This window comes from Silurus aristotelis, assembly GCF_946808225.1.
Source record: "Silurus aristotelis genome assembly, chromosome: 1".
In the NCBI taxonomy this organism is placed as follows: Eukaryota; Metazoa; Chordata; class Actinopteri; order Siluriformes; family Siluridae; genus Silurus; species Silurus aristotelis.
In genome coordinates this window covers 11,704,679-11,848,857 of record NC_139574.1, presented here as the reverse complement: position 1 = coordinate 11,848,857, position 144,179 = coordinate 11,704,679, and the positions used below count along the sequence as shown (strand labels likewise).

At 37.4% G+C, this 144,179-nt stretch overlaps 2 protein-coding genes across 2 annotated transcripts; one reads left to right on the top strand and one right to left on the bottom strand.

Annotated features, from left to right (window-relative positions):
- Positions 1-24,790: 24,790 nt before the first annotated feature.
- On the top strand, positions 24,791-67,770 carry lancl2 (LanC lantibiotic synthetase component C-like 2 (bacterial)). Its single transcript, XM_083547462.1, has 10 exons — positions 24,791-25,229; positions 25,677-26,013; positions 34,797-34,914; positions 35,105-35,312; positions 37,241-37,388; positions 45,295-45,441; positions 58,392-58,574; positions 61,238-61,414; positions 64,752-64,824; positions 67,103-67,770. Exons 2-10 carry the CDS (start codon positions 25,846-25,848, stop codon positions 67,177-67,179), a joined length of 1,299 nt encoding a protein of 432 aa, XP_083403588.1. The 5' UTR covers positions 24,791-25,229; positions 25,677-25,845; the 3' UTR covers positions 67,180-67,770.
- Positions 67,771-71,772: 4,002 nt separating this feature from the next.
- vopp1b (VOPP1 WW domain binding protein b) lies at positions 71,773-136,128 on the bottom strand. The gene is made up of 6 exons (XM_083549485.1): positions 135,987-136,128; positions 135,629-135,869; positions 117,139-117,197; positions 100,801-100,878; positions 87,630-87,763; positions 71,773-73,683 (listed from the first exon to the last, which is right to left on the bottom strand). The coding sequence occupies exons 2-6, from the start codon at positions 135,677-135,679 to the stop codon at positions 73,496-73,498; spliced, it is 510 nt and encodes a 169-aa protein (XP_083405611.1). The 5' UTR covers positions 135,680-135,869; positions 135,987-136,128; the 3' UTR covers positions 71,773-73,495.
- Positions 136,129-144,179: the final 8,051 nt, after the last annotated feature.

Below are 144,179 nucleotides of genomic sequence, written 5' to 3'. Positions count from 1 at the left end.
ATATTTTAGTTTGCCTCCTTTTTTCCCCCAAACTCCATACACACAACTGTCGCACACATAAGAATTAAAAGAAATAATACATGGATGTAAAAACCCTGATCCAGGTAACCAAGACAACTCTGTGTGGTAGTACAAAAAATAAACCCTATATCTTCGAAAGTGAGAAAATCTTTAATAAAGGCTATTTTAATATATATATTTTTTTTTATAAATAGGCTTTAAATGGCCTTGTTATATTGGGAGATTATTTAGCTTTTTTTTCTTCCTGAAATAAATGCTGCTTGGAATGAGAAAAATGATCTGCCAACAGAGCCTCGGATTAATATCATATGTATCTCGAAACTTGTATTAGATTTACTGTAATTGTGGAATAGTAAATACTACATAGATGTTAGAAAATTCACTGAAAGGAAATTCAATTGAAAAACAGTTATGATTAGAATGTGAACATTTTGAGGGGTCAAAATGACTAATTATACAATTCATTCATCATCTAATGAGGTTTAGAGATGCCTAATAACAAACAGGCTGCTAGAACTAAATAAACCCTATTTTGATTTGAGTTCACAGAAGGAGAAGGTTTTGTATCTATGATTGGCAAGTGTTCAAAAATCCACTTTCCATGGATTGTTTTAGAATTTCTTTAATGTCCATTATTTGCAGTAACAATCCAGGCAGTCTGTTAGATCTGTAAACATAGTTAAAGGTTTTCATTATAAGTGGTAATATTCAAACTTTTATGCTCTGTTCTTTAAAGCAGCTCTTCACCTATGTAACCTTTTATACTCAGGGTCATGTAAATCCTCCAGCATTGCTTTATAAAAGATTAGTAATTTCTACTCACGAATGTGCTTCGAAATAAGTGTCTCCATGACCTCGGCTTTGCACTTTTGTGTCTATGAAGTTGGAATTTCGACAGCGTTGAATCAAGGACCAGGAGAGGGTCAAGTCAAGGGGTGTTTATTGTCATTTGAGTACATGGTAAAACAGCGTTGCTAAATGAAACATCGAGATCCCGCACAGTGACATACAGTGCATTACCAACCAGTACATGGTGGATGCTGATCTTTAGAATGTGTGCTTTTAAAAAACTAATATTTATGATTAGTTTATTAGATCAGCTTTAGTGAGGTGTTGTCAGCTCTCATCTACAAAATAAACAGGCCTAGTATATTATATAATAATGATAATAAGAATATAATTATTCACTGATCAGGTATAACGTTATGACAGGTGACGTGAATAACACTGATTAGCTCTTCGTCATATCACCTGTTATTATGTGGGATATATTAGACAGCAAGTGAACATTTTCTCCTCAAAGTTGATGTGTTAGAAGCAGGAAAAATGGGCAAGCGTAAGTATTGAGCGACTTTGACAAGGGACAAAGGGATTGTGATGGCCAGATGTTTGGGTCAGAGCATCTCCAAAACTGCAGCTGTTGTGGGATGTTCCTGGTCTGATGTGATCAGTATCTATTAAAAGTGGCCCAGTGAAGGAACAGCAGCGACAGAGTCATGGACAGCCGAGGTTTATTGATGCACGTGGGGAGCGAAGGCCGAGCAGACGAGCTCCTGTAGATCAAATTGTTGAAGAAGTTAATTCTGCCTAACGGGTTTAATAGAAGGTGACCTGACAGAAGACAGCTGTAACATGTTAATGCTGAGCCCCTGCACTGGCTGGAGCTCTGCTTTCCTTTTCAAGGCCAAAAGCACAGAGGAAGACATTTCCTAGTTTAATAAACTTGCCATTTTGAGCCGTGGATTGTGGGAGATGTTGAACCCCGTAGCCTCCTCCACAGCCGCTCTTCTGTAGAAAGTCACTGGGGAGCCGCTGACTTCTGAGGTCAATAACAAAATGAGGAAATCGATAGCTGAATCATACAAGCCACAACCGCCCCCTCAACATCTCTGTCTTGCTTTCTCTGTCTTGGGCTCTGCTCATTACTGCTTAATTTAAAGAGCTGTGGAACCGACCAAATGTCACACCGCTGCGTCTTGCCATCAGCCTTTTCAATATTAAGACCATAAGATTGACTATTTTTTAATAACAGTCCAAACTGACATTTTATTTCTCATGCAGCAATTTAATTACAACCTTTATTTCATTTAAGGGCATATTTAATTTCAGTAACATCTGATATTGTCATAAATGTGAGTGATAACTCTCACAGCACCAAAATATCAACTGTCATCCCCTTTTTCTTTCTCTTTTGAAGTTAATAAGACAGAAGTCAAGCTTGTCATGTTACTGAGAAACCACGAAGCACATACTGAAAACATAATGCTTTTGCTCTGACTCTTGCAAAGAGCCGACATTGAAAACTTGACATAATAAACGTCTCGTCTTCGAAAACTTCTTGAACAAACATCTTTTACACAATTTTTTAAATACCGTTTATGGGGAACGTGTTGAATGAGTGCATTTTTAGAAACCGGTTATTTACCTTACATTCAGAGCTTCTGTTAGAGAAAGACGAATGACCACCTTCTGACCAAGCAGAATTGAGTGCACGAGTAACAATGCAACAGTTGGAACCCCTGATGTGATGGAATTACAGTTTGTCCTACATTATGTGAGCAAATGTTGGTTGTATTTCAATGACAAGGTTTAATAAAACCTCCCAAATACACACTCAAACATTCATCAATTCTGAAAACCAAAATGATCCAGACTCTCTTTTTTTTCTCATTTCTTGTATCAATATAGCAAAGCATAATTATGAAATATCATTTCTCAAACAATATTTTGATTCAAATGGAAAAAGAGCATGCTGATGGCAACTTTTAAATAATACATAAAAAATTATTTTATAAATAATAATATAATTTATAAAAACAGAATAAAATAAAACTAAAACATAGGAAGATTTGATGTATTTTTTTATATTAAATATATAAAATAAATGATCGTTAATAAAAAAATAGCGAGATATGAACGAGTTACTGTCTAATGCCTGGTCATTAGTAAACCGTATCTACTGATGTGTTTTCCATTTACTATCTTGAAAGATCTGCTTACAGAGAACTTGCAGGCCTTGCCCAAGAATCGATCTTTCTTTTTTCTAAAGGTCAGGCTGTAAAATATTTCACAGAAGCTTGAAGAAAGACTGAAGCACTGACTTTTTTTATTACAGAGGAGATGGCCAGTTCAGTGTGTAGGAAAATTCTGCAAATAAACACAAGTAAAATGCAACAGAAAATGCTTTTTTTTGTTTCGGTAAAAAGCCTCATTAACATTTAAACCAAGTGCTTCTTGCTGTATAATAATATCCAGCAGGGGGCACTGTTGCTTTTCCAATTACGATTTTATGAACGTTTTGATACGTTTATAAATAGTGCAATAATAAAATGCATCGCTTTCATGGTTTATTCTGATGAGTGGTTTCATGGTTGCCTTGAACCTTTACTTACACTGCATACTAAATAACTCTGTATTAGTCTGATATTTGAATGAAAATGTTGTGTAAGTTTAAACCTGATTTTAGGCACATGGCTGCAAACACACCTGTTTGTTAGATGATGGAAAGAAAGTGAAATATAAAGAAGAAATAAGTACAAATGAAATGATCACTTGCTTATTGCTCTTGTCCAGCCTTTGTTTTTATGCTTTGTGGCAGGCAGGGTTATGAGATTTCTTCAAGAAAACAAAAAGGAAAGAATAACTGCTTCTTGGCAAGAAAAGAAATGAGATTTTAGGTCTTGAATATAGAAATTCAGATAATCGAACTGGTTTGAATGTGTATAGTATGTTTTCCTCTAACAATTTGAACAGCAGAGATAAAGGGGTGCACAAGTGTTTCTGTTCTCAGCTTGTTCTGTTTATTTCTTTGTCTCTATGCAAGTCTTTTCTTTTTATTCATGGAGGTGGACCATGTGAACTTTTTTTTTTGCCATCCTCACTTCATTTTCAGGCTGCAGACTAATCAATGGCTCTAATTTCGCTTCTTCACAGACTCGATCAATTTTCCAATTGCACAGGAAAAGCGAAATCTATATTACTTTTTTAGGTCATAAATAATTTTGTAATAAAGTGAAGTTATATACAGTAGATTCTGCCAATATTCTTTTTCTTCACATTTTGTAACAGTCTTAAAATATATTGATCGTATCATAAATAAAAAACACACGGGGGAAAAAGACCTCACCGACGAGACGAAAATTTAACTACCGGTAGTTTGAACTCCAAACTCTTAAAAAGAAAATCAGGTACTGCTCATCAACTAAGACAGGTCCTAAAAAACCCTGCTCGACAGTATAGACTCAGACTAGAGAGAAATTCATATCTCAGCAAGACTACAATTTGTGACATGAGTTTCCCTGAACCAGAGAGAACATCTGTAGATAAACCTGAAGATACCAGTTCTCAGATGCTCACCATCTGTTCGAGTTTAAGTGGACCTGATTGAGTTTGAAAGGACCTGCATCATGTGAAGACCAAGTTATCTGGAACTGTCCCCTCCTTTCCACTGGGGCTTTGTTGTTATTAGGAGGTTTGGTATAGTAGCTTCCCTCCTGCTCTGTGCTGAAGCCCACTTTGCCTTGCAAAACAGACAGGTTAAACTGTCTAAATCTAAGCAAAAACTAAATTGCAAAAATAAATACAAAAACCCTTCTGTTCACTTAAAATGTACATTCATGGGAAGTAATGAAAATATGAAGCACATTTGATTATATCTATAACATAACATGTGCAAAAAAATAATCTGAATAGTTTCTCAGGCAGAGATTCTGAAGATTCTGTTTCTGAAGTATTTTCTTTGTTAGTTCAGTTTTATCCGTATTATAGGTCTGGCCTCCGCTTTCAGTCTCGCTTCATAAGTATGAGCTTCAAAAGACTTGAAAATCGGGTCAACATAATTATTTGTATTTTCTATCTAAGCTGCTAACTAGCTAGTTATACAATCAGTAATAATCAAATTATGATTATTGATCAAATCAATCAATCATAACTTTACAGTTACTGTAATAAATAATAATTTACTATACTAGTCATGCAAAAGAAGTTATGGATTCAGTTCTTAAATGCTGCACCTCCGAACACTCTGCAAGTCTGGCACTGATCGCTTCAAAGTGAAGCTGTCAGTCATCTACATTACCATTCCAATGATTGGCAGTTGTTAACAAGGCTCAATCCCTATGAGACCTATCCCAATCATCATATTGAGAAAATGTGAAGAGCATGCTGTCCAATAATCCTCTTACCAACATTCTCATTGACCCCACCCACAGATGCCATACGTCCAGGCCAAACCCAAAATGATGTATTAAACGCCTGTTGTGCAGTAAGTATTCATCTTAGCTCCTATTAAACCATATTGTATTTAAATGTGCTGAAGAAAGTGATAAAAACCATACTTCAATCCAGCTCTCTGTGTGGTGTATCGAAGGCTTCAAAGGAGATCTTCACACAGGCCGTGTTGTCTACTGTAAACAGTGTTAAATGACAAACAAACAAACAGCAAGATACTGAAGGAAGATTTTTGATTCATGCAAATATTGGATTTCACCCCAAGTAATAAAAAATAAGGCCACATTTCTGTATTTGATATAGTTTTGTTTGTCTGTTACAAACAAATTACTGAACAATATAATTCACAGCTTTCCACAAACTGGACACTAATTGTTTTTAATTTCCTTGTCTGATGTTACTTTCATAAAAAAAATGAATACTGTATATAAGATGGCGCACCCTTCACCACATCTTCAGTTGTCTTAATCACTTCCTGTACACTCGCTTCATAAACACACGGTCACACAGAGTGTTTGTTAGTATGAGTTAGTTAGTATTTGTTACTATCTGTCTGTTCTGTGTATTTTCTACCATATCTCTATCTACTGACACTCAGATATCTCCTCCACTATCTTCATCCAATTCAAACACCATAACATTTGCAGGGAATTTAGGATTTTTTGAGAATTTTAAGATGCTTTATTCATTTCTTTTACCAAAAGACTCTTTTTGAGATGATTCTCACCATAATGAATTTAGAGATGAGAGACTCTCCTGTGAGAAAAAGGATTGCTGCAGACAAGGTCAGATGTGTTTGTGTTGTGGTTTAAAGGGACATTTCTGCACTGTGTGACAGCCATGATCAAAAAAACACCCAGGACAGCCAGCCATTTACACCCAGAGGTGGCAAAAGTACACACACTTAAGTAAAAGTACAGATACTAATGTTTTAAAAGACTCTGGTAAAAGTTGAAGTACTGACTACACTTTTATACTCAAGTTGAAGTAAAGAAGTTTGGACTTTGATATGTACTTAAGTAAAAAGTAGCCTTTACTACTACCTGTTTTAGTGTCCCACTGGTAACTGGACCTCACATCATATTAATATTAGGGTTGTCAATCAATTAAAAATATTTAATCGTGATTAATCGCATGAGTGTCATGAGTTAACTCACGATTAATCACAACTTAATTACATTTTAACACAACTTAACAACTTAAACACATTTTGATCTGTTCTGAATGTACCTTAAATGAACTTTTCAAGATTTTAATACTCTAATCAACATGTATGTTTATTAATAATGAAACCATACTCATAGAGCATGAAGACAAAATATTCTTGTAAATGTTGTAAACTAATTATAATAATAAATAACTTGTGTTTCAAATACGTAAAATCAGGACACCAAACGGAACATTTGCTGTTTCCACACGGACAGTTAATGAGGTGATACCAGAGAAACTGCACCTCTTATAACTTTTATACAGATTATATTCATATATTTATTATATATTATATATTATATATTTATGTGTGTGAAGAGACATGACAGAGACGGCAAAGTGAGGCCCCTGTCTGTTTTCTTTATTTTACAAAAGCACAGCCTTTTTTGTTGTTATTATATATTTGGGGTTATTTGAAAGGTTTAATTGTGTGCTTCATGGTGGATTTTGGTGCTGATCTGAGACTTGGCGTATCAGTAAAACAAATGTGAACTAATGAAAAATTATTATAATTTTTTTATATATCTAAATAAAGAAAGGAAGTTGTGAATAAACGTGTGTTGCGTTGAAGGTATTAATTTCGCCTCTTTAATATTTATTAATTTATATTTTTAATATAAATGGTGAAAACAGAAATGCGTGCTGCATTAATCACGCGTTAATAAAATTAGTGCCGTTAAAATGAATTTGCTTAACACGTAAAAACTAGCCATTACTACTAACTGTTTTAGTGTCACGCTGGTAAATGAACTTTACATCATATTAATATATTGATATGAAATCATTTCAAATTTTGTTACCCAATAAATGTATCCAGGCTGAACATCCACCATATAGAACACAAGCAGAGAAAAGATGATGATCAGGTGATCAGGAAAGTCTCTTTTCTTAGTCATGTTTACATCACTGACTCCCTCTGTCTCATCCCCAAGACTTCTTGCTGCCTTCTGCCCTGCTCATTGTTATCTTCGTACACTAGTCTACGTCTGTGGTGTGTGAGAGTCGGGAAATGATACACCAGTGGTAGATTGAAAAAGCCACGCAATGACAAGAAATAGGTTAATAGTCTGGAAACGGCGCAATGAGAGGAAAAATATTGACATTTCACCAAATAGATTAAAACTAAAATAATGAGTCTGGTTTGAAAATATAAGAAGTAGAAAGTACAGATATTTGTGTAAAAATGTAATTAATGAAAGTAAAATTAAAACAATTAATAGTGAAGTACTGATACCAGAAAAATCTACTTAAGTACAGTAATAAAGTATTTGTACTTAACAAATGAACTTAAAACAAATGAAGAACACAAAGCATGTACTTGAGATACAGGAGGTAAAATATTATTCCAGTAAAAGTTAAAATGTTCTCTTTAAACTTTCACTTGAGTAAAAGTACAAAAGTATTTATCCACGTACAAATGTAAATGTATCCAAAGTACTTTGATTTATTATAGCTATAATGTCCTGTAATCCTTTTTTGTCACGAGACTGTTGCTAAATTACTTTGTGAAAAGACTCTAATGTTACTTTAACACACCAATCTATTAATAGAATGATTTTAATGAGACAAAAACTGATCGATATCCATTAAAATTATCATGAACCTTCTTTAAAAAAAAAAAAAAGTACATAAAAATAATTTAGATTTAGAACGTTCTTCCATCATTTATTACGCTCAATTATAACCACTCTTCATGCTGTTAAACTGACACTGAACTGTATGGTGGTAATAAATAGATACGAGCAAGCGGCAATCAAAACAAGTTCAAAACGGAGCGCGTGCTTGACCAGTTCATCTTTAATGCACTTATAAATAAAAAGGAACGACTGATATCACAAAACGTAGTTGAGTAAAAAGTAAAATATATGACTTGGAATTGTTGTTGAGTTGATGTAAAAGTCTCCCCAAATAGTAATACTTTGGTAAAGTACAGATACATAAAAAATCTACTGAGGTAACGAATTGCATTTACTTTATTACTGTCCACAACTGATAATAGAGAAGAAAATGATTATACTTGTATCAGTGGTGGGCCGTGCATTTGGTACCAGGGCCTTCAGTGGGGACTTACCCGACTTAATCACCTTCTTAATACCACCACTATCACGTCGCAATTATAGAAACCATAAATACTATAATATAATATAATATAATATAATATGATATAATATAATATAATATAATATAATATAATATAATATAATATAATATAATATAATATAATATAATATAATACTATTTCCTCACGATGTCTAGCTTTTCTGGAAAAGTCCTTGTAAATGGAATTTTAAGTATGTCTGAGACCAAATTAATTTCTCTTCCTCTGTCAGCTATTGTGGGCATAAAAAATTCTAACTCAGATGTATTAATGTGTTCAAGTCGCTACAGATGTATTTTGCTAGTCGAAATTGGCTGTAACAGTTTCCCTTTGACCAACCAATCAGAGGATGGAAAAATGCTGACTCTATTCTGGGCCAGTTAGCTGGTCCTGTGAGGTGAATTTGAAATCTGATTGGTTCCACTTCTAATATAGTCCAAGGTACATCGGCCAGCACTACTGATTCTGAAGGCTCTGGGCAGATTAGATTGACATGTCAGCACATAGAGGCTGAAATCTGATTGGACAAAAAAATCTAACATCCACATACACGTATTTGAAGCAGTGCAGCCAAGAGAAACGCTACGAAATGAAGAGAATAAACTGTTGGGAATAAATTAATACAATTTCATGGAACAAATATTAGAATTTAGGTTGCAAATGTAGGTCAGTGCTTCTGATAATGTTTAGGCCAGAAGAGAAGACTTTGCTGGCCCTGACTGCTCACCACTGACTTTTATACATTTCATCAACCATTTTATTAAATGTTCTCAAGGGACAATACTATGGAAATGAAACTTTGATATATTTTAGAGTAGTCAGTGCAGCAATCTACAGAGATATCTTTGATGAAAAGCTGTTCCAGAGCGCTCTGGACCTCAGAGTTGGGCGACGGTTCATTTTCCAACAGGACAACGACGCTAGGCACAGAGCCAAGATATCAAAAGGAGTGGCTACGGGACGACTCTGGGAATGTCCCAGCCAGAGCCCAGACTTGAACCCAATTGAAAATCTCTGGAGATCTAAAAAAAGGAGCTTCAACAAAGCAATGAGCAAAGGCTGTGAATATGTATGTACATGTGATTTTTTTTTTCTTTTTTTTATTTGTAATAAATTTACAAAGATTTCAAATTTTGAGTAAAATATAAAATTGAATCCATTTTGGAATAAGGCTGTAAAATAACAAAATGTGGAAAAAGAAAGCACTGTAAACACTTTCTGAATGCACTGTAATTTAAGAGAGAGAAAGAGAGAGAGTGAGCAAAAGTTTCCTTCTGAAATGTCAACTCTTTAATTTTTGTTCTAGAAATCTATGCAAATGTAATAATGATGTGGGAAACCAAAAACGTCTCTAGGTTACGTATGTAACCCTAGTTCCCTGAGGGAACGAGACGCTGCGTCGAAACGCTTTGCGTTCCCAAAGCGTTTGGAGGCAGCTCGAGTTCCTGAAAGGGAACGTCTCTAGGTTACGTATGTAACCCGAGTTCCCTGAGGGAACGAGACGCTGTGTTGAAACGCTTTGGGAACGCAATTCGTTTTGACGCAGCTCGAGTTCCTGAAAGGGAACTGTTATTTACCAAACCCCACTTGAGGAGCTTGCCTATACATTTTGTATATGGCCCAAATACCCATTTCTACATACACCATATGTATGCCAAACCAGTAAGAGGGAGTTCTGAAGCTCTGTCACATTCACCTGGGTCAGTTCACCAACTCATTACCAGAGGGCTGTTTGATCACATACTTCTTGTACACTCACTTCTAGAAGTGTGCAGAAGCAATACTAAGTATTTTATAGCATTAATAATCACCTATAATGATTCTAAATTCTTGCCAATACTACTTATATTTACTTTTCTCTCCTAAAAATAGTGGCTGACATTTACTGTAAAGATGATCCAAATACAGTCAGGATTGTAATTCGTGTCAAACACCATTATCCACTCTAATCTACCTGAATCTCACATGGTGTTTTGGGATGTCTCTGTAGATATCCTTAATCTCAGGTCTCCCAAGCCCATTTAGCCGTACACTCTTTGAATTAAACAGGCGTTCTGAAATGAGACGTTCAATTAAGTATTCTAAAGCCAATTATGATAGTGAACAACTCCCAGTTGTTCACACCAACTGACTATGCTCCTTTGATAAGGCGCTAATTAAAGCAGGAGAGAAAAACAAATGAGGAGATGCCTCTCATGGGGATAGTATAACTGCATCTTGGCTGTCATTTAGAATTTAAAACAAAATGTGCTAAACTTCCAATCCAGTTGGGTTTAGAGTGATTTTAAAGCAGCACAGGAAATAGAAAAGCATAGTTCATCAACTACAGAATGATCTTGTGTATGAGATCATTTACCATTCAATGCTTTACTTTATTTTATAATTTAAACATTTCTAATATGTAGTATTTCATCTGACCATCTCAAATACCGTTTCATGTTGTTTAAAAAACATCTAATCATTCACCAAGGGTCTGAACCTTCATGATTTGGATGTTTCATGAACGTATAACAATTCTGCAAGTGTACCAATGCATTATTGAAGATCTGTTGCCTTCTGACTCGTTCTATGAAATAAATTTCAAATAACCTTAATAATTGCAATAAACAGTGTTTAAGTGGATGAACGCTAAACCATAAAAACATAGCTGTATATATATAGAATATATATATATAGAAAGTAAAATTCTTACATTGGACAGTTTGCCCTAATATGCATCAAATCAGAATGTAATCGATGATGGTGATGATGATGATGATTGTTTTTATACATAATGCAGTTTCATGAGTTTCCTTTGTTCAGTAGGTGTTGGTTCTTGCATTTTAAATTCTATTCTGTAAAAAATATATATCTTAAATATAATTACATTTATTTACACTATATTTGGCAAAGGTATGTAGTCACCTGATCTATCACATTCATATGTACTGTACTTGCTGAACATGCCATTTCAGATGTAGTCCCTTTTTGCTGTTATAATAACCTTCTGGGAAGGCATTGCTTTAGACTTTACCACTTCCCTTACGAGGGAAATATCAAGGTCTGTGACGTCGGAGTGACGTGGGGCCGCCTTCCCGTGGGCTCACCACCTGCAGGAGGGACCGTAAGGGACGGTGCTGTGAGGATTGGGCAGCAGTCGAAGGCGGGGGCCTGCTTAGACTGCTGCCCCCGCGACCCGGATTACGGATAAGCGGGAGAAAATGAATGAATGAATGAATGAATTTACCACTTCCCACTGTGAGATTTGTGTTCATTTAGCCACAAAAGCATTAGTGAATTCAGACTGATGTTATATGAGGAGGTCTAATGTGCCGTTGGCATTTCAGTTCTTCTGTAAGATCAGGATATGTTTGAGTTTTTCCACTCCAACAGCGGTGAACCCTATATGCACAGGGACATTATCATGCTTAAACAGGTTTGGGGTCCTAGTTCCAAAGATGGGAAACCTTAGTGCTACAGAATAGATGTGTGGTTCTGATTTTGTGGCAACAATTTGGGGAAGGCTCAAATATTTGTGTGATAGTCAGATGTCCAAAAACCTTTAAATATACAGTTAATGCAGAACACATCTTTCATGAGATTACTGCTTAAATAATAATTATAATATGGTTTATCGAGTTTGAAATATATGTATAAGGCTTCAATACTTGTATATATTTAATGTATAGTTAGCCCACAATTAGAAATTCGAGAGATTTATGTGATTTTCACCTTTCTGTGTCTCAGTGTCTGCCAAAAGTCTTGAAACAAATAGTCTTTTATGGCTTCTGAGGCACATACAGTCTCCCGTATTCCACACATCACCCCACGTTATATAAATAATCAAACTGATATTTTATTCCAAGGTTGTCCAGTTGCTAGATTTTGTATAATACGCATTCACCAAAAAAAATGGACACAAAATACAAATTTAAACCTTTTTTGTGGCTTTAACCTGACAACCTACAACCCAGCTGCGCCGTTGATATTTACGCAGGTAGTAGATGCGGAAAGTTGAATTAAGCATCAGTGGTAAAAATGAAAGGAAAAGAGAAAGAAACATTGATAAGTCACATTATAATTATTATAATTTTTTTATAATTATTATAAGTATTATAATTCTCTTTCATTTTTAATAATACATATTTATGACATATGTACTGATGGGTTACAACCTGACCCCAAGCCTGACCCCCCCCCCCCCCCCCCCCCCCCACACACACACACACACATAGGTATGACATGTTCCTTTTGTTTATATGCACCAAACTAAGGCAAAGACACAAATTCAACAGTGAATGACTGGAAAAAAGTTTTATTGACAGATTTGGCCCAAATTTGACATTTTTGGCTCTAAAAGAAGTACTTATGTATAACGTTACTAGATGTTACCCAGCTGCCTCACACCCACTGTCCAACATGGAAGAGGAAGCTCAGTAGTTCAGGGATGTTTAGGAGCAGGGGAGAGTGAAGACTTAATCCAGGTGAAAGGAATACTGAAGCAACATGGCTACCCTTTTCATACTTTAACAGCATGTCATTTTGGAACCAATTTAAACATGCGACAAGATAATGACCAGAATCATACATCCAAACTCTGTAAGTCAAGTCAAGTCAAGTCAAGTTTATTTCTATAGCGCTTTTATTTCTAACAGACATTGTCTCAAAGCAGCTTTACAGAAATCAACAGTGAAGGTGAATGATCTGTATTTATCCCTGATGAGCAGCCGTGGTCGACTGTGGCAAGGAAAAACTCCCTTAGATATTATGAGGAAGAAACCTTGAGAGGAACCAGACTCAAAAGTGGAACCCATCCTCATTTGGGTGACATCAAGAGTTTGATCATAAATCTTTCAACAATACAGAACACTGGAGAGTGAGAACTAACATGAGCACTGGAGTATAAGATTATAAGAAATGTTCTTTCTACAGTCTTCTACAGTTTTTATGGTTATAAAACTAGGAGCTACTGAGCAACTCATAAAATAGCTCAACATTTGTGATCATCACAGATCCAGCATCAGCTTCTCCATGCCAGAGCCTTTAAACACTCCAGGAGGTCCAATGTCAAAACTCCACACATAGTGGCACCCAATTGGCACTGGTACGTCTCTAGATGGTACGGGATGTTTGCGAGTTCGGCATCTACTTCTTCAAAGGTCCATAATCTTCATGAGGTGGGACGTGACTGGAGCTGGCTAACCTCAGGATGCCTCGGGATGGGTAGAGAAAGAGAAGCAGTGGAGAGAAATTAGCGTAGCTGCTGTTCATGATATTAACAGCACAAGTTGATAATGTGCATGTGATCAGATGTTCTGGAGCACAAGGTTATGATGTGATGTGTGTTATGTGTAGGCTTTGCTAAAAAGATAAGTTTTTAATCTACACTTAAACTGGGAGAAGGTGTCTGAACCCCGAACACTGTCAGGAAGACTGTTCCAAAGTTTAGGAGCTTAATGTGAAAATGCTCTACCGCCTTTAGTGGACTTTGCTATTCTAGGAACTAATAGTCTTCCAAGTCCAGAGTTTTGAGATCTCAGGGAGCATGATGGATTGTAGCGTGTTAAAAGACTGGATAGATACATGGGAGCCAAACCATTTAGTGCTTTATAAGTAAGAAGTTGTAGTTTGTAGTCGATTCGAAACTTAACAGGAAGCCAGTGCAGGGATGATAAGATTGGGGTTATATGATCCTTTCTTGAACTCTTGCTGCCGCATTCTGAACTAACTATAGCTTGTTTATTAATGATGCAGGACATCCACCTAGTAATGCATTACAATGGTCTATTCTGGAGGTCATGAACGCATGGACGAGCTTCTCTGTATCAGATATAGATAACATGTTTCTTGGCTAAGCAATATTTCTAAGGTGAAAGAAGGCTGTTGTTGTGATTTGGTTGATATGATTTTTGAAAGACAAGTTGCTGTCTAAAATAACTTCCAGGTCTTTTACCATTGAACTATTAGTTACAGAACATCCGTCTAAATGCAGGTTGAGATGCTGGAGCTTCTGTATACTGGTTTTTGGGCCGATGAGCAAAAAAATTCTGTCTTATCAGAATTTAATAGTAGAAAGTTATGGGTCATCCAATCTCTTTTTTTTTTTTAACACACTTATTCAAGCTAATTGAGCTATATCGCCTGGTTTTGATGAGATATATATCTGGGTATCATCAGCATAACAATGGAAGGTAATTCCATGCCTTCTAATAATATTTCCTAAGAGAAGCATGTATATTGTGAAAAGCAGGGGTCCTAGAACTGAACCTTGTGGCATGCCATAATTTACTAGCATTACCCTGGATAGCTTTCCATTTAAGTCTACGAAATGGTACCGATCAGACAGGTAGGATTTAAACCAACTTAATACCTGTCCCTGAATGCCAATGTAATTCTGTAAGCAATCTAGGAGAAGATCATGGTCTATAGTGTTGAATGCAGCACTAAGATCTAGTAAAACTAACAGTGAGATGAAGTCTTGGTCTGAAGCTAAAAACAGGTTATTAGTGATTTTAAATAGGGCAGTTTCTGTGCTATGATGGGGCCTAAAACCTGACTGAAACTCTTCAAAGATATTGTTCTCTTGCAAATGGAAACATAACTGGGCAGCGACAATCTTAAAGGGGAGATTTGAAATGGGTCTGTAATTCGATAGTGTGTTTAGATCCAGATTAGGTTTCTTAATGAGGGGCTTAATAACTGCTAACTTGAGAGATTTAGGGAAGTGACCTAAAGATAGCGAGGAGTTAATAATATTGAGAAGAGGCTCACCAGCTGTATATAACACTTCCTTCAATAGATGAGTTAGAATGGGATCTAACTGACATGTTGCTGATTTAGCTTTGGTAATAACATTATACAGCTCTTCCTGTCCTATACATGTAAAACAGTGTCAGGAGATGCTGTCAGAGGTTGGACCTCCACAATTGTTTTTCTAATGTTATCAATTTTTTCAGTGAAGAAATTAATAAAGTCTTCACTACTAAACTGTGATGGAACACATTTTTCAGATACCTGATTTGTAGTTAATTTAGCTACCTGAGGAACCTGGGATTGTTTTTGTTGTTTTCAGGAACCTGGGATTGTTTTTGTTGTTGTCATAAGCACTATTTAGAGAGCAAACATTCGACTAGAGTTGTATCTATCAAGTAATGGCCTGCCCTGTCACTGCACCTAAATCCTATTAAACTGCTATGGAATGAACTGATTTACAATGTCAAAAAGAAATATCAAACTAGTAAAAAACACTTTTACATAAGCATGCCAAAGTATTTCAGCTTGATGTCTGCTGAAACTAACTGTCTGCATTCTAAGAGTGTGTAGATGTGTTATTCATGCTAAGGGAGGCTTTTTCAGTGAAAACACATCTGTACATTTAAATATCTGACTAGGGGCTTCCAAACTTTGTACAGGCTCTGAATTATAACACAGAATTACAGTAGATACCTACTGATTACTACTTTGAACTAGTTATAGTCACTAGCCATTTGTTCTCATTCCCATTATGCTGTTTTTATATCCCTTTCTGTTTGTCATTTGTAGTTTCTTTTTTTTACCCTACAGCTCCTGCTTGGTCTTCTGATCATCATCTGCAAACTCAGCTTAAATCCCATGTTCTGAGGCATTTCTGCCAGTTCATAGCCTCAGGCTTTAGCCCAGGATCCCTCTTTAGATCAATATCTACCATCACAGATTGATTCTGCAGTTCTAGATTTTTTCAAACGACTTCAAACACAATCAGCCTATCAGTCAAGGCTCTTGGCTTCAAGTTTGATATCTACAGTATGTGACTACTGATATCTGTGTGAGTACCTTTAGTGAGGCTTGAAACAAAATGCCCTTGAAAAGAATCTAAAACTCTCTGAAGTTTCCAAAATACAAAATCACACCTTTTTTAAAAACTTATTGATTAATACCTCATACGTCAATGTTAGTAAAAACTGACCAACAAATTAATGTTCAATTTATACACTAATCACGAAACCAAACTGGGTATGATTAAAAAAAGAATTAGATAAAAAGTGTATGCATTTTCTGTGTGGTATCTCTCATCTGCATTATTAATAGCTTATTTCGCACCACAGTAGATTACTTAAAAAAGAAAATACATGAGCCTGCAAGTAGGCATTTGATTAAGATTTACTTCTCTTTCTTTCATTCCTGCATTGGTTTGTTTGGTTCGTTAATTCATTCAATCCTTCCTTCCTTCCTTTTCTTCCTTCCTTTCTTTATTTACAGCACAGCAGATTCCATGTAATAAATTAAAATCTATTTAAGAATATCTTTTGCTTTTTTTTTTTTTATGTTTTCACAGCATGTGCATTTCAATATTCCACTTTAAAACTTTTCTTGCTGCTTATATTATGGTCTACAACCATGTACAGGTCTTTGTGCCTATTTTTTACATATACTGTATTTTGGAAGAGCCATAGATAAATGAACTATGCATGCATGCTAGACCAGATTTTAACATGTAAGCAAAATGACCTTGATCGAATTTAAGTCATATTGGAAAAATGGTAAATCTGCACAATTGATAATTGGATACTACAAATATCTGGATCCCATTATATACAATATTTATATAATTATCACACAACTGTGAATGCTATTTTTAATACTCTAGAGGACCAAGCCTTAGAGGCTGCCACACTCCGTATCGAGTGAGTTCTGCCCCTAAATGGAGCGGGGAGACCAGAGGACATAAGAGGATGCAATGGCATCAAAGCTCCATCTGCTCAAGGTCTGTTTATTAGCAGAGAGGCCTTTCCTTGGAGTGCCAAGCAGTTGGTCAGACTTCCTCCAGGGACCCGGCCTGTGGACGTAAGTCCAGTGCTCACACCAGGCACAGCCCGTCAGTTTCTCCTGGTCTGGGGCCTGAAACGGAGGTGGGTTAAATGCCTGTAAGCTCATGGGTTGTGGGACGACTGAGGACAACTTGGGTATGTAACCCGTTCTAGAGAACAAGAAGGCACTAGCCATACATGGAGTGAACTCCAGAAAGGAGGGGACCCACAGAAATGGCCTGCAGATCTCTGACCGTCTTGATAGAGCAAATGGTAAAAGATGATAATGGATAATATTGTCTTAATAGAGGATAATAATAATATTGTCTTAAATGCCTCCACGATGCCACGACCAGAGGCTCGAAAAGGGGTCTCAGACAGAGCCTCCAACACGACGGTCAGGTCCCACCCAGGCAATCTAGGTCACACCGGGGGCCTCAGCCTCGGGTGCCATGATAAAAATGCTTCATGATAGGGTCTCTGCCCAGAGACTGCATGGGGCATGATATGCCAAAATGGCGGACGCGTAGACCTTTTTTGGTGGACGGAGCCAACCCTTTGGCAAACTGCTTTTTCCAGCACTGAACAAAACAGGCAGTGGACTGGATTCAAATGGTGGTGCTCACACCACGTACAAAACAGGCGCCATCTCGCGGTATACAACCTCCTCAAGGAGGGAGCTCTGGAGTGGAGAGAACAGAACCTCAGAACTGTGACCCCTCAGGGGCCACAGCCTCTTGAAACAACCAGGAAGGGACAGGATTCCATCCTGGCGATCTCCTCCAGAACTCCTGGATCTGGAATGCTAGCCTGTAAGGGGGCGTGAGCGCAGACCTTCTTGATGGTTGATCTGAGGTCTGGGAGAATGCTTCAATGCTAGAAGCATGACCAGCATCTTTGGGCAATTGATTGCCACAGTAGATGGGGCCCTTCCCATTGACTTTGGGCAGAGTGGCCACTCATGACTACTCCCCACCTCGTGAGGGACGCATCCATCGTTAGCATTACGCGATGACCAAGAACTCCCAGCATGGGGCCCTGAAATAGGAACCCGGGATCTCTCCAAACATCTAAGGCTTGTAGGCATCGCCGCACGACCTTGATCATACAGATGGGGTTGCCCTTTGGTGAGAACCCATGGGTCCTGAGCCACCACTAAAGGGGTCTAATGTGGAATAACACTGGATGCAGCTGCAATGAGCCAAAGCTGTTTCTGCAACTGCGTGACAGTGAGAGGCTGTCCTTCTCTGACCTTCCTGATGGTTGTAAGGATGGACACAATGCTGGCAGGGGAAAGCTGCACGAGCATAGTGGTTGAATCCCATATGACACAGAGATAGGTGGTTCTCTGTAATAAAGAAAGCACACTCTTCCTGGCATTCAGCCGAAACCCCAAAGCCTTCATGTGAGCGAGAACAACATCAGGGAGACATTGACACACTTGTGAAGGGGCAGGGTAAGAGGGCAAGACCAAAGGGAAGAATTAGATATACTATTACGCTTCGGCCCCGAAAGCGATCCCCAGGAACTTTCTGTAAGAAGAAAGGATGGACACATGGAAGTATGCATCCTTCAGATCTACCGTGACAAACCTGGACCCAGCAGGTGAGGCAGGAGAAAGGGGCAAGCCCATCTCCAAGCCCTCTGCCAGATCCACCTGTGACTCAACTGATTCCAGGTTAGGGGAGAAAACGAGGCTATAGAAAACTGAGAAAGTCCTTGCATCCTTTCACCTCTTTTCCCACAATTCTCTTCCAAATTTCCTTCACTTCTTAGATATATTAAACATAATTTCAGTAGAAGTGTATTTATATCCCACAACCCTGAAAAACCAAACTGTAATGAAAAGTATTAAAAAGTATTTTACAAGTAGAGTAGCTACTGTCTTTCTCAGAAAAGGAAATGTTATATTTTCTGATATTCTCATTATGTGGTGAAATATATAATTATTAGATTTCCTTGAGCATACTCAGAATTCCTGCTTCAACTCTGGAAATGTTTCAGGTTCCCACTGTGCAAGTTCATTATAAATGACAGCAGGTGATTTGTAGTGGACCTGGTGTTACCCATGCTTCCTGGTTGGAAGCATGGGTAATAGTATTTTATTTCGTGAGAATCATGAAGGCAGATAAATAAGAAATGTATTTTCATTGAATAAAGTTGTTTTTAATTATGCAGTGGTGATGGTGAGAAGGAAGCTGTGGATGAGAACTTTTTGTAGAGACTATTTAAAATGTTAATTGCTGGAAAATCAGATATAGTTGGTATCTTCTTCATTAGGGGCATCACTAGGTGTTTATTATTTAAGCAAGGACGAGTGTGGTAATGTTGAATTTCCAAAAAAATACTGAGTTTTGAACAAAGTGTGGCCCAAAGTTTTATTTATTTTTTTCTCTACTAGTGTATATTAATCCCACATGAGCCACACTCATGTTGTAGCCTCACACTGATTTGGACATTACAGTTGTGTCTGGTGAAATTTGTGTTCCTTCATCCTTGTTGTCTTCATCTGACAAGCATTTCTATTTTAAAGTCAAAGTTATATTCCTGAACTGTCATGTTTGTTAATGTCAATGTATGCTAATGAACATTATTGTAGTAACCATTGTATGAAAAAAATTATGAGGACAACAATGATCGTAATGAATACGAAGTTTACAACAGTTTATAACATAATTATAACAGTAACAAAATACGTGAAGTACTTCCGGTTCATCAGTGAAACAGGCCTCACTGAAGGATGAAATAGTAACTGAGACTGTACTTCTGCATCCTAAATGCTAAGCCTCTGGGTTATGAATTTGAGCCCACCATTTAGTTAGTTTTAAATGCCTTTACACACATTCGGGGTGGCTGTATGAGAAAGCCCTAACCACACCCTCTTCGTTGTAGGTAGAACACACACACACACACACACACACACACACACACACACACACACACACACACACACACACACACACACACACACGAATACAAACTAGGCAGCTGAGCGACAGTTGGACTAGCAGGGCTGTTTATTTATCTTTGCATATGTTTCTTACCGTGTGTAATTGATAATAGACCATGTGTGAATTAACATATGCAGATCTCCTTTGTGATCCTAATAATTTGATCCTAATGGCTCAACCCAGCCATTAGGGTTGCACAAAACAGTGCACTTTTAGTGTCGGCCCCAAGACCGGATAAATAGGGAAGGTTGCGTTAAGGAGGACATCCAGCATAAAATGTGCCAAATCAAATATATGGACCATGAGGGTGTTTTGGGATAGAAGAGTATCTGCAAGAGTAAAAAGGACTATGGACTATAGGACTGTGGTGAGACCTGCGATGTTGTATAGTTTAGAGACAGTGGCATTAAGTAAAAAACAGGAGGTGGAGCTGGAGGTAGCAGAGCTGAAGATGTTGAGGTTTTCGTTGGGAGTAACGAGGATGGACAGGATTAGAAATGAGTTTATTAGAGGAACAGCACATGTAGGACGTTTTGGGGACAAAGTGAAAGAGGGCTGATTGAGATAGTTTGGACATGTGCAGCGGAGGGACATGGGGTATATATATATATATATATATATATATATATATATATATATATATGGAAGAATGCTGAGGATGGAGCCACCGTGTGAGTAAAAGACCAAGGAGGAGGTTTATGGATGTGATGAGGGAAGACGTGCAGGTAGTTGGTTTGAAGGAGCCAGATGTAGAGGACAGAGTAGTATGGAGACAGATAATCCGCTGTGGCGACCCCTAAGGGTAACAGACGAAAGAAGAAGCAGAATGTGTAACACACGAGCCCTGTTTGCACCAAAAATGCAAAGAATTTACATTTATCAGGATCTTTTCATTTTCGTATTAAACAGTGTGTATCCAATAATCCCTTGTTCCCTGTTTATGTAGATAGTACACCCCTACTTTTAAACAACACACTTACAGAATGATGATTTTGCTGGTTTTGTTAGTACACATGGGCTTTTATATGACTTTGATATTACATGATATAAATAACATTTGATGGTTCCCCAGCTAGAAATATTCCAATAGCATTTAAAGTCTCCGAAAATGCAAAGACATTTCAACTATATATAACTGACACAGTACACAGTGAAATTAGACGTTTCTCCAGAATCCAGAATGGTCCCACTGTGGGACCAAACTTACACTTACAAAGAACATAATCATTTTTTATCAGCACATTATCTGTGTAAAGCTGCTTTGAGACAATTTTCATTGTTAAAAGCGCTATACAAATAAAAATGAATTGAATTAAAAAGAAGAAGAAAATCTAATTTAAATAAATAAATTGAACAGGAAACACACACCTCCATCTTTGCTGAACAACATTCGAACCCAGCCACATATTCATAAATACATATAGAAGGAAAACTATTATTTTTTCTTCTTAGAAGTAAATTTTTTGTAATTAACTAACTGTATACCACATACTGTAATCCAGACATTACTTCTGTTTTCATTCTTTCACTCATGCTTTCCACACACTGGCCACATTGCTGACAGCTCAAGGACACTCATGGGCAATCTCTTCGTGTAGTTCTGTGCAATACATTGACATACTGATTGTATTTATTACACTGCACTATATAATACTACATCAGGTTTGATAAAAAAAAAAAAAAGAAGAAGATATGCTACATGTACTGCTTAATTTGTACTCCTGATCACATGACTGAAGATATTCCAGTGTTTACATTTTAATATTTGACAATTGGCAGAAAACCTTATCCAGAGCCAGTACAAAAACGTGCTTTGAATTCTCCATCAATAAATACACACTAATGTGTCTTGTAACGTGAGCAGGGATGGCAAAAGTACACACATCCTTCACTCAAGTAGAAGTACAGATACACACGTTTTAAAAGACTCTGGTAAAAGTACTGACTACACTTTTTCACTCAAGTTAAAGAAATTTGGGCTCTGACATGCACTTAAGTAAAAAGTAGCTTTTACTACTACCTGTTTCAGTGTCACGCTGGTAACTGACCTCACATCATATTAATATATAAATACAGTGGTACCCCGCTTATCGGCCTTAATCCGTTCCTTAAAACCGGTCGAAATGCGAAAAGGTCGAAGAGCGAATGTACACGCAATATACAATATACACGCACTAAACTGTTATATTGACCGCTAAATAACACTATATTGTTCACGAACCGAAGTTTAATTTACGATAAATGCTCTCGCCACGAAAAGACTGGAAAGATCCTTTCCCTCGCTCCACGTGGGTTGAGGTAAAAAATGGTCGATAAGTGATTTGAAATTCTTTTGTACAGTGGTACCCCGCTTATCGACCGGCTCGGACATCGTCCTTTTCGCTTAGCTAACAGTTTTTCGACCGTAATTTCGGTCGAAAAACTGTTCGCTAAGCGAAAAGGACGATGTCCGAGCCGGTCGATAAGCGGGGTACCACTGTACAAAAGAATTTCAAATCTTGTTATCTAATGAATGTATCCAAGATGAACATCCACATATAGAATAGTTGGATTCTGCCCTGTTCATTGCTGGCTTTATAAACTAGTCTTCGTCTGTGGTGTGTGATAGTCACAATAATACACCAGTGGTAGATTTAAAAGCAGCACAATGACAAGAAATAAGTTGATGGACTGAAAACGGTGCAATGAAAATAAAAAAATATTGATCATTTCACCAAACAGTTAAAACTAAAGTAACAATCCTGTTTTGAAAATGTAAGAAGTAGAAAGTACTGATATTTGTGTAAAAAATTTATCAGTCAAGAATTGTTAGAAAATTGGAGAGAGCGTGGTGCAGTGTGAGGTAAGATAGGTGCTGTAAGGTTGAAGGGTGCTGGTCCCTTTTTGGCTTTTTATGCAAGAGTTTTAAATCAGATGTGGGCAGCTACAGGAAGCCCGTGAACACAGCATAGCAGCGAGGTGGTGTGAGAGAACCCAGGGCAGTTAAAAAGTCATGTGGCCGCAGTATGGATGAGTTGCAAAGGTTAAATGTATTTTAGAGGCAAACCTTAGGGCAGGACGAGGCAGAAAGCATGAGTTTGTGGTAAATATATATGACATTATTGTGATTATAAAGGCCTCTGCATTTCCTGGGTTTGAATGAATTTACTTGCAGCTCTCTTGGCTAAGCCAATAAATGTAAATGTGTGCATTATTTCTTGGGATATGCTCCACCACAAAGCTTTGTCTAGATAAAACGCTTGTGTATAGGTTAATTTCTCTGCAAGAAAACAAGAAAAGGTAAAAAATAAAAAAACATTTGATAATTTTATGAAATAATTAGCTAATAATAATCAGCCATACTGTGTGCTGCCCTAGGGAAACAGGATAGCATACATACAGAACCAGTAATAGACTGTCAACTACAAGCACTATATTTATCTCATGGTCTTAATAACAGCTGCACTGTGAGATTTAAAGGTACTGTTCAGCCAGAGATTAGATTATAATAAAGATTATGGGACATGGCTTTCTCTAACATTGGTTTCTCCAAATGACAAGCGGAATTCAGTGTTAGGATTATGCACACATACTGCGTTTCCCATCAGCCATTTCAGCTTGGTGTTTCATGTCAATTGACTGCACCTGTTTAATATTTATGGTTAATTAGCACATCTGTTTGGTCTTATCTTGCACCACACTCACAATAGAAATATCTGCACTTGCATTCACCTTCGCCCTTATTATATGACCTTGAGGACTAGAATAAGATGAAATAGACAGATAATACCCCATCATCTATGGGTATTAATAATGTTGATGCCAAAACAGACAAAAATGTAAAAGCCTTGATTTTGTTTCTTAAAAAAATTATATTTTCAATAGTGTGCAGTATGTAGTAAATCCTAATTTTTACTACTGTATACAGAAATGTTTTCTTTCTCCACAAGGTAACCACAATGCAAATGTAGCTTAAAATGTAGCATTTTTCTGACTTCCAACACATCAACTTTGAGAACTGACTGTTCATTGCAGGATAATAAATCTCAATGTAATGGGGTAATCAATGTTATTAATTACTTCACCTGTCATTGGGCTTTAATGCTGTGGCTGATCAGTGTGCATGCACACACAAAATATATGTCTATTCCAGGATTTTTTTTGCACACATGTCTATTGGGGTAATACTATCAATAGTGCCTTAGGTGAACATCTGAAAAGGTGTCTATTGTGTATTCCTCTGAAAGCTGGATCAAAATTCAAGAAATGTTTAGAATCCATTGAAAGGGACATTCTAAACGTACATATGAATGTTCCAACCCCAGAGACAAGCACGGCTTCATTTTTATTCATTATATATGTTTGTATACAATCTATGGGGCATTACAAGGGTGCTGTCTATAATTAAATGCAAATGACAGCGAGGAGGGAAAGAGTGAGCCTGGGACACAAGGGGGGAGAAAGAGAGAGAGAGAGAGAGAGAGAGAGAGAGAGAGAGAGAGAGAGAGAGAGAGAGAGAGAGAGAGAGAAGGGGGGTGGTTTATGGATTTGTTTGCTGTACAATCCGGAGCCTGAAGCAAACCGGGATCGCCATCTGTTTCCTTCGAGACCGGAGTCACATGTAAGAGATCCGTGCTCGGTGCACGTCCCCCCTGGTTCTGATGCCGCCTGTGTGAGGAGAAAAGTCCGGAAATGACCAGGGTGACATTCAGTGCTTTGTGGATTACTCTAGGATGGAGATGGAGGATGTATTACATACAGTGTTCGACGGGTTTCTGAACTCATCTCTGCTGGTTTGTGAGTGAGGCTGGCGGATCTCTCTCTCTCTCTCTCTCTCTCTCTCTCTCTCTCTCTCTCTCTCGCTCCTTTAGAATAAACTAACGAACCCCTATAATAAAGACGCACACCGTCTCTGCCATCATTACTGACCACGGATGCCATGCCGACCTGGAAATGGGCCACTTTTTCTCTAAATTGGTGAGACTCATATTACTTTTAGGTTTTTTTTTTCCCACTATTAATAAGCTGTTCTTTTTAAATGAAACTTTTTCCTTGAAAAAAAAAAAAAACTGCAGTAGGAAAGAAAAAAAAACATGTTAGAGGATGGTATTCGCTTTTACTTACCTTTATTGATAATATTAATAGGGTTTTTAATCCGCACCCATGCAGTCCTCCTGCTCACATGCTGTTCTGGGCTTAAATTAGGATGCATGGATTATTAGGCATGAACTGTTGATTTTTGTGGTTGTTGTTGTTGTTGTTTTTATCAGGGAAAAACGTATTCATAAAAATCGCTGAAATACAATGCATTCAGTGATGTCACCTTGTGAATGAATGAGCTGTAGTAGGAGGGTGTTCATAGTAATAGAAGTTGCAGACAGGTCGAAGGCCTAATCGTTTTCTCTTTCCACTGTAATCTGACAGACATCCTTTGCTCCATATCCTTTCCACTGATTCTTGACATTGCCCGCTGCGGACTAACACCCAGCACGCACATCTGCACCCAAGTGATTTCAGAAAACCAAACGCGTTTTATTATTACCCGTACGCCACAAGCAGACGACATATTTGCCCTTCGGGGGCCGCCGTAGAAATGGGAGACAACATGTCGAAGAGGTTAAAGCTGGTGACAGCATCTGAGTCGGAGATGGAGGAGCGTTCATTTCCTAACCCTTTCCCCGACTCGGACCAAGGGATCCTCACTGCGTCCTCCGCAGCGGATAACAGCAGCACCGGAGACACTTTTGATGCCAATGGCAAGGTAAATCATGCTCTATTTTTATTTTATTTTTTAAACTCGTGTTTTCATGCAGGTCCCCGCCTCCTTTTACTAGTGCAGGCGTGGTTCCAAATGGCTTCGTAGTCCCTATATAATGTGCACTACCTAGCGTATAAGACTACTACTTTTACATTGTATGTAGTGCACTATTAGTGTGATATGCATCCATTTAAGATGCGGCCGCGACATATTATTATGTGACAGTGATCGTGTTTAACTACTTTATTATAAGTGTTTAAAGTTGAATTTAAAGCATTTTTCTAGGTTAATTTGCTTGTTTATTCCTTATTAGGTGCTTGTTGAAGAAGCACACATGGCTAGAAAAGTCCGGTGTCTCAATCCTTCTGTCCATTTCCATGACATATATATTTATTTATTTTAGGGGTGTAACGGTACAAGTATTCATACCGAAATATTTCGGTACAGGGCTTTCGGTTCGTTGCACAATGTACCGAATGCAATCCTTTGTACGTGCGGAACAAAGTTAAAATCTGAGTTCTCTCAGGAACGTATTAGGTGGCGGACAGCAAGTTTGTTTATTTGCTGCCTTGCACTTTAAAGCTTTTTTATTATTATTATTATTATTATTATTATTATTATTATTATTATTAAAAGTAAGAAACGTACTTAACAATGCCAGGGGTATTAAAAAAAGAAACTAGAGTTAGCGCAACGTCACTGTGGCTACATACTCCGTACCAGAAAAACGATTTGTTTTGCGCATGCATGCAAACGCTAAATAATCCATAGTGGCTTCTTATATTCTTGATATGGATTCTTTAGCGTTTTATGTCCAGCTTCAAGAATTCCTCTCAAAAGGAGAAAATCCTGACAATTCCACAGATCGAGGGAGTGAAATAAGGATGAAAGAATTTCTTGAGCGTTTCAGAAATTTCTGATCTCTTGGGATTTTCATGCAACATCTCTCTTAAAAATGGTGTGGGAAAACAAAACACAACCATGCATTGTTAGTTTTGGGCACTTGGTGGAAAAGCTTTTTTGATGAAAGAAATTAGTGGAGAAAGTTCAGACTAGTATGAGTTGACAGGAAGGTTATGGTATTGACCGAAAGGCTAGGCTAACACTGAGGCAGAAGACCAAATCAGGGTCCAATACTATTCAACAAGAACACTGAAATCAGGTTTTACCGTGCATCGTGTGCAACCTGCTGCAAACAGTGCAAAGACAACACAAGACAGTGCAAAGACAACACAAGACAGTGCAAAGACACAAAACACAAAATAACTCTGCCAGTAAACCTGTGTAAAGAAACAAAGTAAACAGAATCAAAAATGTGCTCTATGTAGATGGTACAGTTAAAATTTGGGGTTAACAGCATGAATCTGTACCCCAAACTCTCTTGTGTGTGCAATGCAGACTGGTGGAGGCAATCTAATTGAATTCAATTAGAACACATTGAACAAATTCATATCATAACTCTAATGCAGTTTTCTTATTGATTATATCCCATTTGACAAATCCCAAATCCTCACAAACTGGTTCTTTTGAGTGCCGTGTACTTCAGTAGACATTTCAGTCAAAAGATACCATAGAGAACCTTCGAGATGTGGTTGAAGGACAGATTTGCAGTATAGATTTGCAGCAGACAAATGTGAAGGAATTAACTGCACTCAGGTCAACCTGTATATGAATATTTATAAGGATATGAATATTAAATGAGTGTCACTTTTATAGAGTTTATACTATGAAGAATCAACACTTTTTTTTTTTCCAGTAGTCAAGCAAGATATAATCTCCAGTATTTGTATGGTGTTCCTAATAAAATGCCTGGTGATTGTACCTAAAATGGTACATTTGTGGAACATTGTTTTCTAATTAATTTTTCTATGACTTCATAATTTTGAATATTCAATTCACAATGTTTTAATCACTATCAAATGTTATTTATTATGCAGTTGCAGTTCCTGAGCATTTCAAATAGCTGCTTGCTGGGTTTAGATTTTTTCCAGTTTGGATGGAATTTTGTGTCCTCACCAGAATAAGTCTTTCAGATGCACTCAGTTGGCACTGGGCATGTTCAGTAAACTCCTTTATCTGACTTAGACACGGCTCACTGTGTGTGCACTGTTCTGTAGTGTATGTGTTTGGAGAATTGTTGAGGTATTTTCTTCTTTAAAGGTATAAAGTCAGATTTATGTGTGTTGTCATCTGTGTACAAATAGGGTAAGAGATTTACATTGATTAAAAATGCCATTGTTTATGTCGTCTCAGCTTAAGACAGGATACTGAATGGTTTTTTTTTGTACACGTTTCTGGCCATGAGCTTCAGAATATTGAAAATTTCATGTAAACACAGTGTCAAATCAAAACTTCGGAGTACATAGTGTTGGATTTTCTGAGCACTTGTTTGAAGGAGGTCCATGGAAATTTAAAAGTAATGCAAAAGTTTATATTGTTCACGTAAAGAAACGATGCCCATGTGTTTGTCGAGCTGCAAAAAAAGGTCTGTTATGTGACCTTGAAAATCAAACTCTGTTATTGTTTGCACCTTAATTTAGAGATTTTTCTGTCAAAGCACCTAAAGCAGCTTTTCTCCCCATCTTGTTTGCCACAGAAGTGTATCTGAGTGGAGATTTATCTGATCAACTCCTCCTTGCCCAGTAAAAGCCTTTCATTTTTCACTAATTGGACGTTCATGCATTATTCATCCACATTAGTTTTCTTCTCATTAGACCTAGAGCTGCTGCTCAGATGAGATTGTTCATTTTATATATGATTTAATTCACATATCACTGTAGCTTATTATCAAACAAAAAGCACAGATAGTTATTGAATGAATAAAGTAATGCATGAAACAGTAACACATTTCGACCCTGTTTTTTTCACCGGAGATCAACTGCACAGGCATGAGACACTCAGCAAGACCGGGTGGTGGATCCAGGGCACATGTGATGAGTAGATTTCTTGCCTTTTCTTTTTAAAATTTGTATATTTATAGTTTCAAGACCTGTATGATGTTGGATGAGTAGTAGAAAGCCTTTTGTTTAAGATGTACATTTAAAGAAAAGCCTCCTGAATACATTTGCTCAGCTTGTTTTTAAACATCCAGCATAATTTGATCGTCTTTTTTTTTTTTTTTTTTGATCAGATTAATTTAATGCTAGTTATTGCTACTTTAACTGCCAGAATTATTGCAAGAGTTCATAATATAATTGCATTAATAAAGTGCGAATCAGTTACATGCACTTCATAGTTTGATCTATTAATTAAGTTTAGCATAAGTTGAGAAATAAGTTTGAGGAGAAAAATCTGCTCCTGAATCTCTGCAACTCATACAGCAGCCACACCAACCTTTTCAGAATCAAGAACATTCTACACAGGCATGTGTATACAATGACCAAACTTGGAAAATTAGTGTAAGGAGCGAGAGGGACCAAATTGCAAAGCCACACCATTCCCAATGACTTGCTGACATTTTTGCAAGAGCACAAACGCTAAATGCTACATGATCATGCATTTTCCTGGGTAAGACCATCACCAGGAAGCACAATGAGATGCAGGCAAATCAGTGTGATGCCAGTGTGGAATCTCTAGACAATTATCTGCTGGGAAGGATTGGTTCTGGTGAAGGTTGCAAAAGGATGGAAAGTTTCCGGAAACATTTGATGGTAACTACCTCTGGGGAATTTTGGATATATTCCAAGTTGAAAACCTGCAAGGAATGTCTGGGAAGTAATTAGAATTTGGGGGAATTGCATATAAACTGTATCATATACAAAATATAAACATTTTGTTAGGTCATAAACGCACATGCATGCAAACTAATGCAGATTTTAAAAAAGATTTTTTTTTTTTTACTGAATTGTTAATAGAATTTTGTTGCACAGTAGCTTACACACAACACACGGATGTTTTAAAACTACATTTATGTAAAATTTATGCAATCTACGTAAATACTCGACAAGATCAGCATTTTTTGATTCAACAAATGATCTATTTTATGGAGAAATGCACAGTGCATGTAGGGGGTGTGGCCTCAGCAGCCCTGCAGTACAGTAAGTGTTCTGTGTGCATGTGAGTGATGGATGTGCAGGTAGAAATTTAACTGAAATTGCATTAAATCTTGTTTTAACATAAATTACCCTGCAAGATTGTTTTTTTCCAACTACATTTTAGTTCTCTGTTATAAGCTAACCTGTGATTTTGTAAATTCCTAGTTAATTCCAGTAATTTCCATATATTCCTGTAAATTCCCATGAAAAGTTTCCAGTCTTGAAAGACTGTCCATACTTTAACACATACCACCCACCTGAACATTGTTGCAGATCAACCACCACCCCTTTAGGGCAATAGTATTCTTTGTTGGCTGTGGCCTTAGTCAGCAGCATAATGTGCCTTGCTTCAAATTGCTAAAAAATGTTTTTAAAATGTTCAAGGTGTTGAGATGGCCTCAAGATTTTTTCAAAAATCAATTTACTTAAAGAAAGATCAATTTGTTGGATGTGCTGGACTAACAAATTTGACCCATGGAGGCCACACCTTGCAGATGGTGCAGACTTAAAGGATCTGCTGCTAAAGCTTTTGGTGCAACAGCACATTTTCAAAAGTCTGTAGAATCCAGGCTTTGACTAACGCTGTTTTGTGGAATGCAGGTGACCTACACTGTATGATCCAGATCTTTTTATGGTTTGTCCTTCACATTTAGGCGAAATTAGATGTATGAAACGCGAATGTTTGCTGTGGTCTCAGATAAGCTAAACCCACATGCCATCTGCTCATTTCTCACTGTTTGTTTTCTGTCAGTCTGTAGAAGTGTCTGCTCACCGTCTTTATCTTCTGCGTATTAGTGTGCGCTCTGCAGCTTCATGCTGTTTATGAAGTCCGTTTGCTCAAAGCAAGCCGTAATGTACTCTATTGTTGTATACATGTTGCATTAGTTTGGAAGCATTTGGATAGATTTACGGATGTTCTGACCATAAACGGAGTGTCCTATATGGGCTAATAGAGGTCTTCTGAATGAGATTTGACCAATTCAGTACACATTATTAGATCATGCAACAAGCATCATGCAACAATTGAAATGGCCCAAAGTCATTAACTTCTTTCATGTGACCATTGCGTAGCCACATGTATCAAATGCAAGACTATTAACGGCTACTATTACGGCAGTGTTTAAACACATCAAGCATTAAAGAATACCGTCGCTGTCCAGCACATCAGCTAAATAATTTTGCTCTTATTTTTGCAAAAATACTGTAAGAATTAAGCACAATCAGCAGCTGCGAATCCGGATAATGATCACGTATTACATCCCCAGTGAACAGGACCGTTAACTTAAAGCACACAGTCATCACGCCTCTGCAACCGTTGGCTGCCATGTCTCGAGAAACAAAGTCAGCTTGGCTGCGTAACGTGTTCCAGTATTAGGGCCAGATTTTATTTTCTTACTTTAAACATACTAATTTATTTCCTTGACTTGACTGATTAATTTCTGTGACTTTGACACTTTGTGACTAGTTTTAATGCAAAACTAGACTAATGACCATTACAAAACAACACAGCTCCTTTAGCGGAAGACTCCTGCAGCTTGGCAATAGGAAGGTGTGATACAGGAGGTCATTTGTTTTACCAGTTTACACACTGTACATGCTGCACTGTCCTAGTTTTAGGATTAGCTCACTGTTCAAGCATAACTGCTAGCAGTTTTCATGTTCATAATGTTTGCACTTTATTTCAGCCCAAGTCTTCTGATGTATATGACATACCACATCTGTTAGTTATTTATATACTTTATATCTATGTTTATAATTTACTTACTTTTTATCTACAATGTAATTTTGCTTTAGCATATTTTTTTTTTCTTGCTGTGGCGCTGTAATGTGTAAATTTTTCTCTGGGATGAATAAAGCCGTTCGTCCATCCGTTCGTTTATTATTGTAAATTAATTTACATACAGACTTTTTACATTAAAAATATTTATTTTATATAATCAGTTTAAGGGCCTTTTAAAGGCTTATAAGTGGTAGCGTGGATGAGCTAGGATTTAAACTCACAACCTTTCCCACTCTTATATAAACATTTTTGACAGACAATAAATTCAGGTCAAAACTGCTCCAAAGTGCCACATTTACCAATTTAAATCAACAGAGCAATACGTTTATTTTATATATTCGATCATATTGTACACATTATGGACACGTTTGTAGACATTCACAGCATTTGGCAGACGACCTTAACCAGAGTGACTTATAACTGAGCAGTTGAATGGTAAGGACCCAACAGAGGCAACTTGGTGCTGCTGGGATTTGAACTCGTGACCTCCTATGCCTAAAGCACTGAACTACCACTTTTCTTAGATATCTGACCATAAAATTCACAAGTGCATTTTGAACATTCTGTTCCATATTTATTTGGCTTTAATAACCCCCATTCTGTAGGGAAAGTATCCATTAAGATAGCATGCTCTGAGATACAAGGGGTGTTCTAGTCAAACTTTTGAGTTTATAAAATAAAAGAACAACGGTTTCTGGACTCGACGTGCAGTACTGCAACACTAGCATCCATTGTTATACCTGTAACATTAAAAGTCCTGGTTCTGAGTTAAACTTGTAATTAGATTTTTTTTTTTTTTTTAATTCTTGTATTGTGTTTAATGATTTTTAATGGAGCGATATTCTGTGTCTTTCCTATTACTAAGAATGAAAACATTTTACTTCATTTCGTTCTAGAAAAGAGTCGAAGACAGTGGTGCGATGTGCAGCAGGCTTGCTGCTACCACCGTGGTATTGGCTTATTTCCAATAACCGGACAACCAGCAGTGTTTTAGTTCTAGTAAAAAACAACAACACATTTTTAATTTTTAGTTCGTTGTAATGCTGTGGAATGTCCTCACTTGTTTTTAAACCTTATCAGGATGTTTGTTGCTACTTTTCATCTCGTCTTTTACAGTGCTGCTTTGTCAGCGCGGCATGCTGCAGCACCAGCCTGAGCCTCTCATCTTTTATTAGAATTCATCTCAGACAGCACTGCTGCAAATGAACTGCCAGCAGACTTGGTTCACTTCTTCCTCTCTGTCCGAGATACCGTCGGCTTCTAATAACTTATCGCTTGCCACGTGTGTGTGAAAGGAGCGGAAGGGTAGCGCTGCACTAGCACTGAACATCCCTCAGTAATTATGATCAAAAACATCGGAGCCTTCCTTTCTCCACCGCTAAAGGCTTTCTTTGTGTCTACGCCAGCAGCCACCACCCGAATCTGTACCACTGTCTGCCAGAGCAGATGTCTTTTTGTTAGGCTGACCACAATATCAGACATTTTCGGCTGATGTCAGCTGGTTTTTGTACGGTAATTGGATAGAAGTGACATTCATATGTAATAAATGTACAATATATGGAATGTATGAACTGACTCCACACTAACCAGGCATAATGACTGATAGGTAAACATTGAAGATCTTGTTGCAAAGGCAAATGTAAGAAATGTGGGATATATTAGGCAGCATGTGAACAGCTTGAACATAGGTGAACAGGTGAAGTGTTAAAAAAAAAGCTCAAATAAATGGACAAAAGTTATGTATCTGAAAAGAGTTCAATTGTTGACTTTGCTTCCAAATTCAACAGAATCTGAAATGTTCAAGTTTCTCTGGGATGTGCTCGAAAGGGTTCAGTTCATTGAGACACCACTTCACAACCTCCACAATACCAGTTTCCACAGCACACCTACAGCTTTCTTGTGGAGTCCACGTTATAAATTTTAGAGCTGTTAGAGCAGCATAAGGTGGACTTTTAATATTAATCAGGTGATTTTTAATTATTACTGGTCATAATTAATGCCTGCAGCACAAAATGACCATTGTATGACATGAACATACAACCTTGCCTCATGAAGATGCTCTTCAAGCAGTGTCATGCGTGGTGTAAAAATGGACAAAAAAAAGGTGCTCCAAATGAGATTTTAATATGTATAAACTGAACATTTTGTTACTTTTTAATATTTAATAAATCAAGGCATCCACATTCATAGAACTGCATTATAAATAATTTGTTTAACCCCATGGATGAGAGCCAATGCCCTGTTTCTTTACTACAGTTTTATGCTGCTTTGGGTTGTAATTTTGTGAAGCTTTTATTTATTAGGTGTTTAAGGTACTATTTCTCCTAAATTCTATTATTTTCTAAAATTGCATTGTGAGGTCCCACAGAGCTCAATGATGGGTCTTCTACTTATCACACTAATGCAGTCTCGAGTATGGTGTTTGTTGCTTTCCCGAGCATACCTAAATCCAATCCAATGTCTGTCAGTGTTTGTAATGATAAAATGATGTATTATTTTTTTCATGCAATAAACGGTTATGGTGTGCAGCCTTAATATGAAAAGTCTGCAGCCAATCGCATCTAGATCATGATTTTCTCACAGCTGTGCTAGAGAATGACTGAAGAGTAAAGCGTATTGATCTATAAGAAGAGCTGATGCTCAAGACTCCTTTCATAAATACTAAATAAAATGTCAGGTAAAAGGAAGTTTATAGATTTTTTGCTAAATAATAACACTATTGTTATTTGGTTTAGGCTATATGGAGCGTCCCCCACACTGTTTCTTGCGTAAGGTGTTAGTAGATACGTTATAACATAGTAGAACAAGCGCATTAATATAAAACTGTGCCTTGCCTTGTTGAATTTATTCAACAGCTCTGAAGTATAGGTTTGTGCTGCAGCACATTTGGCAAAAAAAAAAAAAAGCGTACATTTTACAAAAGAAAAATGACATTTTTGTTTGACATTTTGTTTTTCATTATTAACAAACAGATCACAGAGGCCTTCCAGAAGAAAGTACAGAATAAAATCAAAGACCTTCTCCAGCAGATGGAAGAAGGACTAAAGACTGCAGACCCTCATGACTTCTCCACCTATACCGGTTGGTCAGGTGAGAGTACTCTGTAATGACTGTAGTGACATTACTACAAGTAATGATTTCAGCATCTTTTTTAATTATTCATTTGTTGACATTCAATTCCAGTCAGTCTAGTGTAAATAAAATCACTTACGGATGTGATTGTAATTTGAAGACTGTGTGGCTAAGTATGTTAAGGGTATGTACTATGTATGTGTTGTAGGAATCGCCTTGTTGTACTTGCAGTTGCATCGCGTGAGTGGAGAGTCCTCTCATCTGCATCGCTCTCTGGATTATGTTAAGCGTGCACTGCGTAATCTGAATGGCCGGAAAGTCACGTTTCTGTGTGGTGATGCTGGACCGCTGGCCGTGGCTGCAGTCGTCCACCATCGCCTAAAGAACCAGGATGACCTACAGGAGTGCCTCACAAAGTACGATAGTAACTTTTGGCTTTTTCTCTGTCTTTTTTTCAGCATAAAATATTCTTGCTTTGAAACTGCAGTGGGTGTTATGGGTTAAACAGCATCCGGACATGGTTCGGATGGTTTGGGAGCTCTAATACTCTAAGGGGTTTCTGTTGATTATTTTGTAAAAGACTGGCATCCCACCCTGGTTGATTTGGTGTTAAATGAGTGAATAAATGGATGTATGGATGAACCAGTGGCTGGATGGAAAAGTGCATGGTTCAGCGAATGACTGGATGGATAGATGGTTGGAGGGATGACTGGATGGCTGAATAAATGGATAGGTAGGTCAGTGAATGAATAATGACTGAATGAATAAATTGGTGTATAGATGAACCACTTGAATGAATGAATGAATGGCTAGATTGGTGGACAAACGAATAAATTACATTGGTGTGTCCCTTTGCCGTTTCTGCATCAGTATAAGCATAGACTATTGTTTGTGGTTAGGTTTGCGATAAGTGTGTGTGATAATTTGTCTGTTTCAAATACTTTTGCATATTTGTAAACTGGTGGACACAGGTAAAATATCACTCCAGTAAAAGTAAGAGTGCTCCCTTCAAACCTTTACTTGAGTACATGTGCAAATGTATTTGCCTTCAAATGTACTTGAGTATTTGAAGTACTATGATGTATTATAGCTATAATGTTCCTATTATCCTATTATCATTTTAGTAACACGACTCTTTGCTTAATCAACTCAGTTTATGTGATGTGATGTTTACTCAGCACACCGATCTATTAATAGAATGATCTAAATTTGTCAAACACTGATTGATATCTAATAAAATGATCATGAGCCTAAAACCTTTTCAACTAATAAAAACCCCCACGCATATAAGGCCACCGGTGTTGTGGCAAGTCAGGAGTTTCTTCCATCATTTATTCCTCTGATAATGTTCTGCTTGCTGTTGAACTGACTCTGAACTGTTGAATTTAAACATAAAATATATTAATGGCATTCATGTAAACAAATGATTTTAAATGTCCCTCCCTCTATATCAGCCAGTTTCCGCTGGCGTAAATGGAACCACCTTTTTTTTTTTTTTTTTTTTGTTAAAGAAACTCCATTGCCTTCATTTGGCATTGTGCACTGCATTTGTTTGTCCATATAAGCTGTCTCAGGACATGTGACATTCCTCACTCTCTGCTGTGTGCGTGTGTTAGAAGTTGGCAGGTCAATGAGCAGAACCGCTTGCTGTGTTCACTTCACTTCTCTGGCATTGGGAACTCTCCAGCTCTCAACAGGAGACTGATTATCATGTACACTCAAATCTCGCTCAATAATAAACACATGCAAAGGTGATGAATTTAAGAACACAAGATAAAGTGTCTTAATATTGTGGAAAGTGCTATTTAAAATGCCACTTGAAAATCTATTCAATTGGGTTAAGATCTAATGACTGCGAAGGCCAATAGTATGTTTCGTTTGCATCATTTTTGTTCTTTTCAAACGCTCTGAGCTCTCATCTTGGAAGAGACCTGGATACTCCTACAGGACAAAACTGAGGAGGCAGATGAATTTTGCATTCATTTATAGTGACTCTTCCCTCTGAGGAGACAAATGAGCCCAAATACTGCCAGCAAAGAGCCAGAGTTTCTTCTTTTAATTTGTCACCTGTCTGTTTAAGGCTGCCAAATAATCTTCTTTTCTCAGCGTTGCTGTTCCAGCATGGGTTTCTTTACTCAGTCTGTAGCCCACTTTAGTATGTTGGCAGAATTCCTGGCCTCATGCTGAGCAGCCCATCTGCTTAAGACCAGCTATATCACTGAACTGACTTCTTTAATAATCTCTCTTACAGGGAAATTTGCTATTGTGACATTTGTGTTTAAATTTGGTTAATACGATTAAGTCGATCCTCTCAGCGTTTTTCTTTTGATTTGGGATCTTGCAGGCTGCTTCAGCTCCAGCGCTCAGTCATCAGTCCTGACTCAGAGATTCCAGACGAGCTGCTCTACGGCCGGGCTGGATACCTGTACGCCCTGCTCTACGTCAACAAAGAGATCGGCCCAGAAACAGTGGACAAGAACACAATCGCTATGGTAAAGGCCACTTGTTATTGTAGTTTATACCTAGTTAGGTGCTTAAATCGGGTCAGGCAAGAGCATTTAAAAAAACGCTGAGGGTATTTATTTCAGAGGCTGGCCCAAACTAAATAATAAACGGCCCCAAACAAACTTTACTAATTAAACCAATGTACTGACCACTTCCTACATTATACATTGTACAATATATAAATGTGTATTGCTACAAAAGGGTCAAATTTAGCTAAATCCAGTAAGCACACATTAAATAAAAAACTGGTAATCAGTGTAACCAAGGCGACACAAGTAGTGGATAAAGTACACCATTCATGTAGTTATGTAAAAGTGAAAACACTCAGTAAAATACTCTTTTTTTTACATTTCTACTTCAATAAAGTTTCTCTAGTGTTTCAGTGAAATATGCATCAAACGTACAAAAACTATATTTTATTAAGTGATGCCTTTCAGTGTTCCATTCCGCTGCATATCATTTCTTTTTAAAATTATTACTCTACACAAACTGACCCAAGAACTGTAGGGTTAAACAACAGGTTATCATTTTACACAATTTATGTATTTCACCTCAACGTAGCGAGAAACAGCATGGTTTTCTGAAATGTGGTGAAAAGGAAACATTTTCCAAGATGAAAATACTCAAAAGTACAGGTACTTAAGAAAAATACATCAGTGTCTGAGGTGTTCCCTTAAAACTGAACTTCAAGTTGATCATATTCACCAGAGTGGTAGCGGGATGCCAAATCCACCAGCCTTTCTTAAGCTAAATGTTAAAACCCTGCACAATCTACTCCTAAATTTAGCCACACATTTGACTCAAAAATAAAAGTAGTGATGTAAAAAAAACAACAACAAAAAAACACCTTTTGCTTAAAGTTAAATTTTTATTTATTAAATTTTTATTTTTTTTACACATGTAAATGAAACTTGTAAGCAAAATGTTAATGCACTGTTGAGAAGGCTGCAAAGTAGGCAGATGATGCCAAATTTACTCTATCCAATCTGGAATTGAATGCATTGTGTCCAATCAAAAAGGCCTCTGTAAACCAAACTGATTGTAATAGGCAAATTATAATCTCCATTTCTTTTTCTTCTTCTTCTTTCGGCTGCTCCCATTAGGGGTCGCCACAGCGGATCATCCGTCTCCATACCACCCTGTCCTCTATATCTGCCTCTTTCACACCAACTACCTGCATGTCTTCCCTCACCACATCCATGAACCTCCTCCTTGGCCTTCCTCTTTTCCTCCTACCTGGTGGCTCCATCTTCAACATTTTTCTACCAATATAATTCATGTCCCTTCTCTGCACATGTCCAAACCATCTCAATCTCGCCTCCCTCACCTTGTCACCAAAACATCCTACATGTGCTGTCCCTCTAATAAACTCATTTCTAATCTTGTCCATCCTCGTCACTCCCAACGAAAACCTCAACATCTTCAGTTTTGCTACCTCCAGCTCCACCTCCTGTCTTTTACTCAGTGCCACTGTCTCTAATCCATACAACATCGCAGGTCTCACCACAGTCCTATAAACTTTCCCTTTCATTCTTGCAGATACTCTTCTATCACAAATCACTCCTGCCACTCTTCTCCACCCACTCCACCCTGCCTGCACTCTTTTCTTTACTTCCCTAACACACTCTCCATTACTTTGCACTGTTGACCCCAGGTACCTGAACTCCTCCACCTTCTCCACCTCTTCTCCCTGCAACCGCATCACTCCACTGCCCTCCCTCTCATTCACACACATGTACTCTGTCTTACTCCTACTGACTTTCATTCCCCTTCTCTCCAGCGCATATCTTCACCTCTCCAGGCTCTTCTCAACCTGCTCTCTACTCTCACCACAAATCACAATATCATCTGCAAACATCATAGTCCAGGGAGACTCCTGTCTGACCTCGTCCGTCAACCTGTCCATCACCACTGCAAACAGGAAAGGGCTCAGGGCCGATCCTTGATGCAGTCCAACCATCACCCTGAACCAGTCTGTCGTACCTACTGCACACTTTACTGCCGTCACACTGTCCTCATACATGTCCTGCACCACCCTCACATACTTCTCTGACACACCTGACTTCCTCATACAATACCACAACTCCTCTCTCGGCACCCTGTCGTACGCTTTCTCTAAATCCACAAATACACAATGCAGCTCCTTCTGTCCTTCTCTATACTTCTCCATCAACATCCTCAAAGCAAATAGGGCATCTGTGGTGCTCTTCCTCGGCATGAAACCATACTGTTGCTCACAGATGGTCACCTCTTCTCTCAGCCTGGCTTCCACTACTCTTTCCCATAACTTCATGGTGTGACTGATCAACTTAATTCCCCTGTAGTTACTGCGGGTCTGCACATCTCCCTTATGCTTAAAGATCGGTACCAGCACACTCCTTCTCCATTCCTCAGGCATCCTCTCCCCTTCCAGAATCCTGTTAAACAATCTGGTTAAAAACTCCACTGCCATCTCTCCTAAACATCTCCACGCTTCTACCGCTATGTCATCTGGTCCAACCGACTTTCCATTCTTCATCCTCTTAATCACTGCTCTCACTTCCTCCTTACTAATCCTATCTACATCCTGCTTCACCAACTCCACATCCTCCAACCTTCTCTCTCTCTGATTTTCCTCATTCATCAGCTGCTCAAAATACTCCCTCCATCTTCTCAACACACTCTCCTCACTAGTCAACACATTTCCCTCTCCATCCTTTATTGCTCTAACTTGCAGTACATCCTTCCCAGCTCGGTCCCTCTGCTTGGCCAATTGGTATAAATCCTTTTCTCCTTCCTTAGTGTCCAACCTCTTATACAGTTCCTCATATGCCTTTTCCTTGGCTTTCGCCACATCCCTTTTAACCTGCTGCCGCATCTCCTTGTACTCCTGCCTACTTTTCTCATCACTCTGTCGATCCCACTTCTGTTTTGCCAACCTCTTTCCCCTAATGCTCTCCTGCACTTCCTCATTCCACCACCATGTCTCCTTGTCTTGCTTTCTATACCCAGATGTCACACCAAGTACTTTTCTAGCTGCCTCCCTCATCACTCCTGCAGTAGTTGCCCAATCATCCGGCACCTCTTCACCACCACCAAGCCCCTGTCTGACCTCTTTCCTGAACCTCACACTACACTCTTCCTCCTTCAATTTCCACCATCTTATTCTTCTTTCAAACCTTACTTTCCTTAAGACAGGAGGATTAATGTGGATGGCAGGATTAGAAACAAATATATTAGAGGGACAGCACATGTAGGACGTTTTGGACACGAGTTGAAATAGGCGCTATTGGGATGGTTTGGACATGTGCAGAGGAGGGACATGGGGTATATCGGTAGGAGAATGCTGAGGATGGAGCCACCAGGATGGAGGAAAAGAGGAAGACCAAGGAGGAGGTTTCTGGAGGTGGTGAGGGAAGTGAGCAGTTAGTAGGTTTGAACGAGGCAGATATAGAGGACAGAGTAGTATGAAGACGGGTGATCCCCTGTGGCGACCCCGAAAGGGATTCCTGGACAGTTTTTACACTTGTAGGTACCGCCCTCTGACTCCTTCAGAGCAAAGTGGCTTTCACATTTGAGGGAAATTTTGCTGTCACATTTCGAAAACATTGTTTTCAGTATAATGCAGGTTTGTGGTATAAGTACAGTTGAAGTGTTTTTTAGCTTTTGCCTGGCGCCTCACAAATGCATCTTCACACGATGGCAGGCAAGTATGCTTGGGCTTTTTTTTTTTTTTTTTTTTTTTTTGTGCTAAAGCACAGAAACGAGAAGCACCGAAGTACTTATAAATAAAAGCACTTCTTGTTACTTGAAAGTCATGTTTAAAGAAATTCTAGGTTTCAGCCCAGGAAAAACAATTGTAGAAAACAAAGTTTACAGGCTTTTTATTTTTGTTACAACATGCTGCTTAACCAGAGAGCCTTTTTTCGAACTGACAGCTGGAAAAGCATAGGTAAAGTGTAGGTTAAGTTTCTTACAAGATTAGCATTATGATTTGCATTAAACATTGAAGATCTAATGAAGAGTGTTGCAGATCCAGATCCAAGGATGTGCTCAGTTTGTATTTGTATTTCATTTATATGGACCAAGCTCAAAATGGCAAAATATTAATCTTTTAATGGCTTTAACAACATATCACTGCTCAGAAAATAAACAAGAAGTAATAATAAAAAAAAAATAAAGTAACTTAGATTAAAGTGGATTAAACATTTAAATTTAAATTATTTCTTTTCCCGTAAAGACCGCATCAAGTGCAGCATTATCGTAGCTGTGAATATTATAAATGACCCTTCAGTTCATTAAATCCACCCTGAATTGCAGAATGGGTCATTTAGACCATCATTTTTTCTGTGTGAAGGAAATGGTGTGGCTCAGAGACATTTAAATCTCATTCAGGCAGGATTGGTGGTCACCTTTTGAAACAAAGAACAAAGAATCTATTACTAGTAATGTCCAGAGCAATCCTTAAAGTACAGTGGACACAAATCCAGTACCTTAAAAAGTTGCAGATTAAGCACATTTTACACCAGAATGGTAAATGTATGCAGGATAAGTTCTGCTTGTGTAGAGCATTTATTTATGCACTATCAATGGGTTTGTTAATAGAAATATCTATGCCAGCATTATAAGTCCATAGACATGGTTAGATGCCGTTCATTAACTCGTGTGGTGCATTTTTTTAAATGGAAACTCCATTTCCATATAAAGATCTAGCTGATGCTTCTGTCTAAAATACCTTCCAGAATGTTAAGTATTGGATTTCTAATCAGAAATATTATGTTGGATTTTTGCCTTCTGATCACAGCTCTTGTATAAGTAAAGTTTCAAAATAATTTGCAATACAAACTGAATACCAAATTAACCAACTTGTAGAAGCATTTTATTACCAGGAGGTTATTACCAGATTAACTATCTTGAAGATTTCGAAAACATTTCAGCACTAGAGATTTAGAAAAACAATATTTACACAAGACCACATTTGACGTAAACAGAATTGGTCGCGTCTGCCACCACTGAGGTCACTGTTGTTTAATTTGATCATATCTACTTTACTGAAGGCCAGTTTTCAAAACGGATCATTCTTGAGACCATTTACCTCCTTTCTGCCAGGTTCTGCCTCACAACTATTTAAGTGGAGATGAGTTCTCCTAAAGAAGCATAAATATAAAAACATAAACTGTATTTTCTTGTGCTCTATAGTCACTTGGTCATGTGGTGTTGCACTGTATTTAGCAATACGTTTAGCATGGAATAGAACATCAGTGAAGGAAATAATGATGGAATGGTGTGGAATAGTTTAATGCAAAGGGCTTTATTTCTTTTATAGTTATTATGCCAAATTTTATGTTAAGTTTTGCCACACAAGTCTGCTCCCATAAATGCGGAATTCATCACATGTAGTACATCACAACAATTTAAAACAGTTGTTATTTAAGCAATAAATCATTTAATTAGGCCATGTTGTTTTATGTAAATTATGAAACTTTGTTCGGGGTGATATGGCATAACATGCAAGCAGAGTGCCACCAGACATGTTTCTTCCTGTCCTCACCTATGTTATAGCTGTGAAAAGACAAAAACCAAAAAGAAAAAGGCTTTTATTTGTCAGTGAAATTATTATTAATGGTTTTTTTTATTATAATTTTTTTTTATAATCTCAGCTTGTTGGGTATTTGAAGTCAACGTCACTGGAGCAGAGAGTTTACTGGCCTTGCTCAAGGACCCAACAGCTTGGTGGCACTGGGACTTGAACCCCTGATCTTTCAGTCAAGATATTATTTCCCATTCCAATTTCCCATAGGCTGGTAAAGCGGATGGGAAGTTAAAATGGGAAATAATTTTGACAACAAAGTTTTTGACTGTTCCCAATATTGCCTTATTTGTAATACGTTTATTTTTAACCGTAGTATTGAGGGATTTTGATTTCAGGTGGAGATGATGAAATAATGGAGCAACACTGTGACTAGTTGCAGTCAGTTATCTGACACCAATGTGATAAGATGCTGAAATAACCTTTAACTACATCCTTGGGCAATCTTTTATCCGATTTGTAGCACCATGCCCTTTAGTGATATTACGTGTCGTTTGGAATGTCACCATTAATATTAATGAAGTGGTTGAACTTTAAAGTGCAAGATCAAGAATATCTCTTGAGTTGGCTGCTTGTTTTCATCAGAAAAGTTTGTAGGAAATCTCAATAGGTGATTTGTTGAAGAGAGACCTGGCACTGAACTTATACTGTTCACATATAAAGTCCCGCCTGAAACTATTAGATTTTAGTGTTATTTCTTTTTTTCTTGTAGACTGAAGACATTATTATTATAAATTTTTTTTTCAGATTATTAAAATGAGTTTGATACAAGAGTTTAGGTTTAGGTGGAAAACAATAGAGCTAGAAAATAGAATCATAGATCCATAAATCTTGAAGTGAATTTAAGGAAATAACAATTATTATTTGGGTACAGTTTGTTTTAGGGGGGGGGGACTTCTCCCTTTTTAGAATCCTCTTCAGGAGGGAAAATGTTTACCAGTCTAAAAAAAAAAAAATCACTTTTGCCCCTTTGTTGTGTTGGTAGTTGTGTGAAAATAAATGAGGGTGCAAATTATTTTTGTACTTTGAATTCTATGGTCCTCAGCAGGTCTTGAAATGAGCTTAATACAACCTCAGATGAACAACACATGACATTAATTTGTGCGTTTACAGACCTTAAATGAGTCACTGTATTTGACTAATTGAAAGGAAATTGGTTATAAAAAGAAAAAACCTACAGGTAGACCAAGGAAGAGATCAACACGTCAGGATAGAAATATGCCTTGAAAATAAGCAATACACAAGAAAATAACAAAATGAAACAAATCTACTTGTTTTGTTGATGTTTCACAATGAAAATGTATAGAAAATGTATAGTAATTATACACCTATTGACCTAATGTCCTTTATTTAAATATTTGTTAGTGTTGGTTTTTCCTGTGACTTTAGAAGAATAAAATCTCCCAATGAATCCATTGCACTGATCTGCATCAGAGTGTCATTGATGAATTTTCTCTGCACAGCACTTCTTGTCATGTTTTATTCCTTACATGTAATTACTTTTTTGTATTCCGCTACAGTACACAGATAGATTAGTCTTTTTTTTAGCTTACAATTCACACCAAGCCTTTTTCTTTTTTTTTTTTTTCTTTTTAACACCAAGCCTTTTTTTCTTTCTTTCACACCAATATCTACAAGCAGATTTGTTTCTCTTTGAAAATCCATTTAGACTAATTACTGTTTGGTCTATTATTTATCTTTTCAATTTTCTCTCCTTTTTTTATTTTTATTTTTTTTTACTTTTTTATTTTTTTTGCTTTCTTATCATATTCCTCACTCTTGCTTTTTTTCCACACTCTCTGGTGGTGCAGAGCTACTCTGATGACAAAGCTGTTTTTGTGGTATCAATTACTTGGCTCTGTAGCTCACTGGAAAACAGGCCTTTTGTTCGAGAATGTCGTGTTCTTTTCCATCATTCATGCAGGAACCAAGATTATTGATTAGGGAGGAAAGCTCTGACTGTGAGCACATGAGCTGAGGTTAATGCTGACTCATTGAAAAGCTTCCACTGGGACTCTGGTTTTAGATTTGCTACTGGGGGTAAAAAGCATAACATGACGATGATGATGATGATGATATGGGCTGATGATGCAAATTCTGCATATTTATGATTATTAGCCACGGCAGCAAAAGTCTTGCTTTGAAGGAAAATAGCTTGTAGTTCTAAGGGATGTTTTGTAATTGATCATTTAGGGCAAATGACTATTAAAGCTCCACATTATGCAAAACAAGAGAGAATATATATATGGATCTGTAAGTGTGGTTGGGTCATTTTTTTTATAGTTTTTTTTCTTCGCCTTTTCTTTCTTTTTTTCTTCTCTTAGGTGGTGACTGCCATCTTGGAGTCAGGGAAGAACTTGTCCAGCGAAGAGAAGAAGACAGAGCGGTGCCCACTGCTCTACGAGTGGCATAAGAAGCAGTATGTTGGAGCAGCACATGGACTGGCAGGAATCTACTACATGCTGATGCAGGTGAGATCGAAGGCCTGGGACACTCGTAAAAACTGCATCTGTTTGTCCAGCTTTTCATTAGCTTATTAAAAATGAGAAATGCCTACACTACATGCTTGCACTCTAATCAACAGGCTCTGTTCTAATCAACGGTGGAGTGTTAGTGTGGCCATGTGCTGAACAGGAAACGTAGGATAATTATTTCAAGAGGAAAGACATTAACTCACATTGTAGTGCAGCAGAAGTAACAGGCTACACTATTGAGCATCTTTTACAAGCATGAAATATTGACATATAAACACAAATGATTCATAACATTAAAACAACTGACTGAACTAAATCACACAGATTGTCTTATTGCAGTGGCACCTGTCAGGAGTCCAATATCTTCCTTACGCTGCAGTTGACCAGTCAGTTTTCACAGTGGATGCGTTTGAAGGAGAAACAATTAGTATTTGTGAGAATCTGAGCAGTCAAATGTGATTGTTAGACGACTTAATCAGAGCATTTCCACACCGGAAGTGTGTCGGTTTTGTTTTTTATTTTTTGTGTGTGCAGTGGTTAGAACTTAATGTATTCAATTCAAATTAGTTTAGCTTCATGGAAATAAACTAATTGTTTAAATATAATCCTAATCGATTCCCTATAAGTTTATCCCTAATGAGCGAGCCAGTGGCAACAGTGGCAAGGACTTGAGAGGAGCCAGACTCAAAAAAGAAACGGGTGACACTGAATGTCCATTCATTATAGTTCCCTCAATGTGGAGGTTCACTGATGAACACTTGAGTTTAAGATGTTTATTGTAACTGTAGTCCTAATGCCCATTGTTACAAACTGTTTCTATTAATTACAGTAAAAATATGTCTATCAGCTTTTCTGCAGGGTCTTAAAACGTAAAAAAAAAGGTCTAAAATAATTTTCATTTCATAGGTCTTAATTTTCCATTGTCCATGTAACGCTTCCTCTAATAGTCATTGAAATGCTCCAGCAGAATGTTGTTTTTTTGGTTGTTGTTTCCTTGGTGTTTTAGTTGTTTTGTATTACGACTGCGAAATGAGACCGACTTTGTTATTGGTTCAAATCTCTCTTGAAATTGTATGCAAAACAGATTGTATTTTTTCAGCTATGGGCAAGTACAAGGGCTGAAGTTTAAAGATACTTGGCTTGAAAATTTTTTTTAATTAGGGTTTGGTTAAAGCCATTTGCTAACAACGTTTGAGTGTTTTTGAAGTCGTGATATGTAGGTGATCAATTTTATTTTTAATGGTTTTAAAAAGTCCCACATTTGTCTTGGTGAAACCTGCAGAAACACTGATTATGGTTTTTGGGTTCTCCCTCCATAGTAAACTTATGTAGTTTTGGGCTAAGACTGAGAGAGTCCGATAAAGTACAACTAGTGAATTGGTGCTGGTCTTGTGCTTTTGTGGAACCTCAAAGGGTTAGAGCTGTTTTGGCAGCACAAAGGGGACGCACACTATATTAAACAGGTTTAAAGTTATGGCCGATCGGTTTCTGTATTTATGATTATGTATGCGTGATGCAGAGCGCTTATTTATTTATAGCAGTGGAGTCTTCCCTAAAGGCCTCTGAAATGAAATGGTAGTATATAAGCTCATGAAAAGTTAAAGCAGCTTTTTTATTAACTGTCGCTTTACATATTCACTTGGTCATCTCTTTTAAAGTTATTGGCTCATGCAGTGCAACTTAAAACATTCATCTTGAGGAATGTTCCAGCAGCAAGCCTGGGTAAGAATGAGTGCCTTTTTTTAAAATGTGATTTTTATTACTTTCTTTTATTTGTATTTTACGTTTGTTCCCCCCCTTCTCTGTCTGTCTGTCTGTCTGTCTGTCTGTCTGTCTGTCTGTCTGTCTGTCTCTGCCTTGAAATCAGTAAAGCATCTCCAGGGCCTCAGACCACATGCATTACTGTTTTCAGGAGAATACTGTAGCTTGCTTGCTACTGCTTTATTTGTGCTTTGTCATGTAAATATCTGCTTAAGGCCTATGGTGAGTACAGGATTCTGTTCTTCATCAAGCCTCATGCCCTGGGCCAGCTTCTGTAATGTCCCTGAAAATGACCATCTCAGGTGACACTGCATGATCCTATATTTATGAATATGTAAAGAGAAGGCTGATAAAAGCTTCTCATGTACTAATATGCAACCGTGTCCTTCAGGAAAGTCTCCAGTGCTATAAATAAATAATTATTCCTAAATTAATAATCATAGATACATATTTACATGGGCAAACGCTGTCTAAATAATGCAGCCAGCGCAGTTTTGTCTGCATGCTGTTCGGATTTTATTCAAGTTGCTGATATTTCATCACAAATACTATGCATTATTCAGTATTTTGGGCAGATCTCTATTCCATTTAATTTATTTATTTTTCTTCAATTTAAAACCCACTACTTGGAAATAGATTGATCTTAGCCTAGCTGACCTCTTCAGTCATTTAGAAAACCTGGTGAATAATTAATGTATTTTTAAGACATCACTCACATTCACTAACAGCTCGATCCAAATCAGTGTTTCTGAAATGAAGAATGCTGAGCAGGGATGGGAAAGGAACTCAAGGGAGGGACTCAAATGTCTAATGTCAGGACAGTTTTTTTTTTTTTTGTCTTGACTATCTTCACATTTACTCAAGTTTTGAGGATGACTAAACATTTATATGTACTGTACTAGTTCTTCTTCTTTCGGCTGCTCCCATTAGGGGTCGCCACAGCGGATCGTCTGTCTTAATACTCCTCTGTCCTCTACATCTGCCTCTTTCAAACCAACTACCTGCATGTCTTCCTTTACCACATCCATAAACCTCCTCCATTGTCTTCCTCTTTTCCTCCTTCCTGGTGGCTCCATACTCAGCATTCTCCTACCGATATATTCTTACCCATAACCTCATCAACTTAATTCCCCTGTAGTTACTGCAGGTCTGCACATCTCCCTTATTCTTAAAAACCAGTGCCAGCACACTCCATCTCCATTCCTCAGGCATCCTCTCACCTTTCAAAATCCTGTTAAACAACCTGGTTAAAAACTCCACTGCCATCTCTCCTAAACATCTCCATGCTTCTACTGGTATGACATCTGGTCCAATCAACTTTCCACTCTTGATCTTCTTAATCGCTGCTCTCACTTCCTCCTTACTAAACCTATCTGTCTGACCTCTTCCCTGGATTTCACACCACAGTCCTCCTTCAGTTTTACCATCTTATACTTCTTTCAGTCCTTACGCTCCTCTTTTTCCTCACCTCCAAATTCATCCTCAGACTAACCATCCAATGCTGTTTAGCTACACTGTCCCCTGCCAACACCTTACAGTCTCCAATCTCCATCAGGTTGCATCTCCTACATAGAACATAGTCCACCTGTGTGCACCTTCCTCCACTCTTATAGGTCACCCTATGATCCTCCTTCTTCTTAAAATAAGTGTTCACCACTGCCATTTCCATCCTTTTAGCAAAATCTACCACCATTTGCCCTTCCACATTCCTAACCCTAACACCATACCTACCCATCACCTTCTTATCACCTCTGTTCCCTTCAACAACATGCCTATAGAAGTCTGCCCCCATCACCAATCGTTTATTCCTAGGGTTACCTTCTACAACTTCATCTAACTCACTCCAGAATTTTTCCTTCTCCTCCATCTCACAGCCCACTTGTGGAGCATATGCACTGATAACATTTATCATCACCCCTTCAACTTCCAGCTTCACGATCATCACCCTATCAGAAACTCTCTTCACCTCCACTACACTTTTACTGTACTCTTCCTTCAGGATCACCCCTAAACCATTTCTTTTTCCATCTACACCATGAAAGAACAGTTTAAAGCCACCTCCAATGTTCCTGGCTTTACTCCCTTTCCACTTGGTCTCCTGAACACACACGTCTACCTTTCTACGCTCTATCATATCGGCTAACTTTCTCCCTTTAACAGGTCATTGTACCGACAAACAACAAATTTTGGCTCTAAAAGGTCATGAAATCCCAGCCACACCAAGCTGCTACTTCTGGGGCCCTGAGTAAAGTTCTTAACCCTATAGCTGCTCAGTTCTATGAATGAGGTACAGTGAGGAAAATAAGTATTTGAACACCCTGCTATTTTGCAAGTTCTCCCACTTAGAAATCATGGAGGGGTCTGAAATTGTCATCGTAGGTGCATGTCCACTGTGAGAGACATAATCTAAAAAAAAAATCCAGAAATCACAATATATGATTTTTTAACTATTTATTTGTATGATACAGCTGCAAATAAGTATTTTAACACCTGTCTATCAGCTAGAATTCTGACCCTCAAAGACCTTTTAGTCTGCCTTTAACTACATTTATTATCCTAAATTAGATGCACCTGTTTGAGGTCGTTAGCTGCATAAAGACACCTGTCCACCCCATACAATCAGTAAGAATCCAACTACTAACATGGCCAAGACCAAAGAGCTGTCCAAAGACACTAGAGACAAAATTGTACACCTCCACAAGGCTGGAAAGGGCTACGGGGAAATTGCCAAGCAGCTTGGTGAAAAAAGGTCCACTGTTGGCGCAATCATTAGAAAATGGAAGAAGCTAAACATGACTGTCAATCTCCCTCGGACTGGGGCTCCATGCAAGATCTCACCTCGTGGGGTCTCAATGATCCTAAGGAAGGTGAGAAATCAGCCCAGAACTACACGGGAGGAGCTGGTCAATGACCTGAAAAGAGCTGGGACCACCGTTACTGTTGGTAATACACTAAGACGTCATGGTTTGAAATCATGCATGGCACGGAAGGTTCCCCTGCTTAAACCAGCACATGTCCAGGCACGTCTTAAGTTTGCCAATGACCATTTGGATGATCCAGAGGAGTCATGGAAGAAAGTCATGTGGTCAGATGAGACCAAAATGGAACTTTTGGGTCATAATTCCACTAAACGTGTTTGGAGGAAGAAGAATGATGAGTACCATCCCAAGAACACCATCCCTACTGTGAAGCATAGGGGTGGTAGCATCATGCTTTGGGGGTGTTTTTCTGCACATGGGACAGGGCAACTGCACTGTATTAAGGAGAGGATGACCAGGACCATGTATTGCGAGATTTTGGGGAACAACCTCCTTCCCTCAGTTAGAGCATTGAAGATGGGTCGAGGCTGGGTCTTCCAACATGACAATGACCCAAAGCACACAGCCAGGATAACCAAGGAGTGGCTCTGTAAGAAGCATATCAAGGTTCTGGCGTGGCCTAGCCAGTCTCCAGACCTAAACCCAATAGAGAATCTTTGGAGGGAGCTCAAACTCCGTGTTTCTCAGCGACAGGCCAGAAACCTGACTGATCTAAAAAAAGATCTGTGTGGAGGAGTGGGCCAAAATCCCTCCTGCAGTGTGTGCAAACCTGGTGAAAAACTACAGGAAACGTTTGACCTCTGTAATTGCAAACAAAGGCTACTGTACCAAATATTAACATTGACTTTCTCAGGTGTTCAAATACTTATTTGCAGCTGTATCATACAAATAAATAGTTAAAAAATCATACATTGTGATTTCTGGATTTAATTTTTTAGATTATGTCTCTCACAGTGGACATGCACCTACGATGACAATTTCAGACCCCTCCATGATTTCTAAGTGAAAGAACTTGCTAAATAGCAGGGTGTTCAAATACTTATTTTCCTTACTGTAATTGTAAGTAGCTCAGGATAAGGGTGTCGGCCAAATGCCATAAATGCAAATCCAATTTAGAAGTGCATTTGTTGACATTTCCCTCGCATCTACACGTGGTTCTTCCTCAAACAGTTACCACCGAATTGGAAGCACACAGTTAAACAGAATGTTTTTCTATTCATCTATTTCCCCTTACTGGATCTAAGAGGATATTTCTGTATAGATAATGCCTCTGGTAATGCCTCTGTACAAAAAGCAAGCTTCTGTTTTACACTGTTTGTGAAGTTTGTCCTTGAAGAACTTGTTATTCCAATGCTGAACAGTGCCCTCAACCTAATGTTATTAAACACCTTTGGGATGAACTGGAACTCTGACTGCATCCCAAACCTCTGATTTCTCTAATGTTCTAAATGCTGTGTGCTTCCAGCTCTTTTAGCTGAATTAACAGACATTTACACTCTTAAATCTAGTGGGTAACCTTCCCAAAAGAGTGGCAATAAAAACTGAATGTGGAACTGGATGTTCAACAAGCACATATTGTTGAGATATGTACATTACATGGAAAGAAGTTTTGGGATACCCGACTTTTCCTGTCATATGTGGTTCTTTCCCAAACTTACCACAGCGTTGAACGTACACAATTGCATAGGATGTATTTGGATGTGGTAGCATGAAATGTTCCAGTAAATGAACTAGGAGATCCAAACCTGTTTCAGCTCGACAGTGCCATTGTATGCATGCATATTCCATAAAAATATGCTTTCATGGGTTAGAGTGGAAAATCTCCTGCTATAGAGCTCTGACCTCAGCCCTATTGAACACCTTTGGGATAAATTGGAACAGACTGCACCCCAGACCTCCTCACCTCACCTGCATCAGTACATGACTTTCCTAACACCCTTGAATCTGAATGAGCACAGTTCTCCACAAGCATACTCCAAAATCTAGAGGAACACCTTCCCAGAAGAGTGGAGGAAATTTTGAGCGTAAATTGGGACTAAATGTGGAATGCAATGCTCACACACCATACGCAAGACCAAGTGTCTGCAAAATCTTTGGCAATATAGTATATTATATAGGTGTAAGTGTTGTTTATTGAAAAAAGTGTTTGCACTAAGAAAAGATTAGCAGGAGCAAATTGTGCCAACAATGGAAGGTTCAACTTTAAAAAAAAAAATACATAAAAAATGTCAATATTGTTTGCTATATCAGTGACCTTCTGAACCTACAACTACAAATCAGTATGTTTATTACATTAATCTTTTATTCATAGTTCAACTTTTTTTTTTAACCCTGTGACCCATACTGATCGAGAGCGTGATTTGACTGCTAGCATAAGCTGTTTACACTGGCTGGATTAATTAGCTTTCCTCAGTGAGAAGTCATAAAAAAACAGAGGTGTTGCTGACTTACAATGCATTTAAATAGATGTTGTGACACTCCCGTGATTACCCACTTATGATTTGTCTCAGATTGTCTCTAATCATTTGCCCATTTTGGAAAATTACCGGATTCTCTCCACCACATCTGTCTATGAATCACTCTTTATGCATGTCATGATGCCTCGGTCACATGTCTTACCAACATCCATTACCTTCTTAAAGGGGCTGCTCCGGCCGCTAACACATAATACATTACAGCTAAATTCAAACCCCCAAGCAAGCAAAAATGAACAAAAAAACAACACAATGGATTCACATTTATTATTATATTTATAAAATTCCAGTTTTTATGCCGGTCGTTTAATTTTATTTTGTTGTATTTATCCGCCACACCTTGAAGGCCGGTCCGTGAAAATATTGTCTGACATTAATCAGGCCCGTGGCACAAAAACATTTGGGGACCACTGGTATAGTCAACTGGGTCAGAACATCTCCAAAACTGCAGCCCATGTGAGCTGTTTCTGGTCTGCAGTGGTCAGTATCTATCAAAAGAGGTTTAAGGAAGGAACAGTGGTGATCCGGAGACAGGGTCATGGGCGGCCAGGGCTCGTTGATGCAGTGGGGAACGAAGGCTGGGCCGTGTGGAATTCCATATGCTGTTTTCTTGGTATGGAAGGGATCACTGGGTGCCATATTAATAATGCACACTTTATTGTCTTTACTCTGCTGGAACATAAACCAGGTTCTTTTTCTTGTTTTTGAATGTGCAGCTTTAAAATCCCAGTGTTTTTGCTGATGTTTTCTAATATATGCATGCATGTGTTGGTGTACCTCCAGTTTGTCAGTGGCCTTATTAACCCTATCAGGACCCAGATTTACACCCTAGAGCTCTGTATTTTATTTGAATGCCAAATATAGAGCTGTGATTGCAAAGCCAAAGAGGGCTGGATTGAAAACCTATTAGTGTGACCCCAGTAAGAGATGTGTGTTTGTATGTTTGTTCGAGTTCATTTGTGTTGTGTGTTAGTTCTCACATATGAAGGTGAAAACATAACGAGGTGATTTAAGTAATGTGTAAACTGCAGTATTCAGTAGACAGAGGGAAAGTCTGCATAGTGTGTGTGTGTGTGTGAGAGCGAGAGATAGATTGTCCTTTCTTTGCATCCTGTAGCGAACCCACATTGACACGGTGCAATCACCAGCTTTTTTTAATGGCACAATTTTTATTAGAAAAAAAATATGCTACATTCTTTTTTTTTTTTACTTTTCTTCTACATCCTCTTTCATTCTAATTTTTTTTTACAAATCTTTATTTGAATTGCGCTTTTAACAATGAACATTGTCTCAAAGCAGCTTAACACAGATAATGTGGTGATAAAAATGAATAAGATGTTCTTTATAAGTCTAAGTACAAATAACCCCTCGGAAACACCTGCTGGAACGTCTTAAGATGGTTTTCAAGCTAAGCAATGAATTATTAATTGGAAACATAAATTGTCATGCTTGGACATCATCCCATGAATCCAATTTGCAGTAAGGGAATATTGGTGTACACACGCACACACATTCACACAGATAAACACACAGACTTCACACAAAGCCTGTGAGCTGATTGGGTGGAGCTCATACATGGTTGCTAAGGCGATAGGACTGTGCGTAACGGTGACGCAGATGGACATGCGCCACTGCTTATAATAATGCATTGTGCTGCCTTTGTCCTGGTACAGAGTGTGTGTATTGTATAAGATTTGCCTGAATTTAGCTTCTTTTGCTTGCTTAGCTCAATCGTGTGACAACTCTGAGCGTTTTAATGCAGTGTTGTCACTGAGCTATGAGCTGTTTATATCACTAATATGCATCACTGTGGTTCACTGTGATTCCCAATAGACACAGTGCTCAATTTGTTTCTGATTAGTGTCCGCGATGTTGGATTTGTTGCGCCATGTCAGCTGCGGTACCTGCAGCAGCTGTGCCAACAACGTTTTTTCCAGACGGCACGCAGCTGCTCTGTGCAAGCAAGACTGACCGCTCGTCTCACACTTTCGATTTCTCTCACAGCAGTACATCATATTATTGTGAGAAAGCCTTCAGTAGGGCATCGTGTCCAAGCCTGTTCCTTTTTTTATATCCCTCCAACCCTGAACAAAGAACTCTGTGAAAGCTTTGTGAAGCAGCGGGAGCAGAGTGTGAGGGCTTGGGTTTTGGGTCCAACTGAGCTGTTTTCTTGTATTCTATGTACCAGACTGCAAGAGGGAAATGCACTTTGGTGTGGAAACGGTGGCTTCATAGATAAATCATTTCAGAAGTTTGAGACTTCATGAAGCTTAGGTATCAAGCATAGTTGTATCCCGCATCAGCTGTAAGGATTTTTTTAATTACTTTGGGAGGAGTTTCGGTTCCAATTGACCCTAATGAGGCGGCAAGGTTTCACATCAATTTACAGTATGTGACCAGGGACCTCTGAATGTCTTATAATTAGGGTTGCAAAGGGGTGGAAAATTAGATATGGGAAATAATACAAGTTGGAAACTTACCAGGAATTTATTGAAATTCATAAAAAAATTGGGTAAATTAATATTAACTGTATCATATACAAACGAATATTAACATTTTGTTTGGTCATAAGCGGACATGCATGCAAACAAATGCAGAATTTATTTATTTATTTATTTTTACTTTGATTTAATTGCAAATTATAGATATAAAAAAATATATACAGTGCCTTGCGAAAGTATTCGGCCCCCTTGAACTTTGCGACCTTTTGCCACATTTCAGGCTTCAAACATAAAGATATAAAACTGTAATTTATTGTGGAGAATCAACAACAAGTGGGACACAATCATGAAGTGGAACGAAATTTATTGGATATTTCAAACTTTTTTAACAAATAAAAAACTGAAAAATTGGGCGTGCAAAATTATTCAGCCCCTTTACTTTCAGGGCAGCAAACTTTCTCCAGAAGTTTAGTGAGGATCTCTGAATGATCCAATGTTGACCTAAATGACTTTTTTTCGGCTTCTCCCGTTAGGGGTCGCCACAGCGGATCCTCCCCACGTTTGATTTGGCACATGTTTTACGCTGGATGCCCTTCCTAACGCAACCCTCCCCAATTTATCCGGGCTTGGGACCGGCACTAAGATAGCTGGGGATGATTCCCTGACCGGGAATCGAACCCTGGTCGCAGCGGTGGGAGCGCTGCATCTTAACCACTAGACCACCAGGGGACCTGTTGACCTAAATGACTAATGAGGATAAATAGAATTCACCTGTGTGTAATCAAGTCTCCGTATAAATGCACCTGCAGTGTGATAGTCTCAGAGGTCCGTTTAAAGCGCAGAGAGCATCATGAAGAACAAGGAACACACCAGGCAGGTCCGAGATACTGTTGTGGAGAAGTTTAAAGCAGGATTTGGATACAAAAAGATTTCCCAAGCTTTGAACATCCCAAGGAGCACTGTGCAAGCGATAATATTGAAATGGAAGGAGTATCAGACCACTGCAAATCTACCAAGACCTGGCCGTCCCTCTAAACTTTCAGCTCGTACAAGGAGAAGACTGATCAGAGATGCAGCCAAGAGGCCCATGATCACTCTGGATGAACTGCAGAGATCTAAAGCTGAGGTGGGAGACTCTGTCCATAGGACAACAATCAGTCGTATACTGCACAAATCTGGCCTTTATAGAAGAGTGGCAAAGAGAAAGCCATTTCTTAAAGATATCCATAAAAATTGTTGTTTAAAGTTTGCCACAAGCCACCTGGGAGACACACCAAACATGTGGAAGAAGGTGCTCTGGTCAGATGAAACCAAAATCGAACTTTTTGGCAACAATGCAAAACGTTATGTTTGGCGTAAAAGTAACACAGCTCATCACCCTGAACACACCATCCCCACTGTCAAACATGGTGGTGGCAGCATCATGGTTTGGGCCTGCTTTTCTTCAGCAGGGACAGGGAAGATGGTTAAAATTGATGGGAAGATGGATGGAGCCAAATACAGGACCATTCTGAAAAAAAAACCTGATGGAGTCTGCAAAAGACCTGAGACTGGGACGGAGATTTGTCTTCCAACAAGACAATGATCCAAAACATAAAGCAAAATCTAGAATGGAATGGTTCACAAATAAACATATCCAGGTGTTAGAATGGCCAAGTCAAAGTCCAGACCTGAATCCAATCGAGAATCTGTGGAAAGAACTGAAAACTGCTGTTCACAGATGCTCTCCATCCAACCTCACTAAACTCGAGCTGTTTTGCAAGGAGGAATGGGCAAAAATTTCAGTCTCTCGATGTGCAAAACTGATAGAGACATACCCCAAGTGGCTTACAGCTGTAATCGCAGCAAAAGGTGGCGCTACAAAGTATTAACTTAAGGGTGCTGAATAATTTTGCACGCCCAATTTTTCAGTTTTTTATTTGTTAAAAAAGTTTGAAATATCCAATAAATTTCGTTCCACTTCATGATTGTGTCCCACTTGTTGTTGATTCTTCACAAAAAATTACAGTTTTATATCTTTATGTATGAAGCCTGAAATGTGGCAAAAGGTCGCAAAGTTCAAGGGGGCCGAATACTTTCGCAAGGCACTGCATATTTACTATATTAATATAGTATTATTTTGCTCTGTATTTCTGATCAAATCAAGACTTGATGAGCATGATACTTTTTTCAAAACTATTAAAAATATTTGTGTCCAAAACTTTTGACCAGTACTGTACTGTATGATAACAGAAAACTTTCAAGTGGAATGTAGAAAAAAAGAGCATCACAGCTTGAGCTTACGAGCTTTACGTGAATACTCACCATATTTTATGGAGGAATGCACAGTGCATGTAGGGGGTGTGGCCTCAGCAGCCCTGCAGTAAGTGTGTTGTGTGCATGTTAGTGATGTATGTGCAGGAAATTCAACTGAAATCACATTAAATCTGGTTGTTTTAACCAAAATTTTCCTGCAGGATTTTATTTTCAACTACATTTAAGTTCCCTGTTATAGGATAAGCTCCCGTTAATTCCCATGAAATTTTGCAACCCTACTCACACTAAAAAAACGTTTTCGCCTTCTCTCATTAGGGGTCGCCACAGTGGATCCTCCACATGTTTGATTTGGCACACATTTTTACGCTGGATGCCCTTCCTAACGCAACCCTCCCCATTTATCCAGGCTTGGGACCGGCACTAAGAGTGGCTGGGGTTGGTTCCCTGACCGGGGATCGAACCGGGGCGGCAGCGGTGAGAGTGCCGCATCCTAACCACTAGACCACCAGGGGACCTTACAACCCTACTCATACTGATCTTTATATATATATGAGAAATTAAGACTTAAGGGCCAGTCTCAGGCCCTAGAAGTGTAACCTTCTAAATTTTACCTGTGTTTGTGTTTGTGTGTTTGTGTTTGTGTGTGTGTGTGTGTGTGTGTGTGTGTGTGTGTGTGTGTGTGTGTGTGTGTGCGTGTGTGCACGCAACGTGGCAACTTGTTCTTCATCCAGTGTTTTTGGGAGAAGATCAGGCGTCAATGTGACCCTGACCAGGAGAAACTGGTTACTGAAGATGAAATAAGGACATATAATTCAGTATTAAAAACACGAGCCATTATAATGCAGTTCTGATAAATATATAAACCTGATCCAGTAAATAAAACATGTCCTCCGATATCCGACTCTCTTCACCCACTTGTAACAGAAATGTTTTTTTAATAATATTCCTGTAGCTCGCATTGCTGCGTCTCAAAACAAAATTCATTTGAAATAAGTTATTTCCAAAAAAAACAACATGCTGGGAATGATTAAAGAATTATTTCTGGTTTTATTCTCCATACACCAACTTTTCATGAACGCCTTTTTTTAAATCATAATGATTCAGGTCTTTCTGAAAAGCTTTATAATGCCAAGCCATTTCTCATCAGAAGTGGGATAATTTATTTTTCCCCCCTCTTTCTGTGTGTCTCTCTTTAGCCCACGACTCAGGTTAATTCCGAAATTCTTACCGACTTGGTCCGACCAAGTATAGATTATGTGCGGCACAAGAAGTTCCGCTCAGGCAACTACCCATCATCCCTCAGCAACGAGACGGACAGGCTGGTGCACTGGTGCCACGGAGCACCTGGTGTGGTTCACATGCTCATCATGGCACATAAGGTGAGTTACAGCTAATACACCGACAGGGCACAGTGTGTTAAAGAATGAAAACACACACACACACACACACACACACACACACACACACACACACACACACACACACACACACACACACACACACAGCAGCTTCTAGAAATGATTCAAATAGAGTCACTTAAAAAAAAATTTATTGAAACAAACTGAGCATATAATAATAATTAGACGTCCTTTCTAGAGTCACATGTCCCCACATCTGGTTTCACCCAGAGGTTGTTTAATAGATAAGCAGCATTGTTTTTTTGGCCGTAATAATGAATATGTTTAGTGATGGGCAGAGTGAACTAATGAAAATGACTAATGAATGTAAACAGCATCATTATGAAGATGAATGACCAGCAGCGAACAGGTTTCGGACTAAATAATGTAATAACGTATTCACTTCCCGCAGCTGAGATATTAAACCTGTGGATTTTATAACAAGGTCAGGAAGTCCAAATACAAGTACCAAAGTCTTTCTCAAGGAATCCCACAGTGCCATCTAGTGGTTCAGGTTTACACATGAAACACATTACTTGTACTGTACTAATTAGTACTATTTATATCACAAAGCAAAGGCTAAAGCTTTAAGCAAGGATTTCCTATGCTAACTCGAAGTGAGTTTATATAATATACGGCATGCTATGGGTTAAAATAAGCAACATCCACTACAATGCCTCTGTGATCCTATACGTGCCCTTTTAATAAGACTCATTTGTCATGGCCATAGTAAACTTAATTTTGCAGAAGAATTTGATCTAAAATTTGCCTTTTTTTTTTTTTTTTTTTTTTTTAGAGCTGATATGCACCTGATTCCAGAAAGAATTATAAAAAAATATACTCGCCTTTATTTTTCACTGCTCATGAACAGATGGTCTATTCGCTTGCCTGTTCTTACTTTCCCTCCCTCACGTTCCCTCTGTTTTTCTCTCCCTTTCTCTCTCGCAAAATTGATAAGGTTTAAGGGCAGCTAGGGGAACTAGAGCGTGTGCTATATTCGGCAATATAGAATTTCCTCAGAAGGCTGTTAAATTCTGCAGTTCTACTCATTTATGCTTCACCATTTTGCCATCACCTGAAAGTCTAGAGTCACTGTACATGAGGCGCATGAGACTAGGTTTCCACCCACATTCTTACTTTCAGTTTTCATCCTAATCAAATGGTAATTGTCTAATCCTATCTCATTATAATTTAGCCTGCTTTCTTAATATAGTGTATCACAAGTGGGCAGCAGTAGTAGCTTGGGATTTGAACTTAATACCTTCCAATTAGAATTTTTACAATTTAAAAATTAAAAAAATAAAAAAATATATTTTTTTTGGGTTGTTTTAAACTAGTGCACCTCAACACAATCCTGTCTCTGAGCTCTGCAGCCAGGTCCTTTACTTCTTGGCATGGTTTTTGCTCTCATAAGCATTTTTAGTTGTGTGTGCACCTTTAGAAAATTATTTTCAATTAATTGGATTTACTACAGATGGACTTGCATCAAAGTGAAAAATACAAAAACTACTCAAGGTTGATTCAGAGAAATATATGTCTACTGGCAAACATTTTCATTTGTTAAACTACATAATCAAGGGGGCAAGGGCATTGTTCCAGGAACAAACAGTGGGAGTTTGGTGGTGCTGAGATTTTAACTTAGAAATCCAACTTCTTACCCATGGAGACGAACTGGGACGAGCTTCCATTTAAAATAAAGGGATGCACCTGAGCCAAATTTCAAGTGTCATTGTGAATGGTCTGAATATTTATGCCAGGCTATGCTAATAACTAGAGGTCAACTGAAGGATTGATTTTTAACTGAGTGGATTTTACAGATACCGATAGGAGAGTGTATCATAACCGATTTATCAACTTAAAATGGATAATCAACATGTAAAATAGTACTGAACTGTATTACAAAAATCTTCTAAAGCAAATAAATATTAATACATTATTAATTAATCAATATAATTGTCATTAATAAATTATGGATAATAAATATAATATAGCCCTCTCACATGTAAAAACAAACAGCACGCTATGTCAGTGATTCGCCTCTAGAGGCCGCTCTCGTAATGACAGCGGCCTGGAAGCTGGAAAAACTATCCATATGGATTTTTTTTTTTTTTGCTGAAGGCTAATAGTTCCAGCAATCCATTATCGGTGCCTCAAATTTTAGTAATAACCAAGGGAAAATGTAAGTTCGAGGCCAACCTTTATTTTCAAATGCAGATATTTCATGAATAAAACTTAAAAATATGGAATAAAAATATTTGAAATGACATTTTCAAATAATATCTCTGGCATTGTCCAAAAGGGTTGTTTGGGTATACCAAAGTAATAAATGCTCTCAAATTTGCTTGCTTTGTCATTTATGGTGTGTGGAGTGAAGACTGATGTGAAAAATATAAATAATTGAAAGCTTTACATAAGGCTGCAACGTGACAAAAAATGAAGGTGTTTGAAAACTTTTTAAAAGCCCTGCATGAGGGAGAGATCGAAGAAGTTAGTTAGCTAGCGAGTAACATATGCCGGCTCTCACGGTGGCGATTAAATAACCAAGTGTGAAATGAAGGCTTTAGGGCTTAATTAAGAATAGTCGACAGAAATATTTGCTTGGTTCTGTTGGTCAGCTGATAGTGTGTGTGTTTGTGTCTGCTCAGGCTTTTAAGGACGAGAAGTATCTGAAGGATGCGGCAGAGTGTGGCGAGGTGATCTGGCAGAGAGGTTTGCTGCGCAAAGGCTACGGCATCTGTCACGGCACCGCCGGCAACGGTTACGCTTTTCTCTCGCTGTACAAGCTCACGCAGGATCAGAAGTACCTGTACCGTGCCTGCAAGGTAGACATCAAAACACAGAGGGAGAGATTGTGTGTGTTTGTGTGTGGGTGTTCAAAACAGCAAATGCTGTTTACTTTGATTTGTAATTATTATGTCTGGATTTTTTTATTTATTTTTTGTTGCTCCGACATCTGCCGAGGTCTTAAGCGAGGATGAAGCACAGCCCTGAGAAAGCCGTGACATTTTAACTGATATATGATCTCTCATTCTGTTCGCCAGCTTCAAAGTCATACCGCACCTTCATGGTTGCATTTTTCTTTTCTGACTTGCAGCTCCTCAGAGTTCCCAACTGTGGCATTTCTGTGGCATCATTTTTCTGTAGATAGTAATCCTATATAAATGTGCTTAGATGGGAATCTAATCTTTGATTAGATTAGTGGTTGTAGCCTAGGTTTCATTAGTATATGTTTATACTAATGCTTCATGTGCTTTACTATGGCTTTTGTATAGCTGTAGGGGAGGGAAAGGGACTTTTTTTTGGACTTAATGAAAAGGAAAAAAGTATTCTTTCCTAGATAAGCAGCCAGATACACATTAACAAGCAGCGTGCACATCTCAAGCTGAACACTGCCCAATAAGAACTTTAATCATCCACTTTATTGTAAAGAATGATACAAGCGCACATTCACATAATCGTCTAATTAGAAAATCATGTAGCTGGAGCTTAATGTAAAAACGTTCACATAAAAAAATCTAAATGACAAAAAAGCGTGATCTCTGCGACTTTGATTCTGGCATGGATGTTCGTACCAGATGGGCTGGTTTGATTATTAAAGAAAACGATACTCTCCAGGGATTTTCACACACAGCGGTCTCTAGAGATTCCTCAAAACAACACAGAATGAGCGACAATTCTGTGGGTGGGAATGCTGTGTTGATAAGAGGAAAAAGGCTGGATTGGTTTGAGTAGCCTGGAAGGATATTGTACAGTATTACTGCTTTTTTGTTACAGTGCGGTATATTATTCTTCAGTAACATCCAGGATAAAATATATTCCCGAAAGCATAAAGGGATGCAAACAAATAAATAAAAGATGGTTCTCTTATGCATGGATGAATCTTTGAGTTGAAAGACTCCCCACACTGACTCACTATCTCTCTCAGTACTGAGGGACAGAGGAGGAGCCTCTTCTAGTGCAAAGCACATTCCTGTTTAAACACTTATAATTATTGCAGTGTACCCAAATTGCAAAGTAATTAACGCATAATGGACTCTGCTGTTTCCACATCATCACAGCAGCCTTTTACAGCCCCAGTAAAAAAAAAAATCAGCGCGCCAGCACAAAAAAAAAATCAGCTTACATCTGAGCCTCGGCTTACTTACTGGCTTCAGGTTGAAGCGAAAGAGCTTAAACCAGAGGCAGAACAGATGTTCTAGAAAAGGCAAAAACTAACATTGCACCGTCTTGTCCAAACAGTTTGATTGCACCAATTATTCGGGTGTTTATTTTTGTAAAGACACAGGCCTCAATTTGGTTTTTATACCTTTAATACAAGATAAAATTGAGTAGGGGTGGATGCCTCTTCTATTTATATATATACACACACACACACACACACACACACACACACACACACATATATATATATATGTGTGTGTGTGTGTGTGTGTGTGTGTGTGTGTGTGTGTGTGTGTGTGTGTGTGTGTGTGTGTATATATAAATAGAAGAGGCATCCACCCCTACTCAATTTTATCTTGTATTAAAGGTATAAAAACAAAATATATATGTATACACACACACATATATATATATATATATATATATATATATATATATATATATATATATATATATATATATATATATATATATATATATATATATATATATATATATATACACAGTACAGACCAAAAGTTTGGACACACCTTCTCATTCAAAGAGTTCTCTTTATTTTCATGACTATAAAAATTGTAGAGTCACACTGAAGGCATCAAAACTATGTGTTAACACGTGGAATTATATACATAACAAAAAATTGAACTGAAAATGTCATATTGTAGGTTCTTCAAAGTAGCCACCTTTTGCTTAGATTACTGCTTTGCACACTCTTGGCATTCTCTTGATGCCTACTTTGAAGAACCTACAATATGACATATTTTTAGTTCAATTTTTTGTTATGTATATAATTCCACATGTGTTAACTCATAGTTTTGATGCCTTCAGTGTGAATCTACAATTTTCATAGTCATGAAAATAAAGAAAACTCTTTGAATGAGAAGGTGTGTCCAAACTTTTGGTCTGTACTGTATATATAATATATATAAACCTTTGGCCCTTGGGCCCTTGAGCAAGGCCCTTAACCCTCTATGCTCCTTGGGTCCCTTACGAGGGAAATATCAAGGTCCGTGACGTCAGAGTGACGTGGGGCTGCCTTCCCGTGGGCTCACCACCTGCAGGAGGGACTGTAAGGGACGGTGCTGTGAGGGATTGGGCAGCAGTCGAAGGCGGGGGCCTGCTTAGATTGCTGCCCCCGCGACCCGAATTACGGATTAGCGGGAGAAAATGAATGAATGAATAAACCTTTGGTCTGTACTTTATATATAATATATATAAACTTTTGGTCTGTACTGTATATATAATATATATAAACTTTGGTCTGTACTGTGTATATATAATATATATAAACTTTTGGTCTGTACTGTATATATAATATATATAAACTTTGGTCTGTACTGTGTATATATAATATATATAAACTTTTGATTTGTACTGTATATATAATATATATAAACTTTGGTCTGTACTGTGTATATATAATATATATAAACTTTTGGTCTGTACTGTATATATAATATATATAAACTTTGGTCTGTACTGTGTATATATAATATATATAAACTTTTGATTTGTACTGTATATATAATATATATAAACTTTGGTCTGTACTGTGTATATATAATATATATACAGTACAGACCAAAAGTTTGGACACACAAGGTCCTGACTTTTTACCATCCAGTTGGATCCTAGTGCCTCTGTACAAATTAAAACAATACAAATAAAAAACTTCTAGGCAACAATTACACCCAGTCAGACAGTGTGTTATTCTTAATGCATAACATGTTGTTCACATTTATTAATGTACTATTTGCCAGCAAAATTGTCTTCTGTGGATTATTGGTACACGCTTGAGCAGTACATTTGCACATTGTTTTAATGTACAATATCATGTTTTTCAGTAGCTTGAGTTCGTACTGATGCTGCTGGCTGATTTGATTTTGGCTCATTTGCTGTGGAAAGCTTGTGGTGGTCAGGGATGCAGATGTATGTACACACGCAAACCTTTGTGGTTGTATTTATCTTTGCTTGTTGTCTGTCCAATGTGTGTTTTAGTTTGCGGAGTGGTGTCTAGACTATGGAACGCACGGCTGCCGTATTCCAGACCGGCCGTATTCCCTCTTCGAAGGTAAAGTTTTTGTTTCTGACTTTCATGCACAACCACCAATTGTGTTCGGAGCACCTAACCTTAAATAGCCGTCCTCTCGAAAGCGAGTCGGTGAAATGATTGCCGTAATTACAGAGGCTCATTCAACCCAGACAGCCTTCTACAAATGTAATGATGTTTTTATGTATTTAACGAAGGCCAGTTACCAAAACATTGTTATTAGGCATTTCACCTGTGTTTTAATCCATAATCCATAAACCTGCTTAAATCGTTCATAATCAGTTCTAGTCATTGTCTGGCACAAAATGTAGGGCATTTAGAGTTTTCTGTAATTTTGTGTTATTTTATTTCTTTATTTTTTGCTTGGTTTATATCTTTCTGCACGCTAGGGTATTATCAAGGGCTGAATGTATTTGAAAGAAAAAAAAAAACAGGTCTGCGCATTTTTTAGGTGTGGAGTACAGGGAGTAGAAATGATAGACGCTTAGACATTAGCCTTTTAAGAGTTCAGCAACTTAGTGTTTAAGTGTTTGTCAATATAAAATAAAAAGAGGCTTGCTCTTCAATAGTGAGACTCTGAAGAGTAGAAAATGTTTTATTTTTCTCAATTTCAGTCTCCATTACACACTCACAAATAGCCATTATGAGAAGTTCAGTATAAAACACAAACTATTCCTACAGCACGTTACAATTCCAAATGAAATTCTGAAGCTATTGTCTTCATACATCAGTGTAAACGGTTTTCAATAGGCATGGAGGTTTGCTCCTCCAAAAACTTTCCGCTCACTTCACCCTTGTTGAACATGACCCCGAGTCCATCCACATGGCACCACAGTGGCACTTTGGGCTGACTGCCAGCCTGCCATCTAACTCCACTTCTCTCCGAGAGTTGGCATCCAGCACCGTTTATATGCTGCCTCGCCTTATTGTTGCCATAGCAACATGCTTTCTGCACCTGAGTCTAAAAAGTGGCCTCTGATTGGTGGAGCAGATTTTCTCTGTAGATTCAGTGAGGCTAGCAGTAGGCATAAGCCTCAGGACACACACACACACACGCACACACACGCACACACACGCACACACACACACACACACACACACACACACACACACACACAGTTTTTCCTCAGGGTGCTGGATGATAGTCTACCACTCACTGCTCATTTATAATGCAGAAAAATTATATATACACTCTAGTATATACTTGAATAGGGAAACTTTTTTTTGTAAGGACCAAATAAGCCGATAGCCAAGAAAATTCTATTTTTATGGGCTAAAATGACAGTAAATAGAAAGAGCAGCATAAAATATTCATTTTGTTTTAGGCATAGTACTGTGCAAACATTAGTTAGTGAGGATTTTATTAGTTATTTTCTTACCTTCATATTTTATGTATGACCTTTTAATGAAGATTGTTCATTTTACACCAGGTGTCAGATAGCAGCTTAACATTATAGTGTCTTTAACTGTTGACACAGTACAGAAGCACAATCCAGCTTTTGTTATAGACAAGGCCGTTTTGTGCTTTCATTTAGCAATCGCCGTAGTCATTATGACTCTTCACACCTGCATTTATTTGTGTGCAACAAAAGCTGTGTGTGTAAAATGCTCCCTTTTAATATAATATTGTGTATTTTTTTTATTTTGTATCAACAATAATAATAATAATGATTATTTTGTTTTAACAATAATAATAATAATAATGATGATAATTACAGACGGTCCCTACCTTACAAACGAGTTACGTTCCGAGCGACCGTTCGTACCATGAATTTGTGCGCAAGTTATTATTGTGTTAGTTATTGACTACGCATATCTCCTAATGAGGTAAAAGCTATAAATACTATCGAATAAACAATAATATACTAAAACAAATTGAAATAATCGAAATACTGTATACAATTTTTTGTATTAAGTAATTATAAAAATTTATTAAAAAAAAAATTTTATTTAAAAAAATGTATTTCGCCCGTGTGTAGACTCGTTACTTTCGACGACTAGCCAGCAGCAGCTTTCATCCGCTTTGAATTATTTAGACTCTAAACAAATTTCACTTTTAGAACAGGTTTGTTTGTATCCAGTGAATGTTCATAAAGTGGGGAGCGTCTGTATATAGTTTGCTTATACACATTCTGCCATTACATATTATTTTCATTATTACCTTAAAATGCCATATTATTAGTGCAGTTATGGTTTACAGGTTAATTAGTCATTATATGACAGTACTGAGTACAGAGGTCTGGTGTTTCTTCAAGCTGACTGTCTGAAACCAAGGGCTTTGTGTCTTCCTTTCTCACAGGAATGGCTGGAGCGATCCACTTTCTCTCAGACCTCGCACAGCCAGAGGCTTCTTGCTTCCCCGCCTTTGAACTTTGACCTGGGCTTCTGGGAGCAGACTTTTACTTTGAACAGTTAAGGCGGTGAAAGCTTTTCCAGGCTCTTCCAGCACTGAACCACTGAACTTGCGGTGAAAAGAAAAAAGAGGAAAACTCCCCACCTTTTGCCTATAACTTTAAAATAATCCACAAAATTGAGTTTTGTCCCTATAGCAGCATTCATGCTTTTACAATAAAAAAAATTATAATTTCTTAATGTAAACATTGAGTTTGTTCCCATTCACTGCACTGAATCTGATGTTTTTGCTTCCAAGGATCAGCATTGAGTTGACGTTAAGTACCGTATCTGTGCTGCATGCTTATGTTCTGGTTGTATTGAAGTGCCTAAGTTGACCTCGTCTTCGTCTTATGTGTTTGTCCTGTCTTTGTCGTCCGTGCATGAGGATGGCTGAAATGAAACTTGTGTACGCTTCTAGCCTAATTTCTGACATCTGTAATGCACGTGTGGTTGAAACGGTATTGGTGGAATCGATAAGAGAAAGATTGTGAGAAAAACGAACCAGACTGTTCTAAATATTGTTTCATAATGCAGGAATATTATGAATGTTACAATAAATTGGGCTTCATGAACCTAACCACAGGTGACTGGATTTAAAATCTATTATGTAAAACACAAGCGATGCCTTGATGCCATTAACATTAAGAAACGGATTATTTCCTGAAGTCCTGAAATGTATCTTGGACCACAGCAATTTGCCAATAAATATATTTCTAGATCAAAATATGTTCGACAAAAAGTTTATAATCACATGTATTGGTGGGAAGCATTCCCCAAACTGTTGTGATAAGAATGAAGAAAAAAAGAATCCCCAAGAGACAGACTGTTAAAAAGATCTCCCCTCATGTCAGCATCTCCTACTGATCAAAAGACGAGAATTCAACAGCATAAGTTGTTAAAGGAGCGAATGCCTACAATCATATAGTTTTTCCTGAAAACCTTGACTATTATCATGCGCTGAAGGTGTAAATGTACCGTGTTTTTGTTCTTCCTCTTCTTCTCTATGTTCTATGTTCTGATGTTCTAGCCCATCAGTTTTGGGCCTGAATTGGAAGCATGCTTCTGGTTGAAAATTGAATTCCAGTACAATCTGTGAAAATATATTTTGCCATCTTGGATGTTTTACTTCTTAAAAGAACCAAAAATACTCCACATAGTTTGTTTCTAATGGGCTAACGACTAACACTTGGACTCAAAATCTTAGGGACCTTTACCTAAAGCCACACAACACATTTCTTGCAAAAAAGGAACAATAAATTGCTAATAATACTTAAATTTTTTTTTTAATTATTGCTATTCCTCCTCCCAATTCTGTTTGGTCTTAATCACATCGTCTTTACACCCTGATGCCCATTTGTTCATCTAATCCTTTCTTCTTACACACGCAGAACTACACTGTTGTCAAATCTGCACATCATGAGTAAAAGCACAAATTACCGTTTAATCTTTCAGTGAATTTTTTCACTGTTTTTGTTTGGTGATGAGATGGTTCATGAAAAATTATATAAATTCTGGAATTATCACACATAAGAGACAGATGGTTAATGGGATAATGGATATAAAGGAATTTCTAACTCACCAGAGTAAAAACAAGCAGTTTGGAAGTGCTGCAAAGCCCCCTACTTACCCCTTACAGTCTGTGAAATGCAGCATCTGAACCGCACCAATAAAGATCAGAAGTGTGTTGTGGCAAAATCCAACTTTCTTGTTAATTCTCCATCTTTGAATATCGCATGAAGCGTGATGTGTGTTTTATATGAATTTTTAAGAGGGTTATTTTTGCTCGTTTTAATGAAATCCTAAAGTCCAGGGTTGCCAGGTTAATTTGAATTATAATTGACAGCAGTTGTTCTTGGTCCACGTTGGACTGCATTTGATTTAGTTTTCAGTTAAAACCAATGTGAAGAGCTTAAAGAATCACAGAGGTAGAAATGGAAGGCAGGTGATGGGCCACCAACAAAAAGAATTTCAGTTATTTTGCCACTGTTACATTTTCTTTATCTTTTCAGTATAACACTCACGCATGCACACACATTCAGCTCTCTCTCCTTTCCGAGACTCGTCTCTTTCCCCGTTTATCTATTCTGAAACTCACTGAAACCGAGAACACACATTACTGAAAATGATGCACAAACAAAAATTATGCAGCAGCCTTTTTAACTGGAGATGGCAAATAATTTACTTCCTATGGCTGATTAAAGTCTGTGCTGTGAGGGTGAGGCAATAATGTTTCTGCTACGTGTTAGAAATAGGAGTTTAAAAAAGTGTCGGTCTCAGAAGGGGCTGGACATGTGGTACATTCATATTGCATATGTACTGTATTTCTAATTTATGATGCACTTTATAGGTTTTCATGTGATTTTGCCTTATGTATGTTGATAGTGGTGTTAAAAGTTAAATGATTCATCATGATCACACCTAATGATCACGGTAGGAAATGCTATGTAGATCTTTGCCGAATACTTCTAAGTTTAGATTTAGATATAGATCCAGACTAGCACGAACATCAGAAGGAGTCTTTTTTTTAACTCTTTAATTCAGAAACATTTAGTTCAATGTCCAATATTAAAAAAGTCACACAAAAGAAGATATATTCTGTGGGAAAACTCTTTAATAAAAAGGTGCCCAAAAAACAAGAAGTCTCTTTCTCTTTTTCTTTTTTTTCTTTTTTAATAAAGAATGTTTCTTTATATTTCAGAGATGACCTTTATCCTTCACTGTGTAATTCAGGAAATCATTAAAGCAGATGGATCCAATTAACCTAATGACTATTCCGAACAATTATTGCCAATTATCCTGTATGCAAATGGCCAGTTATGAGGTACAGTCTTGTCTAAAAGTCTGAGACTGCATTCTTTTAGTGTTTTTATTTTGAAGTGTCGTTTAGTACTACTGACTATTCAGCATTCAATTTGTAGGTCACTATTATTAAAATGTAAGCGAATGTGTAATAGAGGTTTTTGACTCATTTGTAAAAGAGGTTCACATTTTTTTTTTTTTTATGAGTCTTATCCCTTCTATTAAAACACACTCAGATATTGCACTAATGGATGATCAGGTTTAACACACACCTGCTCAGTCAGTGTGTGACTGAGTGCATAGTGACATTAAAGTAAATAAAGGAGAACATGCCGAATATTAAGTTGTTAGTCAGTAAATATAATGTGTAATAAAAAAGGTTGAATAAGCGAAGATGTATAATAGAACTATTTTTTTTCTGTTGCTCACAGGCTTCAGGACACCACTGTATTTATAAGTAGAAAATGTGCACCAAGTAACCATGGATTAAAATATCTCCAATCGAGTCATCCTGAATTAACACAGGGGTGTAACGGTAGACAAAATTTACGGCTCGGTACGTACTTCAGTTTTTAAGTCGAGGGAAACATAATTGCTTGTCGTTTTTTTATTAACGCAGATTATTATTAACATTTGTGATCAACATTTGAAGAGTTTACATTTTGAAATAAATTTGAAATAAAATGCCTGCTTGGTTTAATTATATAAAATAATGTTTGATAATATTTTATAAATACTAACGATATAAATCAAATTAATGCAATGCACTTTTTATTATCTTGAATAAATTAAGTAATCAATTATATTAACAAAATTAAATGAATGGTAAATTTTATTTAAATAGTTTAAACATTTGTTAGACCCCATTTGGGTAACACAGATGTGTATGTGTGTAGAAAATTGTAAAATGTAAAACACAAAGATATGATCTGCTTAACTGTTCTACTTTTTTCAGTACACTTTAACAAATGTCTTTATTTCTTTAAACCTTTATTCATTCACTACGTAAATATGAGGAATTGTCAGTGTTTTAGGACATAAAACGCTAAAGAATTCATAGTGCTAGCGTTAGCCATTAGCCACTTCTTGGTTAGCGGCTAACACTAGCGCTATGAATTCTTTAGATTTTCATGCATGCGCAAAACAAATCATATTTTCGGTACAGAGTGAGAAGCCACACTGTGAGGTGACACTGCACCAACTCTACTTTCTTTTTATACCATTGGCGATGTGTTTTTTTAAAGTTAATAATAACGATTAAAAAATGCACTCAAAGTATGAGGCGGAGACTAAAATAAGTCCGCCACTTAAAACGTTCCTGAGGAAACTCGGATTTCAACTTTGTTCCGCACGTACAAAGGATTGCATTTGCTAAACATGTGCACTGAACAATTTGGGTACGAATACGTGTACCGTTACACCCCAAATAAACACTGATAGATGAAGTATATCATTGAGTATGCTTAAATATGGTTCCAGTTAAAGTGCTTTTTACACATCAAGTACCCAAAGTAAAAGTGATCAATAAGAATTCATTATTTCTAGTAGTGGCAAAAAGTAAGATATTACTCATTAAAATGTAATGAAGTGTCCCCCAAATGAAAATACCTGAAGTACAGACTTTTGAAAAGAAATTTACTCTAGTACGGTAACAATGTCAGAAAAAAGTTTGTCTACAGCTGCACAGATCCCCTATGCATACAAAAGTACATCACAAGTAAGAATTTTATATTAGTATTGCATTCATGAATCACTAAAACCACACACACGACACTGTTTGTTGGTTACTGACATGGCAATGACAGTTTATTGGATACAATATGACAGAACATCAGAGAGAATATCTTCTTATCTTTTGTTTTGATTAAGGATGGAAATCCTTGCGTTTAGCTCCTACAGCTTGCTGCTCGGTTTCATGTAATAGCACTTACACCTCTAACTTGCATGTCTTTCAGCCAAGTCTAATACAGTGATACGACACACACCTATTACAATTACTAAGCAAGTTGTACATAAAACTGACCCCATCTTGACTTTGCATAGAACAGCCATTTAAATGTACATAATCAACAAAAATAAACCTAGCAAATGTTATCCTGTTATCCAACCGCCTCCTACTCAAGCTTGAACGACATTCTTTCACTCTAAACATCTCTCAAAACCTTGCAAGAATGCTTCAAAAACTTTACTTAAACCCTCCACTTCAAGTTTCTTTCACATGAATAAGAGAAAGACACTGGGCTTCAAGGCATGTCATCATTAAGGTGAAGTGTTAATATTAATCCTGTGGCTATATATGGTTTTTTGTTTTGTTTTGTTTTTGTCCCAAACACTGCACTATTAAATGTTATTTCAACTTTTTCTTTTTCCTTTTTTCAAAGAAAGAGAAAATAACATTTATTGCAATTCTGGAACTTGTGCTTAACTTATTTGTACCATTGGTTTTAGAACCTCAAAGTAATAAAACGTGTGATAAATTGCTTTAAAAGAGCATACCAGCTCATACTAGCAGTTAATTGTGCATTTTGTAATGCTTAACTTCATAAATCAAGAGTATGAACTGAACGGACACAGGAGGATCGCAGAGGACCATCACACAGCCTCTATGCTCAAAGGTAAAAGGGAAAATTCAATAGCTACATTAAAAAAAAAAAAACTTCTGATCACTTACATTGGAGGAAGGTGGCTTGAGTTCGGGTTGGCGCTGTGTATGGCAGTGAAAAGGTTGCATGCAGGGGATCATGAATGGACTATTCTTGGCGGTGTCATCATCAATTAGATGATTCAGGATCATACCTTCACTTTGTGTAATAGCCAATGCCCCCTAGTGTGAAATGAATTATGATGAATGAGCAACCTGTATGGACCTGCTTGACTAGTGGTTTCAAAGGTGTGCTGTCCTTCCAGCTTGATAATCACACACTGTTTCAGTAATCATCAGTTGATGCCTGCAGAGGTCCTCTTGTTCAAACACAACAATGTCCTTGCTGTACCCTCTAAAAAAGATGGTCTGACTTCTTTGTCCCAAGCCTCCAGGCTTCCAAATTGCCCGGCAATAAAAGGCGTCCTTCAATGATAACTGCCATTTTCATTTGTACATTCGGACCAACAGTAAAAATAAGACAGTTGGATTTAATGCTACCTTCTTTCCAGTGTGCCAGTGTGCCATTGTCCATCATTTTTGAATATTTGAGCTGAAACACAGTTCATGTTCTGTATCGTCTGTCTTTCCATTTTTTTCCCCTGAAAAAAATCATGTTCTTTTTGTTTAAGTACACACTCAGATTAAATCAACTCTGTCCACCTATAAAATGTTGAACAACGGAAAAGAAAAACGTTGTATCCTAAAACAAGCACACAAAATTAAAACAAGCCACTTGAAGCTACTTGAGATTGAGTTGTAGGCTGCCGGAGGGTCTGGGCAGCATCACGTCACATCGTACTGACTCAGATATATCCGATCTGTTGGAGTGTGGTGTGCCATGGTGAACGTCTGGACCTACTTCTTCTCTGTGGTCTTGAAGACCTGGTCATAAGATGGTGGAGGTTGGTTGCAGTAGGCTGGCGGTGGTGGGTATGAACTCATCAGGTGGGCCGTGCTGGGCTGACCCGGGTAGGCAGGGGCCAGAGGCATCGTCATGGCAATGCTGGGGTCACCATAGCCCTGAATGCCAGGCTGCTGAGAAACTGGGGAGGGGAAAATAAAAGTCACTGAACTGCTTGTACACTAAAAATGCACGGATAAAATAAAGAATGATGATGGGAAATTTAAAAAATTAGCTTAATTTAATAAACTTGGCATTTATTGCAGCAACAAAAAAAAAGAAAAGAAACCGTAAAGTAATGAAAAAAAATTCCCACCAAAGTAAACTGAATACTATTATTATTTTATTCACAATTATTTCTCAGTTTAGATCTCCTGACTTAGTTTTGCACTAATTACTATTTTTATGTTCATTTCTTGTCAAGTGGTCTTCCTTGTAAATATTTATACCTACAGATACCTACTCCTGACCTGTGCATTCAGGAGCCTCAGTCTTGTGAGTCCACAGAAAACTAAGTGGATGAGAGTCTATGGTCTTTCTGGGATAAGAAACTGAGCTCACTGGATTTACACTAGATTCTTAAATAAAATAAAATCTATTTCCCCTTCTCTGTCAGCTAGCATTTTATTGCAATGCTGCTACTTGTATACTTGTATTTTATGATGATTTTATATCTACAGTGTATGTATAGCTATAGATTTGACTTTGGTCATGTTTGCGCTTTAGACACAATTTAAAGGTCAGATGTTTAAAAGGCCAGACAGACGATATCAGAAGAAATATGGCATTTGTTCTTATCCATGTTGTGATATTAACTAGTAATGGGGGTTGTTGCTCTGCAGGGGGGAAGATGTCCTTTAAAAAACATGGTCAATTTTGAGGGCTGACAATGACATGCAGAGGACAAGACCTTGTTTTTTGGTGTCACTGAAGGGAAATGCAGAAATCTCAGACCAAAGTACAGACTGATAATAATTCCTTCATAAAACTGTTAGCTTTTTTCTTTTTGCCCATTTTACTTTCCTTATGTACCTTATGTATCTACATTCGCATTTTTGGACTTAATCAAGAGTTATTCAAGTTCAAATTATTCAAGTTCATTGGTGTCTAAACTACTGCTGTTTCTGTTCCTCTTCCAGCCTGTTCACATGGTGTACAGACGAACAGATAATTAACATCACCACCAGGGAAGAGAGAGCATTTGATCATTGCTTCACTGAACTGAAAAACAGACACTGTGCTGTCCTGTGCCTGACTATTAAGCATTCTAGTTCTACAGCGAACCACCATCTTCTAATAAGGACAAAAACGGTGTTGAAATATGGCTGTCAGTAAAAGACAAGTGGAGCTTTCAAATAGGTAATAACTCCTTTGATACATTTCTAGAAACATTAACAGAGGACCTTTTTTATTTTTAATAATGATGCAAACAGATGTACAGTATGACATGGTTTAAGTTCAGTGATGCCAAGCAAGATCTCAGATTTACAAGGTAGGGAATAAATTATCATTAAGCATTATCTGAGAGACAGGTGTTCTATATATATCAACACATCTTCTAGTGTTCTATACTAATCAACACATCTTCATGTGTTCTATACTAATCAACACATCTTCATGTGTTCTATACTAATCAACACATCTTCATGTGTTCTATACTAATCAACACATCTTCATGTGTTCTATACTAATCAACACATCTTCATGTGTTCTATACTAATCAACACATCATGTGTTCTATACTAATGAAAACATCTTCATGTGTTCTATACTAATGAAAACATCTTCATGTGTTCTATACTAATCAACACATCTTCATGTGTTCTATACTAATGAAAACATCTTCATGTGTTCTATACTAATGAAAACATCTTCATGTGTTCTATACTAATGAAAACATCTTCATGTGTTCTATACTAATCAACACATCTTCATGTGTTCTATACTAATCAACACATCTTCATGTGTTCTATACTAATGAAAACATCTTCATGTGTTCTATACTAATCAACCCATCTTCTAGTGTTCTATACTAATCAACCCATCTTCATGTGTTCTATACTAATCAACACATCTTCATGTGTTCTATACTAATCAACACATCTTCATGTGTTCTATACTAATCAACACATCTTCATGTGTTCTATACTAATCAACCCATCTTCATGTGTTCTATACTAATCAACACATCTTCTAGTGTTCTATACTAATCAACCCATCTTCATGTGTTCTATACTAATCAACACATCTTCATGTGTTCTATACTAATCAACACATCTTCATGTGTTCTATACTAATCAACACATCTTCATGTGTTCTATACTAATCAACCCATCTTCATGTGTTCTATACTAATCAACACATCTTCTAGTGTTCTATACTAATCAACCCATCTTCATGTGTTCTATACTAATCAACCCATCTTCATGTGTTCTATACTAATCAACACATCTTCTAGTGTTCTATACTAATCAACCCATCTTCATGTGTTCTATACTAATGAAAACATCTTCATGTGTTCTATACTAATCAACCCATCTTCATGTGTTCTATACTAATGAAAACATCTTCATGTGTTCTATACTAATCAACACATCTTCATGTGTTCTATACTAATCAACCCATCTTCTAGTGTTCTATACTAATCAACCCATCTTCATGTGTTCTATACTAATGAACCCATCTTCATGTGTTCTATACTAATCAACACATCTTCATGTGTTCTATACTAATCAACACATCTTCATGTGTTCTATACTAATCAACACATCTTCATGTGTTCTATACTAATCAACACATCTTCATGTGTTCTATACTAATCAACCCATCTTCATGTGTTCTATACTAATCAACACATCTTCTAGTGTTCTATACTAATCAACCCATCTTCATGTGTTCTATACTAATGAACCCATCTTCATGTGTTCTATACTAATCAACACATCTTCATGTGTTCTATACTAATGAACCCATCTTCATGTGTTCTATACTAATGAACCCATCTTCATGTGTTCTATACTAATCAACACATCTTCATGTGTTCTATACTAATGAAAACATCTTCATGTGTTCTATACTAATCAACACATCTTCATGTGTTCTATACTAATCAACACATCTTCTAGTGTTCTATACTAATCAACACATCTTCATGTGTTCTATACTAATCAACACATCTTCATGTGTTCTATACTAATCAACACATCTTCATGTGTTCTATACTAATCAACACATCTTCATGTGTTCTATACTAATGAACCCATCTTCATGTGTTCTATACTAATCAACACATCTTCATGTGTTCTATACTAATCAACACATCTTCATGTGTTCTATACTAATCAACACATCTTCATGTGTTCTATACTAATCAACACATCTTCATGTGTTCTATACTAATCAACACATCTTCATGTGTTCTATACTAATCAACACATCTTCATGTGTTCTATACTAATCAACACATCTTCATGTGTTCTATACTAATCAACACATCTTCATGTGTTCTATACTAATGAAAACATCTTCATGTGTTCTATACTAATGAAAACATCTTCATGTGTTCTATACTAATCAACACATCTTCATGTGTTCTATACTAATGAAAACATCTTCATGTGTTCTATACTAATGAAAACATCTTCATGTGTTCTATACTAATCAACACATCTTCATGTGTTCTATACTAATGAAAACATCTTCATGTGTTCTATACTAATCAACACATCTTCATGTGTTCTATACTAATGAACCCATCTTCATGTGTTCTATACTAATCAACCCATCTTCTAGTGTTCTATACTAATCAACCCATCTTCATGTGTTCTATACTAATGAACCCATCTTCATGTGTTCTATACTAATGAACCCATCTTCATGTGTTCTATACTAATCAACACATCTTCATGTGTTCTATACTAATCAACACATCTTCATGTGTTCTATACTAATCAACCCATCTTCATGTGTTCTATACTAATCAACACATCTTCTAGTGTTCTATACTAATCAACCCATCTTCATGTGTTCTATACTAATCAACACATCTTCTAGTGTTCTATACTAATCAACACATCTTCATGTGTTCTATACTAATGAACCCATCTTCATGTGTTCTATACTAATGAACCCATCTTCATGTGTTCTATACTAATCAACACATCTTCATGTGTTCTATACTAATCAACCCATCTTCTAGTGTTCTATACTAATCAACCCATCTTCATGTGTTCTATACTAATGAACCCATCTTCATGTGTTCTATACTAATCAACCCATCTTCTAGTGTTCTATACTAATCAACCCATCTTCATGTGTTCTATACTAATGAACCCATCTTCATGTGTTCTATACTAATGAACCCATCTTCATGTGTTCTATACTAATCAACACATCTTCTAGTGTTCTATACTAATCAACACATCTTCATGTGTTCTATACTAATCAACCCATCTTCTAGTGTTCTATACTAATCAACCCATCTTCATGTGTTCTATACTAATGAACCCATCTTCATGTGTTCTATACTAATCAACACATCTTCATGTGTTCTATACTAATCAACACATCTTCATGTGTTCTATACTAATCAACACATCTTCATGTGTTCTATACTAATCAACCCATCTTCATGTGTTCTATACTAATCAACCCATCTTCATGTGTTCTATACTAATCAACACATCTTCTAGTGTTCTATACTAATCAACCCATCTTCATGTGTTCTATACTAATCAACCCATCTTCATGTGTTCTATACTAATCAACACATCTTCTAGTGTTCTATACTAATCAACCCATCTTCATGTGTTCTATACTAATGAAAACATCTTCATGTGTTCTATACTAATCAACACATCTTCATGTGTTCTATACTAATGAAAACATCTTCATGTGTTCTATACTAATGAAAACATCTTCATGTGTTCTATACTAATGAAAACATCTTCATGTGTTCTATACTAATCAACACATCTTCATGTGTTCTATACTAATGAAAACATCTTCATGTGTTCTATACTAATCAACCCATCTTCTAGTGTTCTATACTAATCAACCCATCTTCATGTGTTCTATACTAATGAACCCATCTTCATGTGTTCTATACTAATCAACACATCTTCATGTGTTCTATACTAATCAACACATCTTCATGTGTTCTATACTAATCAACACATCTTCATGTGTTCTATACTAATGAACCCATCTTCATGTGTTCTATACTAATGAACCCATCTTCATGTGTTCTATACTAATCAACACATCTTCATGTGTTCTATACTAATGAAAACATCTTCATGTGTTCTATACTAATCAACACATCTTCATGTGTTCTATACTAATCAACACATCTTCATGTGTTCTATACTAATCAACACATCTTCATGTGTTCTATACTAATCAACACATCTTCTAGTGTTCTATACTAATGAACCCATCTTCATGTGTTCTATACTAATCAACACATCTTCATGTGTTCTATACTAATCAACACATCTTCATGTGTTCTATACTAATCAACACATCTTCATGTGTTCTATACTAATCAACACATCTTCATGTGTTCTATACTAATCAACACATCTTCATGTGTTCTATACTAATCAACACATCTTCATGTGTTCTATACTAATCAACACATCTTCATGTGTTCTATACTAATCAACACATCTTCATGTGTTCTATACTAATCAACACATCTTCATGTGTTCTATACTAATCAACACATCTTCATGTGTTCTATACTAATGAAAACATCTTCATGTGTTCTATACTAATGAAAACATCTTCATGTGTTCTATACTAATCAACACATCTTCATGTGTTCTATACTAATGAAAACATCTTCATGTGTTCTATACTAATGAAAACATCTTCATGTGTTCTATACTAATCAACACATCTTCATGTGTTCTATACTAATGAAAACATCTTCATGTGTTCTATACTAATCAACACATCTTCATGTGTTCTATACTAATGAACCCATCTTCATGTGTTCTATACTAATCAACCCATCTTCTAGTGTTCTATACTAATCAACCCATCTTCATGTGTTCTATACTAATGAACCCATCTTCATGTGTTCTATACTAATCAACACATCTTCTAGTGTTCTATACTAATCAACACATCTTCTAGTGTTCTATACTAATCAACCCATCTTCATGTGTTCTATACTAATGAACCCATCTTCATGTGTTCTATACTAATCAACACATCTTCATGTGTTCTATACTAATCAACACATCTTCTAGTGTTCTATACTAATCAACACATCTTCATGTGTTCTATACTAATCAACACATCTTCATGTGTTCTATACTAATCAACACATCTTCATGTGTTCTATACTAATCAACCCATCTTCATGTGTTCTATACTAATCAACACATCTTCTAGTGTTCTATACTAATCAACCCATCTTCATGTGTTCTATACTAATCAACACATCTTCTAGTGTTCTATACTAATCAACACATCTTCATGTGTTCTATACTAATGAACCCATCTTCATGTGTTCTATACTAATGAACCCATCTTCATGTGTTCTATACTAATCAACACATCTTCATGTGTTCTATACTAATCAACCCATCTTCTAGTGTTCTATACTAATCAACCCATCTTCATGTGTTCTATACTAATGAACCCATCTTCATGTGTTCTATACTAATCAACACATCTTCTAGTGTTCTATACTAATCAACCCATCTTCATGTGTTCTATACTAATGAACCCATCTTCATGTGTTCTATACTAATCAACACATCTTCATGTGTTCTATACTAATCAACCCATCTTCTAGTGTTCTATACTAATCAACCCATCTTCATGTGTTCTATACTAATGAACCATCTTCATGTGTTCTATACTAATCAACACATCTTCATGTGTTCTATACTAATGAAAACATCTTCATGTGTTCTATACTAATGAAAACATCTTCATGTGTTCTATACTAATGAAAACATCTTCATGTGTTCTATACTAATCAACACATCTTCATGTGTTCTATACTAATGAAAACATCTTAATGTGTTCTATACTAATGAAAACATCTTCATGTGTTCTATACTAATGAAAACATCTTCATGTGTTCTATACTAATCAACACATCTTCATGTGTTCTATACTAATGAACCCATCTTCATGTGTTCTATACTAATCAACCCATCTTCTAGTGTTCTATACTAATCAACCCATCTTCATGTGTTCTATACTAATCAACACATCTTCTAGTGTTCTATACTAATCAACCCATCTTCATGTGTTCTATACTAATCAACCCATCTTCTAGTGTTCTATACTAATCAACCCATCTTCTAGTGTTCTATACTAATCAACCCATCTTCATGTGTTCTATACTAATGAACCCATCTTCATGTGTTCTATACTAATCAACACATCTTCATGTGTTCTATACTAATCAACACATCTTCATGTGTTCTATACTAATGAAAACATCTTCATGTGTTCTATACTAATGAAAACATCTTCATGTGTTCTATACTAATGAAAACATCTTCATGTGTTCTATACTAATCAACACATCTTCATGTGTTCTATACTAATGAAAACATCTTCATGTGTTCTATACTAATGAACCCATCTTCATGTGTTCTATACTAATGAAAACATCTTCATGTGTTCTATACTAATCAACCCATCTTCATGTGTTCTATACTAATCAACCCATCTTCTAGTGTTCTATACTAATCAACCCATCTTCATGTGTTCTATACTAATCAACACATCTTCTAGTGTTCTATACTAATCAACCCATCTTCATGTGTTCTATACTAATCAACACATCTTCATGTGTTCTATACTAATCAACCCATCTTCTAGTGTTCTATACTAATCAACCCATCTTCATGTGTTCTATACTAATCAACCCATCTTCTAGTGTTCTATACTAATCAACCCATCTTCATGTGTTCTATACTAATGAACCCATCTTCATGTGTTCTATACTAATCAACACATCTTCATGTGTTCTATACTAATCAACACATCTTCATGTGTTCTATACTAATCAACACATCTTCATGTGTTCTATACTAATGAAAACATCTTCATGTGTTCTATACTAATGAAAACATCTTCATGTGTTCTATACTAATCAACACATCTTCATGTGTTCTATACTAATGAAAACATCTTCATGTGTTCTATACTAATCAACACATCTTCATGTGTTCTATACTAATGAAAACATCTTCATGTGTTCTATACTAATCAACACATCTTCATGTGTTCTATACTAATGAACCCATCTTCATGTGTTCTATACTAATCAACCCATCTTCTAGTGTTCTATACTAATCAACCCATCTTCATGTGTTCTATACTAATGAACCCATCTTCATGTGTTCTATACTAATCAACCCATCTTCTAGTGTTCTATACTAATCAACCCATCTTCATGTGTTCTATACTAATCAACCCATCTTCATGTGTTCTATACTAATGAAAACATCTTCATGTGTTCTATACTAATCAACACATCTTCATGTGTTCTATACTTCTTCTTCTTCTTCTTCTTTCGGCTGCTCCCATTAGGGGTCGCCACAGCGGATCATCCGTCTCCATACCACCCTGTCCTCTATATCTGCCTCTTTTACACCAATTCATGTGTTCTATACTAATGAACCCATCTTCATGTGTTCTATACTAATCAACCCATCTTCTAGTGTTCTATACTAATCAACCCATCTTCATGTGTTCTATACTAATGAACCCATCTTCATGTGTTCTATACTAATCAACCCATCTTCTAGTGTTCTATACTAATCAACCCATCTTCATGTGTTCTGCACTAATGAGCACATCTTCATGTGTTCTACACTAATCCACCCATCTTCAGCTGCATGAATGTTGAATGCCGACTAGTACAAATTACTATTGCAAACTACTGCATTAACAATTTTCACCTGACTGACGTTCTAATAAGGATTTTAAGAAAATTTATAATTAAAAAACCAACAGTGTCCACAAACACAATCTAGTTAATTACTCAGGACATTATCTTACATTTAAGTTTTGAGTTTACTTTGAGTTTATTTAAGGTCACTTTAAATTGGATAAGATCTAATTTAAATCTAAACTGCTTTAAATGCTGAGCTGAGCAGATTACTGCATTGCATTCATAGATCTACAGTTCAGCTCTCCATGATCAATGAAAGACAAAATGCTAGTGACCTTTGAATACAGACTCTCCCTATTCATACTAAAGCAATAACCAGCATTAACCTTAACCTGTCACTGAGCCTTTGTATTTATGTTGATTGCATAAAAACAGACCACTTAGTCTCACTGCTGTTAGCTGTCAGTAAATAGATTAGCGTTCTTTTTTTTTTAAACCAATAAACATACTTTAAGACTAAACAAACGTACTAAAAATCTACTAACCTTGAGCACTGGATTAACAGAGACTCACCTCTTCTGTTTTCTATTTGACTGCTCGCTGTAAAAAAATCTTTTTTTTTTTTTTTTTTTGGTTCCACCCACCTCATCCCCCATACCATTCACATGATATTTCTATGTTTAACTACAAAAATAACCATAACCTGTTAATTGGATCATAATAAATCAGCAGTAGAGATGCTGTTCGAAAAAAAACTGCTAGAGAAATTGCATTTTGCAATGTGTTATTGTCCCATGTTGTTAAACAGGATTATTACAATGTATAAGGGTGAGATGCTGGAGTTTGAAATAGGTTTCAAAATGTATAATTAATCCAGTAGTACAGTAATTAAAGAATAGAAAGTGTTGGGAATGAGTTGACAGGGTTAGAGGCTTAAACTGACTGTAGATTTGACTTTGGTCATGTTTGCACTTTAGACACAATTTAAGGGATAGATGTTTAAAAGGCCAGGCAGAAAATTTAAGAAGAAATATGGCATTTTCTTGTATCTATGTTGTGTGGTAATGGGGGTATTAATCACATGCAAAGCTTGTGTAAGCTTGATAATATGTGCATAATTTGGATTTTTTTTGTCCATTGGTAGGATTAGTTTAGGTTTTAGAATTGCTATATTTGTAGCTAGCAAGTTTGCAAAATTCTGTGTTGAAGTGACTCTAAATCAGATTAAAACACTCTAATGGTGCTAATCTCAACTAACAAATTCTTTACAAATTTACTTTACATCAGCAAATTTGGAGTACAGTCTAAAGCCAGCTTTAGTGTACTTTTGTAGGGTTCAGGGTTCAGTACTAGGTCTAGATGCAGGCCGGGATGGTGTAGGGGGAAGACAGATGCTCAGGTGGGCAACAGCTTTACTGTATATGCAACAAAAAGCAAACATGTAGCTCTTCTCAGACAGATAAACACACTGGCAGCCATGGTTGTTTAAACACTTACATGATCTTCATTGCTGTTAGCATGTTTCCTGCTGCTAGATTCCCCAAAGTCCACAATGTGTGCTTTTTCATATTATTATTATTTTTTTAAGCTGATCTGAAATCAATGCATAACACCGTAGAAGACGTGCCAGACTTTATGGGGATTTTGATTTCTCTGGATTATAAGTAGCAACCAGATCAATGATAAAAATCTTTAAAATAATTAATATAATACATGATTTAAAATACCCTGTTCATAAATAAAACACTGATTTTTAAATAATTTGGTACATTTTAGAAATTTGTCTACTAAGAAGAGGAATAATATTGTAAATATGACTGCTCTAAATTTTAGTGTACATTTTAATCCTGTTCAAAACTGTAATATTTTTCTCTAATATTAATAATCTATACTGGGAATGAGGTCAGGCTGATGTACCAAGGGGTCGTGAGTGATGCAGAGAGCAGGTTGGTGGTGAACAACCACAGGGTGTCACTAAGCACAAATCTTAGTGCTGGCAGATAATCAGCTCAGACTCGGTCTGTTCGGTTGAAACACTCTTCTACAACTGAATGCACTTGTACAATTATCTTAGAAAGAGAGAGAACTGTGATTTCCATGTATCACCGCATGAACAGAATTAGGTACTGCCCCGTATTATTTAAACTCAATTCAGTTTTCCACATGAGTGAGTGCGATAAGAATGGAGCTTAAATCATTTCCCCTGTATTTATATAGAGATGCTTCAAAAGCCCTGGATGAACTACTTTTGTCTCTAAACTCTAATGAAAGAAATCAAATAATCAAATACTGTATGGATGAAACTTCCAGAAATGGGAGTGTGTTCATGCTTCATGCTGTAAATACAAACTTCATTGTTTTTAAACTTTTTTATAAGATCTTTTTGTAGAACTTGTTGGCTTGTTGTTGATCATGCTACATGCTTAACATATAGGTAACCGTGATAAAAATTCAATATCTTTATTAATGAACCCAGAGAGGCATCAATTCTCTGGCATAAGCTTTTAAACATCATCTATAATTTATTGTCTGCTTGATTGCTTGAGTTCTGTTTGCTCTCTGGTGAGAAACTATAGCTAAGACTGCTTCCTGAAGGGTCTTCATACCAATTAAAAAGAGGAACAAACTTTCTGTCCCCACAATAAACAACAGGACATTTATTTGTCATACAGTCTGAAATCAAAGCCTTTAAAAAAAAAAAGTTATAGCTTTATTCACAGATTATGCTTCACCCTATCAGACTAATAAGAGGGGGAAAAAATTTTTTTTAAATTAAAATAAAAAAGTCAGCAGTTTCCTGAATACTTCTTAGAGCTACATTTTGCTTGAATTACAGCCTTAATCTTTTTGGATGCGTCTGCACTAGCTACGCACACCAAGATTTGCAGAACTGCTCAAGTTTTATGCAGCAGTGGACTGCTGTCTTCAAGTCCATCCACAGATATTCTATCGGATTTAAATCAGGGCTCTGACTTGGCAACTCAGGGACATTCATCTTCCAATCCTTAAGTCATTGCATTGTTCTTTTGGTGGTATGTTTAGGATCAGTGTTGTTGGAGGGTGAATGACCTTCCTATCTTCAGCTGGCAAGTATAGAGATGCAGGTTTTTCTCAAGAACTTGGATGTACTTGGCAACATCAATTTTCTCTTCAATCCTGGCCAATCGCCCAGTCCCCACTGAAGAGAAAACCACTACATCATAATGCTTCCACTACAATGCTTCATAGCAGGCATGGTGTGTTTTGTGTGGTGTGCTGTGTTTGCTTTTTTCCAAATATAGTGCTTGTAGTTCAAAAACAATTTGAGTGTGGCACTTTTTCGGGAAAGGCTGGTTTCCTGGCACCTTGCCATGCAGGTCAGCTTTGTGTAATGATTGTGAGATAGTTACATGCACAGATTGACCAATCCCAGTCCATCAAAGTTGCTTTTGGCTTCTTGGTAGCTTCTCAAATCAATGTTCTCCTGGCTTAGTAATCCAGTTTTGATGGAGGGCCTAATGTAGGCAATGTCTTGGTAGTACCATACGTTTTCCACTTCTTAATGATGCTCTGAACTACTACCAGTGGAATCTTCCAAAAACTGCTGGATTTATACTGAAGTGAATAAAACCCACTATAATTGATGTCAGGTGGGGCAGTTAGCCTGGTGTTTGTTTAGTTGCACCTTAACATGTTTGTAATGTAATACTCTAACGGGCTGATCTTTTTACCAGACCATTTATTTTACTAATTAAATTTTAATAACCCCCCCAGAAAGTTTTCAAATGTTATATTCACTTGGATGATGGTAATAATGTGTATACAGCAATAAAACAAATTGACTAGAGAGATTTATTTTATTTTCCGAAGTGTCATTAAAAAAGGTCAAGATTTTGATGATTTTCTATAGGCGATCTATATTATATAGGGTTATTTCTGCTTAGGGTCCTTTTATAGAAGGTAAACAATAGTATTATTTTTCACAATGTGGTAGAAACAAATACTGACATGAAAGGCAGTACTAGTTTCCATATAACACACTAATAATATGTAAATTGGATCCAGCCTGAACAGGGCTCAACATATCTAAACAACAAAGTACCTGAAGCTAAACTTTTAAATGAGAACTGAATATGATAGAAACAAAAATACAATAATACTAGAGGATACCTTTGAGAACATGGAAATCTCATCACATTTTGACTTTACATGTATTGTCTCTACCTGACTAAATGTATCTAATGTTCAACATTGCTCTCTTCTATGCTAAGTTGCATTGATAAAATATCATCAACAATATCATTTAGAAACACAAACAGGCAAATATAAAGTGCCAGTGTTGGAAAAAAAATATCAAGTGCAAGAAACCCTCTATCTGTTCATTTGTACAGTTCAGTACAAGTCCATAAAAATGTAAATAACCTCAAATAAAAATTAAATAAAATCGTCGATTAGGCTGAACTGAGTTGAACTTAAAGATGGAAGCATCTCGAAAAACTCAGCATCAACTTTTCTTTTTGTTAAGAATGCCATTGTTTTTCATTCACTGAAAGTTTAATCTGTTTGTGCATCGCTCTCTGCTGCCTTCACGGCATGTGCAACTGCATATTTATTTCATTATATGAAAAGGCTTCTCGGTCCTTGCGATCTTGCGGTCCGGATTCGCACCGGAGTCCGCCAGTTGGCGACCCCTGACTACTCCGTGCACAGCCTGGTGAGTGCAGAATGGTGTATGCAGTTACAGAAGTCTGTTGCTCAGTAATATTGTTTGCCTCGTCTATTCTGAACAGCAGGAAGTTGGTGGTGGCCATATGCTGGTGCCATATTTGTTTACAATCACACAAGCTTTATCTGAGAGTTCCTGCTTATCCTGCATGCAGAGAGGGAGAAATGCAGGGAAGGACAAAAACCGAGGAGATGAAGAGCTGCAGGGGTGGGATGAAGTTGATGAGGAAATATCTCTCATGCCTGTAACTACCCTGTGGCTTTCTGGACCTCAGAACTGATAATAAATGTCTGCCTCGACATAGCTGTCTGAGCTATGGCTCTCCACACTACTCCAGGCTTATGTGTGTTGGGAAATGAGGTAGTGTGATTATTAAGAGCTTAGGAATGACGTAAAATCGGTGAAAGTTTGCATTTGGATTATAATAGGAGTCCCACTGGCCACGACCCAAACAGAAAAAGCTAAATAAACGATACACTTCATTGTAACCTGAACAGGAAGTAGGCATTCTTACCTGGTGTGCTCACAGGGTGTCTGGTGAATGACACGTTAAAGGCAGGCTCTTCACTCAGAGGAGACGGATACATGCGTCGGCGAATGAAAAAGCCGGCTCCACAGCAGAACAGCACTCCCATCATCAGCAGCAGCCTAATGTACAGACAGTCAACGGAAATTACACCATCATGGGCACGTTCTATCACTTTCACCTCTTTGCATTACACTAATTTCTTTGAAGCTTCCATTTTTTGGGTATATCATTAAATCTGTAGCTTTTATTACATTCGAGAAACACTACTCTCATAAACTCGCAATATAGTGTTTCAGAGTTCATCATTTTTAGAGCTCCTGGCTTTGTTCAGGGTGATTAAATGATCTGGTAGTTGTTATCGTACATTGTAAAGAAACGTTATATAAATAAGCACAGATGTGTTCAACTTTTAGTGCATGGTAATTCACTCTTATCTACAAAAGGCTGATGTAACTGTAGACCACCAAGTAAGAGAAGCTCCTGATGGTTTATTCAGTACATTGTGATTCTCTTGATAATTAACAAACAAGTCTCCAGTTCGGATGGAATAATAGCCTGCAGCAACATCAAACTTTTATTTAATATTGAAGCATATCTTAACGCTTATCATTCAGTAAACACTAAAGCTGAGTGCACACGTTTATTTACGCTTTACATAAACTGCAAAATGTTAATTAAAAAAGAAGGAATCATTTAAAATGTTTTTTATTTTTTATGTGAGTTGTGCCCTAAACCCAGCCATTAGGGGGGCACACGCCAGTGTACTCTTAGTGCCGGTCCCAAGCCCGGGTAAATGGGGAGGGTTGCGTTAGGAAGGGCATCCAGCGTAAAACATGTGCCAAATCAAATATGCGGATCACAAATGAGAATTTCATACCGGATCGGTCGAGGCCCGGGTTAACAACGACCGCCACAGGTATCGTTAGCCGACAGGGTACCGGTGGAAATTGGGCTACTGTTGGCCGAAGGAGGAGAAGGAGAGGAGGAAGGCGTCTACAGAGACGGCAGGAAAAGGAGCAGTGTAGGAGAGTAGAGGTTCGGGTTGGTACTTTAAATGTTGGTACTATGACGGGTAAAGGGAGAGAGATAGCTGATATGATGGAGAGGAGAAAGGTAGATGTGTTGTGTGTTCAGGAGACCAAGTGGAAAGGGAGTAAGGCCAGGAACATTGGAGGTGGGTTTAAACTGTTTTATCATGGTGTGGATGGGAAGAGAAATGGTGTAGGGGTGATTCTGAAGGAAGCGTACAGTAAGAGTGTAGTGGAGGTGAAGAGAGTTTCTGATAGGGTGATGATCGTGAAGGTGGAAGTTGAAGGGATGATGATAAATGTCATCAGTGCCTATGCTCCACAAGTTGGCTGTGAGATGGAGGAGAGGGAAAGATTCTGGAGTGAATTAGATGAAGTGGTAGATGGTGTACCTAGGAAAGAACGATTGGTGATTGGGGCAGACTTTAATGGGCATGTAGGTGAAGGGAACAGAGGTGATGAGGAGGTGATGGGTAGGTATGGTTTTAAGGAGAGGAATGTGGAAGGTCAGATGGTGGTAGATTTTGCTAAAAGGATGGAAATGGCAGTGGTGAACACGTATTTTAAGAAGAAGGAGGATCATAGGGTGACGTATAAGAGTGGAGGAAGGTGCACACAGGTGGATTATCTTCTGTGTAGGAGATGCAACCTGAAGGAGATTGGAGACTGTAAGGTGTTGGCGGGGGACAGTGTAGCTAGACAGTATCGGATGGTGGTCTGTAGGATGGTTTTGGAGGCGAAGAAGAAGAGGAGGAAAGTAAGGTTTGAAAGAAGAATAAGATGGTGGAAACTAAAGGAGGAAGAGTGTAGTGTGAGGTTCAGGGAAGAGGTCAGACAGGGGCTCGGTGGAGGTGAAGAGGTGCCGGATGATTGGGCAACTACTGCAGGAGTGATGAGGGAGGCAGCTAGAAAAGTACTTGGTGTGACATCTGGAAATAGAAAGCAAGACAAGGAGACGTGGTGGTGGAATGAGGAAGTGCAGGAGAGCATTAGGGGGAAGAGGTTGGCAAAACAGAAGTGGGATCGACAGAGTGATGAGAAAAGTAGGCAGGAGTACAAGGAGATGCGGCAGCAGGTTAAAAGGGATGTGGCGAAAGCCAAGGAAAAGGCATATGAGGAACTGTATAAGAGGTTGGACACTAAGGAAGGAGAAAAGGATTTATACCGATTGGCCAAGCAGAGGGACCGAGCTGGGAAGGATGTACTGCAAGTTAGAGCAATAAAGGATGGAGAGGGAAATGTGTTGACTAGTGAGGAGAGTGTGTTGAGAAGATGGAGGGAGTATTTTGAGCAGCTGATGAATGAGGAAAATCAGAGAGAGAGAAGGTTGGAGGATGTGGAGTTAGTAAAGCAGGATGTAGATAGGATTAGTAAGGAGGAAGTGAGAGCAGCGATTAAGAGGATGAAGAATGGAAAGTCGGTTGGACCAGATGACATACCGGTAGAAGCGTGGAGATGTTTAGGAGAGATGGCAGTGGAGTTTTTAACCAGATTGTTTAACAGGATTCTGGAAGGGGAGAGGATGCCTGAGGAATGGAGAAGGAGTGTGCTGGTACCGATCTTTAAGCATAAGGGAGATGTGCAGACCTGCAGTAACTACAGGGGAATTAAGTTGATCAGTCACACCATGAAGTTATGGGAAAGAGTAGTGGAAGCCAGGTTGAGAGAAGAGGTGACCATCTGTGAGCAACAGTATGGTTTCATGCCGAGGAAGAGCACCACAGATGCCTTATTTGCTTTAAGGATGTTGATGGAGAAGTATAGAGAAGGACAGAAGGAGCTGCATTGTGTATTTGTGGATTTAGAGAAAGCGTACGACAGGGTGCCGAGAGAGGAGTTGTGGTATTGTATGAGGAAGTCAGGTGTGTCAGAGAAGTATGTGAGGGTGGTGCAGGACATGTATGAGGACAGTGTGACGGCAGTAAAGTGTGCAGTAGGTACGACAGACTGGTTCAGGGTGAAGGTTGGACTGCATCAAGGATCGGCCCTGAGCCCTTTCCTGTTTGCAGTGGTGATGGACAGGTTGACGGACGAGGTCAGACAGGAGTCTCCCTGGACTATGATGTTTGCAGATGATATTGTGATTTGTGGTGAGAGTAGAGAGCAGGTTGAGAAGAGCCTGGAGAGGTGGAGATATGCGCTGGAGAGAAGGGGAATGAAAGTCAGTAGGTGTAAGACAGAGTACATGTGTGTGAATGAGAGGGAGGGCAGTGGAGTGATGCGGTTGCAGGGAGAAGAGGTGGAGAAGGTGGAGGAGTTCAAGTACCTGGGGTCAACAGTGCAAAGTAATGGAGAGTGTGTTAGGGAAGTAAAGAAAAGAGTGCAGGCAGGGTGGAGTGGGTGGAGAAGAGTGACAGGAGTGATTTGTGATAGAAGAGTATCTGCAAGAATGAAAGGGAAAGTTTATAGGACTGTGGTGAGACCTGCGATGTTGTATGGATTAGAGACAGTGGCATTGAGTAAAAGACAGGAGGTGGAGCTGGAGGTAGCAGAGCTGAAGATGTTGAGGGTTTCGTTGGGAGTGACGAGGATGGACAAGATTAGAAATGAGTTTATTAGAGGGACAGCACATGTAGGATGTTTTGGTGACAAGGTGAGGGAGGCGAGATTGAGATGGTTTGGACATGTGCAGAGAAGGGACATGAATTATATTGGTAGAAAAATGCTGAAGATGGAGCCACCAGGTAGGAGGAAAAGAGGAAGGCCAAGGAGGAGGTTCATGGATGTGGTGAGGGAAGACATGCAGGTAGTTGGTGTAAAAGAGGCAGATATAGAGGACAGGGTGGTATGGAGACGGATGATCCGCTGTGGCGACCCCTAATGGGAGCAGCCGAAAGAAGAAGAAGAAGAAGATGTGAGTTGTGCCCTAAATAGTTTAGCGCATATTCCACAAGACACAATAATAGCAGAATTTACACACATCAACCAATAGTTCAATAGTTTACACATGCTTGATTTCTTAATTCAGCATATTGTTTCCTGAATGATTGTATTTATATTGTATTTGTATCACGACTCACAGTTCGGCACACGTGTGACCCGCCGATTAATTGCAGAATTTTTTTTAATTTGCAGAATAATCTTAATTTTTTAACGATCGCAGAGGGAAAGACGGGTTTCTTCTGCTGATGTTGCTTTTTAAATACAGCAATTTCATACCTACACAGAGCAGTCGTGTGTTCACATTAATGGGACGCGTTAATCAGTCAATAACAACGGCTAGCAGAGGAGCAAAAGAAATTAAAATGCTTCCCGCATCATTCAAATTACATGTGTGGAGCATTTCCTGACCTAGTTTTTTTTTTTAAGTAATAAATCGAAAACAAATTATATTTGTCTCCTCCTCTTTTTTTTGCTGATCCGAGAAATGACATGATCCGTGATTTAAAAACTGTAATGTGATCCAAACTGTGAGTTTTGTGATCCGTTGCACCACTAGTATTTAGGTTTTGTAACAATTATTCATGAGTCCCTTGTTTGCCCTGAGTAGTTAAACTGCCCATTTTTATTCAGAAAAATTATCCAGGAACTGCACATTGGTTTTCTTGCAACATCTGAATTTTTGACCCCTTTTGACCATGTGATTGTGATATCCGTCTTTTCACACCTAGGACTTAATCTTAAGGGGCTGGTAGACAACTATTACAAAAGGTGTAAACATTCACAGATTTTCAGATTTTACAAAGACAACCAGATACATGCTCTTCATGAATAGGAGAAGGGGAAAACCCAACCAGCAGTCAGCAAAGCTTTAAGTTAACATCAAGTTCATCACGCTCTGGATTCTGCAAGATGAAGTACTGCTTACACCGGTAACTTAAAGGCAAGAGTTAAATACAGAGTCACGACACTGCCAAGTTAAGACCGAAAAGAAAGTTAAGCACAAACAAATTCAAGTTAAGGTGCTTAAAATAGACTAATTCTTGATATTTGCTTAAAAGAGACTCTTTAAGTGGTCAGTGTCATTTTAAAGAAGTGCTGGTGGTATGTGCTTGCTCATTTAAACATTTAATCATTACAAAACAAGCATTAAGCTTATATAAGAAGATTTTTGTTTAATTGAGCTGTTGAAAATATCCGAGTTTAGTACAATTCATATTGTACACCTAAAATAGACAGTGCTTCAGAGATATATAGAAAATGGCAGAAGGTGGCCAGTCTGCTATGCATAGCAAAGAAAATGTAACAGAGATTATGCAATCAAAACAGCAACTACAATCCCAGGAATGTGTAGAGACACATGAATCAATAGCTGTTGATGATACAACAGAACCGGAGCCACGAAGAAGTCAAAGAACCCACAAATTTACTGAGAAGGGTAAAGACATTTACCCATTACACAAATTACACGATAAAAAGTTGGCTAAAAATCGCTTTCAAGGCTCTCATGAAAAATGGAAAGCTCTGGCTAGAGATGCTAGACAAAAACTGATGGGGCGTCCCTCTAATGGAATGCTGCAAGCTCTTATAAGCAGGTTAAGTTCAGCTTCAAAGGCTTTAAATGTTGTTTATGAAGATGTGAGTCCTGATACTGATACTCATTGCAGAATAGACACTTGTGGTGCCGTCAGTAAGATGATAGTTGAGTCTGCATGAAGTCGTTTGGGTGAGGTAATAGAGGGTCAAGATCCTTTCATTCAAGAAGGATGCCTCCTAATCAAGTCATGGACATTCCAGGTCTTCTTTAAACAGCTCAAGTTTCAGCTTCAGGGGTTCCAGTTTGTCGTCTGTTAAGAAACAAGAAGCTGCTGCAGAAATTGCTTCAACTGAAGCAACTTTAACAATATTTTACAACAACAAGAACATGAAATAGAGGAACTCCAAAGACTTGAGGCTTAAGAGAAAAGGAGAATAGCAGAACAAGAAGCAGAATCTTATACACTTCGACTAGAAAGAAAAGACCACCCCTGTGTGACTGTGTGTAAAGTTTGAAGCTAAAAATGCCTCCAGATAGAAGGCATTGGAATACAGGCCCAGAAAGCTAAAGCGTTTGGAGATGCTTAAGAAATTATGTGATGCTGCAAACACAAAACACACAAAACTGTGACATTATCACATAAAGAAGATAGTACTGCAGACCTTGTTAGGATGTTAGCAGAATCTATCAGTCTTCCTATACCAGCACCTGAAACATTATATGGAGATTTACTCAGATTTAGTGATTGGAAAATCTCTTTTCAAACTTTGATTGACAGAAAGAACATACCAGTAAGTGAGAAGATTTACTACTTATGAAAGTATGTTGAAGGACCAGCTAAGAAAGCAATTGAAGGTTACTTCCTATTGGGCACAGAGTCAGCTTATTAAGCAGCATGGGCTATTCTAGAGGAAAGGTATGGAAATCTGTTGGTCATTGCCAAAGCTTTTAGGGACAAGCTTAATTCATGTCCCAAGATAGGTCCCAAGAACAGCGTTAAGCTGAGGAAATTTACTGATTTCCTCAGAGGCTGTAAAGCAGCAATGGCTAAAATTAAAAGCCTTCAAGTCATGAATGACTAGAACAAAAAAACAGAAGATTCTTTCCAAACTTTCTGATTGGTTAGCCCCGAGGTGGAGTTTCTTGCGAGAGAATCTAAGATCGCTTGCAACCCAATGACATCCCTTCATGCTCTAAAGTGTAGTGAGGTTGGGAAAGGAAACATAGAAAGGAATAAAGGCACTAGAGCAAAGGTGTTAGCTGTTCAGTCCAGTGAGGAAACAGATTCAAAGTGCGCTTTCTGTGAAAAACCAGGGCATGCTATTCACAAATGTCAGAAATTTACAGAGGAAATTGTAGCTGAACGAATTAAGTTTGTATAAATGAGTAAGTTATGTTTTATCTGTTAGAAGCCCGGCCATCGCTCGAAGAACTTTAAAGAAAGAAGTATATGTGACACTCGAAGAACTGTAAAGAAAGAAGTAAATGTGAGACATGTCAGAAGAAGCACCCAACATGTCTACATGAAGACCGTACGAAAAAGTTTTTACAATCAGAACAATCAAAAGAGAAGTCACAGGAAAGAAATCAAGGGCTGACAAGAAATAATAAGACCATAGGTGAGGCAACATCCAATCAAGTTGTACGGGATGTGAGCAATACTCATACCTCCACAACTGTATCAGTATGGGTCTCAACCACCAATGAACCAAACCATGATGTTCTTGTTTTTGCAATTCTTGAGAGCGACACTACCTTCATCCTTGAAGAGATAGATCAAGCTCTTGACACAACAAAGGAGGCTGTGCAACTGAAAGTCCTAACCATGGTATCCAAAAGCCCAGTTGTCAGAAGTAAACTGGCTTACAATTTAGAGGATTTTATTCAGGCAAGAAAATCTAATTCAAGAGAATTTATCCCTGCGAATAGAAATCACATTCCTACACCCAAAACTGCAAGCTTGGCCACATCTAAGACACATAGCTGAAAAAACTGCCCCCAACAAGTTTGTAATATTGGCCTTCTAATTGGCTATAATTGTCCTCAAGCTTGGCTTCCCAGAGAAATTGTATCTGGTAAAGAAAATCAGCCTTTTGCTCAAAGGCCAGATCTAGGCTGGAGTATTGTTGGCGGTGGTAAGTCCTGTGTAGGCTATGGTGATGCAATTGGAGTGAGTCATCGCATCATAGTGAAACAAGTGATGCTGAGTCTGCCATCTTCCTTCAATCTTGCAAATGAAGTTAAGAATATCTGCAGAACACAAATCAAGGAAATAGTCACTCCACCAAATGTCATCAAAGTGCTTGAGTCTGACTTTAATGAGAAAGCATCAGAGCATAATCATGTTTCTCAAGATCTGCGTTTTTCGTCAAAATTGAGAACAAACATCATACTCAAGGAGAATGGTCATTATGAAATGACATTGTCTTTCAAGGAAGATAGACCAAAGCTGCTCAAAAATGAGAAATGTTCCTTGCACCGTCTCAGATGCTTGGAGAAAAGCCTAAAAAGAGATGAGGAATACTATAAGGACTATGTAGCCTTTATGGATAAGATAGTTGCTTGGTATATCGGGTTTATCATACTCAAAAGCCTGACAAAATCCGGGTAGTCTTTGACTGCTCATCGAAGTTCCAAAGTACATCCCTTAATGAGCATCTGTTTATTGGTCGAGTCTTAACCAACACCCTTATAGGTGTTCTCTGTCAGTTTCTTAAGGGTCCAGTGGGAAAAGGTAGATCTATTATCCCAGACACAGGTCTATAGAATGAGGGTACATTTGTTTGGTGCAGCCTCATCTGGATGTGCCAACTATGGACTCAAACACCTCGCTGCTCAGGGTCTTCCCAAGTCTTCTGTCTTCCCAAGTCTTCTGTCTTCTCAAGTCTCCTGGTACCTCCTGTCTTCCTGAGTTTCCCTGTATGTTGGCTTCTCCTGACTTTTCCTGTCTTCTGAGTTTTCCCCATGTCTCCTGTCTTCCAGAGTCTCCTGGCTTTTCCTGTTCTCCCGAGTTTTCCTAAGTCACCGGTCATCTTGAGTCTCCTGGTACCTCCTGTCTTCCCGAGTTTCCTTGTTCTGTTTTGACATTACTTAAATTTGGATTAGTCTTGTTTTATTACTTTGTATTGACAACCCACCCTGCCTGTGTTCATTTTTGGTTCTCTTTTTTAGAGCTGGTTTGTTCGAACTTATTATTTTTATTAAAAGAAATCATGCCATAGCACATCTCGAGTGTGTCTCTGCAGTTTGGTTCTAACGCCTCCTAATGGCAGACTGCTAGAGTGTCTGCCACTCGCTTCAGCGAGACAGGGTTGACAAGTGTCTCATCAGTGGGTGAAGCTATTCAGCTAATTAAGGAGGTAAGAAAACTCTGCAGAACAGGGAGACTCTGTGTGCACAAATTCTGTCGAACAGCCAAGAAGTGATAGCATCAATTCCCCAGGAAGAATGTGCAGAGAGTTCTATGGTTCATAACTTGGCTTCCGGTGAGCTTTACATGGGCAGAACACTTGGTGTGAATTGGTGTGTCCCATCTGACAGTTTCCAGGTTCCAAGTATCTGTTAAGGAACAACCACTTACTGGAAGAGAAGTCCTGTCCACAGTGGCTTCCGTGTATGACCCACTTAGAATTGCAGTGCCTGTCATCCTTCTTGGTAAGCAAATACTATCAAGGATTTTCAGCATTATGAGCTTCATCATTTCTCTAACGCTAGTGCTTCAGGTTATGGAGAATGCCCATATCTCAGAGTCATCTACACATCAGGTAAGGTTCACTGTTCCTTAGTTATGGGCAAAGCCAGAGTCGCTTCTACTATGATTACCACCATACCGAGGCTGGAGTTGTCAGCAGCTGTAGTGGTTGTATAAATAAGTGACTTGCTGAGGAAGGAATTCGAGTTAGACAGCCTAGACGAGTACTTCTGGACAGACTCAAAGGTTGTCCTTGGGTAAATTATTAATGATGCCAAAAGATTTTACATCTTTGTGGCCAATCACAATCAGCCGATTAAACAAAGTACTGACACTAAGCAATGGAGATATGACCTCTGAAGAGAACCCGGCTGATTACGCATCCAGCGGCCTTACAGAAGAAGAGCTCATATCCTAAAATTGTTTTACAGGACCACAGTTCCTGTGGACAAATGAACTGCCCAGAGATGTTGAGGGGGAGATATTTATGTTGATGACCCAGAGCTTCGAAAGGCACAGGCTCATAATACCCATACAAATGAAGAAAGATCATTACTTGATTGGCTCAACAAGTTTTCTGAATGAACAAGAGCTGTGAAAGCTATTGCGAGACTTAAGAGACATGCCAAGGAAGCCAAAGGTCTCAATCCAAGAATCAATAAAGCTTCAAGCATTTAAGAGAGAAGGGAGGCAGAATTCACCATTATAAAAATTATTCAACAATCAGCCCTTTGTGATATGATCACAACATCAGACATCAGACGGAGATTAAATCTAACAGCAAATTGCATCAGCTAAATTCCCTCTTAGATGAGCATGATATCCTGAGGGTGGGAGGTCGGCTAACACATGCAGCATTACACCTGCATGTGAGACATCCTGCAATTCTCCCAAAGGACAGTCAAATATCGACCCTACTCATCAAACATTATCCTGTGCGTCACAAGGGAGAGGGATGACTATGAACGAATTGCATTCAAATGGTATCTGGATTTTGGGATGCAGCAAGATGATTTCCTCACACATCTACAAATGTGAAGGAAATATAGACGACCCACTGAAGAGCAGAGGATGGTAGATCTTCCACAGGAAGGTATGGAGACCACTCCTCCTTTCACAAACTGTGGAATGGACTGCTTTGGTCCGTTTTATATCAAGGAAGGAAGAAAGGAGCTAAAGCATTATGGGCTTCTATTTTCTTGTATGTGCTCAAGAGCGTGCATGTAGAAATGTGGCTGATTTTTCCACTGACTCATTCTTTAATGCGTTATGTACTTTCATAGCCATACGTGGACATGTGTGTCAACCAGGGCACAAATTTTTTTGCGAATTTGCTAATTTGCTGAAGCACTGAAGGAAATTAATCCAGAATGCCTAAAGAAGTTTGGCTGTAAGTTTATCATGAATACCTGTCAGTCACACTGGGGGCATTTGGAAAAGGCAAATTCGGACAATAAGAAATGCCTTGACGACCATTTTGGATCAGTCAGCTCAAAGGCTGGATAGTGCTTCTCTAAGAACATTTCTCTATGAGGTTATGTCTATTATAAATAGCCGACCATTAACAACAAAACATCTAAATGATGCACGTGGTCCACAACCTCTTATGCCTTACCACATATTGACTATAAAGTCCAGTAATTTTACCACCACTTGGAGAGTTCATTAACAAAGGTATTTATATAAGATAAGATGGCACAAAGTGCAATTTTTGTCTAATGTAGTCTGGACACCATGAAAAAAAGAATATCTTCTAAACCTAAAGGCAGTAATGGCACAAATGCCATAGAAATGCTAAGGTCAATGACATTGTCATTCTGAAAGAAGACACAACTCCACGCAGTCAATAGAAGTTAGTGAAGGTGACAGAAGTGCACGCTGCCACAGATGGCTGTGTCAAAACAGTAAAGTTATTCATCAGTGATTCGACACTGGATAGAAAAGAAAACGTGTTACAAACCCAACTTACCTTGAAAGGCCTATCCTGAAAATTGTTACCCTGATTGAAGCCGATTAAGAATTCCTACCATTCCTTGGGTTAGTTTATAATATTTGGTTAAAAGTTGTGTTGCTAAGTCACAAAATAACTGACAAAGTAACTGACCGAGAAGACAGTTTGTATTTCTGGTTTATTTAATTAATTTGAAAGTGTTTTGTTGAGGACCTTTAGTTTGAAAACTGCTTAGTAAAGTGCTGGTTTAAGAAGAGACTTCTATTATGAGAAAGCATGGCAAGCTTAAGTAAGTTCTCATGTTAATTTTACTCATCAATCGTTAAAAAGGACATCCAATGCAAGTTAAGTTTTTCCTTTGGTAAGAAGCATCCAATGAAGTAAGTTCCTCATTTGTATTGTGTGTGATTGTCGTAGATTGTGTTGCGGTGTGGAGAGAGAATGTCTGTACGAATACTAAACGAACTTAATTGTGTTTAAAATGTTTACAAAGACAACATTTAATTATGTAATGTATTTGTTTTTATATTTTTTGTTTTTACTTTATTTTTGTGTATTTAGCTCTCACGGCATCTTGAGTTGGTTGCTTCTGAACCAGTCAATAAATCGCCAGCGATCAGAGAATTCTTGTGCTCTTAGACTTACAGAAGTGCTAGCTCATAGAAAACTATCTTAGTAATAACTAGCATTTTTAAAAGTACAAATACTATCTGTCTAAAAAGCTCTATTGGGAAGGTAATATATAAAAGAGATCACTTAAATAACATACTAATGAAACACTTCAGGAAGAGAGGTCTTAAGACATTGGTTAAAGGTTGGCAATGACTCAGCTGTACAGACATCTTGCAAAAAAATTCATTGCTGCACCTATGTGCCAGAACAGAGCTTTCCATCTACCCTGAGAGATGGTGGGACCAGTCAAGCAGTGATAGGGGATCAGAAGTACCCTAAGGCACTATAATAACACTCCTGCATGTTCCTGAGCCGAACATATTGCTATGTTCGGCTCAGGAACATAGCAATATTTAAACAAATTGATAAGTAACTTTTTATTTAATTAATTGTTTAAGCCTTTGGGGGAAGCTGTTTACAAAAAGAATAGTCAATGCTGTAGAAGAAGACTATATGTAAGTAAATTCCCTCTCCCTAACTTTTCCCCTCATCAGATTGCTGTAGTAAAAAAAAAAAAATAGTGAAGTGTTTTTGTTTAATACTTGCAAATTTTTTGCCCAACAATTTGCTGTTATGACCATTTTTCCCCAGGAGTATAAGAGTAAAAGGTTTACATTTACGGCATTTGGAAGATGCCCTTATACAGAGCGACTTACAACTGGGCTGTTTGGTGGTAAAATGGCAGCTTGTTGGTGCTGAGATTTTAACTTTTGATCTTCCAATTTAAAGTCCATGCCTTAATTACTGGGCTACAACCTCCCACACCCTGTAAATGGCTTTGTGGCTTAATAGATAAGGCATAAGATTGTGGTCTTGAGGGATACTGGGAAAAAGAGTAATGTTTTACTCAAAAATACTTCATATGCTGTACAACTTAATCAATCAGTATTATGGCTGGGTTTGTTTGTCATATTACACACAGCAATCACATTCTGGCATACATTACATAATCATAAATAAAAACGTTCATAACAAATTCAGCAACAGCAATCAAGCTAACCTAAACATTTGTATATCCTCATTCTGATTTAAGACTTCAGACCAAAAGCACCAATGTATGATGTACGCGTTTAACCTTTCTGTTACTGCACAGATTTTTCTGAAGTATAAAATAAAAATAAAAAATAACAAGAGGAAGTGTGAGATGTAGGAGATTAATAGCTTTGAGTCTATCTTTCGGTCCACACACAGCAGGTGACATACAGCTCTATAAGGCAGAGTATTGATCTGCGACGGCAGGAGGCAGAGCTGTTTACTTTACTGCATGAAGCCTGGGTATTCTACAGGTACTGTTAATGATTTAACACACTACGTGTAGCAAAATACATACCAGGGGCCTGTTATGCTTGTTTAAAACCTCTTGTATTTGAATGGCATTATAAAAAAATTATTCTTACCAGAAATACCAGAGCCGCTGGATGGACAGAGCACGCACGCAGCAGCGAGTCCCACAACAGTCCTCGTACGAACGGCATCTGTCCATAGAAGAAGATCGATTTAGTTGGGGTAATATACACAAATGCACATGTAGACAATGTGGGAAAAGTGAACAAAGACAGCAGCATGTATTAAAGGTGATTTTGTGTCAAAAATCATTATATGAATTGTGATGTGGTTCTGTGAAACAAAAATGGGTTTTGAGTTTTTCTTTCTAAAATACAAATAGACAGATTCACTTTAACAGATAAAAAAAATTTTTATTTATAAATTTGTCTCTATAAGTTTATACCAGTAAGTCTATCCCTCATGCACAAGCCTGTGGAGATTGTGGTGAGGAGAAAAACTCACAAAGATTGTATGAGGGAGAAATGTTAAGAGAAACCAGACTCAAAATAAAACCAATTTTCTTCTGAGTGACAGTGAATATTCATTCATTATAATTCCTTCCAGATGTTATCAACCCTTCACAGATGGACACTTAAACGTAAAACTGTTAATTAAAGTCCAATGCCATCTTCACTGTTGCTAAGTGGAACCTTCCAAAGTAGTCTCAGCTATCTTTTGGCCATTCAAGCGGAACAATCCTCAGCAGCATTTAGTAGCTTCCAAATTGTGATCAATCCATACAGAAGTAAGGCATCAGGCTGGATCAGGAAGGTATAAATGCACACCTTAATTGTTAAATTTTGTAAAGCTGCTTTGAGACAATGTCTGTTGTGAAAAGTGCTATAGAAATAAACTTGACTTGAAGATATGAAAAGCAAATGGGGACTGGTATTTGTCTAAAACTTAAACTACCGTAATTTCCGGACTATAAAGCGCACCCTTGTATAAGCCGCTAACTAATGAACTTTACACAGGCTTTACCGAAAGACAGTGTCTGTTACACGGTGTAACGGGTGAAATATGTTGTGGCTCCTTTAAGAGCAGAGCGGCATTCTGGGAACAGCACGTCACTGCATTCTCCCGGTATTACTGCGTGTGTGTGCGTGTGAGACTGAGGATTATGTGCTCATTATTTTCTGATGCTCATTTCTAAGTTTCTTTGACTATCCCGTAACGCTGTTGCCAAGAAAAATAAAAAAAGCACGAGTTTTGGAAACCTGTCTGTGCTTATAAGATTTCATTTGCAACTGGAGTTAGCGAGCTTCACCCAGACTCAACGCGTTACAACGGCTTGTATCTAAACAGTAGCCGACCAAGAAAGTCATTGTTCACTGTCTTCCTCCTTCCTTTCACAACTATTTCTCTCGGGAGTTTATCTTTTGGCATCGTCGTGCATTTAAAAATCAACACCGGTGAAAGTTTTTCTCCCGATGCCGTGCAGCTCAGAACACAGGTAAAGTGCGTTTTTTTGTTTTCGTTCGGAAATTTCATTGGTCTAATGTTATGTCGCTCAGTTTTTTGGCTTGCAGTTTGTGAAACCGGGAAAACCCAGGAAAAATCCATAAAGCAGCCGCTTCGTTGTTTAAGCCGCGAGGTTCAAAACGTGGGGAAAAAAAAGTAGCGGCTTATAGTCCGAAATATACGGTAAGTGTGATTGTTAAGTGACTGAGTGTGATTACATAGTGAAAACATTGTGCCTCACTGTATGTTAATAGTCACATAAGCCAAACCGAACATTTTCTGCAACAATAAAAGTCCAAAAATGCTAGAAGTGGTATATTTTCATTCACTTTTATGCCAATAACAGCCTGATGCCTTACTTCTGTATGGATTGATCACAAGTTGGAAACCACTAAATGCTGCTGAGGATTGTTCCACTTGAATGGCCAAAAGACAGCTGAGACTACATTGGAAGGTTCCACCTAGCAACAGTGAAGATGGCATTGGACTGTAATTAACAGTTTTACGATCAAGTGTCCATCTGTAAAGGGTTGATAAGTCCAGAAATGCTAGAAGTGGTAGCTATTTTCATTCACTTTCATGCCAATAACATATATAGCACTGAAATGAAAAGCCTGTAGCCACACTGATGTTCTGTGGGTAAGACTGCATTAAAGTCTTTATCACTCATTCATCTTAAAGCATATCATTCGATAAATACTACAGTGGAGGTCAAAGGGTTTGCAAGCATACAGCAGAATCTGCAGAATTTAGGAACAAATAAGAGGAATCATAAAATTAGCTTTTTTTTATTTACCACTGTTCTGAATAAGCTATTTCACATAGCAGATTCTTACCCGTAGTTAAAAAAAAAATCATAATAACTGAATTTACACAAATAACCTATTTGTTTGATTCCTAATTGTTATTTGAAGAATCGATGACCATTTTTATGTTTTGTGACAGATGCTCATGGATCTGTTCCTTGTCCAGATTTTAAACCAATAACATATTCGGTACTTTAACAGCACCATCAAAGTTCACAATGTAGGTACAAATGACACAAAAGGTGAAGTAAGTGTGGATTAAGTGTGGAGATCTAAACTGTCTGCAGATGATCGTGCACACTAAGCAGGTTACTTAGAGAAATTACTATTTTAAAATTATTTTAAGTGTCCTGTTACCCATGCTGGTTGTGTAGCGTAACGTAAAACAAAAGGTGCAAATAAAACTAATTTAAAAGCCAAATTTTATTCTCTAAAAAAATAATACTTGTCTTAAAACAGTCATAACCCCATAAGCATGACCTTAATTTTCTGTCAGGTGATGCATTAGGTCATAGCTTATGGCTAGGTGCTGACACACCAATCCGTCCTGGGAAGATTTCATTTATTAATGAATGACAAATTTGTATTATTTTATCTTCTTATAATTATAATTACATGGCTTAATTTTCTAACTTCAACTGATAAATCAGATTAGAGATTATTCAACAATGAAATCTGGAACCTGTTAACTGTGACTCTTCTTGTAATGTCTAGATTTGCTAATACTGTCCTAATGTGTTAGGAGACAAAAAGTGAAGCCAACCTTTCTCACAGTTGAGTAAACCTATTTGAAACCAGAGACTATCCAATCAGGATCTGCCAGAAGAGGCCGGGGTCCATTCTCCTCCCCAGAGTTACACAGTAATGTAGGGCTACACCCTGGGTATCCATGGAAATGTCCTAAAACTCAGAGCAGCCCAGATAAAGGAGCTGAATCTCTGGTATCCATATACTGTATGCTGCTTTTTAGAATCATAGTCTTTTTAGCTAGTGGCATATTGTCTGACAGAATATCCCCTGCTGATTCTCTCTATTTGTGTCTTTTTTGCATGCTCAACTAGAGAATTATCCGGGGATACGAATTTCATTTTCATGTTTTTTTTCTTCCCAATAATTGCTCGTCTTCAAAAATTCAAAGACAAATTTGTTAGAAAACAAATTGCACTTCTCTGTTCAAACCGAAGTGGGAGTAATCAATGCAGGGCTCTGTTGTTGTTTCTGTTTCTCTGTAGTCTAAAAAGAGACACCCAATAGCTGGACCTGAGTCGCAGTGCTTATACAATCTCATTTCTGTGGTGACTGTGCACCTGGAGCCTTGCCATCTCCCCATGTGTTTAACTGTAGATCTTTAGCCAGCTCCGGCTAGCAGGCTCTCTCGTTCAGGAAATATTCAATTATAAATAAAGAAATGTGCTTGTACATGCTCGTGCTTTCTGGTTTAAAGGATTTGAAGAAGGATGCTCTGCGGGATTAATAAATCAGCATGTTCATATCAGGAATTATAAAAAAGGCCAACATTAAATCAGCACGTGCTGAGATCCAGGAGGTTGATGCTGGGATTGTATATCTGTCACACTAGAGCACATGAGGACACTCTATTTCCATTTAACCACAAAGCTCTATCTGAGTATTTAAAGCTTCAGTGACTAGACAAGGAAAACACTGCTGTCTAATCAAGTGGCAGGACACACAATTCTTCCTGGTCCAGTTGAGAGACAAAAAACAGCTGATACTTACAGACAGCTGAAAACAAATCCGGATGCATCTGGAATATTTGATATATATAAAAACTATACAGGTGCATCTTAATATATTAGAATATCATTAAAAAGTTGATTTATTTTAGTAATTCAATAAAAAAAGTGAAACTCGTATATTATATAGATTCATCACACACAAACTGATGTATTTTAAGTGTTTATTTCTTTTAATTTTGATGATGTTGGCTTACAGCTAATGAAAACCCAAAATCTTAGAAAATTTGAATATTACTTAAGACTTAAAATGTTGGACTACTAAAAAGTATGAACATGTACAGAACTCAATAGTCGGGGCTCCATTTACACGAATTACTGCAGCAATGTGGAGTGGCATGGAGACGATCGGTCTGTGACGCTGCTGACATGTTGTGGAAGTCCAGGTTGCTCTGAAAGCGGCCTTCAGATCTTCTACGTTGTTGGGTCTGGTGTCTCATATCTTCCTCTTTACAATACCCCATAAATTCTCCACGGGGTTTAGGTCGGGAGAGTTTGCTGGCCAATCAAGCACAAGGATATCATGGTCCTTAAACTTTTGGCAGTGTGGGCAGGTGCCAAGTACTGTTGGAAAATGAAATCAGCATCTCCATAAAGCTGGTCAGCAGAAAGAAGCATGAAGTGCTCTAAAACATCCTGGTAGACGGCTGTGTTGTCCTTGGACTTGATAAAACAAAGTGGACCAACACCAGCAGATGACATGAATTCCCAAACCACCACTGACTGTGCAAACTTTACACTGGACCTCAAGCACCTTGGATTCTGTGCCTCTCCCCTCTTCTTCCAGATTCTGGGACCTTGATTTTCAAATAAAATGCAAAATTTTCTTTCATCGAAAAATAGGACTTTGGACCACTAAGCAACAGTCCAGTCCTTTTTGTCCTTTGACACCTCTGACATTGTCTCTGGTTCAGGAGTGGCTTGACACAAGGAATGAGTCAGTTGTAGACCATGAATACGTCTGTGCGTGGTGGCTCTTGAATCACTGACTCCAGCTGAAGTCTCAGTGAATCTCACCAAAATTCTTGAATGGGCTTCATTACACCTTTTTCTACAACATTTTTTCTTTCCATTCAACTTTCCATTAATGTGCATGCACAATACAGCACAAAGGAAATGTTTCACAAACTCTTACCATCACCTGTGGTCATGTGAAAAATCTGTATGAGTTGACATAATAGTGATTTCACCCAAAAGATTGTAACTTTTTGATTGAAACTTTTTGTATTAAATTACTAAAATAAATCAACGTTTTAATGATATTCTATTTTATTAAGATGCACCTGTATATATTTTATTAATTATAAAATAACTAGTATTGGAAAAAAAAGTTGAAAACTTATCCTGGGCGCATACATGATCATGCATTTATTTAAGAATGATATTACTTATTCTCTGACATATATTTATTACTGATTATTAAACAGGAAGTCTATAAAAATGATTTGAGGCACAAATATTTTTTTTAACTGCAAGATAGTAGGTTTTTGGGGAAAGTGTACATTGATTAACAACACATGCAATTGTGCAACTCTTTAGTGCCAATGGAAGAATTATTTCTCCAACTGGAAGTATAGTGTATAGAGTCAGATTACTTCATATAGGTCAACGGAGTAACTTAAGATTAACCCGGCTGCCACCAGATCTGATCCAATTACATTTAAAGCCAAACAGCACTTTCCAACAAGACATGGACAACAGGTGATAACACAGAACACCGAAGCATAACATGTACAACATGAAGAAATGTTCACAGGTCAAAGAGCAAACAACCTTATTATTCATTTAAATAATCCACTGTAAGTTACCTTCAGTATGAAACACTTCATTCTCTGGGCTTGAATGCACTATGCCCGATTCACACAAGAATGCCTTGGGTGCAGTCAGTGTTCTAATTCATCTCAATGGTGTTTAGTAGGGTTAAGGTATAGGTACTCTATAGCAGGTCACTCAAGATCTTCCACTCCACCCCATGTAAATCATATCGTCATAGAGCTGGCTTTGTGCACAGGGGCATTGTCATGCTGGGAGAGATTTGGGTCTTCGAAAAATCTTTTGTTACACACATCCAAAGACATTCTATACACATTCATGCCTTTCGACTTTGTGGTAACAGTTTGGAGGAGATTCACACACAGCTGGAAAATACAGGTGTCTCAATACTTTTGTAATTATAGGGTGTCTGTCATCACATCTGCCTGCAAACACAAGTAAAAGATAGAAAAAGATCCATATTTAAATGTAAACTTTAAATTTAGAATACAGCTCAGTACAGAAGCTCATCATCTTTCACAAAAGCATGATAAAATGCCATGTCTTATTACACTGTTCATCACAGGCTACTGGAAGTCCCCAAAAAAGACCATTTATCACCTTCTTAAATGTATCTTTTTCCACTGTGCACTGTAAAACATTTATGAAGATTCTCAAAGCAAAAGCCTAAAAATGCACAAACTATGCAAAATACGCCAAGGAATAATGGTCATATTGTAAGTTTGCTGCTTCACTGGTTGTATGGAGACTGAATTTATGTGATAATTTAATAAACAATTTTACTAATTAAGTGTTTAAAGAAAACTGGGGAATAAAAGTTTCCTTTTTTTTTTTTTTTTTTTTTCAGTTTTACATTTAAAATGAATCAAATAAAATTCGATTTACATTTAGACTTTTTTTTTTTTCTCAGACACCCTTATCCAGAATGTGTTTTCAGAATGTGGAGACAAGAAACCAATGTTTTCAATTTGATGTCTGCTACTACAGAAAAGCAGTGCAGGGAGTGGAGCAATGAACTGGTGTGAGAGAACTTCGACTGTTAAAAACAAGTCATCCAGATGCATTCTGAACAGCTGGAAAGGTCGACCGGCGTTTAGACAGACCTGTCAGTAGTGAGGTGAAGTAGTCCAGTCTCAAAATGATAAGGCTGTGTACAAGCACCTGAAAGACCTGTTTGGATAGGAATAGACAAATCTTTCGTATAACTCCTTCATAACAGAAGTTCTGTTTTGCTGGAATTAAGTTTCCGATGAGATGCCGACCATGGCATAGATCTACATACCAGATTTTTTATTCATCTCTTTATCCATTACTGATCAGGTTAGCAATTCAGCTACACGGCATAACAGTGAGGCTACTGTATAATTTTCGGAGGGGATTTTTTTTAGCTTTATTGGCAGCCGAGCCACAACTGAAACGCAACAGTGGAACACAACAGTGAAAGTCACAGAGTAAAATCTATTTTTAAGGGAGACAGGAAACAGCAAAACATTTTACTGTCCATCAGAAAGATGCAGAATATTGAGGGAGCTTTTATGTGTGAAAATGTGTCAGTGAAAACCGTCTCCTTTTTGTTCCACCCCATGTTGAAAGTAGTGCCCTGCAAAGGCAGTTTCACACAAAACAAAGTAAGTAAATAAAATAAATAATAAATAGGAAGGTCTTGGGAAAAAAAAAAAAAAAGGCTACCATAAGTAATACTTGACGATATTGGACCGCTTAATGGGTCTAAGAGGGAAGGTATTAGTGGCATTGTGAGAGCGAGACCTGGAGTGCCTCTTTACCTAAGTGGAAGACTGTTAGAGCAACACAAGTGAAAACAGACTCAGACCAAACATTTAGCATGAAAAGAAACTGGCCTGATATCCTAAGACTTAACTAAACATACTTTAATTCTCCACAGGAGTTGCATTAATTAATAAGCATTGTTATAAATGGGGTACACCTTCCCCGTTCTTTGAAAATTAAAACTTAGCAATACAAGGCTTTATTTTTATTTTCAGATTATTTGGTGTCCAAATAAAAAAAAAAAATTAAAAATATTTTTCAGACCACGTTGCTGACACATAGATGTAATGCATCTTTGGTGACTGAGACACATATATAGTATACAGCTGCAGTTCCTCCATCATCCTTTATTTCTCTAGAATGTCTTTGAAGGAGAAATGAAAATAAAATATTTAGCTAAGACCTGAAGTTGTTGTTGCTTGAATGAGTCATATCCTCAAGCAGCAAGGTTGTATGTTTTGGCTGATTCGGAACTGGCTGATGCAAACTTTGCACTCACAATCTAAGCGATCGGGTGTTAATGCAGTGTGTACTGTGTGTATTTAACTGTGACATTGAGAATTGAGAGCTCATGTGATTTCTCTGTCTACACTGTGGACAAAAAAAATTATTTTGGAAGAGGAAGCTCCACTTTTCCCACCCAGTTGAATGTACTCCAGCTAAAGAGGGAAAATGTTAGAAATGCTAAATGTTACACTTTTGTATAAAATGACTAATTTCTAAGTGAAAAATGGTAGAGAATTTCAAACTTCTAAAACATTTGTTGCATTGACTCGAGCCTGCAGCAATAATACCCAGAGGTAGCTCTCTATGGAGTGAAATAGAGTGGAATGAAGTCAAATGCCTTTGTTTATGTGAAACTCTTTTAGAAAGAAATGGCACGAATTATATTTTTCATGGTCGTCTTAGTTTTTAGTTTCATTTTGATAAAATAACTGTGCAGTTATCTTAATAACGTATATGCAGACAATTGGAGATGTGAGTCTTCAGTTAATTGGACTAGTGTAATGGCTTGATCTTTGACTAATGTTTCACTAAATTGGACTAATTTCCTAACTAAAACGAATTTAAACAATCTACATAGCAAAATTTTTTAATTGCAAGTTATGTGTGGTGTTAAAAAGGGTTTTCATATTAGACCTTTTTAAACTTAAATGTGATATAATAGGCAACAAAATTCAAGTGACAAAAATATAAACGATGAACAAAAAATGCAAAATAGTAAACATACCATATACTGGTTGCAGAAGCATGTGCTAACTTTTATAATAGGATATGTAAATGTGATAGTGATTATCAAACACTTCCAACAAGTCCAGATAAAGCTGTTTTTGTAAGATTTTCTTGGTTTTATCTGATGATCTCACCATCTGTTACAACAGTGATGAAGACGTTTCACAAAGAGCTTATAAAGAATGTGCATAATCTCATTGTTGAAAGGCTCCATTCAAAAGAGCTACTGTATCATCAACACACTGGGTCCATTGTGGACACTTTATCAAGAATAGGGTGTCCTTCAAAATTGGCAAAAAGACTAAAATTATTATAAAAAAAAGCTATGAGACCTATGGCAACATTGCAAGAAAGACTTATCAGAAAAGTTATCAACACCACCCACATCACTTGGTGGCATTACATTATGGTAGCATGAAACAGCGAAGGGCTGTTTGTGTTCAGCTGAGAATGGAGCTCTAGCTAATAGCTATGTATCTATTTTGTCACAAACCCTGCAAGTCTCTGTTAGACAGCTGTCCAACTCAACAAAGGGTTGGCTTGAGAAGAAGATGGTCAATGTTTTGAAATAGATGAGAGAGACAAGAAATCTTTCCATCATTTGATAGATCTGCTTTCTTACAGGGAGCAAAATATGCTTTAAGTTAAATGCAGTAAGGGGTTTGCACACATGTTCTTCCAGGTTTTGTTTAGTATTGTAAGCCTTGAATTTATATTTTAATTGAATTGTTTTGACTTGAATTTTGTTGGTTGATTTTAAGAGGGAAAAAATGTCATTATTCATCACAAAATACGTTATTTACAACACATTTTAAAGGGGAAAATCTCATAAATATTATATCTACTTATATCTTATATCTGTCTCAGATTTGTATATTTGGACATTTGGATACCGAGATAAAATCCTAAAAAATGCTTTAAACTGTGGATACTACAGTATGGCACATGACCACATTTAGCTTGACTTAGCTTTTAGACTCCTTCAAAATGATGTTTGATATCAAAATGACAAATCTGTTTCTGAATCTAAATGTAAATGTTCTGAGCTATGCACTGATACCAAGTTCAAGACTTTATTTAAACTTATTAAAACTGATTATATTTTATGAGAAAGTACTTCTTGATTAAACATTTACTAGCTCAACATTAGATAAAATAAGAGGTCACAAATGCAGGTGCATATCTGCCTTTAGGTGTGTGTGTGTGTGTGTGTGTGTGTGTGTGTGTGTGTGTGTGTGTGTGTGTGTGTGTGTGTGTGTGTTTGTAAAAGTCTGTCCAAATCATTCTTATTAAACCACAGATAAAGCTTGTTAATGCATTGTTAGTTAACAAGAGCCAAGATGATCATGATTCATGGATTTTAGCCTCTAGTTTAATATTGCAACTAGCTGTCACTGTTTAAAAAAAAAAAAAAAAAAAAAAAAAAAAAAAAAAAAAAAAACTTGATCTGTATTTGTATTACTGTGAAATATTCTGCTCTTTTTGTTGCCATGCATGTGGACATAAATTATATTCTTTACTAGTCTGAGAGTAATTTAGTTGTTTAATTTCGCACTAAAGGCTACGTAAAAATTGAGACAATGGATTAAAAAAAATTTGACAAATGTGAAAAGTTTCACACTATTTAATTTCAACTGTGACCGTGAATTAAAATATAGTTGGAGTGCATTAAAAAAAAGTACAGTTAGAGCTAGTTTTTTCTGGTTCTAGCTATAAAAAGACAAATGATTGAATGCCGTCCTGTGTGTCTGACACCATGGTAATTTTCTGGAGGATCCCTGCTTCCACCAAGGAGACTGAAGAGGATAATTACCCACTGATAATAACCTTTCCATAAAATGTCTCTAATTGAGGAGACCAATTACTGGCACACTTTCAGAGACAATAGCTGCCTTTTTAAAAAGCAAAGTGGAATCTGATATTTACTTGGCTCAGTCAGGTGTAATGGATCTCTGCCTGAAGAATCACACTCCTACAGTTATTTGCGAGATTGTTTCCAAAAAACGCACACCACCTGCTTCTGAGCTGCGAAATTAGAAAAGGATACCATCATTAATATCTGTTATTACAAGCAATATGAAGCATTTTGTGGTCTGCTTCAAGGAGGTATAAAGAAAATTATATTTTATTAAAATAACCCATTTGTATGAAATTAGGTTAAAACATTTCTAAAAGGTTTAAATTGAGAATTGCAACTCTTTTTTTTGGGGGGGGGGGGGGGGGGGTAAAAACTAAGAAAACTGATGAATCCAAATTAAGTGTTTCTAATTCTAAAAGGGGAAAAAATAAACGTTGGTTTGATTTGTCCTTTGGCAAAATACCAGTGATTGTATATATACTGTAGAATCTTACAGGTTCCTAAAACCAACTTGTTTAGGAAACTGAGATTGCAAACTAATAAAAACACTTAAAAAAAACCCTATTAAGGTGCTTGCCAACTTTAGGCCTACATTTTAAAATGCAGGTTTTGTATCACTTAAACATTTACATACCTAATTGGTTTCTTTAATTTTCTGTCTAGAGGAACCCTTAACCGGATGACTTGGTGAAAACCAATTAAAACAGTTTTTCATGATTCTAAATACAAAATGCATATTAGAATTTCAGCTGAAGTTGTAGACTGCAACAGAGGGAGTGATAAAGGCAACCTACTACACTAGAATACAGCTTGACTGGATATGGGAACTTAGTCGAGAAGATCAAGTGCCTAGAGTGGGACTTCATTTCCTCACCTCTAATAAATCATGTAGGGACTCATGCATCACCTCAAAGACAGCTTGCCTGCTCTGGCAGCTAAGATAAGACAGAGGTCGGTGTGCTCTGGGTGACATCAGTGGTTCTGAACAGCAGAAAGCGAAAAAATCGTTTTTTTTCCTGCCTATAAATTACAGTACACTATTTGCCCAAATGTATGTGGACACATGGCTATCACGACTATATGTGCTTGTTGGATATCTCATTACATATTTTGTTTCGATTTACTGTTATAATAACCACAAATTTTCTGAGAAGGCTTTGGAGAATGGCTGTGTTGATCTGCCACAAAAGCCTTACTGATGACAAGCATTGTTGTTAGGCAAGGAGGCCTGTTCCAGTTCACCCCAAAGGGGTTCAGTGGGGTTAAGACAATGGTTTTTCCACTATAACCTTCACAAACCATGTCTTCATGGAACTCACTTTGTGTACAGGTGAACTGTCATGCTAGAACATGTTTTAAGGCTTTAGCTCTCAATTATTTTTGTAATCGAATATTGACTGATTAGTCCATCAATTATTCGAGTAATCAAATAAAAAGTAAATTTTCTTTAGGGAAGAGCAATACTATAAGGCAGGTCTCTTAAAATGAACTAAGTAATTTCTTTCCTTTTTAGAAAAACATTTCATTTTATTGCTAAAATTGCAATCTGTGAAAACTAAACCCATTTTTTGCATTAAATTGCCATATTACATGAAAATGCAAATGCAAATGCAAATATATAAATGAAAAAATAATCAGTTTCAAAGTATTTTAAAAAGGTAAACGCTTTGTATGCCGTTTTCTTTATGGTTTAGTTTGATATGATCCCAAACTTTGGAAACTTTCTGTTGTTCTTTGGCCTGAATCTTCTCCTCGACCCTCACTGTTTTCTCTCCGTTCCTCCATTTTCAATCTGCAGCATCTTGTGTTTACCTGTCCAGGGGTCTCAATTATAAACGCACAAAACGAGGTTGAAAATGTGTGTACCCCACTTTCCACGCAAAGGTTGTGATTTAAAAAAAAAAAAAAAAGTTGACGGGAAAAAGTGTGCAACTGTAAGTAAACTCCATGCATACTCACAACGTAGAAACACAGAAGGCGAGAAGGGAAATTGGAGACACAGAAAGCACAAACAACCTTTGCGTGTAAAGTGGTGTACACATGTTTATAAATGAAACCCCAGAGCAGCCCAGCGTTTAGCGGGGGGTGCATCAGTAATAATGGTTCGTGGGGAAACACAGTCCTCCATGTGTAGTTAAATGGACTAAAGGAAGCATCGAGGCAAAAAATTTGCCTTAATGCTTTTTTGTATTCAAATAACGTGAGTTATTCGAGGAGTCATTTTTAACCCTCATCACATGCTAAATTATACAAACACATTCTATATAATTGTGAGCTTCCAACTTTGTGCTAACAGTTTGGTTGTTGGCGTGATGGTCAGGTGTACAATTTATTTGGTCATATAATAACATTTGGTACCTCAATTTATCAAACCTTCACTATATTTCACCACAATTGTGAAAGATTTAGATTTAAGTTTGTCTTAGCAAGATCTATAAAATGAAATCCTTAAAATATAAGTTTCTAACTTTTGCCTTTTTGGGAAAACCAGAATTTAGAAAGAACTTGTCGTGAATAACGTTTACAATCCATAGGTCAAGTCTCAAGAGTAGAAAATGTTTTAGAAAATGAAATTATCTGCTTTTTCACAGTGGTGGGCAGACAGGGCCCGCAAAGCCTTCTTTGCCTTAACACTATCAGAAGCACTGAACTACATTTACAACCTAAATTCTAATATTTGTTCCATGAAATTATATTAACTTATTTCCAACAGTCTATTCTCCTAATTTTGTAGCGTTTCTCTTGGCTGCACTGTTTCCAGTACGTGGATGTTAGATTTTTGTCCAATCAGATTTCAGCCTCTATGTGCTGCCCTGTCAATCTAATCTGCCCAGGGCCTGCGAATTCTGTTCTGCTGGCTCTTTTACCACAGTCTCTATTAGCAACAAGTCTGTTTCTTTAACCAATCAGATTTAATATTTGCCTCACAGGGCCAGCTAGCTGGTCCAAATTTGCGTCAGCATTTTTCCGTCCTCTGATTGAAAACTGTTACAGCCAAGTTCGACTGGCAAAACACATGTGTGGCTCTGCACACATTAATACATTTGAGTTAGACTTTTTTACACCCACAATGGCTGACGGAGGAAGATAATTTGATTTGGTCTCGGACATACTTAAAAATACATTTTCAAGAAAAGCTAGACATCGTGAGGAGAGGTCGGCCAACCCCGAAGCTAGCTAGCTTGTCTCAGGCTGGAAAAGTGTTTGTTCTCCACTTCCAGACCAGTGATAACGAGCGGTACCACTGGATGCGGTGCTAATTATAAGACTGCATCTCTGGTGAGTAGGTTGTATTTTATTTAATTTGATGTTTTTGTCATGTTATTAGACAAATATTGATTTTAAACTGCTCCAGATGATGTGGGTGACGCAGTTGTGGTTGTAGTGTAGAGATTTTGAAGCTTGCGTTAGTAAAATGGTTTTCACCCTCCATAAGCGAAATGCCTCTCTCTGTAATGCCACGTGTTGTTATATTGCGTTTTAGTATTGTATTGATGGTTTCAATAATTGCAACGTGATAGTGGTGGTATCAAGAGGTGGATTAAGTCAGGTAAGTCCTCACTGAAGGCCCAGGTACCCAATGCACGGCCTGCCACTGGTTTTGCATGTAGAATGTCACTTGTTATAGTAGCATTAGATCTAGTCTCTATACACAATGTTGCTTATAAAAAAAATGTTAAATAAAAGAAAAAAAAAAGAAATATCTTCGGCACTTTCCATCTAACCAAACACACTCCTCAGTCCATAATGAAACGGACAGTTGAACAGTGCTGCTGTTTTTTCTTTATTTGTATCTGTAAACATGCATACTGACATAAAATAAACCCAACTGCACCAGACCAGCTATTAACATTTATGGGTAAATTATAATGAGGTAACCCTTTTTTATTCAACAATTCCCGGTATTTTAGGGCTTCAGCAAAATCAAATGATGAGCTGAGCCTTTAAGAACACACAACCGCAGAGGTAATAAATAGTGCTGTAAATTTTCGGCAATGACTCAAACACTGTGGCCCTGAGTCCACCCACACACCTGTCCACAAGAGTTAAATCATCAAACTGCACTGCCGTGCTTCTGCCTCAGATGTGAATAAATGAATGTGGAATGGTGCAAGTAAAAGATCTATGGTCTGACCAAAGACATACCCACGGCCAGCTTTTATCATCTTGGAGAGGTTTCAAGGACAGTTTTTAGTCTCTTGATGCAAAACTTTAATCTTTTATAAACATGGATCCTTATGAAGAGGATATAAGAAGAGTGCTGAATACAGCAAAAAAAAAAACCTTTCCTTTGTGCACTTTTTAGTTCACCTTCTTGATACTGAGGCTTCCAAGCTAAAATCTGTTTGGTTTAGTACAGAGATCCACATGCTCTAGGGTATAAAAAGTATAAAGGTTTACCTGTGAAAGATAAAAACTGGCTTCCTATAGAGTGGCCCTAGGAGTCAACTTCATCTGAGCAAACGTATTTACTGCACAATTTAGAAACCATTATTAAAAAATATATACCTCAGTCCCATTTCTAAACTGATAACCACAAAATCACAAAGGTGGAAAGGAAAAATAAATGTGAAGTTCAGGGTTTAAGTAAGAACTTGATTACAGATTTTACAGTAATGTTATTTAGCAGCATTTCAGTTGACTGAATTGAACGCTTAAAAAATATTGTGGTACAACCGTAAACTTCACCTTTTCTGTGCTCTCCTTCTGCGAGCCATCTTAACAGTGGAAATGTTGTGGACATTCGACAGCCAATTTGTAAAATATGATATCTAAATGTATATGTTTGCTGATTTTTAATGTCTTAAATATACATTATCCAGCTGGGTTTTTGTGATTTCGGTAGTACCAGAGTACCAGAGAGCAAAGCTGAAAATGATCAGTATGCCCTCATTCGCTTTCCCTCAAACCTAAAATAGTAGAAATGCTCATTGCCTTATACTTTTGTTTGCTAATGTTTGTGGACCATTGACTCACTTAATTTTAAAACGGAAAAACCTACAAACCTACTTCCAAACCTGTATTAGCTAAATGTAATATTGTCAAGGAAAAAAGTGAACAGAGGATAATCAGCACTCAATTCACTGCAGATGCCATGCATTTCTCACAATATCCACGAGAAATGACATGCCTCCTGAGTTTATTATGTTTAATACCTTAAAATACTGAGGAGGCCATATACAGTTCTAAAAGTGTATAGCAAGTTATTTGAGATCAGTACTGTTAAACTGCAAGATTAAACTGAGATCATTTGGTTCTACAATGTATAAATTGTCTGTGTGTTTATGTGTGTATGGTGCAGAAGGTAGATTACTACTGTGTAATTACAATCTAATCTCCTTTTCCTGTACAGGGGCAGATGGAGCTCTATCTGGAGTTGAGCCAGGTCTGCCTCCTGTAGCCAGTGAGATCTGGTGTTATCTCATTACCTCTGTGATCCTTTTTCATGCGTGGGTTTGCTCGCTTCCTAATGAACACACTCCGACACTGAAGCTAGCAGTCAATGAGAATAAATAGCAGGCTTAAATAGAGGGGAGGTGCAACTCTCTGTATTAAAGCTAGCATCATATTTCCATCCAAATTCTAGACAGGATGAAATAATGAGGCTACTGTGTGAATAGTGTACAGTCAGGCTTGTTAAGATGACACACGTTAGCTGGGAGAAAAGGAGGACAGTGCAATAAATGAACGTAAGCGATCAAGGAGATTACTTTCATATGGTGAAAATGGACTTACATGAAGTAGGTGGGGTATCCTTCCTGAAAATACCAGCAGTACTTCTTTGCTTCTATGCACTGAAATAAAATAAATAGGATTTAGTAAAAAGACAAAAAAAGACTCAAATTTTTGTCAAGTTTTGAGTATATTTATGATATATATATGATGCTTGGTAAATGTGGCTTGTTGAAAATTTACTGTTGTTTTTCCTGGAAATAACAATGACACAGTGATGAGTATGACTGCCCTTACACAATGCAAAGTTGTTTATTAGGGTCCAAATTAGAGGTAAAAAATAGCAGCCTTGTCTCTACATGCATTACACTGCTAACAGTCACACTGGACAAAAGTCTGACAGATTCAAGCTACAAACACCCACGCAAGGCACAAATGAGCTCAGTGGTGGACTGCAGTCAGTGTAAAGGTGATTCGGCCTCGTGTAGCCGACGCTTTCTTTCTGACAGCAGTAGAATTAAACATGCATTCCCATTTCTGTGGCGTTCTTTGGATTTGTTATAGTGCATTGTTCTGAGAAGCGCATGTGAGAGTCTGGCCTTCAACCTGGACAGAAGTTAATAGAGCAGAGGCAAACACTTTATAGACAATATGACAGCAATAGAAACTTTCAGAGACAGAAATGAGCCGTCACAGTTTCTTTCTGTAACCCTGTTATTTTGGGTGCAAGAAGCACAGTAAAGGAGGTGGAGCATCAGTCAGATGTCCAAAAATTACACACAATGATGGATTATTTTTCCTATTATTATTATTATTATTATTATTATTATAATTCTTAATAATATTATTATTATCCTGTCTTGGAAACACTCACCATGAGACAAGAATTTATTCAGGATAATCCAGTACATGAAGGTACCACACACATACACACAAATTCACCCACAGAGGCAATTTAACAAAGTCAAACACTCACCAGCATGTTTTGAGGAATAAACAGAAACCAGAGAACCCCAGTGAAACCCCACATGGGCATGGGGAGAACAAACACAATTCACACAGGTAGTAACCCGAGCTCAGGATTGAACACAGGACTCTGGAGATGTAACATGACAATGCTAGTTTTACTGGTATGTTATTATAGTTGTTATGCTATTATTATTGTTGTGTTTTTAGAATGTTTACAGCAAATGCTGTATGACATTAACACGTATTGCTATACTATCTCCTAACAAATGCATCAGAGGTACTGTAAAAATGCATCTACCCACCAGCAGAAGATAGACTTCGAATGGTAATACTGTTTGTCTGGATAATATTTCAGGTCTTGTCATTAGTCCATGACAGGAGCTGAAATAACTAAGGCATCAGTTCATTTTATTTACTTGTTTATTCAGGACTGAAAACCAAAACATGCAATCCTAAATAACTTCACAGTGTACTGTGTATCACAAATGGTCCATGATTAAACTTAGCATTACCACCATCAAGCAAAAATACTGTAAACCTTTAAAATACAATCTACCCAGTGTGTCATTTAAAAGTAAGTGTTTCGTAAGTATAGCAGTTTTTTTGGGTAAGCATTTTCATTTTCAAGACCAATAAGAAACACACAGGATCTAAAAACTGGTCCACTCTCTCCATCGCCACACTTTTCTGCAAATGTTTTTCTTTTCGCACTACAAAACAAATCTCTGGACTGTCACTTTAACTGTGGACTTGCGCAGCACAGTGCACTTTATACCACACCACACCGCACACACGTTCACTTTAAGGACAATCACATTAACCCTTATGTGCTTACTGTTTACTGTCATAAGCATACCTTGTATATACACTTTTCCTCATATATATCTTTATATATTTTATATTTTACATAGTTTATACTCTTAATTTATCTGCCTTCTTTTTCCTTGTTTTATTTTTCTCCCCATTCTATTCCCTCATGCTGGACAGTCGTAAAAAGCATTTCACTGCATGTCATACTCTGTATGTATGTGTATGTGACACCTTTATTGTACAAATATTTATTCAGGATATTTTAACCCTTGAGGGGGGCAACCCTTTAGAGTGCTGTTGGATTCCTAGACCAGTCAAGAGGTGAATTTAATTTGAATTTATATTAATAACGTCGGCTCTGATTGAAAGCAAATCACAGGTTTATATTAAAGCATTCTAAGATATAACATTTTGATAGTAACATCATGCATAGGCTACTGTATAAAGAAGACTTCACAAAAATATATTGAAAAACAATTGATAATGTGACAAAGTTTTGTGAAAAGATACTTATTTAGGATGAAGGAAGGAGTATCCAGTGCCAGCTATTTGCAACACACAGTAATAAACGATAATCTTTTTAGTGCAGGATTTGATCTATCTATCTATCTATCTATCTATCTATCTATCTATCTATCTATCTATCTATCTATCTATCTATCTATCTATCTATCTATCTATCTATCTAATAGACACAAAAAGTAAGACTGGTGAAGGAATGACAATTCAAATCTATTATAATGTAAGCTATAAAAGCAATTACTTTTGCAGACAGTCTATAAAACATAATTAAACACCTTTAATTAAAAAAAGAAAGATTGAGAAATTGTTAGCATTAATAAATTGCTGTGGTAAACAAGCTATAAAATGCTTCAGGATGTTCTGTTATGGGTAAAAACTGGTGGTAACCCTGGGTGGTAAGAGTAACTCTTTAGGCCTGGGCCTAACATATCACACTTGACATTGAAAAGTTTTTGAATCAGTTTATTATGATAAAAACACTAATATTACTATCACAGTTGCCACTCAGCCAGAGAAACAATATCTGGCTAAATCTTATTGGCTAAAATCATTTGCTAAAGCAAAGGTTTTCTAAATCGACATGCTGAGCCTCCTTCAAATAGTTTCTTATACATGATTTTTTTTTTTTTATTTCCTAATGGGTAATATTCAATATAATGATAGAAAAAATAGAAAAAAATAAATAAAATAAAATATAGGAAATGCACTGGTAAGGTACTGATAAGGCAGTACCTGGTCATCTATCAGTCATTGAAAAATTATTTAAGATATTAAAAGATTTAAACATGTAGGTGTGCAAACAATTCAAACATTGCCATTAAAATCTAGAAAGAACAGTTTCAGCAGCAGGGTAAAAAGATTTTAATGCTAGAAGCTAAGAGATCTGACTAAACAAACAGCCAACACAGATCCAAGATGGGTCACATTTCACTTTTGTAAGCCCGTGTTTAACTGTTAAACAAAAACAGCTGTTTTAAAGTCGGAGTTTGATTGCAGGACTCTGGATTTTTCTCTCTGAGCGCTTCGAATACAAAAGTGTGCGTCCTGTAGTCTAATACGCTGGAATTTAGAAGAGCTGAATAAACACCAGATGACATTTGACTTTAGTTAACTTTAACTCCAAAATGTCTTCGAAACTTAGTGAAAAATGCACATGCACATTGCCAGTGCAAATGTTCTTTTTTTTTTTATGTAACAAATCCTGATATTCTATTTAATATCCTGAAAGAAATAACACTATAGAATTTTCCTACACACTCTACACCAGATCTATCCATTTTTAATCCTTTTAACTTTAAGAGATTAATGATGCCCTTAAGATAAAAGTGCCTCTAAATTCCTCAACATTCTTCAGATTGTATCTCTCTCATTGCACTCATCCAGCACAATGAGAGGCTTATAGAAAGAAAGCAGCTTTGTGATATCAGATAGATGGTGGGAACTGCACTAACTGCTACACTACCAGGAACAATTTACGACTGGAGATGATGTATCAGGTTGCTTATCTGAGGTCTGAAATGTTTCGTCAAAGGTTTTTGCACATTAGAATGAAATAATAGCTTGTGTTCTTGACACTTCATGTAAACCATTAAGGGAAAAAAAATGAGATAATTGTATAATCAGGAGAGCAGTAGAGCATGAGATGACTGTGCCAATGCTGTAGCATGACTATGCATGCCATATTAATTTGGGCTCAGATATATATATACCATAATTTCCGGACTATTAAGCGCACCCATAAATAAGCCGCACCCACTGAATTTGACAAAGATTTTTATTTTAAACATAAATAAGACGCACCTGTCTATAAGCCGCAGGTGTCTACATTGACACTAATGAACTTTACACAGACTTTAACGACAGTGTCTGTTACACGGTGTAACGGGTGAAATATGTTGCGCTTACTTTAGAAACATATCGGTATTTTGGGAATAGGCTGCTGCCGCATTTTTCCAGTATTACTTCATGTGTGCAAGACCGAGGAATATGTCCTTATTATTTTCTGATGCTCATTTCTACGTTTCTTTGACTAAACCGTAACGCCGTTGCCAAGAAAAATAAAAAAAAGCACAAGTTTTGGAAACCTGTCTGTGCTTATATGATTTCTGTTGCAACTGAAGTTAGCGAGCTCTCCCTTCACCCAGACTCAACGCGCTACAACGGCTTGTATCTAAACAGAAGCTTACCAAGAAAGTCATTGTTCAGTGTCTTCCTCCTTCCTTTCACATCTATTATATTTTTCTTTTGGCATCGTCGTGCTTTTAAAAATAAAAACTTTTTTCTCCCGATGCGGTGCAGCTCAGAACACAGGTGAGGTGCATTTTTTCTTTTCTGTTCGGAAATTTCATTGGTCTAATGTTATGTTGCTCAGTTTTTTGGCTTGTAGTTTGCAAAAACCGGGAAAAACCCAGGAAAAATTCATAAATAAGCCACTTCGTTGTTTAAGCCGTGGGGTTCAAAACGTGGGAAAAAGGAAGCAGCTACCGAAAAATACGGTATATATATTCTTGGGCAAAAGGTTTCTAGCTCTGTGGCTCAGTAGCACTTCAGGACTGATTAAGAATAAAATGGCGCATGAGAATTTATATGGCTATTCAAAAATAATCTAGTGGATAAATGGATTATTTTCATATTACTGCATTTATCTTAGAAACCTATTTAAAGTGATAATCCTGAATTTATTTATTTCTGTGAAGCCTCTTTGTGACCATGTCCATTGTCAGACCAATTTGAATCTAACTGAAGTAAATTACAATTCAGCAATCTGCCAAAAATATTGCAAATACAAGAACCTTCTAGCCAATCAGATTAAAAAATTTAACCACACTGTGATATAATAAAAAAAAAACACTCTTAATAACCTCAAATTGTTTTATTCCTAATGCTACAATACAGCAATTATAATTTTTCTTAATAAACTATATTATAAATATTTAGTTTATTTTTATTTTTATCAGTTTACAATTACATTCTGGAAAGTCGCAGAAATAGGGTCGTTCCTGTTATCATTTACATTTAGCTACTATAAACAGATCCTCTGTCTCCAGTATTTTTCTAATCCAATCTCTTGACGTTAGTATGACAAAAAAGGCAGAAAAAAAAACAGATGAAGAAAAAAAAAAAGAGAAACCAGAAAGCACAACGTCCTACCCTGGATACTTCAAATGCAAAAAAAACATAGACTGCTCCAAAGCTTTGATGCATAAAACATATTTTATAAATATATAACAAGCCTCTCCCTACTGAAATCTTTACCATATCATTGATTAGACATTTTTCTAATGCAAAGATTACCTGGAATGCCTCCCATGCAAACTCCTTTGAGTTAGCTGTTACTCTAGAAAAGTTAATATATTCAAATAAGTATAGAGAAATACATTTGGTTGAAAGGCAATAAACAATATTTGAAGAAGTACCTTCATTATTAAAGTGAGATTTCACTCAGTCTCCAGATGATAACGGTTGGCTGTTATCAAGTTTGTGCAAAACTTTGTCATTTTAATGTGTCAGCTTGAATGGTCGGATTCAAAACTTCAGGTCAGGTCAGATGGGACTCAGACAGGTTGTTCCAAACCAGTTCAAAACCATGAGAATTTTCAATAAGGGACTGAATTGATACATACACACACACACACACACACACACACACAAACACACACCTTCGTTGCAATTTGTCTGTACAAATAACTACTGCTAAATCATCACCAAACAATTACATATGCAGTGTTTAATATCATATGGACAATTTATTGCCATCATATATTTAGCTCTGTGTGCTGAGCAGTGCTGCACTGTTACAGTGTAATTGTGTACTGTGTAGTACTGTGCACCAAAAATGTTGTTTGCATGCAATGCTAATTTATGTTCTTTTATGTGGCACGTGGGTCCTAGAGGAAAGTTGTCTTGTACTGTACTGTATATGGTTGAAATTAGGACTTAAACGATTCCTCGAGTAACTTAAGTAATCCGAATACAAAAAAGCATTGAGGCAAATCGTTTCGTTTCATTTAGTCAATTTACCTATACATGGAGCACTGTGTTTCCCCACGAACCAGAACTACTGACGCACCACCCACTAAACTCTGGCTCACTTTTGTAAACTTCATTTATAAACCGTTCCGGGGTCTTCTGTGTTTCCACGTTGTGTGTACGCAGGGATCAGAGTTCACTCAAAGGTGCGCATTTTCTGCCATCAAGTTTGTTTTTTTGTTATAAATCACAACTTTTTTTTTTTAAGTGGTGAACGCACATTTATAAATGAAACCCCTGGACAGGTAAACACAAGACAAGGCAGAATGAAAATAGAGGGGCGGAGAGAAAACAGCAAGGGTCGAGGAGAAGATTCAGGCCAAACAACACAACAGAAAGTTTCTAAAGTTTGGGATCATTTTAAACTGAAATATAAAGAAAACACAGCACAGTGCGTTTACCTTTTTTTGTTGTTGTTTTTTTTAAGTAATTTGAAATTGATTTTTATATTTTAATTTATGATTTATTTATATATTTGTTATTGTATTTTGATGTAATTTGCCAATTTAATGCACAAAATAAGTTGAGTTTTCACAGATTGCAATTTCAACAAGGAAACAAGCAAACAAAAAATTACTTGTTCATTTTTGTCAGGGAGCTCCCTGCTTCTTCTCCAGTGCGTTCCCCGCCCGCACGGAGCTCTTCGCCCGACTACTGATGGCGTGCACCTGACACTCGTTATCACACACGCATATAAACCACACACACACAACCACCCGTTGCTCTACGTTTATTACGTGTTTGCTCAGCGCCGCGCTTCCTCATATTCTACACAAACTGCTTCTCACCAGTTCAGGACTTTGTGGAACACGCTCCCGGAGCGCACCACCAGAATATACACCGCAAGTATTTGTGTTGGCTCTGCCCAGTATTTTCAATAAACTTTCCTTTGATATACTTCGGCTTCCGCCTCCGTATCCTGCATTAGAATTTTATGAGACCCGTCTTATTTTCTCTTGTATATTTAATATTGCTCTTTAATGAAGAAAATGCACTTCTTATCCGATTACTCGATTAATCGATGGACTAATCAGTAAAATAGTTGAAATTACAATAAAGTAATTTATTTACAATAAAGTCCAATAAAAGTTCTAGCAAACAGAAGATATATAACAAAGAATGCATTTATATACATTTATGGCATTTGGCAGACATGCCTATCCAGATTGAGCAGTTAGAGTTAAGGGCCTTGCTCAAGAGCCCAGCTGTGGCAGATTGGTGGTGGTGATTTAAACCAGTAACCTTCCAATTTAAAGACCAATACCTTAACCACTGAGCTACATTACCATTGTTGAAGCATTAACATGAGAACAAATATTTTTCGACCAAACCTTGCATAATGTAAAAAGTAATAATATGTACCGTATACATCCTTATACAGCATTCTGTATAATTTCCGCAACGTGAAATGAGATTCTACAACAAAAGAAAGGTTATGGATACCTTTTCAGGAATTCCACTGTTTCTGACAGCTACTGCTAATAATGTAACTAATTAGTGTCATCATCCTGCCCCTCAGAACAAGAGAGAGGTAGAATCACAGATTACCCCAATCCAGCATTTTTTATTTTTTCCGGACCAAATAATCATACTGTTTAACGTTGTTTATTCATTATGTACCAAAGCAAATTTATAAATGTTTTGCTTATAAAAAAGAATTTAGTAGTGGCAAAATTATATATGGAGCTATTGCCTTGCATTGCCAAAATACTACATACTCTCAATGCCTACTGCCAAAATCATCGCATATTCAACTAGTTTTCCAGACAGTTATATTACAGTTTTAAATATATCTTGGTAATGCTCTTGTCTAATACACTGCAATTAGTGCCAACACTGGAATAGACCCGTGCTGCTTCCAGAAAGATTTTTCCCACACATCCTGTCAATTAAGGGCACAACGGTGCCAACTTCAGCTCCAACATTCAACCAAGTCTTAAGCTGTCATCACTGGGATAAACAGGCTGATAGAACAGGACCCACACAATGAGGCTTTTGTTACACACAAAGAGAAAAAGACAACAACAGGCACCAACAACAGAAATGTTTTGGCAGAACACAGGGGTCCAGGCTGAGCAAGGCTACTCTGTGCCTTAAAGGAAAAAGACACTCGATTAACATCACAAGCAGCAAACACATGAATGCCAACCTCAGTAATAGTTCCTCCTTTAATCTGTTCTACAAAAGATTCACTAAAAGGATGGAAATGGCAGTGGTGAACACGTATTTTAAGAAGAAGGAGGATCATAGGGTGACGTATAAGAGTGGAGGAAGGTGCACACAGGTGGATTATGTTCTGTGTAGGTGATGCAACCTGAAGGAGATTGGAGACTGTAAGGTGTTGGCGGGGGACAGTGTAGCTAGACAGCATCGGATGGTGGTCTGTGGGATGGTTTTGGAGGCGAAGAAGAAGAGAAGGAAAGTAAGGATTGAAAGAAGAATAAGATGGTGGAAATTGAAGGAGGAAGAGTGTAGTGTGAGGTTCAGGAAAGAGGTCAGACAGGGGCTTGGTGGTGGTGAAGAGGTGCCGGATGATTGGGCAACTACTGCAGGAGTGATGAGGGAGGCAGCTAGAAAAGTACTTGGTGTGACATCTGGAAATAGAAAGCAAGACAAGGAGACATGGTGGTGGAATAAGGAAGTGCAGGAGAGCATTAGGGGAAAGAGGTTGGCAAAACAGAAGTGGGATCGACAGAGTGATGAGAAAAGTAGGCAGGAGTACAAGGAGATACGGCAGCAGGTAAAAAGGGATGTGGCGAAAGCCAAGGAAAAGGCATATGAGGAACTGTATAAGAGGTTGGACACTAAGGAAGGAGAAAAGGATTTATACCAATTGGCCAGGCAGAGGGACCGAGCTGGGAAGGATGTACTGCAAATTAGAGCAATAAAGGATGGAGAGGGAAATGTGTTGACTAGTGAGGAGAGTGTGTTGAGAAGATGGAGGGAGTATTTTGAGCAGCTGATGAATGAGGAAAATCAGAGAGAGAGAAGGTTGGAGGATGTGGAGTTGGTGAAGCAGGATGTAGATAGGATAAGTAAGGAGGAAGTGAGAGCAGCGATTAAGAGGATGAAGAATGGAAAGTCGGTTGGACCAGATGACATACCGGTAGAAGCATGGAGATGTTTAGGAGAGATGGCAGTGGAGTTTTTAACCAGATTGTTTAACAGGATTCTGGAAGGGGAGAGGATGCCTGAGGAATGGAAAAGGAGTGTGCTGGTACCGATCTTTAAGCATAAGGGAGATGTGCAGACCTGCAGTAACTACAGGGGAATTAAGTTGATCAGTCACACCATGAAGTTATGGGAAAGAGTAGTGGAAGCCAGGCTGAGAGAAGAGGTGACCATCTGTGAGCAACAGTATGGTTTCATGCCGAGGAAGAGCACCACAGATGCCTTATTTGCTTTGAGGATGTTGATGGAGAAGTATAGAGAAGGACAGAAGGAGCTGCATTGTGTATTTGTGGATTTAGAGAAAGCATACGACAGGGTGCCGAGAGAGGAGTTGTGGTATTGTATGAGGAAGTCAGGCGTGTCAGAGAAGTATGTGAGGGTGGTGCAGGACATGTATGAGGACAGTGTGACGGCAGTAAAGTGTGCAGTAGGTACGACAGACTGGTTCAGGGTGAAGGTTGGACTGCATCAAGGATCGGCCCTGAGCCCTTTCCTGTTTGCAGTGGTGATGGACAGGTTGACGGACGAGGTCAGACAGGAGTCTCCCTGGACTATGATGTTTGCAGATGATATTGTGATTTGTGGTGAGAGTAGAGAGCAGGTTGAGAAGAGCCTGGAGAGGTGGAGATATGCGCTTGAGAGAAGAGGAATGAAAGTCAGTAGGAGTAAGACAGAGTACATGTGTGTGAATGAGAGGGAGGGCAGTGGAGTGATGCGGTTGCAGGGAGAAGAGGTGGAGAAGGTGGAGGAGTTCAGGTACCTGGGGTCAACAGTGCAAAGTAATGGAGAGTGTGTTAGAGAAGTAAAGAAAAGAGTGCAGGCAGGGTGGATTGGGTGGAGAAGAGTGACAGGAGTGATTTGTGATAGTAGAGTATCTGCAAGAATGAAAGGGAAAGTTTATAGGACTGTGGTGAGACCTGCGATGTTGTATGGATTAGAGACAGTGGCACTGAGTAAAAGACAGGAGGTGGAGCTGGAGGTAGCAGAGCTGAAGATGTTGAGGTTTTCGTTGGGAGTGACGAGGATGGACAAGATTAGAAATGAGTTAATTAGAGGGACAGCACATGTAGGATGTTTTGGTGACAAGGTGAGGGAGGCGAGATTGAGATGGTTTGGACATGTGCAGAGAAGGGACATGAATTATATTGGTAGAAAAATGCTGAAGATGGAGCCACCAGGTAGGAGGAAAAGAGGAAGGCCAAGGAGGAGGTTCATGGATATGGTGAGGGAAGACATGCAGGTAGTTGGTGTGAAAGAGGCAGATGTAGAGGACAGGGTGGTATGAAGACGGATGATCCGCTGTGGCGACCCCTAATGGGAGCAGCCGAAAGAAGAAGAAGAAGACTGTGATATCAGCTGTACCATAATTAAGACTAATAAAGCTGCTTGTTACAAGAAAAATGTCCTCTATACTTCCCATGGTTTATTTCTTTACTGCTGACACTATAAACTCTTTCCATAAATTGTCAGTAATGAGCTCCTTACAGATAACTTCAGCATGCACTTGTTATAAACAGCACAATACGTCTATTATTAGGTTTTAGGTTATGTGGGGCATCTTCGCTGTCTCTGTGAAAGACATTTTTATAGAAACTATAATGTTTTAGATCGAGTGCCTATAACCATGAGATTTTCTTTGCAGGTGAAACTACTGTACTTAATTATAATTTAATTAAGAGATTTAATTATAATAAACTGTGTAGCAATAAATAGGGTCAGGTTTAGAAATTGTATGGGTTCTTTAAGTTGTCCTTGATTAATCAAAGTTTAAAGACACCTATGTATTATTTTTTTTGTCCAGTCGCACACTTTTCACATTTTCATCCTGTTCAGGTCATCAAATATATAGAGTAAAATGGTAAATCATTATTTAGGGTTGATTTATGCTTAGCTTTTTCAAAACACGGTAAAGTTAATATATTGAACTGTAGTCGCAAGGCCAATATTTTTGGCTTGGAATGTCGTCTTCAGCAAAGCTTATGTACAATTTTATACTGTAGAGATAAATGAAAGGATAATGACTTTCATAAAATACGGCATTGCTTCATAGCTCCCCATTGACCCATTGTGATATGTGGTACACACTACCAAGAAGTGGCCCAAACACAGCTTTATATTACTCTAGAAGAGCGGTCTGTCACCTAAAAATATGTGAAACTATAACAGAAGAAGTCCCTAGATCTTCTGAAAGTTCTTCTGCTGTTGCTAAAGCCAGTCGCAAGAACATGATTGAAGTCATAGCTCAACACATCCTTAGAGAATTGCAATCATTGCAAACACAGATATTTCTGCACTTCAGCAGATGATTCAGGGAATTTTTTTTTCAACACACACCATCAGTGCACAACAAGGAAATTGATCAGTTTCCAGCACTCCCACGGCTGATTCCATTAGCAAACAAAAACAGACCAAAGAGAGCAATTTCACCCTGCCCAGCAGTAGCAGCAGATTACTGAGGGACTCATCACTAATCCTCTCAAAAGAATTTTTTTTCGCAGATTAGTGCACGGTGCCTGCGGCATCACAGCCGTTTTTTCAAAGCCATGACTACTTTAGCTCAAAGTCAGACTGCAGAAAAAAGACGTGTAGGCCCACTAAATACAGTAACAAAGAGAAACCAGCTCAGACGAAGTGTGACACTCAATACAAAGCCTGGCACACTTCAGATTACTATAAACAATTCCACTATTGAGAATCAAATTGTGGAAATAATAATAATGCCAATCTGCATTATGATCTCGTAATTTGGATATATGTATATAATTGTTTTGAAAAATGCATTACATCATTATTAATTATGACTACATTTATGCTAATTTTTTAAACATGTAGGTTACATAGAAAAAAAATATTTTATAATGTTCATATTTATTTACTGAATTGCATGCATATTTCTTATAACAAAAAGATTGAATGGGATGTTTTCCCATACTAAAATCTGTTCTTGTAGTAACAAGATGCTTAACAATATCCAATTTCCAAAAAGTGCACTTTCTTGTTTTTTACTGTATAGCTGACAAATTTTTTTTTTACATTCTATATTTCAATAAAAGGAGACCCGTTCCACCGCTGGAATTGTCATTCACAACATAGCGAAGCTCGGCTTCATGAAGCTATCAGACAGATCAAAATTCAATTATCGCATTATTCAAAGATTCACGTTTCAATTTAGGAAGATCAATTATTCATCAAAGTAGTCAATAGTTTAAACACATGCTGTATGTTAATATGATTATTACAGCACTGAAACAGGAGAGCGCATACACAGTGCCTTCAAACTTCTTATTTCATGGCTGACTGAACTAAAAAAATGGCTGTGTGAAAGAAGCACTTATTTATAAACATATAGCAAGGTCAAACAGTTATATATGCACAGGCTCTATCTCGCACAATATACACAATCCTCTTCAAACACATTAGGAAAGATTTTGCATTAACAGGCCAATATTGACATATACTAGTTTAAAATCCTCCATTGTTTGCAGACTAGAGGTAATTGGTTAGTTGATCATATTTATTCATGTAATAGCCATCAAAATTGATCTCCTGAGCTTTTCTTTTGTTTTATTTGGTTGAAGAGCATATGTTAAGCCAATAACAAAGCAAAAGACAGTTCTTAAAATGAGAGGTATTCTGAGAAGAACTTTAGAGGGACAACCGAGCATGAGCCTAAAACACTAGGTTAATACCTTTGCCTTTATATATATGCACTTCCAGATGGGACAGAACAAGTAGCCACACTGTATCATGCTTCATATCAATAAACCCAATAAAAATACCCAACAAGAAATAAGCCCAATATAACAATATAAACAGCTTCAGTCCTGCATTACATTAGCTCCATTATCAATAATATTGTCAAAGGCTACAAGTAAGCCAAGTCAAGTCAAGTTTATTTCTATAGCGCTTTTCACAACAGACATGGTCTCAAAGCAGCTTTACAGAAATCAACAGTCAAGTGAATAGTATGTATTTATCCCTGATGAGCAGCCATGGTGACTGTGGCAAGGAAAAACTCCCTTAGATGTTATAAGGAAGAAACCTTGAGAGGAACAAGTCTCAAAAGGGGAACCCATCCTCATTTGGGTGATATCAAGAGTGTGATCAGTAAGCATACACATAGCAAAATAGTGCTGCAAAATCAACTAAACATGATGGTTTTTTTGCATGAAGCAACACATAATGTACTGTTATGGGAATTGGTGTGATACTACATTGAAATGGACTACTCACATGTGCTATTCCTCTTAAACAAATTGTAGGAATTTGGAACTGTTAATGGAAAGTCAGTATATAACAGTAAAAGTATAAAACAGTAGGAAAAGTCAATGCAAGGTCCTGTTATTACTTAGAGCATGTACGTCATAAACAACTATCCCCTTTCAACCTCTTTTTTCTCTCTTTAAGATGCTAAGATAGAAAAGTTTATTTTGTTCATGTTACCAATAGATTGGCAAGCCTCCGTGAAGTCTCCTGTAGAGGAAAACTCACTGTCTGTTACAAAACACTGAGCACTGACACCCGAGACTCTTTCCATGAACATTACATTAACATCTTCTAACAGTAATACTCGCCATCAAATTCAAATTCACATTTAATTTGTCACATACACATTCATACAGAGTAAGTACTGCTTTATACTGCTTTTTTTTTTTTTTTTTTTACATGTTAACATGAAAAATATAAATAGAATATAAGGCTAAAAATAAAGTAAATCAATAAAAAAAAAAAAAAAAAAAATATATATATATATATATATATATATATATATATATATATATATATATATATATATATATATATATATATATCTTATTTACATACTTTTTAACTATACTATACTTTTAAAGATACGGACGGTGAGAGCGCTGCATCCTAACCACTAGATCACCAGGGGACATTATATATATAAACCCCAGCTACTCTTAGTGCCGGTCCCAAGCCCGGATAAAGGGGGAGGGTTGCGTTAGGAAGGGCATCCAGCGTAAAAACATGTGCCAAATCAAACATGCGGATGATCCGCTGTGGCGACCGCTAATGGGATGTGGTCGTAAAGTCGAATGGTCGTAAGTTGCATAGGTTGTAATTTGACGACTACCTGTATATATATATATATATATATATATATATATATATATATATATATATATATATATATATATATATATATATATGTTATTATTATTATATATACACACTAATTGCCAGAAAGGGATGGATGTTTATGGTAGATATTGACAAAAGTACAGATTAAATCCAGTGTGAATCGTCCTTAAATTGTCCATGTGCAAAATAAGGTGGCATAAAGTGACACTGTGCTGTGCCAGTCCCGAGTTAAAGTGACATATACATAGTGCAAAAATAATTGTACAGTGAAGGAAAAGTGATGCAGAGGGATGAGTCTATTATCTTTGTAAACTAATACATTTTATTAAACATATTTACTAATCAGCATAGATTATGCTGAGCATTTGTCATACAAGTCTATGCGAATTATCTGTTTCTATAGATACACTAACTTGTGCATTGATATAAACCTGGAATTGAAGCCAGAATTACTGCCAGAGATGCTATACTAGAAAATTATTCAATACCTTCCGCTTTGAGAATTCAACAGCTCTGTGCTTATAATAATGTATATAGAATAGTGTAGTAATTAACTACATATTCATTACAAGGCCCATATTATTATTATTACAAAAGTAAAGACAGTATTCATTTTAACATATTTAGAACCTCTGTGTAAAAAAAAAAAATAATAAAAAAAATAAACATTTAAAAATCATTTAAAAATAAAATAGTTATATTGTCATGGATTCTTTAAAAAATGTTACACACTACATTATTTGTAAAAAAAAAAAAAGAAAAAAAAAATGGAGAAAAAAAAAATAGAGATCAAAAAAGTAATCTCCAAGAGACAAATAAAACCATTTTTGTTTCAACCCTACAGCGTTTATTTGGGGAAATGCAGAGTCTGCTAAAACCGAAGGGAATGACAATAACCCGGCTCCACTGCAAATATTACAGTAGGCCATTTCAGCAGTGTAAATTCATAACATTATGTCGTGTTATTATTTTCTTACTAGAGGGGTGCAGTAACCTTTCCCTCAGATCTTCTTTCAACAAGTTTACGCCAGGACAAACAGTGTCGTTATAGTATAATGCTTTAGACAGACTTGATGGCTCACTAGGCAATGTGATTAAAGAAAGCCAATTACACTCATATAAAGACAGAATGCCTAGCAATAAGCTAATATTGCTAATTTTGAAAGGCTAGACACTATAAGGGAATTTTGCTCACTATAAAAACCAAATAATGCTTAATGCTTTGCAGCATTAAATACGCTGTAAATACGCATAAATAAGTTATAAATAAATGAACAAATACATCCAATCACACAGCCTGGGATTTTCACATGCAACAGCTTCTAGATCTAAAACACACTGGTGCAAAAAACAAAAAACACTGAGTGAGCTGTGGATAGCTGAGATAGATACACTGAGTGAGCTGACCTGACAGAAAGTCTATAGCAACTCAAATAATCTCAAGCAGAAAAGCATCTCAGAGTTTACATTTTGTGTTAACTATAGAGACTGCTCTGTGTAAAATTCCCAGGAACTCACCACTTCCTGAAAAACTCAAACCAGCACATCTAGCAACAACAGTCATACCAAGGAGATCACAGGCATTACATTTTTTTTCCTATTCAGATGTCTAATGAAAACATTAACTGAAGCTCATGATTCTGTAAGGTTGTATACACTGTACTGCTCCTACATGATTGGCTGAATGGTTAATCTCATAAATCCCCAGGTGTGCATGTGTTCCCGTTAAAGTGTATGGTGACTAGAAATGTAAGCAGTACCATTGCTACTAACACATCAATGAAAAATCCAGCTTGCTAGTCCAATATCTGTTGGTATCTAGCTAGCCACCATTTTACTCACGGTAAAGTGCCTTCTTTGCTATCTCTTGTTTCCTATTCAACTATCATTTTCACATAAACAAGCATACAAGCTTTCTGCAGTTCTGAACCAGTGGTTCTGCTAAAGTATGCAAAATAAGCTTTCATGCGCTGTGTGTATTATTGATTTAAAGAGAGTACTGAGAAGCATATCATACTGTATGTGTACATGCATTTTGGCCTCTAATAACCACAATCATCTTTTATTTTTGCTGTTATGGGAATAGATGCATTATGCATTCTGTTTTTTTCTACCATAAAATGTGTATAAATGAATAATAAATTCAATGTGAAACGCACAGTATGTGATAGTAGCAGACTGCTGGCCTCATAAAGTTTGTGATGCACTTGGGTCAACTGCTGAGGTGCTAAAAAGCAAAAAATATATACATATAGTGTTTCCTCATTTTCATTTCTTCATTTTCAATTCCAAAAGAGACAAGAACGAGCAACTCTCCAGCAAGAAAACCAATGACTCATACAAGTAAAATGCAGCCATGCACACTACTTTTGGACACAATTAAATATAACTCGCCACGTAAGCACCCTCACAGCGACTCCATGCCTTCTTGTAGATCATCCTGCATTTTGCATGCTCCTTATCTGCATCACTACGTGACCTTTAGATTTGTATCCACAGCAGAAACGCAGCAATTATTACAGTAAATGATGGTTATAGTATAATCAGTGTCATCTGCTCTTATTCCAGGGCCTGCAGCATCATAAAACAGTGTCTCACTGAACAAAAAGGACTGTGATATACAGTACAACAGCACATTATACTCTTCTAATTCAACTTGACTAGTTCTTTTTATCAGTGAATACGCTCTAAAGGGTACTCGGCTGTAACAATAATAGTCACTGATATGGTTGGTACCTTTAAGCGTACAGCCTTCGTGACCTTTGGATGAAGCTACACTACACTAAGCGGAAAACATTTAAATTCTCCGCTTGTATTGTTTATATATTTTAGGCGAAGAAGTAGATGCCGAACTCGCAAACATCCCGTACCATCTACAGACGTACCAGTGCAAATTGGATCCCACTACATGTGTGGAGTTTTGACATTGGACCTCCTGGAGTGTTTAAAGGCTCTGGCATTGAAAAGCTGGTGCTGGATCTGTGATGATCACAAATGAGCTAAGTAGCTCCTAGTTTTATAACCATAAAGACTGTATAAGACTGTAGAAAGGACATAACTTATAATCTTATATTTCAGTACTCATGTTAGTTCTCACTCTCCAGTGTTCTGTATTGTTGAAAGATTGATGATCAAACTCTTGATGTCACCCAAATGAGGACAGGTTCCCCTTTTGAGTCTGGTTCCTCTCAAGGTTTCTTCCTCATAATATCTAAGGGAGTTTTGTCCTTGCCACAGTCACCATGGCTGTTCATCAGGGATAAATACAGATTGTTCACCTTAACTGTTAAATTCTGTAAAGCTGCTTTGAGACCATGTCTGTTGTGAAAAGCGCTATAGAAATAAACTTGACTTGACTTTAGGTGCATATACAATGTCTTAAGCCAAGTTCCAGGCGATTTAAATCCCTATATCAAGCATAAAGTTTAGATTTTGTTGACACAAAATGCTCTCAGTATTTCTGGGTCAGATGTAAAGATAAAGATAAATGGAGTGTGTGTGTGTGTGTGTGTGTGTGTGTGTGTGTGTGTGTGTGTGTGTGTGTGTGTGTGTGTGTGTGTGTTGTTTCGAAGATTATACTATTCAAGTAAAGTTGAAATAATAACCTGGAATAATAAAGTCGTTATGGAAACATAAATGACCCTGAATATTACCACTAGTGTACTGTAAGGGTTTTGGGTTACGTTTGGAAATGTTATTTATTTCTTTTTAGTAGTTGTGTTTGTTGTTTGTTATGACACTCAGCAGCAACACAAAGCATTTCCGAAATGCTCTCCATTGCGTTTACATTCGGATCTTCAAAAGCCGAAAAGTGTCTCACCGACTCACATTCGTCATCTCTGGAAACCGCACTGATACTGTGTACACACACACACACACACACACACACCCTTATTTCTATGGATATATTGACATATCGGTAAAGACATCTTCTCAATCTACTCACCTCCACAAAGAGCCAGAGCGTCAGTAAAACACCCACTCCATGCTGCTTCATCTTTATTCGCTTTTGCGTTTTAATTTTGGCACCCGGCACGCGACAATAGAGGATTTCCGGTCACCACGAAGCTCTCATAGCAAACCTGGGTTCATGTTCAGTGCACGAAGAAAGATCCTTCTACTCCATGGTGGCTCCTGGCTGCAACACAAAGCGCTAGCCGAGTCTCTGTTTGTATCCGTAGCGCCTACTGTCAATGCGGGACGCACACACACACACACACACACACACACACACACACTTACAGCGCCAATCTTTCACACAGAAGTCTCTTAAAGGAAACCGGAATCGAAACCCAAACACACACCAGCACAGACATGAAGATCACAAAACACTTATTTTTACAGGCGCAATTTGACTTTCGTGCTGACCACAGGGTCGGGATGAGCAGCCTCCGCAATCCTACGCCTCTCAAATCAGTGCACACACACACACACACACACACACACTCACTTATTTTCTCTTTCTTTCTCTCTCTCTCTCTCTCTCTCTCTCTCTCTCTCTCTCTCTCTCTCTCCAGAGTGCAGCTTCCCAGTAGCACTAAATGATCAAGAAATCAGTGTAGGCCTACACTTCTTTCATGAGAGTGGTATACAGTCAACCCTTGTTTGTATTATTACCCATCTTTTTCCATGTAGGGGAAATCAAAATGTATATAATATATTGTTTAATATTCATTCTGTGATATTTGGTAGGGTTGGAATAAACACAAAGCCTGGGGAAAGCACTTTATTTCACTGTTTTATTTTTCGGACAAGTGTTTTTTATACTTTTACTCATTTCATTTTTACACAAATATCTGTACTTTCTTCTTCTTACATTTTTAAACCAGGCTCGTTACTTTAGGTTTAATCTTTTTGGTGATATGATCAATCTTTTTTTCTTTTCATTGCTCCCCATCTTCAGCCCATCAACCTATTTCTTGTCATTGTGCGGCTTTTTCAGTGGTCCATCATTTCCTGACTCTCACACGCCACAGACATCGGTTAGTTTATGAAGATAACAATGAGCAGGGCAGAAGGCAACAAGAAGTCTGGAGGTAACGTGGATGAGACAGAGGGAGTCAGTGATGTACACATGACTGAGAACAGACACATTCCTGATCACCTAATCATCATCTTTTCTCTGCTTGTGTTCTATATGGTGGATGTTCAGTCTGGATTCATTCATTAGATAGCAAAATTTTTAATTATTTTGTATTAATATATTATTATGATGTGAGGTCACTAACAAGCATGACACTAACACAGGTAGCATTAATAGATACTTTTTACTTAAGTACATGTCAGAGCCCAAACTTCTTTACTTTAAATTTTTTTTTTTTTAAGTTTTTTAAAACGTGTATCTGTACTTCTACTTGAGTAAACAATGTGTGTACTTTTGCCATCTCTGATATGGACACAGCAAGAACAAATACAACTTCACATACAGTAGACAGTAACACAAGCTCAGGGGTTAGCCAGTTATATATGATATGATGTACACCGATCAGGCATAACATTATGACCACCTGCCCAATATTGTGTTGGCCACCATTTTACTGCCAAAACATTCCTGACCCATCAAGCATTAACAGTATCTATAACTAAAAAGTATTAGGCGTATAAACAAAGGCATTGCGGACCTTTATGTCTCTAATAGCCAGGACATTCTGTACACACCTAAACAATAAACCTAATATTAGAATAACTAAATTATGTTCATAAAATATATGTGTTCAAGAGGTGTATGGTTAAAGGTTGCAAAAAAGTGTAAGAATCTTCTGACATAGAAACACTATTTTCACTATGTTTTAATACATTAAAGCTGTTTTAAACATACTTCCCATTCCATTTGGTTCTGCAAAACTAAACCACCTCTATTAATCAAGTTAATAAGCTAGAAGACACTTATAGAATGTTTCTGCACCATAAAATATTTCTTTGTATTGTTAGATCAGCATGTATGGATGTCCCTCATCCATTTAGAGACCACGTTGTCAATAGGATTTAAATCCATAGACCTTAATGGCCACTTGAAAATTGGACATTGAAGTTTCAGCAACCAATTGTGTGTGGGTTGGGTCGTTATCAGCATCATCAATGTTCATGAGAGCCCATGGACCCACAAAAACATGGAAGAAAGTCTTGATGAACCACAACAATATCTTATACTGAGTATTTTTCCTTTTGTTTTGATGCCTCCGACTACAACATATAATTTTTACTTGAACCTCCAACATTATGTTGACTGTGGTCTATATTAATAAGTTGATATATTTACTTTGAAACCGGTAAAAAAAAACTTTGCACACAAATAATTATACATTGTGTATGTAATATTTTACTTTATATTGTGTACCTCATGAGGTGATGTATTAATAGTACACAACCTGAATGTATGTTAGAATGCCAGTGGTGCAGGATTAGATTAGGTTTTGACTGAGTGATTTTGTCCAGTCTCTAGCCTTTTTAATGTCTGAGTAAGCCAAAATAACTGTATTCACATATGAAATATGTAGGAAAGCATTGCCCCTGTGGATTACAAATGATCACTATAGTCTGCTTTACATGCATAAAAAAGCTTGAATGAGCAGTAATGTATTTGCGTCATACTTTATAGTCTCGTATTGGTTTTATATGGTTTCTCCTGGGAGGCAATGGGCCATACTTGAGCTAGGCACTTCTATGGGCCATTAAGAAAATGTATTTCTTGTTAAAACGTGTGCCTAAAGAAACAGTTATGTTATAGACATATAGTCTAAATGTCTATGATCCACTGCCAACAGATCTTGCCACATAAACATCATTCACAAGACTAAAAAAACACCCAGCACTATTTGTAATCTCCACAGCAGTGTTTGGACTCACCAGTTTACAAGCACCCACATGCCTATAAATAACCTGGACAAACTGGCCAGCCGAAAAACGCTACTTTCATTAAACCTTGTACAGTGCTTGTGACCTTATTTTGTCAAAGAGGGTGATGAGTGGAACATGGCATATGAAACAACCTCAGGACTATATAAATACATGGAAATTCCACATGGACTTCTCTGTGCCCCTTCAGGTTTTCAGGTATTCATCAATAAATCTCTTGGAGATATGCTGGTAAATACATGTGCTATTGAAACCTTACCACAACAACATTTCTGTGGAGAATTATGAGTCAAAATGTTGTTGTCATGGACACCACCAAAGGGATAGCAGTAGGACATTGGTTCACTCCTGAAATTGTAAAAACCTGCAAATTTCATCCACATATTCGGCACAATTATTGTACCACTTATGCTAATCCCAAATTAAATTACACTTAAAGATCACCATACAGTTATTTTTCTATCATCTTTATGATGTCTTAGTCAATAAACTATGACTTCTACTTACTACCTCCTACCCAGTAGTCAATGTGGTGTCCCAAACCTGGCCAACTACTTTCCAACAAATACTAAAAGAAAACATCCTTGACCCATATATTTTCTAAAATATACACTCATCAATCAGAAACTCCTTTTTTGTCAGGAATGCAAATTGCACAGACTCACCAGCAGTAAACACGGGGTTCCAAATGTGTAACAGAGCATGGGTGGCGTACAGACCGATGATAAAAAAAATTCCTGAAAACCTTACAAAATTTGACGACTGTTGTCTATGAACAAGAACACTATGTACGGATTCAAGAAAAGACATATATTGGGTAGTAGAAAACTCGTGCTTTACTACATCAGTCTATTTGAAGTCATCCAATGAAATCACTGAAGTATTGTATATAGTGTAGCATGTTCTATTTCAATACCACATATGTCCAAGCTTTCGTCTCCCACCTAATAAGCCACTCCAGCTCTGCAGAATCAAATTCCAATTAAAGCTCCTTAGCAATGGATATATAGGTAACGCTGGCAAGTTTCATTCTTAAATCTCACTATTACCAAGAGCATTGCCAGTACCACAGTGAATGGATAGGCTACAACACTGAGCACTACTTTTGTGTAGTTTATTGACTGACTCATGACTTGACTGATTTAGAAATTCATTTGACTTAACATAATAAATTAGCATTAACAACCTTGTACAGTAAACAATTAAAACTATTATTTTTGGACTACACCCTGTAGGTATTGAGATTGCTGATGGTTTCCCAAAGTGCACATTCAATCCAGGACGTAAGTGTAAAAGTGAGCATTTTTATGGTCCTAATAACATCATCAAATTCCTGGATGCTCCTAATGCATTGTAGTGTTTAATGCGGTGTTTTTGCAACGAGTGCGGTGTTTTTGCAACGAGTCATTATTCAGCAATTTCAGTGAAAGAGCATATAATAGTATAATTATTCACTCTAATATTTTGATTGTTTCTTGCAAAGCTCTGGTTCAAAACTAATCAGAAATAAATAGAAATGAATGACTGTAATGCTGTCACCAGCAAAAAGCTACGGTTCTTTTCTCTTTACTCAAAAAAAAAAAAAATTGATAAGATTCAGATATACGTTTATTAATTCCACAGTGGGGAAATTATGTTTATAACCTTTTACTTTGACACATTTAAATATTGTCCAAAGATCACAATGAAAAAAATTCAATTCAATTCAGATTTATTTCGCCTAAAAAACTCAAATTTTGCTTAAATGTTTCTAGTTACAAATTTGACTTATGTTTTATATATATTAATATACATTACTGCATTTATGTCTGTGAGATTAGTCAGAACACAGTTTCCTTTCTGTATGTAGACTATCGTGACTATCGTTCTTAGCTGTTTATGAGCAGGGCAATAAAAAAGGAGAGGGGTATGGGCCCCCTGCTGGGCAAATAGTTCTCAACACTACAAAATAACCCTGGTATGATAAAAACAAACAAAATACTAGAGATTTTAAATAGTACAACACATAGAATACCACAATAATCTTTGTTAGCTAGTTACATTTTCTAAGCCCACAGTGTTTATTTTCCCCATAAGTCATTAACTACAGCTATGAAATATGACATCTAAAAAAAATTATAACAAATAATTTTGTTAAATATTTTTTTCTGTCCTCTGGTAACAGGAGTACTACTTGGTAACAAGTAGAAGCATGGAGATGTTTAGGAGAGATGGCAGTGGAGTTTTTAACCAGGTTGTTTAACAAGATTCTGGACAGTGAGAGGATGCCTGAGGAATGGAGAAGGAGTGTGCTGGTACCAATCTTTTAAGAATAAGGGAGATGTGCAGACCTGCAGTAACTACAGGGGAATAAAGTTGATCAGTCACATCATGAAGTTATGGGAAAGAGTAGTGGAAGCCAGGCTGAGAGAAGAGGTGACCATCTGTGAGCAACAGTATGGTTTCATGCTGAGGAAGAGCACCACAGATGCAATATTTGTTTGAGAATGTTGATAGAGAAGTATAGAGAAGGTCAAAAGGATTTGCATTATGTGTTTGCAGATCTAAAGAAAATGTACGACAGGGTGTGGATAGCTGGAGGTACGTGCTGAAGAGAAGGGGAATGAAAGTCAGTAGGAGTAAGACAGAGTACATGTGTGTGAATGAGAGAGAGGTCAGTGGAGGGGTGCGGTTGCAGGGAGAAGAGGTGGTGAATGTGGATGAGTTTAAGTACCTGAGGGTCAACAGTGCAAAGAAGTGAAGAAAATAAATAGTGCAGGCAGGGTGGAGTGGGTGGAGAAGAGTGGCAGGAGTGATTTGTGATAGAAGAATATCTGCGAAAGAGTGAAAGGGAAAGTTTATAGGACTGTGGTAAGACCTACTATGTTGTATGGTTTAGAGACAGTGGCATTGACATAGACAGGAGATGGAGCTGGAGGGCAGAGCTGAAGATGCTGATATTTTCATTGTGAGTAACGACAATAGACAGGATGAAAAATAAGTTTATCAGAGGGAGTTATGACGACAAGGTAAGGGAGGCTAGATTGAGATGGTTTGGACATGTGTAGAAAAGGGACATTGGGTATATTGGTAGAAGAATGCTGAAGATGGAGCCGCAAGGCAGGAGAAGAAAAAAAAGGCCAAAGAGAAGGTTTTTAGATGTGGTGAGGGAAGACATGCAGGTGGTTAATTTGAAAGAGAAAGATGTAGTGGACAGGGTAGAATGGACAGATGATCCGCTGTGGCAACCCCTAACAGGAGCAGCCAAAAGAAGAAGAAGCTACTCTTTGTAGTTTTGCATGTTGTACATTTGCATTTACAAGCAAGAGCTTGGTGGTGTTGGGTTTGAGCTCATGACCTGCCAGACCAATGCCTTCATCACTGAACTACCACCTCCTCAAGTACACTTCCATTTTCCTTTACTCATTTGGAGGACACTATTATCCAGAGTGACTTGCCATTATCTTATAAATATAACTGAGCAGTTGAGGTTAAAGGGGCCATGCTGAAGGGCCCAGCAGTGGCAGGAATCAGGATTTGAACTCATGACCTTCTGATCAGAAGTCCAACATATTAACCACTGAGCTAACACTTCCCAATGTTGTCCATTGTCTGAATTGATTTTCTCTGGTTTCTTCAGTTTCCTATTATGACCACAGTAGATTGACTACCTTATATTGCCTATATATGGGTGTAAATAAGTATGTGAGTAAATGTATGCTTGGTAGCCTCCATCCAATTCAGAACAATCACAGCTTTAAATAGTATAGAGTAGTTACTGAAGATAAATGAGAAGCAGCCTATATGAGAAGCAATGCTTAGCCTATATGGAAACTTTAAGAAAAGCCCCCAGATTAGATCTCCTGCATGAAGCTGGTTGAAAAATATTTTCTCATTAACCTGAGAGAACCTCTTAAAGAGTGAAACACAGTGAGGCATGCTGGTGTTAGAAACATGCCCTAAGGATAGTTTTCATCAGCAGGGACTGAGAAACTGGTAAAATTTGATAATGAGTAATTCATATCCATAATAAAAGATTGTTGTAGTTTCTAACAAACATAAAGCAGATGGGTTTTTGTCTAAAAATGTACAGAGATGTCTACACAATACAGATTTATTTCTCATTCTCTGTATATGCATGTGGGTGTATTATAGTGCTTTTTTAAAGTATTCGAAGTCACAGGGATGTTCTTATTATTAACATCAGAAACAGGCAACGGGGCGATTGGACTAGAAACTACCTTACAAAACAGACCCACTAAACAACAGACAACAAACATTAGAATGATTATATGACAGCTAACCAGTGATAGGCCATCAGGATCAGCAAAGCCTTCTTTGCTGGCCTAAACACTATCAGAAGCACTGACCTACATTTACAACCTAAATTCTCCTATTGGTTCCATAAACTGTATTCATTTATTCCCAACAGTCTATTCTCTTCATTTCGTAGCGTTTCTATTTGCTGCACCGCTTTCAGTACGTGTATGTGTATGTGGATGTTAGATGTTTTTGTCCAAGCAGATTTCAGTCTCTATATACTTTCATGTCAATCTAATCTGCCCAAAGCCTTCAAAGTCAGTACTTCTTGCCTTTTTACCCGAGTCTCTATTAGCAATGAGTCTGTTTCTTTAACCAATCAGATTTCAAATTCGCCTCACAAAATAGCATCAGCAATTTTCCGTCCTCTGATTGGTTTGTTAGAGGGAAACTGCTGCAGCCAAGTTTCACTGGCAAAACACATCTGTAGCGCTCTGCACAAATTAATACATCTGATTTAGACTTTATGCCTATTGAGAAAAAGAAATTGATTTGGTCTCGGACATACTTAAAAATCTATTTTCAAGAAAAGCTAAACATTGTGAGGACCCCAAAGCTAGCTAGGGTGTCTCAGCCCGGGGAAAGGTTTTGTTCGGCACTTCCACTTCTAGAATATGAGCGGTACCACTGACTTACAGCCTCTGAGGAGCGGTGCAAATTATGAGTATGCATCTATGGTAAGTAGGTTGTATTTTATAAAATTTTTCATGTTTGTGTCATGTTATTAGACAAATATTGATTGCACCAGATGATGTAGGTGGCACAGTTGCGGTTGTAGTGTAGTGGTTTGGAGTCTTAAATGAGTTTCTTGCTTCAGTTAAATGGTATTCACCCTCCATATGTAAAATGTCTCTCCCTCTGTAATGGCACGCATTGTTATATTGCGTTTTTGTGTAGTATTGATGGTTTCTGTCATTGCAACGTGATAGTGGTGGTATTAAGAGGTTGATTAAGTCGGGCAAATTCCAACTGAAGGCCCAGGTACCAAATGCATGGCCCGCCACTGCAGCTAACTAACGGGTATATAATATTTACACACACTGAGAAGACTAAAGATATGTGAGCACAAACTACAGAAGACAACCAAAGAAATGAAGAAGACAGGTCAAACAAGGAGCAACATATATTTGCCATGACCATTGTATAAATAAAATGAAATTTACTTCTGATTTAAGAATGCTTTAGATTCTAGACTGGATGTGTTATGACTGAAGATTTCAATATTACTGAGGCACATACAAATTTTTTCATCCTGTCATATTGCCCATTGCCAGCATTTGTCGAAAGATTTGAAGTCACTGTCTCATATAATTCTTCTTTCTCTTTCTCTAGAAGCAAAGTGA

Coding starts and splice junctions, on each gene's coding strand:
- lancl2 (XM_083547462.1), top strand. CDS start 25,846: ATGGGAGACAACATGTCGAAGAGGTTAAAGCTGGTGACAGCATCTGAG. Junction 45,442..58,391: donor TCTACTACATGCTGATGCAG/GTGAGATCGAAG, acceptor GTCTCTCTTTAG/CCCACGACTCAGGTTAATTC. Junction 61,415..64,751: donor ACCTGTACCGTGCCTGCAAG/GTAGACATCAAA, acceptor TGTGTGTTTTAG/TTTGCGGAGTGGTGTCTAGA.
- vopp1b (XM_083549485.1), bottom strand. CDS start 135,679: ATGAAGCAGCATGGAGTGGGTGTTTTACTGACGCTCTGGCTCTTTGTG. Junction 117,198..135,628: donor CGCTCTGGCTCTTTGTGGAG/GTGAGTAGATTG, acceptor ATTTTATTTCAG/TGCATAGAAGCAAAGAAGTA. Junction 100,879..117,138: donor GGATACCCCACCTACTTCAT/GTAAGTCCATTT, acceptor TTCTATGGACAG/ATGCCGTTCGTACGAGGACT.